Consider the following 142,042-nt stretch of genomic DNA (forward strand, 5'->3'; position numbering starts at 1 on the left):
AACTTACTTAAACACAACTCGTCCTCATTTGATCTCGCGCCCGTTCACTCCGCACTCTCACTTCAATTTGGGTACTAATTTTCCTAAATTGGATATATTATGAAAGTGTTTTATCAATATAAGTTGGGTCAAGTATGAATCACTAGATTTGTATTGCATGGAATTTAGTAAAAAATGAGTTAAATGGGCCTGTTTAAGTTGGACTGTTTTCGACCCGATTCACCAATTTGACAGCTCTACTTCCAAGCATAGTCTTACTCGATACAAGTAGATGGGCGATTTGTGCGTGTATTTACGAGATTATCGAACTTTTCTATCATGGATAATAATACAAACAGTCCCTGAACTTTTGGCCTAATATGCAATATGGTCTTTGAACTTTCAATTTATTCAATATAGTTCCTAAATTTTAGTCTAATATTCAATGTGGTCCCTAAACTTTTAATTTGTTCAATGTAGTCCCTGAACTTTATGAAAATGTTCAATGTAGTCTATGGACCACATTAAACAAATTAAAAATTCAAAGACCATATTGAATATTAAGTTAAAGTTTAGAGACTATATTGAATAAATTGAAAATTTAGAGATCAAATTACATATTGAGTCAAAGTTCAGAGACTGTTTATGCCATTTTCCCTTTCTATCACCCAGCTCGAACTGAAGACGAACAAGGATAGGCTTTTTGGGTTCGGATGTCTCGTGTTATTAAAAAAAAGGGTTAATACCACGAAAAACCCTAAACTGGTACACTTGTGACACATTTACCCCGAACTATTTTTTGACCATAAAAAATCCCAAATAGTACATTCGTGACACATTTACCGAACTATTTTTTGACCATAAAAAATCGGCTGACATCCTTTGTGACAATTTTACCCGAATATACCACAAAAAACCCCAAAGTGTACACATGTGACAATTTTACCCCGAACTAATTTTTAATATTATTTTTTTATTTTTTGAATTTTTTCCTTTTTCTTTTTTTTTTTCTGCACCTTCAACTTTGGCCGATCGCCGGTCCGGCGACCGGCCAAAGGCAAAAGCCGGCGTGGGCCGCCTTCGCCCGACTCAGGCAGCCCTCGCCGGCGTCGGGCGGCCCTCGCTCGACGCAGGCGAGGGTCGCCCTCGCCGGATCTGGCGAGGGCGACCCTCGCCTGCGTCGGGCGGCCCTCGCTCGATGCAGGCGAGGGTCACCCGATGCAGGCGAGGGCCGCCCGACGCCGGCGAGGGCGGCCCACGCCGGCTTCCGCCTTTGGCCGGTCGCTAGACCGGCGACTGGCCAAAGTTGAAGGTGCAGAAAAAAAAAAGAAAAAAAAAAGAAAAAAGAAAAAATTCAAAAAAATTTTAAAAATAATTTTAAAAATTAGTTCGGGGTAAAATTGTCACATGTATACCAGTTTGGGGTTTTTTGTGGTATGTTCGGGGTAAAATTGTCACAGGTGTACTAGTTCGGGGTTTTTTATGATCAAAAAAATAGTTTGGGGTAAATGTGTCACACGTGTACCAGTTTAGGGTTTTTCGTGGTATTAACCCTAAAAAAAATTAGGCTTGAGGTTTGCATGGTGTGAGCGAAATACCATCCCCGTCAAATTATTCTGTGTTCGAGATATAAAAATCGATGAATGAGATTATCATACGAAATAATATGGACACGTGGTAACTTTCAGTGGGCATCTAAATCAGTGGATCACATTCGATTACCTGTAAGATTGACCACCATATATTTTTGCAAATGAAAATGTTATTTTCTTATGATAATAGGTTAAAAAAAGAAAAGAATTATTGTTGGTCGATGCCGAAACTCAAACAGAACAGATTACATTGCACTTTGGGTGACCCTCCAACGACCTCAAGTTGACATTGACAGCCTTGCTTTTCTAGGTCTCTGCAACACTATTCTTACTTGCTCTCAAGTCTTATTCAAACCTAACTATCATTTGTACTATAAACAATCTTAGACATATTCTCAAACCTTGATATAGCTTTTATTTTTTCGGGAAAAAGACGATAAAAAAAAAGTTATTTGGAGCAAGCTTTTTCTCGAGAATTTTTTAAGGTAAGCCCGATATCTCCGATCTAAATACGGCCATTTTTAATTTACAATTAAGCGAAAGTAATGTTATACTTATTTCAAGACTCGATTAGAACTTGCCGCATCATTTGATAAAAGAAGTTCTTAATAAAGATTTCATTTTACTGTATCACATTTGTCGAAGGGGAATGTGTTCATTAAGCAATACAGTGCGAACGGCCGCAAACAATCATAAAGTGTTGTGACCACATACGTGTCGTCGTGAAAACTTCATGATGCGCGCAAATATTTCGTTGCTCTACGATTGGACAAACAAGCTTATCATGATCGTAAGAATCATCGTACGATAGTCATCAACATTTACCCCTTTTTCAAGCAGTGTTTTCGAAGAAACTTGCCAGATGATAGGAGAAAATTTCAGTCATTTTCACTGAGGTTGAGTATTGTTAAGCGAGCTTTGCCCGTGTGGTTGGTGTCGGGATAGACATTATTGTATTTTCAGGTTTATATGCACGATCACTTTCTGTTTGTAGCATTCGTTTAGCTTCAAATAGGGGGTCCTATGGACAATTCAGGATCAAAGCAAGTCTAGTCGGATCTTTTATTTTTTACCATAGTACCAATCACCAACATGTGTCTTTTCATTACATTAATAATTGATATGAACATTGCTCTATCATTTGTAGTTGTTCTTCGTGGTGATATTGTTGAGAGTCTACTTTAATCAATGAGTCCCTTCGATTCTCAATTCGCTCTCACACTTTTACCCCACCTCTTGGTAGAGCGTGAGAATTGAAACCCACATCTGAAACTAAACGTCCTTACTCCTAACTTCCCTTGATAAGGTGAGGAATCGAACTCCCCACTTCCCCTTTCCCAAGTAGGAAGAATGGCAAACCCCAGTGGTTCACTTTGATTTGATTAGCACCGTGTGTGAATGAAAAAAAAGCTATGAGATGTAGATCCGTTTATGCGGAAAGAAATGACACAAATGATCCTTCAATTTTAATCCAATATGTAATGTCGTCTGTTTACTTTTAATTTGTCTAATGTAGTCGCTGAATTATTGGTGAATTATTCGATTTAGTCCTTAAACTATATGAAAATGTCCGAACTCGTATTTTGTTAATTCAAGTTAACAGAGTCCGTTGATGTGGCTTATAATTCATTAAATTTGAACGGTAAACGGAAAAAAAAAGTTATATGTGGATTATCCAAATAAGATATTTATCTAAAATCAATATATTATAATACACGTTATCAAATAACAACATACATGTTAACGCCTTAAATTTTTTTTTATTTTTCTAAAGTAGATGGATATGTAAACTTATCATTTTTAATAGTCCAACTCGACATAAAATAATCCACATCATCAAATAAAGTCTAATTTATCGTTTGAGCAAACAAAATAACTACATTGAACATTTAGCAATAGTTTATAGATCACATCAAACAAATTAAAAGTTCATGGACGACACTGCACGTTCGATCAAACTATATGGACCATTTGTTTCATTAACACTTCATGTGATATTAAATGTATGAAAGCGATTGAACTAAAGCATTGGGTACCGTTTTGGGAAGGATTTCCTCAAACCTTATCATCCACTTAATCATCTTTAACAACGACATTAGGGCTTTTTATATCACAAAAATCCGCACAAAGATTGAGTAAAAAATAACTAAAGTAGCACTCACATCCTAATCAGTAACAAGTATGGCGAACTTTCTTTTTTTTTTTTTTCTTTCAATGCATAGTGTCTAATCATCCGTTCATTCTGGGTTAATTTCCCCGATCTCTTGTAAACTTGAGAAGATGATTTAATTTGGAATCAATCTTTGATGTAAGGATGACAATTAAACATTAAAATAGTTCAAAGACTTAAATAAATCAAATTAAAAATTCAAAGAAAACATTACATATTGAAAAAAAATTCAAAGATCTAATTAAGCGAACCAAAGTTTAGGGACATCACACATTAAACAAAATCAGCTCCATCCTTGTATGTTCCTCTAGGTTGGTAAATGCACCATTTGGTAACATCATGATACGAACATATAAGAAACAAGTATCAAGAAGGCCAGTTACATTAATTTGAATCCATACGGTACTCTTTAGGGAGAAAATACTCAAAATTTGCCAAGCGCCACATCTATTGATGAGGTGGGGTGCGTTTTTTATTCATGTCCAATAATTGGTTGATATGTGCTTGCCAAGTTGGATTAGAAAAAAAAAAGTCTAATTTTTCTCTTCTTCCTCCTCCATCCACTTTTTTTTTCTCCGGATCTGACCGTCGTCCATGGCCATCGACATTGCGTTTAGTTGTCTTTTTGGTTGGCTCTTGAGATCTGGCCACCCATGGTCGCCAGCACCAAGCAAGCCGTAGTTACTCACAGCCATGGCTCCAGATCCGAAGCTCGTGGCCATGAGCTCCAGATTTGGAGCCATGGCCGCGAGCACGACAGCTCCAGATGTAAAAGTTCGGCTAAGCCTAGATCTAAAGGCTGCTCATGAAGTTCCCGTGCCGCTTGCTTTCGACAATGCAACTTGAAAACAAAAAAGGAAGAAGGGAGATTGAATCGAAACTTTTCTTCGTCTTCTCTGAGCACGGGAAAGTCTCATCCATGACAGCGATAGGCGAGGTTGAGATCCCAATGGCGAACTTCCACATCTAAAGGTCGATATCCGACATTGAACTTACAGATGCCTTTAGATCCGAAACGCCTCATCGCGGCCGCCATTGCCACGCTCACGCTTCCAGATTTGAGCAAACTTCCCTTCAAAATTGGCCATACTAGCTCGTCCATGGCCGCGACGGGACATCTAGATATGTAACCATGACTCTAGCAATAGCGGCGCGTCCATGGTCATAGCGACGGTGGTCGACTTCCAGATATGCAAGTCTGTCACCATGACTCCAGATCTAATCTTCGGCAATAAAGTTAAGGGAAGGAACGCTGACCACAAAGACGATGGACAGAGTTCGACACCCGGCAGTGGTCACCTTGGACTCGACGTCGGCAACTCCACCAGTGGCGATGGAGGCGGGAGGTTGGGCTCTAGTGGCGAGAGATGGAGGCAGAAGTGTAGATGGAGGAGGAAAAGTGAGGCGGATTGAGGTTTTTTATTTTGTTTAACTAAACCCACAACAATATATGTGTGTCAATTTGTAATTGGTTCTAGGTGAAAAAATGCACGCGCTCGCAAACTACATAATATTTTCTCACTTTGAGAGCCGGTCAATATATTTAGTTGAACCCTTCTTTATTCGAAAGGTAAAGCTACCCACTGCCCAAAAATCAATACCTTTTTTTTTTGGTCGACCTAGGAGATTGTTAAGATGGAACTCAAATCTGAACCCGTCAATATATCCAGTTGAACTTATATTTACTAAAAAACTTAAGTCAATGAGTTACGAGCCAAGTATGATATATGAACAACTCAAAATCACACAAATTTTGACATGTGGGACTTTACGAATACAACTCACACGTGCATATGTGAGTATTGTTGAGCCGGCCTTGTACGTGTGGTTGTTGTTGGGATAGTGACGTCATTGCATTTTACGGCTTATATGCTCGATCACTTTGTGCTTGTAGAATTCGATTTGCTCGGATAAAGGGGGGTCATAAGGACAATTCAGGATCAAAGCAAGTCCAGTCGGATCTTTTCTTTTTACCATGTGACCAAACACCAAAACGGGTCCTTTCAATTCCCTTTATAATTGATGTAAACATTGCTCCACCATTCGCAGTTTACTTCATGGTGATATTAACGATATTCCTTTTAATTGACAAGTCCCTTCGGTTTGATTAGCCCCATTAATACATGAGAAAAGCTAGAGATGCTGATCCGTTTGGTTGGATTTAGTGTACGAAAGTGATTGAACTAAAGCATGGTGTAGGTACTCAAAAGAAATAAATTCCGTACAAATATAAAGAAACATCTATCAAAGTAGAAGAAATCCTTACTAGTAACAAGTATAGAGAACTTTTTCTATTTTCAATTAAGACACATAGTGCCTAATCATCCATTCGTTCTCTGCTAGTTTCATTGATCTCTTAAAAACCCGAGAAAAAGATAAAGTTATTCATATCGAGTGCGACGCTATACATTGATTGAAGTTGGATTTCCTCTTTAAAGTAAGGATGGCAATTGTCCATTTGGGATTAGTTCAAACATTTAAAATAAACCAAATCGAAAGTTCAAAGTCGACATTACGTGTTGCAAAAATGTTCAAAGATCTAATTGAACTAGCCGAACTTTAGGGACAATGCACGTTAAACAAAATTAGTTCTGTCCTCGAAAACCTTACATGTCGATATGCTCCTCTAAGTTGGCGAATGCACCATTATGTGAAACAAGAATCAATAAGCCCGATTATATTAATGTAGCCCCTGTTTACCAGCTGACAAGACAGTTGCCATGCACGCTTTGCATTATTGCTAACATGTCCAACTTTCGTGTTCCCCCTCATCATCACCACCAAAATCATTATAAGTGTTCATCTCTGAATAAATCGCATTAGGTATAGGGAGTTTTCCATAGTATATATATGTCCATCGATACACGATACAAGCGGGTCCATCAAACACGAAAGTGTATTCTGTACACGTCTCGTACAAACCCTAGTTTAAAAGATTTGCATAACATGATCTCTCCTAATCACTTGTCGATTTGTGGGTTGATGCCCTGGTTCAACCATTCGCCTCCATCCCAGTTTCCATCATAATAATCCATATACTGTCTCCTTCGCGGATCTTTGCATACACCACTCTATTTGTCTTTCTGTTGTGCTGTAAAAGTGGTATTATTGGGCATACTGGGTTATGAAACTAGCAAATAGCACCAAGAGGGCGTGAATAGGTGATTTGAATGCTAATTGAGCAATTTTATTGCGGAATTAATTGATCTCAGGTAAAGTCTGAATAATGTTCAGATTTTGATCAATCTTTGAATGGCAAACAAATAAATGTGCAATTAAATAAATAAAAGGAGTTTTAGGGAAGAGAAAATATGCACATAGATGTATAGTGGTTCGGCTTAAATCAAGTCTACGTCTACATTCCTACGCTGACAGCTCATTGACTGGATTTCGCTAGATGATCAATCAAGAGATTACAAGTTCTGAGTGATATTTTTCTGTGAAGAATGGATCACTCTATCTCATTCAATCACTCTTATAACAAGTCTCTCAATATCACAGATATTAGCTCAAGATGGACAAGTTATACTGGTCGAAGTGTGCTCAGACTTTGGAATGGATGATTCTGGAAATCGTCTCTCTACTTCTGCTCTTTGACAATTTGTTTCCTTTTATACTCCTCTACTTCCAAACTAATCGTTTGACAGTTTTCAAAGGATCATCTCTTCAAATCTTTATCTTGGACAGATTTGTATAAAAGGACTGAGTAGCCATTGAGTAACAAAGTCTGAATTCCGCTAAATCTGATCGTCTATACAACTAGAACTTTGGTTTTCATAAGCAGAGCTTCTTCATTTGGAAATAAACTTGTCGTGGGGTTGATTGTCAATCAATCAAGGATATTTCAAGATGTAAATATTCTTTGCAAAATAGCCTTTTAAGATCGAATCAATCAATACTTTCCGGTGGTGAAATCCAAGCCAGATTACTAGCCGTTTTTTTGGGTTTGCGATATTGTCTGAATAAAGTCTAATCCTTATCTTGTACTTCAAAACTTGAGTCAGAATGGTTTATTATCTAATTTCTGAATCTTTTGTTTTCAATATAAACTGAAATTCTTTAACTGCCGTATACAAAGTCTGAACTTTGTCTTTTGCTATGTAGAACTTAGACTTTTTCTTCTGATCCTTGTAAAGTCTGGACTTCTAGAAAATGACTTTCTAGACTTAGAAATTCTTTAAAAGTATTTGTCAGACTTATAATAACTCTTGGACAGTTTTGTCAACTTCAAAATATATTAGAAGGTTTTTTTAACACTGGGAAATCCTATTATGCTGATCCTGCTCTGCACCATGAAGATGCTATCTATGCTCCCTCCATGCTTTGATGGGGGGTTTTATAATTAAGGAACTCGGTGCAAGATTCTTCCCAAGGTTCCTGATGTATACCCTCCTTTCATAAAGAAAACTCCTCAGACACACTTGTCCACTTATTTCCTTTCATGAAGAAAATTCAAGAGATATTTTGTAGGAAAAATTGTCAAATAAGTTCTAAACCTAGTGCACTTTTGCTAATTCATTTCTAAACCTTTCAATTTTACCAATTTAGTCCTAAATCGTTTCACGTTTCGCCAATTGTGTCCATTCAATCAAATTTTAGCCGGAAATCACTGATGTAGATGTCAACAGTCCTACGTAGTACGGCCGACAATGACGTGGATAAATTTTAATATTTTTTTAAAAAATTTAAAAAATTTTACAATTTCCTTTTTTTCTTTTCTTCACTTTTTCTTCTCTTTTCCTTCTTTACTTTTTTTTTTCTTTTTTTCCTTCTTTTTTCCTCCGCTAGCCATTACCAACAACTCGCCAATGGCCGGCCATCAACGAAGGCCTAGTGATGGCCAGCAAAGGCGACCCTCGCTCGATTCGGCGATGGCTGACGGAGGGAAAAGGGAAAAAAAGAAAAAATAAAACAAAGAAAAGAAGAGAAAAGGAAAAAAGAAAAAAGAACAAAATTAAAGAAGGAAAAGAGAAGGAAAAGAAAAGAAAAAAGGAAAAATAAAAAATTCGAAAAATATTAAAATATTATAAAAAATTGTCAACGTCATTACTGGCATGTCACGTCAAACGGCCGGAGTTAATATCGGTGATTTCTTGCCAAAATTGACCAGATAGACTTAATAGGCAAAATGTGAAAAGGTTTAAAACTCAATTGACATAATTAAAAATTTTATGACTGAATTGATAATAGTACAATAGGTTTAGGACTTTTTGGACAATTTTCCCTATATTATATGGATGTGAATATAAAATCATATCATTATTGCATGAAATGGCGCAATGAACAATTTTATTTCCAACGGTACAATGCTTAAGAACAATTTTGTATTAGAAGGTATGATGGATGGAAGAGCTTTTACTTGGGAACTTTTGAGACATGTAACAGTTTAAGCTATATTATTTTTCTGTAACTGCTATTTGCCTTATTTTTTTTTAAAATGAAGCAAAAATAAAAAGGAGAAACCGATTCCCGAGTAATTCGAGAATCAGATCGGATGAACATGGTAGGTTATGGGTCGCTTCCAAGACAAATATGGTAAGTTTCAAGTTCCAAAAACTAGGAACCGATTTTAACAGGATAAATTCCAAGTTTCAGATCTAGAACCTACCCACCTTGAACCGATCACCGCTAAAAAGAACATTAGTTTTCTGTGTTTTAATATTGCAAAATAGCAATTATAGAAAATTAAATTATTTTTGTAACTCTTCCTATCAACTAGTTCTTTAATGTTATCAAGTCACTATTAACTAGTTCTTTAAAAGTTCGCATTTATTTTGTTCAAAAAAGGAAGATTCATGTGAAATGTGATACAATTTAACATATAATTTGTGTCAAAATACATATTCCAATTTTAAACAAATGAAAAAAATTCACGTGCTACTAGTAACAATTAAATTGTCTAATATTAGTATTCTTTGACTAACCGATTATCTATTTTTACCGTGAAAATCTCAAATTTTGAGCAAAGTTCTTTATGTATTATCTTTCTTATATTAAATGACATCTTAAAAATGTCACTATTATCTACCATGACAGCTTCATATTTAAAGAATATTAGTGAGCACAACTCATCTGTGTATCATGTATTTCTATTAGTTAAATCGCCTTATGGTTTGTGTTTCATCTCAAACTCATATGGCCATGTGAAGTCCTTTCAAAGGCATCTCTTGCCCTGTTAAATTGTGAAGGGGAAATATGCAAGAAAAAAAACGTTAGGTGGGTCCAAACCTATCCAATTCTACATAGACCATCTATTAAAATTATGTCAAGCGGCAGTTTACCTTGCATAAAATAAAAGAATTACTCTTTCCTCCCCCTTTCTCCCCCTCTCTCTATCTTCTGCACAATCCTCGGCCCCAGCTCAGCTTTGTGCGCCATCCCGGCAGCCTTGGCTGTCGAACTGTCATCCCCGCCGCGCCACCATTGCGGTAGTAGCTGCCGCCCATTTCACTCCACTCACCCTCAGTCCCCTACTCCTCGTCTCGCTCGGATTGACCACCACCCGTTCTCTCTCTCTCTCTCTCTCTCTGAAACCCTCGCAAGGATCACCACAGCCGCCGCCGAGCCCTCATTACCTTGGATCGAGATCGATCTGTGCTGGTCAACCTCTAATTAGCCTTGGCCCCAGCCTCGGTTCGAGGATGCGGAAGCACCGACACGGGCTCCGTGCAATTGAACAATTCTAATGAACAATTAGAACTTGGCTAATGAATAATTCTCCAGTATCAATCCTACCAATTCGTGGGAAAAACAAGCACAGAAAATGGCTCACAAGAAGTTTATCACAGGATCTTGAGAGGATTTTCAATACACAAGGAAAATTGCTGCCCAAGAGAACTACAGACTATTGATAGAACAACGTCATCGGCGATCAGTGCGTCCTGCTCATGACTACTGACTTCACAAGGCACTTCAAGACTCATCCTTTTGGTTAGACATCTCTCTTCATTGGCAATGTCCGAATACGTATAGCTAAGCAGGCACATCTCATCCTTTTGGTTTTCCAGGCAAAAGACATCTGATGCATAAAATTTGTTAACAGCATCCAAAGATGATAATTCGCCACAGTTTTTGCGTCTGAATTGAGCGACACCAGAAAATAGATGATGTGTATAGCAAGGGCAACATAAAAATGTCATCGACACCTCAAAGTTTTGCATTCGGCATTCCTCACATCACAAACCATTTAATCAATGCAACTGAGCTTCTTGGCAACTAGTTGCTTCTTAATGATTGTCAAATCATGATACTTCCAACAAACAACGAACATGCAGCCTCCCGCAACATGAAGCCACTTCTTACTCTGTACAAAATGAAGAGTACATTACAACCAAGAAGAATAACTACAATCTTCCGATAAACAAGGGTCATGTGATATTATCACCTTCGCGTGAAATAAAAGAAGCTAAGACTACCAGAAAAGGATGACTAAATGACCATCCGTATAAATACAAAGCCTTGACTAAAATAATTCTTCTAATTGCAGGTACTAATATTGGACTAACAATGATAACCAAAAAGCCATTTCCAAAAGACCATCCAAAACAATACAGCTCCAAGAATACAAGCTCAACTTTAGAGTGCTCTAACATAAACAGATGGTTGCAATGCAAATTCATAGATAAAGGACAAAGGCTGCTGAATCTACTCACCAAGAAATAAGCCCCATTGCAAACAATGATATCCATTCATTGTCCAAAAACTGCCGGAATATTCAACCTCACAATTAGCTTAGCGAGAAAATTCTCTTCTCCAAAAGAGGAGAAATTGGAACGAAACAGTCAACTACTCAAAAAGCAGGATTTTTGGTTAAAACAGATATCCAGATTGACATTGTCCATACAACCAAGGAGGATGGTTCGTGCAACCAAGATGGTTCAACGATTCACAGTTCATTCTTAGTAGGGACGGAAGTATTGGAGGCACAGAATATACAGTTGACTAGATTCAAAATATGGCCAATCTGAAAATGCCACCTCTAAACACAAAGACTTGAATGAATTTTTAACCTACATGAGGACTTCTCCACTTCCTCAAAAGTTCATCATACACATGTAACTTTCTGGCTTTGGAAAGGCTCTGTTTCAATTTCGACAATGTGGAAGAGGACAATTCAATTCCTCTTTCAACGATATCCTCGGCATATTTGACTGCTTCAGGGAGCCTGTCAATATCAAGAAGCCCCAAAATCAAAATATTTCCAGTCTCATCCAAATCGGACCTGTAGTACTCGACCATCCACTTCCAAACCTTTGTAGCCGAGTGATGGTCTCGTATATCTATAAATATCCTGGCAGCTGCATTGCAATTGGCCAGGCTTGGCACGCATTCATTTTTCACCATCTCTGTAAACACTATAGAGGCCTCCTTTAGTTTCCTGCATTTGATCAAGAACTGAAGCAAAATATTGTAAGTTCTATCATCGGGAAATGCCCCATTGTAGACCATTTCATCCAACAGCTTCTCGGCTACATTGATGCGGTCAGTGTAACAATGGAAAGCTATCATTGAATTATACATTTCTGTATCCGGTCTACACCCAACTCTTCCTACCATAGCTTCCCATAGAAAGTCGGCTCCTTTAGAATCAGTACGCTTTATACACTCCTCCAATGCATTTCGAAAGAACTTCATCCCTGGATAACACCTTTGATCGCTCATCGTCCGGAAATATTTCAATGCTTCAGACATCCCACTAGGACCCTTTAACAAAGTACACAAAAAGGAGCTGTAGGCAGGCACGTTGGCAGGGTCCCAACCGATTTCTACCACCATCTCGGCGAAAGTCCGCCTAGCACCAGTCACATTCCCTTCATTCTCCCAACCCTCCAACAATATTGCATACGTATCCGCGTCCGGCCTAATCCTCTCCTTCACGATTCGTAAGAAGTCCACTGCATCCAAAGTCTTACCGTCCCTGCAAATCGCGCTAATCAGCGAATTCAATGCTACCACATCAGGCGGCATGCCGTATTGGTCCATAACTTCAAAAGTCATAACAGCTTCTTGCAAGCTACCGGCAATCACGTAGCTACTGAAAACCGAAGCGAAAGTGGCGAGCGAAAGCAACCCTTTTTTCCGCATCGACTTCACGGCATCCCACATCGCATCAAACAGAGAGTTCTTACCCAACATGTCCACCACCAAGTTCCAAGCGTACGGGCTGTGGTCGTCCTTGAGCTGGTGCCCGGACCACCGGAAGAACTTGACGGCGGAGCCCGGGCAGCCGTAGGACAGCTTGAGCACCTCCTCCACATCTTCTTGCCCGACCCCGATGCCGGAATCTTCGAGGACCTTCTCGACGGCGAGGGAGGGGGTTCTGGCGACGATTTCGCACAGAACCCTGATCCTGGGCGGCAAATCGGGGACGTCGAGGTACGAACTGAAAGTCTGCTGCTTGCCCACTTCTTGTTTCGGGCCGATGCGGTGGGCTTGAGGATGAGGACGTGGGTACGCTGGGGATTTCGATCTTGACCCCGGCATATTCAGAGAGAAACGGCGCTCCTTGTCGAAGGGCGAACTGGGTGGCGGGGAACGGGAGCGGCGGAAATCGCGGTACGGCCGCTTCCGGCCGCCGGCCATTGATCCTCCTCTTGGGTAAAGCTATGCAAGATTTGCAGAGGGTTTATGGTAACGGCAAGGAAAAGCCCCGATCGAGAAGAAGAAGAAAGAAATCAGAAGGTATGGTGTGGGGCGAGACGACAATCTGATTTTCTCCTGGGAAAACGCTAAAGCGTGCCGACTGTCTGGGCCGAAACATGGAGCCGACCAGGGGAATTTACGAACATGCCCCCCCCGGGTGTGTTTCTCTTGGAAGTTGCCATCGATACAAAAAAACACGCAAAATCGGTTTAACAATGAAAAATCCCAAATTGGTACAGGTAAATTTACCCCGAAGTAAGTTTTTAACTATCAAAATCTTCAAACTGGTATATATGTGATAAATTTACCCTTTCATTTACTTTTTATGAAGAAACTCTCTCATTTACTTTTAAGCAAGGTTATATGCATCGAAATATATAAAAATTCTTAATTTTGATAAACGACATTCGATCCATAAGTAGATTGGGGTTCTTATTTCCACGACTGCTTACGTAACAGGCGGTAATTCTTGGAAAGTTTATAATAATGGATACAAAATCACTTTCTTCCACCCTTTTGTTTTTGTTTTGGTCACGCTTTCTTCCCTTAAATTGATGATACTCATCTCCTTCACCGTCCCCATTTTCTCCATAAATCTATTTTTTTTGGAGTAAATCTCGTGTTCTTGAAATTGGCCGGTCCAGTGTCACGAGAGCGAGTGCGCACGTGCGCGGCTAAAAAGCGATATTTGTGCCGTTCCGGCTCGTTTTTGCTGAGCTCACTCCGACGGTTCAGCTTCCAAAAAGGCCTCTCGCCCTCAATTTTGCCCTAGCCTCGCCGGACCCGGAGCTCCTCCTCCGATTGCCTCCGCCGTCCGCCGTCCGTCGTCCGCCGTCCGGTTCCAGCGAGCGAGCCAGAGGAAGGGAAGCGAAATGAGCGATCTCTGCCAGTTCCCTGGTCTAAACCTTCCGGCGCCGGCGCCGGCTCCGGCTCCTGCTCCGGCTCCGGCTACGGCGCTGGCTCCTGCTCCGGCTCGGGCGCCGGCTCCTGCTCCGGCTCTGGCTCTGGCTTCGGCTTCTACTCTGGCTGCTGCTCTGTTTCGGGCTCCCTCGGCTTCTTCAAGTAAGTCTCTCTCTCTCTCTCTCACTGAAAGTTACGTGCTTTGCTTGAAAAGACGCCCGTGGAATCTGGGGAGGAAGTGTGAAGTTTCGGTCTCGAGAAATGCATCGTTAATTGGATGACGAAATGACTCTGTGCTTGACAAATGCCGCGAAATCCGTTTGGTTGGATGAGGTGAGACGAGAAAGTTTTGACGGAAAAGAAAAACCTAGATAAGTACTAGCTTGCTAGGATGACTGGTACTATTTTGAGTCCTTTTTTGTTTTTTCTGATGAACATCGGTCCATGATGAAGATTGATTAGCTTCTGCATTACCTTTAGTGGGTGCTGATCAGGATATGTGAGGAGTCGGCGTTGATAAATTGATTGACCAATTTCTTCAGGCGAAGGCGCTTAAAATCGGTTTGCCTCTATGCTGGAATTTTAAATTGGTTGAGGTATATAACCGGGTATCTAAGTCGACTACGACGTTAGCAGAAACAGGGGAGTGCGCAATTCTCAAGTTTTTTTCTGATAATAGCTGTTGGTTGAAGATGTGGCAGTTTCTTTGCGAAATACTCTTTAATTACCATTGCAAAAACAGACAAGATAAAATGTCGTTTATTATGGAGATGAATTTGGAGACTAGATATGGTTACTACAGTTCCTCTGTTCGTCCCCCCATGGGAAACGCCGTTCCTCACATGCTATGATTCCTTTTTCTCATGATCTGTAATGGAAAGCTGTAAAGAGTGCGGCACAGGCATCGTTCTTCACTATGACAGTTGCCTATCTCGTTTTATCAGCTGTGCCTGTCAGAAAGGGCAATCTCAGTCAATTTCCTCAACCGGAACTTTCTCCTGCTGGGCCTGCTCTGGCTCTGGCTCTGGCTCTGGCTCCACCTTCATCTCAGGCTCCCACGGAAGCTCAGGCGTTTGACCCTTCTTTGCGTAAGCCTTGCTGATGAACATTGATTTATAATGAGATTTGCGACAGCATAACGTAAACAAGATTGATTAGCTTCGGCATACACTTAAGTGGGAGTAATAAACGTTGTCCTGATTGAAAGGATTTATTACTATATATGTGGACATTGAACAACTTGATTCTCCAATGGTTTATAATATGATCAGATTATATGAGAAATTGGCATTCATAAATTGATTGACCAATTTCTTTAGGCGAAGGTGCCTAAAAGCTGGTTTGCCTCTTTTCAGGATCACAAATATGGTTGCGGTATTTATTTATAACCTAATATTGAAGTTCAATGGTGTCAGCGGAAACAAGGATAGTGCACTTCTAATGTTTTGATCATAGCTGTTGGTTGATAGATGTGGATTTTCTTTGCTAAATACTTCTTACTTAACCATTCCAAAAAAAAACAAGATAGAGTGTCTTTTGTTGCGGAGATGAAACAGGAGGCTGGATACAGTTCAGGACAGTTCCCTCAGTTCATCCCCCATTAGGAAAGGCCGATCCTCACGTGCTATGATTCCTTTTTCCCGTAATTTGAAATGGAAAGCTGTAGAAAATGCTGTAGAGGCATCGTCTTTCAATATGACAGTCACCTGTCTCGTTTTTTCAGGTGTGCCCGTCAGAATGGAGAATCTTAGTCAATTACCTCAACCGGAACTTCCTCTTGCTGAACCTGCTCAGGCTTCGGCTCCGGCTCTGCCTTCATCTCAGGCTCCCAAGCAAGCTCGGGCATTTGACCCTTCTTTGCGTAAGTCTTGCTGATGAACGTTGATTTATAACGAGATTTGCGACAGCATAACGTAAACAAGAGTGATTAGCTTTGGCATACACTTAAGTGGGACTAACAATCTTTGTCCTGATTGAAAGGATATATTACTATATATGTGGACTTTGAAGAACTTGATTCTCCAATGGTTTATAATGTGATCAGATTATATGAGAAATTGGCATTCATAAATTGATTGACCAATTTCTTTAGGCGAAGGTGCCTAAAAGCTGGTTTGCCTCTTTTCAGGAATCACAAATATGGTTGCGGTATTTATTTATAACCTAATATTGAAGTTCAGTATGGTGTCAGCGGAAACAAGGATAGTGCACTTCTAATGTTTTGATCATAGCTGTTGGTTGATAGATGTGGAGTTTCTTTGCTAAATACTTCTTACTTAACCATTCCAAAAACAAACAAGATAGAGTGTCTTTTGTTGCGGAGATGAAATAGGAGGCTGGATACAGTTCAGGACAGTTCCCTCAGTTCATCCCCCAATAGGAAAGGCCGATCCTCACGTGCTATGATTCCTTTTTCCCGTAATTTGAAATGGAAAGCTGTAGAAAATGCTGTAGAGGCATCGTCTTTCAATATGACAGTCACCTGTCTCGTTTTTTCAGGTGTGCCCGTCAGAATGGAGAATCTTAGTCAATTACCTCAACCGGAACTTCCTCTTGCTGAACCTGCTCAGGCTCCGGCTCCGGCTCTGCCTTCATCTCAGGCTCCCAAGCAAGCTCAGGCATTTGACCCTTCTTTGCGTAAGTCTTGCTGATGAACGTTGATTTATAATGAGATTTGCGACAGCATAACATAAACAAGAGTGATTAGCTTTGGCATACACTTAAGTGGGACTAACAATCTTTGTCCTGATTGAAAGGATATATTACTATATATGTGGACTTTGAAGAACTTGATTCTCCAATGGTTTATAATGTGATCAGATTATATGAGAAATTGGCATTCATAAATTGATTGACCAATTTCTTTAGGCGAAGGTCCCTAAAAGCTGGTTTGCCTCTTTCAGGAATCACAAATATGGTTGCAGTATTTATTTATAACCTAATATTGAAGTTCATTATGGTGTCAGCGGAAACAAGGATAGTGCACTTCTAATGTTTTGATCATAGCTGTTGGTTGATAGATGTGGAGTTTCTTTGCTAAATACTTCTTACTGAACCATTCCAAAAACAAACAAGATAGAGTGTCTTTTGTTGCGGAGATGAAATAGGAGGCTGGATACAGTTCAGGACAGTTCCCTCAGTTCATCCCCCAATAGGAAAGGCCGATCCTCACGTGCTATGATTCCTTTTTCCCGTAATTTGAAATGGAAAGCTGTAGAAAATGCTGTAGAGGCATCGTCTTTCAATATGACAGTCACCTGTCTCGTTTTTTCAGGTGTGCCCGTCAGAATGGAGAATCTTAGTCAATTACCTCGACCGAAACTTCCTCTTGCTGAACCTGCTCAGGCTCCAGCTCCGGCTCTGCCTTCATCTCAGGCTCCCAAGCATGCTCAGGCATTTGACCCTTCTTTGCGTAAGTCTTGCTGATGAACATTGATTTATAATGAGATTTGCGACAGCATAACATAAACAAGAGTGATTAGCTTTGGCATACACTTAAGTGGGACTAACAATCTTTGTCCTGATTGAAAGGATATATTACTATACATGTGGACTTTGAAGAACTTGATTCTCCAAATAGTTTATAATGTGATCAGATTATATGAGAAATTGGCATCCATAAATTGATTGACCAATTTCTTTAGGCGAAGGTGCCTAAAAGCTGGTTTGCCTCTTTTCAGGAATCACAAATATGGTTGTGGTATTTATTTATAACCTAATATTGAAGTTCATTATGGTGTCAGCGGAAACAAGGATAATGCACTTCTAATGTTTTGATCATAGCTGTTGGTTGATAGATGTGGAGTTTCTTTGCTAAATACTTCTTACTTAACCATTCCAAAAACAAACAAGATAGAGTGTCTTTTGTTTGGAGATAAAATAGGAGGCTGGATACAGTTCAGGACAGTTCCCTCAGTTCATCCCCCAATAGGAAAGGCCGATCCTCACGTGCTATGATTCCTTTTTCCCGTAATTTGAAATGGAAAGCGGTGGAAAATGCTGTAGAGGTATCGTCTTTCAATATGACAGTCACCTGTCTCGTTTTTTCAGGTGTGCCCGTCAGAATGGAGAATCTTAGTCAATTTCTTCAACCGGAACTTCCTCTTGCTGAACCTGCTCAGGCTTTGGCTCCGGCTCCGGCTCCGGCTCCGCCTTCATCTCAGGCTCCCATGCAAGCTCAGGCATTTGACCCTTCTTTTTGTAAGTCTTGCTGGTGAACATTGATTTATAATGAGATTTGCGACAGCATAACGTAATTAAGAACAATTAGCTTCGGCATACACTTAAGAGGGACTAACGTTCGTTGTCCTGATTGAAAGGATATATTACTATATATGTGGACTTTGAACAACTAGATTATCAAATGGTTTATAATGTGATCAGATTATATGAGAAATTGGCATTCATAAATTGATTGACCAATTTCTTTAGGCGAAGGTGCCTAAAAGCTGGTTTGCCTCTTTTCAGGAATCACAAATATGGTTGCGGTATTTATTTATAACCTAATATTGAAGTTCATTATGGTGTCAGCGGAAACAAGGATACTGCACTTCTAATGTTTTGATCATAGCTGTTGGTTGATAGATGTGGAGTTTCTTTGCTAAATACTTCTTACTTAACCATTCCAAAAACAAACAAGATAGAGTGTCTTTTATTTGGAGATAAAATAGGAGGCTGGATACAGTTCAGGACAGTTCCCTCAGTTCATCCCCCAATAGGAAAGGCCGATCCTCACATGCTATGGTTCCTTTTTCCCCTAATTTGAAATGGAAAGCTGTGGAAAATGCTGTAGAGGCATCGTCTTTCAATATGACAGTCACCTGTCTCGTTTTTTCAGGTGTGCCCATCAGAATGGAGAATCTTAGTCAATTTCCTCAACCGGAACTTCCTCTTGCTGAACCTGCTCAGGCTCCGGCTCCGACTCCGGCTCTGGCTCCTCCTTCATCTCAGGCTCCCAAGCAAGCTCCGGCATTTGACCCTTCTTTTTGTAAGTCTTGCTGATGAACATTGATTTATAATGAGATTTGCGACAGCATAATGTAATTAAGAACAATTAGCTTCGGCATACACTTAAGAGGGACTAACATTCGTTGTCCTGATTGAAAGGATATATTACTATATATGTGGACTTTGAACAACTAGATTATCCAATGGTTTATAATTTGATCAGATTATATGAGAAATTGGCATTCATAAATTGATTGACCAATTTCTTTAGGCGAAGGTGCCTAAAAGCTGGTTTGCCTCTTTTCAGGAATCACAAATATGGTTGCGGTATTTATTTATAACCTAATATTGAAGTTCATTATGGTGTCAGCAGAAACAAGGATAGTGCACTTCTAATGTTTTGATCATAGCTGTTGGTTGATAGATGTGGAGTTTCTTTGCTAAATACTTCTTACTTAACCATCCCTAAATCAAACAAGATAGTGTGTCTTTTGTTGTGGAGATGATATAGGAGGCAGGATACAGTTCACGACAGTTCCTCAGTTCATCCCTCAATAGAAAAGGCCGTTCCTCACATGCTAGATTCTTTTTTCCCATGATATGAAATGGAAAGCTGTAGAAAATGTGGTAGAGGCATCGTTTTTCAATATGACAGTCACCTGTCTCGTTTTTTCAGCTGTTCCTGTCAGAACGGACAATCATAGTCAATTTCGTCAACCGGAACTACCTCTTGCTATCCCAGCTCAGGCTCTGGCTCCATCTTCATCTCAGGCTCCCGTGCAAGCTCAGGTGTTCGACCCTTCTTTGCGTAAGTCTTGCTGACAAATATTGTTTTATAATGAGATTTGCTATCATAACTTAATGAAGAATGATTAGCTTCTGCGCATGCTTAAGCAGGACCAATTATTGTCATCCTGATTGAAAGGATATATTAATATTTATGTTGACTTTAAACAACTAGATTCTCCAATGGGTTATCATCTGAATGGATTATATGAGAAATTGGCATTCATAAATTGATTGACCAAATTTTTTTTTTTTGGGCTAAAATGCTTAAGTCAGTTTTTCTCTATACTGGATTATCAAATCGTTTATGATGTAAATGGAGAATCTGGTGATAAAGCTAAAAGTTGTACATTATGTTTCTTTCTTCTAATTTTTTTTGCATCGAGATTACACTCTTTATGGCATACCTGATATTTAGCCGTGTAGGTTTGGCTATGATTGCAGCAGAAATAAAGGATTGTGAATATTTTATTTTTATTTTTCAAAATGATTTCCTAATCGTTTGGTCAAAAGATGTGGAATCTCTTTGCTAAGTATTTCTTACTTTATCATTCCAAAAGCAAACAAGACAAGTGTTTTTTTTTTTTTTATTTATTGTGGAGGCTTACTATCGATTCTATCAATGAAGAACTGGGAGGCTGGACACTCTGCAGTACCCAATTCATCCCCCCATGCTAATGGCTGTTCAACTCATGTTATGATTTTTTACTCATGATCTCATATCAAATGTTGTAAAAAGTGCTGGAGAGGTTTTGTCTTTCAATATGACAGTCATTGTCTGTTTCATTTTTTTCAGTTGTACCAGCCAGAATAAACGATCTCGGTGAATTTTCTCAACCAGAACCTCCTTTAGCTATCCCTGCTCAGGCTGTAGCTCCACCTTCAACTCGAGCTTCAGAGCAAGCTCAGGTTTCCTGCCCTCCATGTAAGTCTTGCTGTTTTGGTCTCTCATCTGATGTTACTTGTTCTTGGTGAAAAATTCAAATGTTAATAATCTTGTATAGCTTAAACATTTACCTAACTTTGGGGTTTGTCTCACTTTGCTCTCCATTGTTTCATTTTCTATAATTTACCCTATGTATCCTAATTTCTATAGACCATTTTAAAATGGCCCAAGTTTTTTCCACATTATAATGCATGGCCCACTGTGCTCACGTAGGGTCAAAACTGTCTTTTTTGACACTTGATCTATTCGAATAGTCGATGTTTGGCTTATGACTTTGTATACTTTGTTTTCAAGAACTTTCTTACTAACTATTGGCTATGAATCTTCTTGACTAGAAGGATGATTAAAGGAAAAATTCGAGTAATTTTGAGGATAAATGTGACTATATGGGAATAAATAGATATATGACGTGTTGTGACAAACTTTAGCAACTTTGCTGTTGATGGTGGATATTTGAGAAAAAAATGAAACGATTTTGTTAAATCTAAAAGGTGAATCATGAAAAATGATATAACAATGAGTAAAAGGAGACCGATCCATAGCTTCATATGTATGATTCGATAGTCAGGGAAAGGGTGCTTTGCTTTTTGTAATGTGTTTCGGATTCTTTCATCTACTCTGGAACGATAAATCTGACTTACTCCCAGAAAAAACCAAAAAATAAAAAATCTGCTTCTATTGACATTTAGAGGTGGTAACATGCTTTTCCAGGAATTTGCTGCCCTGCTTGATGTTTCATATCCTAGTATCCTCATATATGTCAGAAATGACTTCTAATTTGGCATTTACTTTAGTATGTCCTTCCTGTGAAGTGAAAAGGTTTGTGATTTTTGGTTATTGTTTGAGTATAGAACAACAAATGTATTCTCTTTTTTTCGTGTTTCTAAATGGTCAAAAGAAACCTTCTAATTCCAGAAAATGGGCGATGCTACTATAAAGTGGGCAAAAGACTAGTGACGCGTGCATCATTGATAACCAAAATGGAGACCTTATATATCATATATGTAATTTATTCAGGTGTTCCAGAGCAAGTGATGTACAAAAATCGGTTACAGGAGTATACGCAGAAAATAATGGTGCATTTTCCTATTTATAAGACAATAAATGAGGGATCTCAACATGCACCGAGATATAGGTCAACGGTATTCGTAGATGGGAAAAGCTTCACATCTCCCGACACATTTCCCCAAAAAAAGGAAGCTGAGCAAAATGTTGCTCAAATTGCATTGGACCTTTTGTCACAAAAGATGAAGGATGAAGGCTGTCCTCTTATCCATGAGGTTTGATAATTCTTTAACCATTGCGATCGATTCACTTGAATTGTTCTAGCATATGTTATATAGCTGAAAATGCTGGAAATCATTATCTTTGAATTGATGCCATGTTCTTATCATGCAAGTGGATGTCTTGAAGAAACCTTGAACTGAACTTACTAATTTATTTGAGACCTTCCAACTATGAGCGTACATCAGGTGGATATCTCTGCAATTTCTCCTAATTAATATTGTCTTATATAAGCTGATTGCGAGAACGTGCCTTTCTAAGGTTGTTGATAAAATACATCCAGTTGTATGTGCACGTCCAATGGAGGTCAACATTTAATTCTAATTATCTAAATGTGCTTGTCATGTGGTTAACTGGACCTTTTTGATTTCTCGACATGCTCCTGGTGTCATCTGGTCTTTAGATGAATTTTCCTGGTATTTTGTCTATCGTATGACTGATAGTTATTCTCGACTATATGGAACCACTAAATCGAATGATTAATATGAAGATGGGGGGTATAACTTAGGTAATAAGACAATAGGGAGTAGTCTTTAATATTTTGCATTTCGTTTCATCCAATAGCAACTGGAAAACAAGATGTTTGCTTCACACTCTCATTGCTATATTTTGATTCTTGATTTGTCCTTCTGTTTTTTAACTAATCTGCTGGTTATTTCATTACTGCATAGGATGCAATTTTTTGCAAGTCTATTCTTAATGAATATGCAGCCAAGATGAACTTGGAAATGCCCAATTACACAACCATTCAGCCACAAGGGGCAGTTCCTGTTTTTGTATCTTCTTTGGTATTCAATGGTGTAACTTATACCGGCGATGTTGGTAAAAGCAAAAAGGAGGCTGAACAATTGGCAGCGCGTGCTGCCATTCAATCCCTATATGGTATGCCATTTTTTATACTTTATCTTGAAGTTATGCACGTTTCTATTCAGTCAACTAAGAAAGGATGTAATGCAGATGATAGCCAGTCGAAAATTGTTCTTTTGAAGACGATCAAGTCTAAGTGGAAACTTTATGCTACACACCGTGAGACTAAGTATTCAGGTCCTCTTGGAGAGAATGTAACAGAGAATGTGGGAGGCAATTCTGAAATCTCAAATACCAATCATAGAGAAGCTTCTAGGCCAGCTAATTATGTTCTTGGTCGTGCTATTCCCCAGGCATGCTCAGAAGTACCTACACCACATCATTTGTTCCAAATACCAAGAGCAGTGGCTGAAGCATCCTCTACAGTAGAGAATTCGTTGATCTCCTTTGTTCCTTCGAGAACCGAACAGCAGCCTATTGCTGCTGCGAATTCTAGTAAAAAGCGACGCAAGAACAAGAAAAAGGCCAATAAAAAACCGCGTGTTGATCCTCAGCAGGTTCTACTCTTTACTTATAAATTCTTTTTTTAAACCATTTTAACTGAGTTCTTGTCATCGTATAGGGTGGCTACTTGTCTTTGAACTTTGTTTCTTAGATGTGTGCGATGTAAGTGTTAATTAGTATGCAAACTGATGATTTTCAGAAGGAAATAGTTAAAGACACCTTTACTCCTGTTGCCATTTCCTCCTTAATCGATCTCTGAAAAATCTCGGAGCATCTTTAACTGCTCTCCGATAGAACCTTTCTCAATAAAAATAGTCAACCACCTTGTTGGACTGTTGTGCAGTGATTGTGAACGATGGATTTGTTGCTGGACAAATTGTTAATGTTTGCTTTTGCAGGTTTTGAGTTGACGTCTCCATATATGTCAGTCAAAATGCATGTGATGCATGCTTGTCTCCTACGTTCTTCTTGTTTTAGAAGTTGGATCATTCACTCTGTTACCTAATATTCCTAATCTTTGCAGGTTACCCAATGCTGTGATGCCTTTTGACCAAGCCCCGCCTTGTTCTGTTTCACAGGAGACGGAACATATGTGTAAGCTTTCTAGTTAGACATTAGCTTTCGAGGCTTGGCACCGTGGCTCTCTTTTGAGCGGTATACAAACTTCTCTGTGTTATAGCCTTGACAATTAGGATTTGTATTGTCGGATTGGATGTGGGGTCCATGTATATTATGGTGAGTAGTAAACGCCGATCCTCCTATACCTGTTTAGTTAAAAGGAATTTGTGCTTCTTGAATTTGTTGGTTCCATGGCTGTTTATCTAATTTCTTTGTGTTCTTGTGGGATTATGATATTGCGAAGGTGTATCCCAAAACTGGCACACTTTATTGTGGCTAGATTTTGAATTAGGAACGAGAAATGACCCGTTCAATATCACCAAGGCTGAATGGCTTTGTGCGGATCAAAGTTAAACACAAAATTTGCATACCCAGCTGTTACAGGGAGCTCATATCCAACTTTCTAACGCCATCCCGGACGTCGAAAGCTGTTGTCCAACAAAGGTGATCAGGAAATTCATAAGAGCTACTGTCTTTTCATCCATTCCAATGCCGATCGAAACCGTCTTTCTTAACTATCATGTACGGAGGCTCTTCAACTAATTAAGAAACAAACATATTATAGGTTATATACCACGAAAACCCTAAACTGGTATATTTACTATAAATTTATCCCAATTTAATTGTTTGACCATAAAAAAATCCAAACTGGTATGCTTGTGCCAAATTGATATATTTGTGATAAATTTATCTTCCATTAAATTAGATTTATAAAAAAAAAAAAATCATAAACTAGTACACCAGTGACAAAAGGAAGGTAAAACTCCAAACTGGTAAATCCGTCAACTGTCACGTGTCATTTAACATAGCAATTTGACAGTAAAATTTAACGAAAACTAATCGAGAGTAAATTTGTCACAGGTGTACCAGTTTTGAATTTTTATTGGTCAAAAAATTAGTTTGAGGTAAATTTATCATATGTATACTAGTTTAAAGTTGTTCGTGATATTAACCCTATATTATATTAAAGGACGTTCACATGGAAACTTTTAAAAATTTTAATGTCCTAGTGAGGAGGTTCTCGGAATATCTTGTTTGACACCCTAGACGAGAATTTCTTTGCGTCGGGTTTCATTTGTATTGCGGGGTTACGTTATAGGCATCGTCGTCGTCTCCTCAAGATCAGAGGACTAGGGTCATCGAGCAATTGGGCCGAATTACATAAATGTGCGAACACGGGTGCAAATCCTAGTTTCTCCGTGGAATCGATAATAATTTGGTGTCCCGCGTAGGAAGTGATGTCCGGGTCTCTTAATACACCTCAGTGACGCTCGATTCTTGATCGCTGGCGCTTCTTCACAGTTCACATCAACATACAAGCAGCGGCAGGAGTCATCCGACACGCCTCAGGATTGGTTTCATCCAACAAAATGCCACCACAGGACATCGAGTCTATGGTCCATGAATTTTTTTCTGACTCCCAACTTTTGATGAGCTCGTTATCATCGGATGACATTAGGAGATCTCAGAAGTCAGAAGGAAGTGATTATGCATGAGATAAGAATCTCCCACCTATTTCGTCTGCTTACACTTTGCTTTCTTATAACGTAAGCTAACCACCACCTGAGTCTTGGCGATAATGAATGCGGTTGGTATGTTGATGTCATGGCCAGGTTCACCCCAAAAAGTTGACCTGGATTCTCTCATCTGTTACGTAAGTTGTTTGGCAATTGATTCTACTCCAGAGTTTGGTCTTTTGGCTGGGTAGAGTATTTTATTTGTGAAGAGAAGACAACCAGACGAAGTTCAGAGAACCGGGAAAGCAGGCAATAGCAGATTGAACTAATAAGATGAAGAAGAAGAAGAAACCAATTCTGCTGACATTTCAAGAAGGCCATGGCATTAATTTGATTTGAACCTCTTCTTCTGCTTTTGCTCGAAAGTCCCCTGTTTTTGCTTTCCCTTGCATTGCAATCTTTTCAAATTTCTTTTTTTTTTCCTTAATTGAAAGGATTAAATGCCTCTTCTTCACATAATGCAGCTAAAAAAGGCTACCGAGTTCTCTTTCCTGATTGTTTGCAGCAAGAATTAATCCCAAAGAACTAAACAAGGTCCGTAATTCGCAACAGAACACAACATTTGGTAACTTTGAAATTATATAAAAATTTAAAAATTTGAGGGCCAGAATCATATTACTTTCTGGGCATCCGGTCAGATTGCTACACAGGATGAACAGCAACAACTTTGAGGGAAAAAGCACAACCTTGCCATTAGAACTAGGTAGAGACCTTAATGTAACTGCAAAAACTACTCACCCAGAGAGAGCTAAACTCACGATCATCAGCAGAAGAGAGAGAATCATGACCCAGGATCGCCTGAGGCGAGTTTCCGACGAAGAGTTTGGCACCAGGGGTTGCTTGTAGTACCATGGAAAATAAGGCAAGATGGGATCAGGAGGGGGAGGTGCATTGCCCAAGTACCATGGCGGCGGAAAATAGTACGGAAAGTACCCGCCAGGCGGCGGATAGACCATGGAAGGCGGTGGATAGACCCCAAAAGGCGGCAATGGCGGAGACGGCGGCAGTGGCGGCGGGTAGATTGCGGGTGTCGTTGGTGGCGGGAGACAAGGATAGGGACAGTCGCTGGGCGGCGGCTGCGAAATCGTCACTACAGCTTGTCCATGCACCATGGCTTGTGGGAATGCAGCGAATAGAACCACAACCAAGACATTGGCACATACACCATGACCATTCTTGACGGTGCTTGCCATCTCTGTGCAACTACAGACTTCACTGAGAGGGAGAGAAACCAAAGGGCCAAACACAAACACCTCAAGTAGATGGAAAATGTGGGAGTTTCGGAGGAGGTGCATTAAAAGTGATTAAATAAAAGGCTCAACTCTCTCTCTCTCTCTCTCTCCTAACAACCTTTGTCTTCTACATAAACAAATAAAACAAATGAAGGGTCACACTGTATTATATTCCTCTATGTGGGTTTCGAAGGCATGAGAATGTCCACTACATCCAATAATCGAGACGTAATTGGAGCTTTTCACAAAAGCCTTTTTTGACAAAGGAACCCTCTAAGGTCTCTAGGTGCAACCCCATTTGCCTAAAAGGTCATCTATATACAGGTTGCAAACATCGGCCAACTTTCACTTTCGCAGCCACTGCCCTAAATATGGACAAACCTTACACTATGCTAATAACTAAGGAAGGTAGACCTGCCCTAACAAAGCTGTCAATTATTTCACAGAAGTTGGAGTGAACTCCCATTTTTTTTTCATTCTTCCGGTCCTTTGAAGGGATTAACATAAAAGCTACTAGGTTGGGATAAGAGTCAATAAGTCATTGAATTAGGACAACACTTCAACTACTACCCTTTGGGATCAAATGGGTCATTTTCCTTATTTTTTCCCTCAAATTTTGACCAAATGCTAGAGTATCTGAGGTTAAAGAATTGTATGAATGTAATATGGTGATAGAAACAACTTTGAAAAATCTAGTAGTGGGACAAGAGATCATTAGATATGAGTCCAAACATTGTCTCGAGGTTTGTCCTTGAAAAAATTATTACTCCTTGATGGCGACCAGTACTTAAGTAATGTTTCTCATAAATCGTTGTGAGAAATTATAGCAAATATTCGCACCTTATACAATACGACTTAACTTGAATTCGACACGAATTTACATATTTTCACTCATTTTTAATGTATAAATATTTATAATTACGTTGAAATATTGTTGTATTGACATGTTATGACACGAACAGTCAATACAAATATGACACGCTGTCGCGACCTCCCGGCGGCGCGGCCCTCGGGGGGAGGTGTCAACACACACAAACTCGAATTTCCAAGAAAGAGAATTATTTAAATGGTTCTTGATTTTTTTTTTTAAATGCTAGCGATCCGCATGCCAAATTGCATAAGTTGACAAACGGGCAAAAAGCTTGACAACCCTCGAACTATTCTCCTTCTTAGGTACACCTTATGGATATTTTTTAATGTAACATTGAGCAAATTTAGTGTTGTGATTACGAGAATTGGCAAACCAAAAAATTGTTGTAATTGATGCGGCATATCGCCACGTGAGCGATTTCCGGCGATAATTTGTTGGAAGGACCACAGTGAAATTTCATGCGAAGATTTAGAACTACATTAGTAAAATTGAAAAGTTTAGAATTGAATTGAAATCCACACAATAGATTTACGACTGATCGGACAATTTCCCTCAAATTTAAAGGGGTAAACGTTCTTAGGTTCCATCTCCAATGCAGTTTATAAGCAGGCTTCGTAGTTGACTTCCATGTGATGAGTTAATTGATCGATCATCTAGGAATATGCCACGATGCTTTTTCATATTATTTACGTACATAATGATAATGTTTCACTTACTCCAAGTCGGTGCCTTCACTAGCAAAAGTTGGGAAGGTTTGGTGTAAGAATCTGGATGACCTAAACGTGCAATTTCCTTGGACCTCAGCGTACTAGCTCTGGCGATAAGATATGCTAAAAAAAGAGATGATCATGACCTAATTTAAGCCGGAGCCTCAAGTCAGCGACAGCTAGAATTGCAAAAATAATACATGTTTGTTAAGGGAAAAGTACAAAAAAAGTCTTAAACCTTTTGCATTAGTGCCAATTTAGTCCTAAACCTTTTTTTGGTGCCAATTCAGTCCTAAACATTTTGCATTGATGCCAATTTAGTCCTAAACCTTTTTTTGGTGCCAATTCAGTCCTAAACCTTTTATTTTTGTGCCAATTTAGTCCTTCCGGCTAATTTTGACCGGAATTTGCCGACGTGGACGCCTGCCGGCCGGAGGCCGGTCACCGGCGCCGACGTGGACAACTTTAATAATATTTTAATATTTTTTTGAACTTTTATTTTTTTTCCTTTTTTTTTCTTTTTTTTCCACTTTTTTTTTTTTGGTCTTCCCTCCTTCCTTTGGCCGGTCGCCGGTCCGGCGACCGGCCACTGGCGAGGGCGGCCTCGCCCGGCGAGGGCGAGCCTCGCCCGATCAAGGCAAGGCTCGAGCCCTCGCCGGAGGCCGCGGCGAGGGCGAGACTCCGACTTTAGGAACGAAATTAATCAATACTATGAACGAAATTCTTAACCAGGTGCACTCCTAGGATCCTCGGTATTCGCTTAAGAGGTAACCTCACCAAGAAAAGGGAGTCGAGACTCCGACTTTAGGATGACTATACACCTTGTTTAACATCCCGTCAGCCGGACACCCGAAATCCCCTAAATTCCTTCCAAATTTTTTTCTTCTTTGGAGAGAGGGAATACTGGATAGGTTTTATAGAAGTAAGCTTCGTACTATCCGTTAAGCCTTTTGAGGACATGCGTCCTAACATCAAGTAGGATAAACTAGCGTCAAATTGGGGTAACACATGAACGAAATTCATCGATGCCATGGACGGATCAGGGGGCCTTGGGTTGGGCCCCTTCGGTGAACATCATCCGAACACTTCAGATAATGGTCTAAAGAATGGGCCCGATCATGGCGTTTGCTCAGCAAACAGCATTTCGAGACAAACCAGTGACATCTCCAAGACCCGAAGCCAAGATTTTGTACGAAATCTAGGTATGGTTTTATTTCGCCGAAAATTTCATGAAAGAAAATATTTTTTATATGAATTACTTTAAGGAAAATATTTAGATTTCATTTGTTCGGTGGTTTAAGAAAAGTGATTTCCATCTTACCCGAAAAAGAAGTCGTTTTCCTCCGATTTAAACTTGTTTTCAATTCATGAAAAACGTTTTCATGGAAGTTGATTGGTTTTCTGTTATTCAAATACTAAAAAATCGAAAAGCGATTTCCCAAAAACAATTTTCCTTCCAAACAAACCGACCCCAAATAAAACATATGAGGCAATACACAATAAAACTTTAGTGGGTAGAATAAACTGAAGATTTAAAGTAGGTAATCTATAATGTAAATGCATAATGGGCCCGCTTGGTTCGGCTTTTTAAATGTAACTTGGGGGAATGCAAATACCTTTAGGTGAAAGCCACTTTGGGAAATGTAAGTGGTGTTTGGTAAAAAAAAATTTGTGAAGCTACTTTGGCCTAAGTAGTGTTTGGTAAAAAAAATTTTGCAAAGGGCTTTGGCAATTTTTATTCTTAATATTCCGGTTTTGCCCCTATTACTGTTCATCTTCTTTACTGTGAGGGTGGCCGGCGAAGGGCTGGCGAGGGCGGATCTGGCCGGCGAAGGGCCGGCGAGGGGCCGGCGAGGTCGCCTAGGGTCGGGCGACCGCCCAGGCACCGTCGCCTGGGTTGGTGGTCGGCCGGAGTCGCGCAACCCAGCGGCGATCGCCCGGGTCGCGCGACCTCGGCGCGGCCGGGCCGGGTTGCACGACCCAGCGACCGCCGCCCCGGGTCGCGCGACCTCAGGCGACCGCCGACCCAGGCGACAGCGCCTGGGCGATAGCCCGACCCCAGGCGGCCGTTGCCTGGGTCAGGCGACCTCGCCGGCCCGTCGCCGGCCAGTTCCGCCCTCGCCGGCCACCCTCGCCGGCCACCTTCACGGTGAAGAAGATGAACAGTAACAGGGCAAAACCGGAAAACTGAAATTTGAGTGAGGGCAATTTGGGAAGGAAAAATAGGCTTCAGCATTCCAACGACATTCCAAATGCTAGCTTTTGGCTTTCCGAGTCCGGAAAGCCGAACCAAACGGTTTAGCATTTTGGGAAGGGGCTTTAGAGGCCGAAAGCCCCTTCCCAAAGCTGAACCAAACGGGGCCAATCTCCTCTACCATCAGCTGCGGTACTGGGGACGTGTGTTTGGACATCCATCCGACACGTGGCGCCACGTGTCTACCGCAGTCTCTAACGCCGGCACGTGGCGTCGGTCCCACCCACCTCCCCAAGTCAAAAGATGAGATATAGGTTGAAACGAGGACGGAGAAGGATTCAATTCAGGAGGTCGGCGCAGGGCAGCAAACGAGCAGAGACGCAGCGAGCCAGTCGATCACGATGCTGAACTTGGTCAGTGTCCTGGACTTCGTAGCGCAAGCCGTGGTCATCGTCTTCTGCTCCCCGTGGACCCTCAACCTCGCCATCACCCCGACATTCCTTCGGGTTCTCCACTAATCTTGCCGCTATCGGCGCGAGGTTCGGTCGGTCCAACACGTCGTTAGCACTTCGCACTTACTTTGACTGGGCCAAAACCGTGCTCTGAATTGTAAGCCTCAGTGGTATGGCCGCTGATGTCGCTGTTGATATTGCCCGTTTTGGTGCACGCATTGCTCATTGACGTTTTGGTCTTACGTTAAATCGGTGTTACCCATGTATTGTATACATGCTCGTTTACATTCGATCTACGATTATACCTAGTTTTCTCTTGTCTGTTCTCCGACTATCCCGTCGATGTGATCGTCTTTCATATTCCTTACATGAATTGAACGTGCAACTCAGAGAATAGTGTTACAAGCAATGTTTTGGTACGTGCACTGCTAATTGATGTTCTGGTCCCACGTTAAATTGACACTATCCGAATTTTGTGTGCATGCTCGGTAACATTCGGTCTATGATTATACCTATTTTTCTCTTATCTGTTCTTCGATTATCCCGTCGATGATGCGATCGTCTTTCATATTACTTCTATAAATTGAACGTGCGACTTAGAGAATAGTGTTACAACCATTTTTTGTTTATTCTTTTTTCCTTGGGTATAATAGAACTGGAAAAAAAAAGGGCTTCATGTGAACTAAGTCGTAAATATCGGCGTACGGAGCCTAATTACAAGATTGTTGCCGCCATATCCGCCAGGATCTGCGATGCGACTCCTTGCATCACGGAGTCCACCTTTTTGACTAACAACATCAAAGCTACCTAAAGAAGAATATTCAAAGCCTACTAGTGAAAGGGGAGAATAGGACTTAGACACGGGGTTTAGAATTTGCGGAACGGGCCCTTAAGGAGCTTTGCTCAACCGCCGCCGTGTACATGTGCTCTCGGAACACGACGTCTCCATCCACGAGATCCTCGCACTAGATTGCGCCTCAAATCGATCTTACGATGACTCGGATTGAATTTCCGGGCGGATCTCTCCTCCTTCCGTCGCATTAAACCTCACCCTCTTCTGCAAAAGTTTCACAAGAAATGTTAAGACCACTTGCAAGCATGAAGATTCTTGATGGAATGAGTGTCCATACACGCTTGTCCGTAGTTGGTGTGAACATGCATGAAAAGAACCGTGGGAAAGGAAGTTGTGTCTGTCCTTATCGCTTTGTCTTACTTTACTCAAATAGAGCATTTGATTGCATCGAATTCAAACTGATTGCACTTTTTGCATTCGTTTAGGACTTTGATTACAAATTGGCAAAACTTAGGTGCCAATTCTCTAAAAAAATTAGCTAAGTTGTTGATTTGAATCATCCATATGATTTGAGGTAAGATTCACCATTCTAGTACTGTTTACACTTAACGATGATTCTACTAAATACAAGAAAGCTACATGCATCAAAACTGAAGATGTCACAAATTGGAACTAATTTGAGAGGGGATTTACCTCGGGCAACTTGATGCTGCTGCTCTTTTCTCTAGTGCCACCACGACCAGGCGTCCAATTCGGACCTCCTTGTTGCGACGCATTCTCATCACCGTAACACAGGCTCATGATCCTCTCCGCCACCTCCTTCTCATCCCTGCTCTCCGCCACCAACTTAGCCATCTCCGCCCTCGTCAGCCTCATCTTCACCGTCAGCGGCCCCTCGCCCCGCCGCGGCCGCCCGTCCCCGCCCTCTGACCCCAGGCTCGGCGGCGGCGGCCTGGCAAGCGAGAGGTCGGACGCCGCCCTCCGCGACAGCATCAGGCACTCGAGCCGGTCCTTGGCGCTCATCCGGATGCCCGTGGACCGGACCCGCCTCGGGAACTTGTTGTCCTCCTCTGGGAACTTGGGCAGCTCGACGAGGAAGTACACCTTCTTGGGCTTGAGCTCTTGCTGGGGCTCGAGCGGCTTCGCCCGGATGCCGAAATGCTTGACGGCCTCGGAGTCCATCAGGACGTGCCCCGGGTAGTCCTTCACGACGTCCCCGACTCTAACCGGGGTCTTCAATTTGAAGGTGTCGCCGTTTATCTTCATCACTTTGGCTCGCCTCTTCCCTCCCATACTGTTTCCCATCTCTCCTGTCCCTCACGCTCTCTGTCTCCGAGACAATTCCAAGTGTAATCTAACCCGAGATCACGTGATGAGATATTGGGGTTAATACAGAGTGTGAATCCGAAAGATTATCACGGGGATTCCAATGGATCATCATCAGTAACAATTTGCGACTTTAAAGCTGGATTCGTTCACATGGTAAGTACTGTTATGAAGAAAAGTCTAAACGAGGATAGGGACCATGGCAATCCGGACCAATCTCCTTTTTTTTAATGCATTTCCCACTAGGAGGAAAAGGGGCTGTGGGGTGATTATGTGTCCTTTCCTTTTCACACACTATTTTTAGCGTGTACAGCTCGTGTCAGGAAATTAGGAAAACAAGCTTGTGACGCAATGATGACGAAATTGAAAGGTAATTAAGAATTACATGTTGTGTGGCGTTCTCACTCCTTATTGGTGGTCCCGTAGTATCATGTCATGAGCTGACGTGGTATGTATTTTTATTAAAAATTAATAATAAATTGCCACATGTTGATGACGTGGGCAAGCATTAAAAAATTAAAGATCTCATTCTCTTTTTTTCTCTCTCTCTTCTACTCCGTTCCCTGCATTCCGCCGGTGGCCATGGATCTCAGATGTCTACACTTTCGCGAGCGTCGACAACTCCGCAGGTGGCCATTGCCGAGCCACTCCCTCTGTCATCATGCCGGCTCGCAGTGGTGCCACCCACAAGCACACGTCGCATGCAGCGGCTCGTCCGTTGCTAGATCTAGAGCGACGAGCACATGAAGCAAGAACACGGGCAAGACATGGACTAGAGGATTCCCCTTTGGAGCCCATGCATCTCATGGGAGGGGATTCTCGCTCGACACAGCAAAAAGAACAAATCTCCCTCGTTTTTTATTCTCCAAGCATACATCATGCCTGGGAGGCAAGCAGAGGAAATTTGGGTTCATCTTTTTTCTTTTAGGAAAAGTATCATAAAAGTCCTAAACTTTTTGCATTGATGTCAATTTAGTCATAAACATTTTTGTATGTCAATTCAATCCAAAACATTTTGTCTTTATACCAATTCAATCATTCTGGCTAATTTTGGCAGAATATTTCTAACGTGGATGCCAGCCGGCCTACGTAGTACGGCTGGCGATGACGTTGACAACTTTTAATAATATTTTAATATTTTTTGAATTTTTGAATTTTTTTTCTTTTCCTTTTTTCTTCCTCCAGCTAGTCGCTGGTCTAGCGAGTAGCTAGAGGCCAAGGCCGGCGAGCCCCGTCGGCCAATGGCGAGGCTTGCTCCGCCAGCCACTGGCGAAGTTTGACCTCACCAAAGACGTCGAAGGCAGGTCTCGCCGGATATGGCGAGGTTGTGCCTTGCCCAGTCCAGCTTGAGGCCACCCTCGTGGCCATCTAGCGAGGGCTTGAGTCTCGCGCTGGGTTGGGTGAGGCTCGCCCTCGCCAAATCTAGCGAGGGTCGAGCCTCACCGACCATGGGGAGGCCTGTCCTCGCCAGATCTAGCGAGGGTGAGCCTTGCCGGCCATGGGGGAGGCTTGATCTCGCCAAATCTGGCAAGATTGTGCCTCACCCAGCCCAGCTCGAGGCCGCCCTCACGGCCATCCAGCGAGGGCTCGAGCCTTGCGCTGGACTGGGCGAGGCTCGTCTTCGCCGTCACTGGCAAGGGCGATCCTTGCTAGTGGCCGGTGGGGATCGTCGGCCCTGGCCTCCAGCCTCTCGCCAGACCGGCGATTGGCTGGAGGAAGAAGAAAGGGAAATAAAAAAAAGAAAGAAAAGAAAAAAATAAAAAAAATATATTTAAAAAATCGAAAATTATTAAAATATTATTAAAAGTTATTTACATCATCGCCGACAGTGCTACGTAGGCCGGCCAGCGTCTATGTCAGCAATATCCGGCCAAAATTAGCCGGAAGAAATGAATTGACAAATACAAAATGTTAGAACTGAATTCGTACAAAAAAAAGGTTTAGAACTAAATTGGTATCAATGCAAAAGGTTTTGGACTTTTCTGATACTTTTCCCTTTTTTTTTTTGCTGTTCCAGCCAATTGTTGCAACAATGCGAGGTGGGGATAGCCGGACAGCGAGAAGGGTTCGAGCACAATGTTGTTTGGGGCTCCAATCGAGATCTGGAAATATGGGTACTTGCGGCCAAGGCTCCGTCGTCGGTGTCATCTAAACCCCTCTATCATCGCTCGCGTCCAAGGCTCCAGAGATTTGGAAAACTGGGCGCTCGCGGCCAATGCTTCGTCGTCGGCGTCATCTAAACCCCTCCATCGAGCCTTTGTCGTGAGCGACGTACATGAAGAGGTTGCTTTACTCCATAGATTTGGAAATGTGGATGAATCTGACGAGAATAACAAGAGAGAAAATGGAGGACAGCTCGCTGGTGGTCGTCGTTGGCTGTAAATGGAGGAGATGGGGGAGCTTGCTGCCGGTGGTCGTCGGTGCTTGTGAATGAAGGAGATGGGGAAGAGAGAAAAAGTCCAGCTAGATTTTTAATTTTTTATATTTGTCCGGGTCATTCACAAGTGTCAAGTTGTGATTGGGTTTCAGTAAAAAAATAGGTACCACGTCTGCCTATGACATAATACTAAATGAGCACTGAATACTTTCTCCCTCACTGATAATATAGATGGCTAAATAGCATATTTTATTACGTGTTAATATTGGTGTATTCTAAAAGTATGTTTACGTATGTGAGAGTTATAAATTTTACAAAACTGAATAAAAATCACTTCGCCTGAGCTGAATCATGAATAGTCTCCAAGTGGAGAAGAGCCCGTGTTCGGCGTACAACCATCAAAAAATGGTCAAATGTTCGAACGTCGCAGTCACTTTAGCGGCCGTCCAATCTCCGACCCGAATTCAACAGTGCAGTCGCTGTCTAAAAATTCAAACCCATTTCATTGACAACCACTGTCTTCTGTCTTCTTTTCCTTTCGAAAATAAATCAACCCACTTTAGATTTCTCTTCGAGTTGTTGATAGGTGGGGGCTTACAGCTCCTGCGTAATGAACGAATGTCAACTATTCTCGGATAACTTTTGATTAAGTCGATCGAAAGTATCACCACTTTCTTCTGCTGATCGGTTTATTAGCACACGAGCACAGCGGTCGAAACATATTCTACTGTTGAAGCTCTTGAACGAGGAACCGTTTGTCGGGTTAGAGATTAGATCCATGCATATCGCGTGTTTCAGGCATCCGCTGAAACCTAAAATGAGCTCAATTTGTGGCATCGCCTGACGATAATTTACCCCTTTTTCTGGTTGCAGACATCATTTGAATTATTTACATTTGAGGTGGTACAGCAATGGACTCTGAAGAAGATGGAGCTTCGTCGTGTCCTCCTTTGAAGAGCAGACGTGCATCGATTTCCTTAGATACAGGTGAAGTGTTGACTCTCTTGCGGGCGTCAATCCATCCGTCAATCAAGGATTCTGTCGGGACGCTGCAGTTCGCAAGCAAAATCTTTCCAAATTCTGCCACTAACTTGTGGTGCCCAAGAGGTCAACAAGCGGTTGGCAAGTGTGGATTTTGTGCTGCTTTGACTTTTGCCTTGCTCTTTTGGTCTTGGTGATGATTTTAGGGATGATGGGATGATCATTGCGTTCAACAAATCTGTTCCTTGTGCAAGGCGTTTGAGAAGGTCTGTCACTTTGATTTACTTAATCATGTGGTGGGGTTCATATTGGCATTCGGACAATTATGTTTGGCGTCTTCAAATTTGTGGCAACCCATAATGCACTCAAATCTTAAAAACTTTTACTTTATTCATTTGAAAGAGGAGTCAAAGTACACGATTTGAACAAGTTTTATGACATCTGGTGCGATTGTCCTATATATTTAAACAAGTTCACCACCTCATATTATCTCGAATTCATTTCTCTAGATATACGTTTAAGTTGTGTCACATTGTTTCATAAGTTAAATTATGACAATAGGCTTAAATAGTTTTAAAAAGAAGAAAAAACTTGTCAAAAAGTCCTAAATTTATTATATTTTTGCCAATTCAGTTCTAAACCTTTTCACTTTTTGCGAATTGAGTCCATGCAGCCAATTTTGATCGGAAATCGCTGACGTGGATGCCGAGTGGCCACGTGGAGCTGACGTGGACATTTTTAAATAATTTTCTGAATTTTTTAAGGAAAAAGACCACTAAAAACCCCAAACTATGCTACTTGAGACAAATTTATCCTGAAATTTTTTTTGTGACACTAAAAACTTCAAACTATGCCATTTGTGACACATTTACTCTATAATACTTTCTCCTAAGGCATTTTCGTCTTTTTCCTTTTTCTTTTTCTTTTTTTTTCCTTTCTTCTCTCTCTTCCCTCCGCTGGCCATGGTGGAGGGAAGCCGGCAAGGGCCGCCCTCGCCGGCGTTGGGGTTGGGCGAGGCTGCCCTCGCCGGATCTGGCGAGGGCGACCCTCGCCTGAGTTGGGCGAGGGCAGCCCTCACTCGCCCGACGCCGGCGAGGGTTGGCCTCGCCTGAGTCGGGCGAGGGCGGCCCTCGCCTGAGTCGGGCGAGGGCGGCCCTCGCTCGCCCAGGCGAGGGTCACCTGAGTTAGGCAAGGGCAGCCCTCGCCGGATTTGGCGAGGGCGATCCTCGCCGAGGCTGCCGTCGCCGGCTTCCCTCTGCCATGGCCGGCGGAGGGAAGAGAGAGAAGAAAAAAAAAAAGAAAAAGGAAAAAGACGAAAATGCCCTAGGAGAAAGTATTTATGGGGTAAATGTGTCACAAATAACATAATTTGGGGTTTTTCGTGACACAAAAAAAAATTCAGGGTAAATTTGTCACAGGTGGCATAGTTTGACGTTTTTGGTGGTCTTTTCCCTTTTTTTAATGGTTTTTTTCTTCTTCTTTTTTCCTTTTCTTTGTTTATTTTTTTTGGTTTTGGAGCTAGGGCCGGCAAGGGTGCTCGGCCGACCCTTGCCAGCCATAGGCAAGGGCCGGACAACCCTCGCCAGCCTTTAGTCCACCTAAAATTGATTTTTCTGAAAATTAAATAAAATATTAGAATGGTAATGGGAGCTAAAATCACCTTTCATTTCACCTCCATTTCTTTCTGCGAAACATGGCACTTAAACATGTTAACCTCATCGACTGAAAATTATCACTCCTTAGCTTCTTGTTCTCAAATATGTTATTTCCCTTTTACGAATGATCGCTTTTCATTTGCTTTATCTTGTAATTGCGATTGACACCACTCCTTTGAAAAGCTGATTTCCTTGTTATATCGAGGAAGCCCATTTAATTAGGTAAATTATAAGCCCAAAAAAAAAATATTTACTGACTTTATGAATCAGATAAGACGCGAGTCAAAACCTAAACAAGTATCCCAGAATATGAAATTACTTGCACCTAGGGATGCAAGCAAATCAAGCCAGTCCCGTTCTCCTAAACCACACGCATCTCATTTCTCGAAAGAAACCAGAAAAGAGAGAGAAGAAGAACATGGTTTTTTTTTTGCTACACCAAGTTGTACGCTCGAACCAGTCCTCCTCCACTGCACTTGTCTTGGCCACAATGCACAATGCATTTTTGGGAGGGCATTCTCCTTCACTTGCTTGTGGCATCATTAGTAATGATTCATTACGCACTGATTTGCGCAAACGCGCTTAGAACAACTAATATGGTCGACAGCGGCATGATTAATCTCGAAGAACGCCATTATTTCTGAGCACACCATCTCAGTTGAGTTGTAACCAATAACCAAAGATGGTAAAAGACTTACAAGATAAGTCTTTGGGCAATCTACTGTTTATCACTGCTTGAGATTCGATCTAAATGCTTGGCCTTCGATCTGCATTGAAAGAAAAGATTGAGATAAATAGTGAATGAGAGCAAGTTTGACTATATATTTGTTGGTACCCATCTAATCAAATATATTATACTAAAAGTAATATTTGCACATCAAATGCATTACATAGGGAGTCTTTTTTTTTTCCAAGTGAAAAATCAAGAGTTTTTGCAAAAAAAAGTAAAAGTTTTGAGAAAAATCTCTTGACAATAAGTAGTAAAAATGACCTATGAGAATGAGAAAATATCTTTAGAAAGAATTAAGAGAAATTTTTAAAAAAATATTACATAGATATAGATATTACGTCTATTTAGTAATATCTAAAGTAACAAAGAGTAAAAGTAACTCTACAAGAATGATAAAGTATTACATATAACTTCACGTAAAATTGACTCTATTATGCATGATATGTGATATGATATATTTACAGAAAAAATTACTCACAAATCTATAGAATAATAAGGTGGAGCAAAAGATTGACTTTGTGCTTATAATAGAATGCACCAAACAAACAAAGTAAAGGTCCATTATTCTTAATTCTTTCCCTAAGCTCCATTCTATTTTGCCTAGTCTCCTTGTATTTCCTAGTTATCTAATAAGTATTCCTCACAAAATAAGCTACTATCATATTTGTTATCACTTTCATCCACAGGTTTGTAATAAGAGTCGTCTTCTCAATTGTAATCTTCTACCTCCACGGTAGTCTCCAACTAGACTTGTCAAATGGGTGAATTGGGTCGAATTTGGACGGGTCGAAAATGGCTCCGATCCAAATTAACCCATATTGACCCCATTTCTATATAATATAATTTTAGCGACCCATACTCGATCCAAATCCAACGGAGGTCCAATTCTTAACATTTTTACCTCTTATATTTGGAAAATAAAATACTAAAAAAAGTAATTGAAAACAAATTAGACATGAAAAAAATTAGAAATATAAATTACTAAAAAATTTGACGAATCAACCTAACGGAACACATTATTGTTATTTCTCCTAGTGCTAGAAATTTGATCTAATTTAACAGAAGAGACCATATTTGAAAAGATATATATGACGTAATTTCTACTCTCATAAAAACTAAAAGATCTGAATATACTCAAGGATTTGAAAATACTCAGACCAATCATAACATTAAGAGGGAAAGTAAGGAAATGTACCAAATAACAACAAAGGATTAGGTTTACATATTCAGCCCAATTATTTTTTAAAGCACGTAAATGCTGATAATTTAGACTATCATGTTCACGTGAAATTTTGTCATCGAGATGAAATGTGCTTATAATTTAAGGAGACGGTTAAACTTGACAAAAAAGAGTCTTTTGTTAGACATTATTAAGTTTTTACTACTTGCTAAGTGTACGGATGACTGTAGCCTGCTACATCATTCAATAGGATTGCAGATATATTAACTACATATGTTTGAACTTGCGTACATCGTGTGGTTCTATTTTCTAATTTTCTCCAAAAGAGAAAAAAACCAAGTAGTAAAAGTGTCCAATACCCGATTGTAACTCTATGGATGGATGGGTTTTTGCCTCTTCAAGTGGGTCTAACGAATAGTTTTGAATCTTCACCCGTGCTACTCAATATTGAGCGAGTTCATTGACTGGCATTTTAGGCTAGAAGTGATACTGTCTGGGACCTGCTCCCAGAACCCTTTTGCTTAAATGGGCTGATGAAACTACAAAAGCGAGACAGGTAATTTCCTTACGAGGAAGACAGAGCAGTCTTAGTAGTGCAAAGTGAACGGACAGAGACTGGTGAGTTTGGTTTGAAAGCTGTGAACGCGATGGACCAAGTCCAAAAGGGCAAAACACTTTTTCGTATCTGATGGTGTGGTTGCATCTGCACATGGTGATTGTGTTATCAGCACCTACTATTTCTCCATTTTCTTTTCTACTTTCAAAAAGAAAAGCAATGCCAACATCGTACAGGTTTTGTGACAATAGCCGACAGAAAGATTGCCTCGGAGGGGATGAGATCTTCTGTTTTCGTCCCTATTTCACTTCGGTATCTCACTCATCCAAACTATTAATCCAAGTTGAGAAGTACTTTTATGAAGCTTTCAACCAATGTACCGCCTGAGCGACTCACTGGCCCAACTTAAGCCCCAAGGGCCTATAGACTTTCTGGGCAGACTTCAATAAAGGCATTTAGTGAGAAAGATCGGCTAGGCCCGAGCCAAGTTCAGCTCTAACCAACCCAAAGGTTTGTAAAATAAAAATTTTATGATGAGCAAACTTGGCCAATAGGCTCAACTTTAAGGTGTGGCTCGACCGCCATTGATCACTTCTAAGGTCTAGCTCCAATTTACAAGATTTGTGAGCCAAAAGGATTTTTAGAAAGTGTATGCAAGTTCAAGAACTTGATGTAAGTTCAGAGACTTGATTAAACGGATTAAAAATTCAAAGATTTGATTAAATATATACAAATTAAAATACCAAATTTACATGCACCCATGAGAAAAGGGCTTCAGCAGTAGGATAAGTTTGGGTATTTGTATATATTTAATCAAAATATAGACAAATTCAAATATGTAATATAATTGTTGAGATGAATGAGTAAGTTATGTTAGAAAAGTCCCAAATCAGAGAATTTGTGTGATGTGGAGCAGCCGATATCCTAATTGATCCATAACCCATTAGTTTAAGTTTTTGAGTGAAAGTGGGTCTAACAGGATATGTGGAAGGCCTTAGATTTGAACTCTCTTTATGCGATTTCCACAGGCGAAGGTATCTGGTTTCTGCTGCACACTCCTAATATAAGGTCTCAAAGCCGATGGTAGATTGTTAGCCCCCAACCTGTTTTGGTGTTTGGTGAATATTTCAAGGAAGGAATTTGGTGACCAACGCGGTTTTCGGGCAATTGGGTGTTGTGGCATAGTAATGTGGTCCTGACGACAGCTTATAAGGATAGTTGAATTAAGATAGAGCAAATCTAATACTGAGCTCACACGTGAAAGGGAAATTGTTGAGATGCACTAGTGAGTTGTATTAGAGAAAAAATCTCATATCAGTAAATTGGTATAGTATGGAGCAGTTAATATATCCTAATTGGCTCATGACTCATTGATTTGAGCTTTGAAGTGAAGGTGTGTTCAATTAGATATGTTGACAAGCTCAGACTTGGACTCTCCCTTGGTGATTTCCCCAGGCAAATGTATTGAGCTTCTGCTGTGTGCTTTCAACATTTACTATGACAATATTCTTCTTCAATTTTCTCATACTTATTTTGATATTCCAAGAATATGAAAATTAGGGATGTCAATGGGTCGGGTAGGGTCAGGTTTTGATGATACCCTACTCGACCCAAAATCTACAGGGTCATGCTTGACCCGCCCAGACCCACCCTAGGACCCTGTTCAGCATACACCCCAAGGGTCAAGTCGAGCCGAACCAGGTCGGAGGGTTTTTTTTTTTTTTGGCAGATAGATTGCAACCTCGAGCAACAGGACCTTGGCATCATAATTCTTGTAAAGTTTATGTTTTATCCCCCTACAGGTTTAATACCTTCCTCAACAAACTATAAGAATACTTGAGAAAATCATCTAATTGGAAGGGGAACAAGAAAGCACAAAAAATTCAAAAACAAAGAGACTAAGTTACACGAATGAAGAATATGACAGGATCATGCCATGCTGCGAATATCTATACTTGTACAGTCATATCGGTATCAACACACACCATGCAAGATCTCGTTTCTCCAACCCCCAAAAGAGTTAAGACGAACGTTTCTCTTCAAGACTTCCTCTGTGCTTGAATCGACTGGCTCTGTTCAACAATCGACCGATTTGGATCCCTCAAAACCAGCGTCGTCACTCTTGTTCTGTCTGTACAAGCCTTTCTTCGGTTCAATTCTCGAGCTCCAAACAACCAAAAGAAACCACCAGCTTCAATAATGGAGACGCTCAATTCACGCCTCAGTTCTTGACCAAAAAAAAAAAAAAATTCACGCCTTAGTTCAGGAACAATTCACACCCAAAAACAGCAACTTCAGTTTTTACCCACCAAACAACAAAAAAAAAAAGAGAAAAAGAACAAAGAAAAGCAAAGGGATTGCAACGTAAGGCAAATTAATCGGCTTCAGAAGCAGAAAGAGCAATTACAACTTGTGGAGCAGCTTACATGAGCAGAAAGAAGCACCGATTGGATGGGGGGAAGCACCAGGTCTGGACATCGTTCAAAACCCAGGAGAAGAGAAGCAAAGGAGGATAGTCGAAAAAGCTTCCAATTAGGAGCTGAACGAACCCAGAAAGAGAGACCGGAAGTGAAGAGGAGAAGGAGCTCGAATTGAATATGTGCTCTTTGGGAGATCGAACTGGATTTTTTCGAGAGATAGAAGAGAGAGTGATTCAACTGAAAAGACAACAAAGTTCAAGTATACACAAGCGAGAGCGAGCTTAGAGAGAGAGAGAGAGAGAGAGAGAGAGAGAGAGAGAGAGAGAGATTACCGGCAGCACCGTGGGCGACGACCGGCGGTGATGGATTGACGGCTGAGCTGTAGGTGAGTCCGGGGAGGGAGCGAGCGAGCGAGCGTTGCAGGGAAGGTAGGGGTGCGCGCATGATAACCATTTTGTTCCAAAATGAGTTCCTGAAACAGAAATAGATTTTTCTATTTCTGGTTCCAGGATGAGTTTCTGAGAAAAGAAACCCGTTTGATAACGATAAAAAATTTCTATTTCTGGAACAGAAACCCGTTTGATAACAGCACAAAATTTCTATTTCCTGAAACAAAAACCCATTTGATAAACAACACAAAATTCTATTTCCAGGAACAGAAATCTATTTTTTTAGAAATGAAATAAAAATAATTAGAAAATCCGAAAAATTCCTAAAAATCTCAAAAAAATTCAGAAAATCCAAAAAAATTGAAAAATTCCAGAAAAATTCATCAAAATGTCGAGAAAATAAAAAAAAATTCAGATTTCAGGAAAATAGGAAATTTGTTGAATTTTTTAAAAAAAAATCAAGAAATCAAAATTTTCAAAACTTCACAGAATTGCTTAGAATACGTGTGGCCACCCACTTTTTGAGTAAATTTTAATTTTTTTGAGTTGCCCAAAAAAAATAAAAAAATAAAAAATTTCAAAGCTTCACAGGATAGCTTAAAATACCCGTGGCCAACCATTTTGAGTGAAATTTAATTTTTATGAGATTCCCATAAAAAAATAAAAAAATAAAAAATTTCAAAACTTCACATAATGGCTTAGAATACATGTGGCCACCCACTTTGAGCGAAATTTAAAATTTTTTAGGTGCCGAAAAAAAATAAAACAATAAAAAATTTCAAAACTTCACAGAATGGTTTAGAATACCTGTGGCCACCCACTTTGAACGAAATTTAAATTTTTTTAGATGCAAAAAAAATAAAAAATAAAAAATTTCAAAACTTCACATAATGGGTTAGAATACTTTTGGCCACTCACTTTGAGTGAAATTTAAATTTTTTGAGGTGCCCAAATGGTATTTTTGATTTTTTGCTTTTTTAATTTTTATTTCGTCACCTAAAAAAAATTAAATTTCACTCAAAGTGGGTGGCCACAGGTATTCTAAGCCATTCTGTGAAGTTTTGAATTTTTTTTTTTTTTTTTTTTCGGCAACTAAGAAAATTTAAATTTCACTCAAAGTGGGTGGCCACAGGTATTCTAAGCCATTCTGTGAAGTTTTGAAGTTTTTTATTTTTTTATTTTTTTTCGGCACCCAAAAAAATTTAAATTTCCCTCAAAGTGGGTTGCCACAAATATTCTAAGCCATTATGTGAAGTTTTGAAATTTCTGATTTTTTTAATTTTTTTTGGGAATCTCAAAAAAATTAAATTTCACTCGAAATGGTTGGTCACGGGTATTCTAAGCTATTCTGTGAAGTTTCGAAATTTTTTATTTTTTTTATTTTTTTGGGCATCTCAAAAAATTTAAAATTTACTCAAAAAGTGGGTGGCCACATGTATTCTAAGCAATTCTGTGAAGTTTTGAAATTTTTAATTTCTTGATTTTTTTTTGAAAAAATTCAACAAATTTCCTATTTTCCCGAAATCTGAAATTTTTTTTATTTTCTCGACATTTTAATGAATTTTTCTGGAATTTTTCAATTTTTTTGGATTTTCTGAATTTTTTTTGAGATTTTTAGGAATTTTTCGGATTTCTAATTTTTTTTGTGTTTTTTGAAGAGAAAGAGTTCTTTCAGAAATGATTCTGATTTTTGTTCAAGAAATAGAAAACCTACTTTTTTTTTGTTCTGATTTCTAGTCCAGAATCGGTTCTGGAACAAAAAGTTGTTCCAGAAATAGAAAAATGAAATTGCGTTACCAAACGGGTTTTTGGTCCAAAATTATATCTGGGAACAGAAAACTAGTTCTGGACAGAATCAGAATGGTTACCATGCGCTACCCTAGGATTTCGTCAAGCTCTGCAATTGTGCAGAAAGAGAGAGAGAGAGAGGAGAGAGAAGGGGAGAGATGAGAGAGAGAGAGAGAGAGAGAGAGAGAGGGAGATGTGTGGACTGTGGCCCATGGATAGTCTCGCAGTGTCAATGGGTCGGACCGGTCCCTACCCTAACCCAGTAATACCCACGTCTAAAAGCCCTACCCAAAAATGATAAAGCCCAACTCCAAAATAACCTAAATTTTAGGGTTCGGTTGGGCCGGCGTGAGTCGGGCCGAGCCAGTTATAAGTAAATCAAGAAAGAGTTTCTTCTACTTGTATCATCTCTTTCTCGCCTCTCTTCAAAATGCTATCAAAATTTTACGTTTAAAATGTGGGTTATGTTAACGATTGTCCTTCAGGCATCTGCCTGAGATATTTACTAATAAATGTTTCGATCTCTAAAGTTGTGGTTCTATTGAACACGAAAAAAATAGTGGATGGGAAACTATGAGGTTACTTTTAAATGGTTTCTTAAATCAATGGAGGTATCTTAACAAAATCCTTAAAATATGTGGATGAGAGGACACGCATGTAGATTAATCAATTCTATATGGGTAAGAATAAGTATAATTTATACATCAAACTTCATTCATCTACATAGTATATCTATTGATGGAATAATTATCAAATTAGTCATAAACATATTGAACGAATTAAGGGTGATCATAGTTCCAGGGTATAACCTAGAATCGGATCGGTGGGAACCTGTCTGGTTCCATGTACCAGGGTATGCAGGGTAGGTTCCATATTCTAAAAATTGAGGAACCAGTATCAACGGGTAAGTTCCAAGTTCTAGGTAGGTAGAATTCGGAACCCGAAACCTAGAATAAGTTTTTGTGTTTTTCTTAGTTTATGTCTTCGCACAATCCTGTGGTATTCTATGGCATTCGATGGTGAGTGTATACTATGGAACCACTAATCTGAGCTTCCATTTTACGACTAAGACTTGTACTTTGTTAATGTTTCATATTCATCGTGTGTTTAAATATAAATTATGATTAATGGATTGTAACAATAAGTTGTGGTCATTAAAGGTGATGATTCACTGCAATCGTTCAATAAATAATACAAATAAAACCTGGGTAAACCATGGAACCAAACCTAGAACCTGTGAAATGGTAGGTTTTATGTTCCAAGATATGCAAAGTAGGTTCCAGGTTCCAGAAAAAGAGGAACCTATTTCAACAGGTAGGTTTCCAAGTGGAACTTGTATGGAATTTGAAACTACTCATCCCTAGAACGAATGACAATTTAGTCCAAAACCTTTCAATGTTTCCAATGTATTTCTAAAACTCTGTGTGATTTTCCTATGTAGTCTTTTCGGTTGAATTTTGCCTAAAGATACTGATGTGACGGTACAATTGTCACCAGTAGTTTTACGTAACACGATTGGCATCTCAAGTGGAAGAACTTAAATGAAATGATGTGTGATGGTTGGTCTGGGTTCCAAGTTCCAAGTTCCTAGAACCTGTGACAGGGTAGGTTCTACGTTCCAAGATATGTAGAGTAGGTTTCAGGTTTCAAAAAAGGGGAATCTATTCCAACGGGTAGGTTCCAAGTTTCCAAGTGAAATCTATACGGAATTTGAAATTGCTTACCCCTAGAACGAATGACAATTAAATCTAAAACCTTTCAATGTTTCCAATGTATTTCTAAAACTTTGCGTGATTTTCCTATGTAGTCTTTCCAGCTAATTTTTGCCTAAAAAAACTGATATGACGGTTTAGTTGTCGCCAGTAGTTTTATATAGCACGATTGGCATATGAAGTGGAAGAACTTAAACGAAATGATGTGGGATGGTTGGTCATTCCATCTGAAAAATCTGTTCATTGTGTAGGGCGTTAAAGAACGTCTATTAACTTTGCTTTACTTAATCATGTAGTGGGTTCATATTGGCATTAGGACAATTCTGATTGGAGTCTTAAAATTTTTGGTAACCAATATTGCACTTGAATCTCAAAATTTCAATTCATTCATCTGAGTTAGAACTCAGATTACGTTTACTCTATTGGTTTTTCTTTGGATAGAAGGTCTTACATGTGGATAATTTACAATCATAGGTTTCACCAATATTTACGTTCAGGTAATTTTACATGTATGTACTATTCACAACTTATAACCCACAAACAAAAGGGGTGGGGGTCAATTGACAGAATTAACAAAATTCCTTATTTGCATTTTCGATGGAAGTTTTGAAATTTAAATGAACGAAACGAAAATTTTAGAAGTCAAGTGTACTATTGCACAAGTTTTAGGGCTCCCGATAGGATTGTCCCCATGCATTTAAACAAGTTCACCACTTCGTATGTGTTTCCAATTCAATTTCCTACAGAGTCATTTAGATTATGTCACCTCGATTAATTATTTTAATTATTAAAAGAGATTGGACCTCTAAATCCTTAAAATGTTTAAAAAATACTGTAGTTTAGAATTTAGTTGACAATATTCTCGCCTTGTGCAATCGTCTTCTCTAAGATTGTGAGCTATCAAAAAACCAGTGCAGTTTGAATTTTACATCTCATTACTTGCTTGGTACACCTAAAAGTTGCCTTTTCTGAGAATTAAATCAAATATCATAATGGTAATGGGAGCTAAAATCACGATTCGTTTAACCTCCATTTCTTTCTGCGAGACATGGTACTTCAACATGTTTAGCCTCTTTGACCAAAATAAGAAAAAAAAAACATGTTACCTCAAAAAAACGTCTGAAAAGTTTCGCTCCTTGGCTTCTTCTCTCAAATATGTAATTTCCCTTTTCTAGTGATCCCTTTTTGTTTGCTTTATGTTGCAATTGCAATTGACACCACTCTTTTCGGCAAGTTGCTCTTCTTATTACGACAGGGAAGCCCATTTAAATAGGTTAATCACAAGCCCCCGAAAAAAGACCCTACTAATCTCATGGTTCAGATAACACGCGCGCCACAACTTAAATATATAATTTAAAACAGGAAATTATTTGCACCTAATGATGTGAGGAAATCAAATCGCTCCCGTTCTCCAAATCCACACGCATATCTCACTTGCACACATCTCGTTTCTTGAAAACAAAACGAGAAAAGAAATGAGAATATGGTTTTTCACTCTACCTAGTTGTTCACTTGAACCAGTCCTCCTCCACTGGACCTTTTTTAGGCCTCAGTTGGATGGCATTACCTTTCGCTTCCTTGCGGCATTATTAGTAATGATTCACTTGCGCACTAATCTGCGAAAACGCACTTGGAACAACTGAAAGAAATATGGTCGTCAGAGGCATGATTAATCTCGAAGAATGCCATTATTTCTGAAGATACCATCTCAGTTCAGTAGTAACCAGTAATCAAAGACGGTGCAAGACTTACAAGACGAGTCTTTGGGCAATCTACTGTTTGTCACTGCTTGAGATCGATCTAAATGCTTGGCCTTCGATCCGAACCGAGAGAAATGATTGAGAAAAATAGTGGGTCAGAGCAAGTTTGATTCTATATATATATATGTTGGTACCCATCTATCGATTTTGGACACAAAATGCAATCAATCTTAATGCATTCAAGTTTGACTAATTGTCGATCTTCTAGTTCGGTTATTTAAATGAAAATGGTTCGTTTTGACCAAAGAAAAATGAGGGGTGTCTTTTTTTTTTTCCGAATGAAAATTCAAGAGTTTAAGGGTGAAAGTTTATAGGAATATCTCTTGACAATTAGGCTCCATTTGTTTTATGAAAAATAAATGATTTGAAAAATATTTTCCTAAAAATGATTGCTTATATTGTTTACAAAAATTAATAAACGAAAGAAAATTTCATCATTCACGAAAATACTTAAACATAAATTGTTATTGATAATAAAAATATTTTTAATTGACTGATTATTTCAAGCGATACGAGTAATCACTTTTAGAAAAATAATTTTCAAATTATTCATTTTTTCGCGAAACAAACGGAACTTAAGTAGTAAAAATGACCTATGAGAATGTAAAAATGTTTTTAGAAATGATTAAGAGAGAAAAAATTTAAAATACTAACATAGATATAGACATTACATTTATTTAATAATATCTAAAGATATAAGTTGTAATAATTCCACAAGAACGAGAAACTGTTATATTTATAATTTCCCGTAAAATTGACTCTATTATGCATGATATATGCTATGATATAGTTACTGAAAAAGATTACTTATACATGTATAGTTCAATGTGGAGATATAAATTGACTTTGTCACTTATAAATTTATAATAGAATGCACCAAACTCCCTTCTATATTGCCTAGTCTCGTTGTATATTTGACAAGTATTCCTCACTAAATAAGCTTCTATGTGACTTGCTGTCACTTTCATCCCCAAGTCTGTTTCCAGAATCATCGTCCGAATTGTAATCTTCTACCTCAACGATAGTCTCTACCTAGATGAGTCAAACGACTGAATTGGGTCAAATTTGGATTCCAAAATGGGTTGGACTCAAATTAACCCATTTTTATATAAATACAATTTTAGCAACTCATGCCGGACTCGATTTGGATTCAAATCAAGCACCGATTCTTAGCAAATTTTCCCCTTATATGTGGAAATAGCATATTGAAAACAAACTAACTAATTAAAAAAAATTGAACATGAAAGCAATTAGCAAATAAGAAATTACTAAAAAATCTGACGAATCAAGCTACTAGAACACATATCCTATTATTTCTCCTAGTTCTAGAAATCTGATCTAATTTAACAAAAGAGACCATACCTAGGAAGATATATATGACGAAAACTTCTACTCTCATAAGCCCTCAAAGATTTGAAAATACTCAAAGATATGAAATACTCAGATCAATCAAGATTTAATAAGGAAATGTACCAAATACCAACAAAGAATCAATTTTGTGCATCCACCCCAAATTTTTTGAAACATGTAAATGCTGGTAATTTAGACTATTATATGCAAACGAAATCTCGTCATTGGAATGAAATGTGCTGATGATTTGAGGAGACGGTTAGACTTGACAAAATAGAGTTTTTTGTTAGACATTATTAAGTCTTTACTACTTGCTTCGTGTATGGATGATTAAAGTTCCTGCTATATCATGCAACAGGATTGCAGATAGATCTATATTTGTCTGGACTTTCGTTCTTGACTAATTTTTTAATTTCCTCCACACAAAAAAATAATAAAAGTGTCTAATACCTTATTGTAAATTTATGGATGGATGGGATTTTTCCAGTTATGGATAACTCTCTTCCGGGAGTTTAACGAATAGTTTTCAAATTTCACACATGCTACTGCCTATCAGCGGAGTGATTCGCAAAATTCTAAATAAAATATATTTTATTCAACTATGATGTAACTGCGAGTTGCTTGATATATTCATTCCAATTTTAAAATGGCGACTGGCTTATTGTAAAATTTTAACTAAAATTTTAAAAGTGGGTAATGAGAGTTGGCGATGAGTACTCATACTTAAACTAATCCCGATTGGTTAATTATCTGGAAAGCACACAAAGAACAAATCATGGTTCTTAGCAATCTTCTTCACTGCATGAGGGGAGGGAAAGCAAGTAAAAGTCTTCCACCATCTTGCTTGCTTATTCACAAATCATGGATTGCACAGATTTTCGTGTTTTTTATTTTTGTCTGTCCTACTCTAATTCTCAACTCATTCTTGAACTTTTACCTTGTCAGACTTTTATCATGTCTCTTTGTAGAGCGTGAGAGTCGGAATCCAAATTTTGTTCAATCAAAAAACTTTTGAGGTCTAAATTGAGCATTTAATGGGTTAAAGATGGGTCTATCACATATCCATTAAAGCCCAAATTTTAGTTGGGCTTTGTTGTGATAAACCCATTACATCCTTTAATTAAAGTTTCAAGTAACCCGCATTCTACTTGGTTCATTTAATATAGGGATAATGACACAAATTGTCTCTAAATTTTGGCCAAATGTGCAATGTCGTCCATGAACTTTTAATTTGTTCAATGTGATCCTTGAACTTTACCCTAATATTTGATGTGGTATCTGAACTTTTAATTTATTTAATATGGTCCACGAACCTTTACTATATCTTTAATTTAGTTCTTGAACTATACGAAAATATTCAATGATGTCCTTTCATTAGTTCAAGTTCAGAGACAATATTGAACATTTTCATATAGTTTAGAGACTAATTTGAACATATACCAAAAGTCTAGGGATCATCACATTGAACAATTTAAAAGTTCATGGAATACATTGTATATTGTCTAAAGTTTAGGAATCACATTAAACAAATTACAAGTTCAAGTACCAGATTGCATATTAGATCAAAGTTGATGAACCATTTGTGTAATTTTCCCTTAAATGTAAGTCAAAACATAATCATTAACCAATTTTGCCATCTCTCTCTCCACCTTTGCATGAACCTCATCTTGCCTCACTTTCGGTATTATTGAACCTCAAATTTATTTCACCCTATACATAGAATTGAACCAGTGGAAGCGTTTCCCTTTACTATCTCATCGCTAGTGATCGAGTCTTGCCGGCCACTTTACACCATAAATTTACTTATGTTGTAGCCTAACTTTTTAGTGGCCACTAGGGGTGAGCGGTTTCAGGTTCCACACGGGTTCCACCTCAAACCTGAAACGTACCCGTTGGAACAAATTCTTCATTTTTTGGAACCCAGAACCTATTCTGTCATAGGTTCTAGGGTTGATTTCAAGGTCTACTCAGGTTTCATTTTTATTATTAATTGAACGATTACAGTTAAACATCACCTTTTATGACCACCACTTGCTGTTATAATTCACTGATCGCAACTTATATTTAGACACACAAAAAAATGAAACATTAACAAAGTAAAAGTCTTAGTCATAAAATGGAAGTTCAGACTAGTAATTCCAGATTATATACTCATCATCGGGCTTATGGAATACCGCAGGATCGTACGAAAACATAGATCAAGAAAAACACAAATTTTTTTTCCAGTTTTTAGGTTCAAGATTCGAGGTTCTAGATTCCACATATCTAGAACCTAAAACCTATCCGTTGAAATAGTTCCCCAATTTTTGAAACCTGGAACCTACCCTGCATATCTGGAAACTTAGAACCAGATAGGTTGCAGATTCTACCTTGAAATCATGCTCACCCCTAGTAGCCATTACCAATTTCGCATACGTTAAGTCACTAGGGTCTACATTTGTGCTAAAGTCTCCTCCTTTTCTGCTTCGAAAACTACCTTGTTGAACTCCATCACTCCACTAAGATGAAATATGACTCTGAAAACGTGCGCCATCTATAAAGGTAAGATACATAAGAAAATGCAATTTGCGCGACTGAGACTTCAGAATCTTCTCCTACACAATCGCAAAAATTGGCCCATGATGGATTTAGTAGAGAAGAACTGCTAGGTGCTAAACATAGATAAATGACCACTGAAATGGGTTTTAATTTGCTGAACCTGCTGTTCTAGTCCTTATAAATGAGTGAACTTTCAGACACCACTTATACGGGCTTTAATTAGTCATCTCAGTTCCCTATTCGCCTTTGGAAAATTGTTGCTTACAACACAACTTAAGCAGATTGCTAGAAATAAATATGGTGCAAAAATTCAAGGCCAATACTGGTACGATAATCATTGATCTTCTGTTATTTAGAATCTAGAAACTAGAGAGCCATTGCGCTATTCATGCGGTCATCGCAATCATGGAGTAAAGTGAAATGAGGGTTGCATCCCATAAAGCCAAGAGAGATACGAACTATAGTCACTCGGGCCCTCCTTCATCATTAGGTTGTTGGGGTCATAGACGTGCATTATCTCAGGAGCTGAAAATTGGTATGGGCGAGCCCAAATCGACATCGGTGGAAGATGGGGAACGGTGGGAAGATTCTGATGGTCAATTTGAGGGCCTCCGAAGCCAGCATAACCGAGGCCATTTCTTTGGGGATAGATGCCGGGATTCATGTCTCCCTTCCAGTGGACAGCATCAACCCTCCTGCCCATCAAGGTCCTCTCTCCGATGTTTGTGTTAAGATAGTTTCCGAGGGTCCTATCTCCTTCGAAGAAAGTGGAGGGCATTGAATCCGCAGGACGTAGGATCTGTATATCATTGTCTGAGTATGTCTTTGAGCCATTTTCTTCTTGTTTCGGATTTGCTTTGAAGTCTGGAAGAAAAATCTCAGCGTATTTACCAGAACCTGCCAACTTCTTAATCAAAACATCGGAGTCCACCGTGCCGGAAACAGTTACCAACTCTTGTTCTGGATCAATGTGTACTGAGTAAACACCTGGACTCATATAAAATTAACAATTTAAGCAGATAAGACACCAACAAACGCTCGAGATATTGAAGAAATATGTCAAGAGGAACTAACTACGGAACGGGAACTTGATCGGGCACCATTAAACCATCTTTAGTTCTATGATGCATCGATTTTGCAATGCTGACTCGATATTCATGATTTTACAATGCTGACTCGATATTCATTAAGCACTCGCTTGCATACTGTAATTGATACTTGACTTGAAATGCAGAAAACATGTCAGCTAATTTAGTAATCTTTAGAACATGGAAGCAAGAGACTCTCCTAATAAGTTCACTTATGGATAGTCTGAAAAAAAAAGAAGAAACAGACTCTCATCAACTGAAGTCTAAAACATGCAAACCCTATTGGGCAAAATCTAGACGAGATGAGTACCGTCAATCTTCCGGAGGAGTTTCTTCACTTTCTGCCGGCATCCTAGACAGTTAATGTGCACTTTGAGCAAATGTGTCTGCAAAGCAGAGAAAATTCGTTTTCAATGAGTCAGGCAACATGGATTAGATAACAAACTACAGGTCACCAAAGGGGAAGAGCAAAAAAGGGGAGGCTAAGATTAGAAAGAAGAACCTTTATCATTTGATGTTGACCAAGTTCATTGATTGATGCCATTCTTAGCATAGAAGTGATACTGTCTTGGATCTGCTACAAGAACCCTTTTGCTTCAATTGACGGATGAAACTCCAAAAAGTGAGACAGAGTAATTCCTTTATGAGGAAGACAGAGACAGAGAGTGTTGGTGCACAACATATGAACCGAGGCTGGTGAGTTTGGTTTGGAAGGTGTGAATGCGATTGACCAAGTCCAAAGGCATGACACATTTTCGGATTTGCGTGAATCGCAGATTCGCACCTCCACTGCCTCGTGAAGGTGTGGTTGCATCTGCACATGTTTATTTTGTTATCAGGACTGACCGTTTCTCCATTGTCCTTTCTACTTTCAAAAAGAAAAGCAATATCGACTTATGGAGCGTGGTCATTTCGCTTTTCAACGGTCAAGAATAAGATATATAATCAAATAAATGGATGGATACCATCATATCAGGAAGCATGGACAGAGAAACTGCAATTGCACCCATAAAAATGGTGGTCTCATTTGAGACTATCTTGGGCAATTCTCTACACGAACTGCACTAACATTCCATGTGAAACCACCCACCAAATACATTACCTCCGATTAGACCGTATCACGGGCTGCCAACCTGAGCCACAACGACCTGTAGACTTTTCGAGTGGTCTCGGACGAAGGCATTTAGTGAGAAAACCCGGTTGCCCTAACTTGACCCGACCCCAAGGGTTTGTAAGTACCAATTTGATGATTAGCAAGCTTGGGCAATAGGCCTGACCTTAATGTCCAGCTCGACCGCCCATTGACTAGATTTGTGAGGCGACTAAGATTTAATTAGAAAATTTCAGCAAGTTCATGGGCTTAGTTAGATAAATTAAAAATTTAAAGACTTGTCTAGACAAATTAAAAGGTCACGTTTACTGTATATTCCTTTTAAATTTTATCATGTTTATTTTTAGTTTCATACTCCAAGAATATGAATATTTAATTTACAAATCAATTAATAAAAAGATCCTTCTACTTTTAAGCAGTTCTTTACTTTCTCTTTTAAAGATGCTATCTGCAATTTTTGATTAAAATTTGAGTTATGTTAATGACTGTCCTCGGGCATTTGTAGGACATATAAATTAAGCAATATTTCGATTTCTAAAGCAATGGTTCCACATAATACGAGAAAAATAGTATGGAAAACTATAAAGTTACTTTTAAATGGCTTCTTAACAAGTACAATCGAGGCATCTTTAGCAAAATCCTTAAAATATAGGGATGAGGGGACAAGTATATAGATTAATAAATTTTAGAAATAAGAATAAATATCCATTATACATGAAACTTCACTCATCTACATAGTACTTTTTGTTATTAAAACGCATCTACTTAATTTATGAATCTCAATCTCTTACCATTCACTTCTCATCGTATATTCTTGCGCTAAGTCTAAACATCTATTATCTATAAACTTTGCCTCTTCTCATTAATGAGGTCACTTAATTGTAATTACAAAAAACGATTAAATTACAGCTTCTTCGTTTTACAAATATTTAAATTTAACTTAATTACAAATGGGTTACTAATTAGGCGTATTAATTAACCAATATAAAAACTAAATAATTGATGTCAATTGCTTATATAGGCTAATTCTATTCATGCCAGAAGTAGCTTTTTGTCAATTATTCATTCTTACGTCTTTCGAATAACATTAACACATCGAACATTACGACGATAAGGCCAATGAAGAACACAACTTGCAAAATCACAAGCGCATTGAAAAGCAGGGCCAATTCCATTCAATTTGGCCATCACATGTAAACTTGAGTCCTCCTCTTCAATGAGGCCAATTAATTGCAATGTTTTCATTTGTTAAATCATTACCTAGTTGTTTTTTACCAATATATAAATTTGATATAATTACACATGGCTATTTTTTTTTTTTTTTTTGATGATCCAGGGAACCCCCGCACGGCCGACAGCCGGGAGGTAAACCCTGGGGGCGACACATGCTAGCCACCACACACGTGCACCGGTTAAGTCACCCTGCGGCACCCGGGATTCGAACACTCAATCTTTTGCGAGAGGAAGAGTGCGCGCTCCAGCAGCGCCACCCAGGCGGGTGGTAATTACACATGGCTATTAATTAGGGAAAATGCCAAAAATCCTGGGAAGTCAGCTAATTTCTCGAAGTTTTCGGCAAAAGGATGTTGTTTCAAAAATACCCTAGGAAGCCGGCAACTTTGACTCAGTTGACACCCCCTCCGCATCACTGGGGAAACAATTGGCCCCGAAAACAAATTAAGTAGTTATTCGGAAAGTGTGTGGACTTTTTCAATAACAAAAATTGTTTCCCGTTTTCTTTTGTTATTGCCGTGCAAAAAAGAAAAAAAAAATTGATTTGGCAATTTGAAGCAAATTCAAGTGTCCAAAAGGCTCTTTCTATAAGCTAGATTAGCATGAATTAAGTTCTGCCCACTTAAATTATATTCGATTAATTATGGAAAATTATGTTCGAGTATTTTCATCCTTCTTGATTTTCTTGCTCTTCCTCCTATTAATCTTTAAATCCCATCACCTAACCTAAATCCATGAAGTTATTACTACAATAGTTTTAGTTCTATTACATCTTCAGCATTATGTACTCTTCAGCCATGTCCTAAAATCCATTGTTTCTATACGGTATCATCACACTCACATTGTTTCATGCTCATATTACTAAGTTACTATTCTACTTACGTTTCGTTGACTCTTTTAAGTCATTTTTCATTATATTTATTTAGAAGCCCAAACTTTAAGCTCCGTTTATTTCGCGAACAATGAATGCTTTGAAAAATATTTTTCTAAAAACAATCATTTGTATTGCTTATAGAAATGAATGAGTGAAAAATATTTTTATTATCCACGGAATGATTAGACATAAATTGTTCTCGATAATCAAAATATTTTCTATTGACTAATTATTTCAAGCGATATAAGTTATCGTTTTTAGGAAAATATTTTCCAAATTATTCATTTTTCGTGAAACAATTAGAGCCTTAGTAATATGAAAAATTCTAAATTACTATAGCAAATGAAGTGGTGGCCAATCGTACTAGGTTCTACATCTAAAGTTCAAAAAAGCAAGTTATTCACTAATCAACTAAATTTTAAAGTATGGTTGATGTTTCTTCCTGACAACTTTACACCTATTTTAACACATATGTACTTTAACTTTTTGTTTGACATGCTTTTGAGCATTCCTTAAAAATTGTATATGCTTATAGTACCAGTAGAAGAGCAAACGCATAAGTTTTGGTCAATCTTGTTGACATAGCTGAAAGAGCACCCAAAATATATCAATGTTTTCGAATAACTGAAAAATGTAATTTATTTTGGGATAAATCATGTATGTTTAGTGCAAAAATACAATTCATAGGCAAACAGAGAATTTGAAAAATTCAAATACGACGGTACATAATTTGGATGGCTCTATGAATAACTAACTGAAAAAACATTATGTTATCGCTAACATAAATGATAAATGAAAAAAATCATATAAATTTTCATTAGCGAATCTACCTTATTTGTTGTCTCTGGTGCCGAGTCAATATCCAAATAAACAAATTAATAAGACAACTTTAGGTAATCGTTTAAGTTACACTAATTTAGAAAAAGTGTCCTAATAAAGGTTTTTCTTTTTTAACGTCCTAACGAGCTGTTGACATGCATAGGGATCAATCCTGTCCTTTCCTATTAAGGATGATAATAGATAAGATTTCAACAAGTGGTGCAATCAAGGAAGGTTATATAACTCAAATTTCTTATTATATATAGATAGATATTGATAGATCAAAGTATAAATATAGAATAGATGATAATGGTTAGGATAAGATAGTCATCTTTCAATTTTTTTGATTAAATTGTATCTTCTTTAGAAGTCAATATTAGATACATCACCGATGGAATGAATTTATTGTTACAAATTAATCTAAGAATCACATTTAATTTCTTACTATAGAATATTTCCATACGAGTTTGCCATTTGAAATGAAATGACTTTGATTAGATCACTAAATTTTACGAGTTTCAGAACATTAATTTCGCAATCGATATTCTTCATATTGTTTGATTCTAATCCCGAATCCAATTGCAAATTTTCAATTTTTCTTTTCAACACCCTCTTCTGACTTTTAATCGAACGTGATAATAAATATACTTCTCTCCTTTTTACAGAAAGGATTAGTTACTCTAAAAAAAATGAAAATATCTAGATCAGTTACAAGAGAGATTCACTCAATCTTATAGATTTTTTCAATTTTTCCGGACAGGGTTAAATCTTTTATTTTTTTGGATAAGAATAAATGTTTTCCAAAACAGCTAGTCTCCCTTCTCTATATATGGAGTTATCCTTTTCCTTGCTACGTATGTGAAAGCATCCAATATCTCCAATAGTCATGAGAGGCTCGTTTATGTTGCTGGTGGAAGTTCTCTTCCTCCTTGTTGTTTTGTGCATGCGCAGTGGCAATGTAGAAGCACTTTATTCTTCGGAAGTGCAGTTTGACATGGGAGGTCTCAGCAGAGCGAGCTTTCCCAAAGGGTTCGTATTTGGTACGGCCACATCTGCTTATCAGGTTGAAGGAATGGCCAGTGGAGATGGCAGAGGTCCTAGCATTTGGGATGCCTTCGTTCAAGTTCCAGGTGTGTTGTCTTATTATAGGGTCTATTTGTTTTGTGAATTTTTCTAAAAATGATTACTTGTATGTTTGCAAAAATGAACTTTTCATCGTTTACGAAAATGTTTGACTATAAATTGTTGTCCATAATGAAAATAATTGTTTTAAGTGATGCAAACGATCAATTTTAAGAAAATTTTTTCCAATTCATTCATTTTCTATGAAACTGAGCCTAATTATTATTTTTTATTTGTTTATCCATTTATTCATTCGTTGGACAGGGCATATTGCTGGAATGGATTCTGGAGAGATGGCGGTTGATCAGTATCATAAATACGAGGTATTCTTTCTTGGGATCACAGAAGATTGGCCGTTTTCTCTTATGATTCTAGTTATAATGCAATCGCTTTAAAATCATTCAATTGCAATTTGATGAAATTTTGTCTATAAGAATTTATGGAATGTTGTCTCTTCTTATCAATGCAGGATGATATTGATTTGATGCAGAAGTTGAACTTCGATGCATATCGATTTTCAATCTCATGGTCAAGGATATTTCCGAGTAATTAATCATTTTACCTTGTAGTGAATATTATCTATTGCGACCATATGCTCACTTATTTGATTTTGTCATGTAGATGGCACAGGGTATGTAAATTGGAGAGGAGTGAGATATTATAACAGGTTAATCGATGCCTTGATAGCAAAAGGTGGATTATCTAGTCTTATAATTTAAACAAATAAATATCTTTTTAGTTTTTACTTATTGAATTAAAAATTTTACATTTTATTATTGTAGGAATAACTCCTTATGCAAATCTATATCACTATGATCTGCCTCTAGCACTTCAGCAAAGATATAAGGGGTTGCTTAGCATCAATGTTGTGTAAGTTTTGTATCACAATTGTTTGGATTTATCAGCTTTTGTGTATGACTTTGTTTTAGTCAGATTGTGCGTGACATTTAGAAGTATTACTCAGAATTACTTAATTTGCACTATAGATTCCTTTGATGTGCTTTTCCATTGAGGCAAGTATCAAATTTCACCAATTATATATTTTAATAAAAATAATTCGATTAACAATGGTTAAACAAGAGATTTTAAATTTAAAAAAGTAACTATAATTACTGTAATCCGTAATTTTGTCATGAATGAGCATATAACTAAGTCCAAATTAAGCTGACATCAACATTTGAATCACTACCAAACTGGTGACTGAATCTTATTTAGCACTTTTTGAATGGAAATTAAATAAAATGTCCAACAAGAAATAAGTATGAGGGCCTTGTCTTGTGCTTCTTCTTATAGTTTAAAGAGGATGAATTTTAACTTATTAATTATGTTGGTTATTCACAACCCAAAAAATTTAATTATAAGATTGCGTGATGAGTTTAACATTTGATAATTCATATTTTCTAGGGCAAGTTCCAAATTCGTCAAGTGATGAAAGATAAAGTATGTATTGGTTTAAAATTGATTTATAAGATACTATTGGCTTAATTGCCTTGTTTTCCACGCTTGCAGGAAGGATTTTGCTGATTATGCTGAGTTTTGTTTCAAGATATTTGGTGACAGAGTGAAAAATTGGATGACCTTTAATGAACCAAGGGTCATTGCAGCGCTCGGGTTCGATAGCGGCTTGAATCCACCTTGTAGGTGCTCCCAGCCGTATGGGAACTGTACAGCAGGCAATTCGGCCACTGAGCCGTATATTGCAGCACATCATATGATACTGTCTCATGCTGCAGCAGTCAAAAGATATCGCAAAAGATACCAAGTAAGAATCAATATCAATTCTTTTTTAATTTTCTTTTGAATAAAGTTGATATCCTGTACTCTTCCATCTACTCTTAGGCGGAGCAACAGGGAAGAATCGGAATTTTGTTGGATTTCGTCTGGTACGAACCTTTGACAAGTTCACTGGAGGACAATTATGCTGCTCAAAGAGCAAGAGATTTCCATATTGGCTGGTAAGAAAATACACTTAACATGGAGGAAATGATAATTGTGTCCCTCCTCTAATGTGGATTTCATTTGACAGGTTTCTACACCCTTTAGTCTACGGAGAATATCCGAAAACGATGCAGGAGATAGTTCATGATAGGCTTCCGAAGTTTACTAAAAGAGAGGTCAAGATTGTGAAAGGCGGTTTTGATTTCATAGGCGTTAACCACTATACATCTTACTACATGTTTAACCCAAACTGGACTGAAACCTCTCCACCAGGCTATCAGGCAGATTGGAATGTTGGATTTGCTTGTAAGACCTAGCTTTTAAACTAAAAAAGCCCGTCATTAATTCACATAAATGATTTTTCTTTTGATTGATTTGCAGTTGAAAAGGACGGAGTTCCGATCGGGCCGAGGGTAAATCTTCTGAATTCCTATAAGAATAGCTGAGAACTGCATTTTGAGCCAAACCTCTTAGTATTTCTGTCATTCAAGCTGTAGACATTCTTTGACATACTCATAAAAAGAAAAACTATGCTTCCAAGTCCGTTCTCATTTCCATCTCTCCATTCTGTAAATTGCTTGATTTGTGTATATGTTGGTTGGTTTAATTTTACTTGGAATGTCAAACATATGCAGGCAAATTCAGGTTGGCTTTATATAGTGCCATGGGGTATCAACAAGGCCGTTACATACGTAAAAGAGAACTATGGAAACCCATATATGTATCTCTCCGAAAATGGTATTGAAATCCTATTACTACTAATCATATCTAGGGTATTTTTTTGTTTAGGCATCTCATGACTTTGCTTGTACTTAGGTATGGACGACCCAGGTAATGTCACTTATACGGAGGGATTGCATGACAGTACGAGGATAAACTACTACAGGAGCTATCTGCAGGAATTGAAGGCGGCCATCGATAATGGAGCGAATGTAAATGGCTACTTCGCTTGGTCGCTACTCGACAACTTTGAGTGGCTGTTGGGCTATACCGCTCGGTTCGGCATCGTCTACATGGACTTCAATGACCTCTCTAGACACCCGAAGATGTCGGCCTACTGGTTCAAGCAATTGCTAGAAAAAAGCTAAGCATTTGCTAGTTATCTAGAGTCTAGTTTTCGTTTCATTTCTTGGCTAGATATTTCCATTTTCCATTAGTAGCTTTGTCAATATCTTTTCTGAATTATTTTTGCTTCGAAGCAGGTTGAACCGGGCAAGATCCTTTTTTTAGCCTAAACTCTTCAATAAATGAAGTTCTTTCTCCCTAATCTAATCAATAAAATGGAGTTCATTCTTCTTAATTTAAGAGGTAATTATAGGTTTATAAATTGTCTTTGTTTTGCATCATTCTATTCATTTCCAGGACAGCTTATGACACCTTGTGAAAGTGATTACATTTCTTCCAATCCACCATTCTTGAGTGAGATCCACCATAGAGAGAAACAAAAATCATCTGAGAATTTCATAATTTTTCAACTTAAAAGCTTAAACTTTTAAGATAATCAGCTGTCCATTTTAATCAGTGTTAAATTCGTATTTGATGCTTTTTTCCTTCTCGTGAATCTCTTCGCTGATCACTCTAATATGGACATTGCATCGCCAAGTCTGGTTGCAATATATCACTCTAATATGGATTAATTTAAACCTTCCTTGTTAATAGAGATATTCAAATATCCCTCTTCGGATTGGATTTGATCGTGTGAGATCTCAGAGATTTGACAAATCTATAGTTTGTTGAGTTTAGAAATGGTGATGCCAATTGAAAAAGACAAATTTAAAATGCGAATAATTAATAAATAAACATAAAAAATGTTAAAAATATCAAGATTGCCCTCTTTCCTTTTTCTTTGTTTCTTCTTCTGATTCCGTGACCGAGTCCAATTTTGCACACTGGGTATTCTCGGAAACCGAAAATGAAAAGAATGTCCGAACTTTTCCCTTAAATATTGGCCAAATCTCAGAAAAAATGCATCAACTTATGTCACTGAACAAAAATATTGTCACTTTTCAAATGACCCCGCAAAATACAAGAACTTTTACTTGCGAAATAAGGGAAAAAACCACCAAAAACCCCAAACTTTCCCACTTGTGACACATTTACCCCGAACTTTTTTTTGTGACACCAAAAATCCCAAACTTTGTTATTTGTGACACATTTACCCCGATATACATTGTCCATGTCATTTTCGTCTTTTTGGCTTTTTCTTTTTCTTTTTACTTTTTTTTTTCTTTCCGGCGAGGGCCACCCTCGCCGGCGTCGGGCGAGGCTCGCCCTCGCTCGCCCCGGCGAGCCCCGAGGCTCGCCTCGCCGGGCGAGCGAGGCGAGCCTCGCCGGCGTGCCGGGCGAGCCTCGCCCTGGCTCGGGCGAGGAGGCGAGGCTCGCCCGACGCCGGCGAGCCTCGCCTCGCCTGGGCGAGCGAGGGCGAGGCTCGCCGGCGCCGGGCGAGCCTCGCCCGGCTGGGCGAGGAGGAGGGAGGCTCGCCCGACGCCGGCGAGGCTCTCCCTCGCCGGGCGAGCGAGGGCGAGCCTCGCCGGCGTCGGGCGAGCCTCGCCGGTGTCGAGCGAGCCTCGCCCTCCTCGCCCGAGCCGGGCGAGGCTCGCCCAGTGCAAGGGCAAGCCTCGCCGGCATCGGGCGAGCCTCGCCCTCCTCGCCCGAGCCGGGCGAGGCTCGCCTGGCGAGGGCGAGCCTCGTTGGCGTCGGGCGAGCCTCACCGGCGTCGGGCGGGGCTCGCCCTTGCCTGGGCGAGCGAGGGTGAGCCTCGCCCGACGCCGGCGAGGGCCCCCCTCGCCGGATCCGGCTAGGGGCCCTCGCCGGAAAGAAAAAAAAAGTAAAAAGAAAAAGAAAAAGCTAAAAAGACGAAAATGACCATGGACAATGTATATCGGGGTAAATGTGTCACAAATAACAAAGTTTGGGATTTTTGGTGTCACAAAAAAAAGTTCGGGGTAAATGTGTCACAAGTGGGAAAGTTTGGGGTTTTTGGTGGTTTTTTCCCGCGAAATAATAATACCCATCGCTAAATTTTCATCTAAACAAGTTAACGTGGCATTTGACGTAACTAAATAGTTACTATTATTGTTGTTGTTGTTATTTGTTTATTTATTTATTTATTTTTGGGGTTAATTCTTTCTCATGTTCGAAAGAGGTGGAAAGCCAGAGTCAATTTTGGTACTCTTAATAAAAAAGTAAAAGTAGTACACCTTTTGTCTAATTAAGTAGATAAAATTGGTGCATGGTGAATATGATTATTTATGTAAAATTAATTGAGGCATTGTGTCTAATTAAGGGGGGGATAAATGGAAAAGAAACAAAACAAAGTGACAAAAGTGAAACAAACTCCAAACCTGTGCCATCATATTATGAACCGTTCATTAGAAATGTCGAGCATTGCCTTAACAAGTTCAATCGCAGAACACCCCAGTAACATGAGATCCGCCAGGTCAAATGAAGGCGCTGTAGCTTGCATTGTGCACAATACCGCCAGGTCTCTGGTTGATGAATTTGCTAGATCAGTGAGGGCTGCATTAGCGAATCAGGCGGAAACCCTAGCACTTGTCCACGCATTGCGCTTTCTCTCTCCTCGTAGAAGTCTTAAGCTGGAACTCAAATCTGATTGCTTGAGTTTAATGTCCTCTTTGAAGTCAGCTGATCAGCAAGGGTGGGAAGAACGAACACTAATCACCAAAGCTTCTGATTTGTTGTCTTGCTTTTCAGATATTAAAATCGAGTTTTGTAATAGGGAGCAAAATAGAGTTATGGATTGGGTTATCAAAGCCCAACACACGAATAGAGTTTTGTTTAGATGCCCCTGCTATGGGCTTTGTTTCTTGAGTTCTAAATAATATAACTTAGAGTTTCTAGACCCACAAAAAAAAAAAAAAACACGAGATCCGACTTTGACACTTTTGTTCCTGCCAAGAATATGGCTGCAATGTCATTTCTCTCATTTGCCAATTCATATCAATCACCAAATGTCAGAGGGTGGTGCACTTGAGAATACTTGGTCGCAGGAGTTGTTTAGACACCCATAAATCTCTCTTGCGGATTACACCAAACAGCCGACCTAATTCAGCTGATCATTCATCTCAATACTGTTCATCTGTTCATCAAACAATGTCTTGTGGGTGAAGGATTTAAAGCAAAATAACAATAATTCAGTTGATTGTTTACGATGAAAGTTCCTTCCGACAAATCAACGGTAGTTTTGGCAGAAAAAAAATGAAAAGAACAAGAAAGAAAATGTCTGGCATTAATCTCTTGCTCGGCGACGCCAAATACACACTTCAAGCTTGAGGCCCAAGATGTCGTCAAAGAACCTTCTTGGCACCAAAAGGCAAGGCTCCTGATTCGGATCAGATTCAAATTCTGGAACGCTCTTGGTGCAAGTGTGAAGCTTGAGAGAGCTTTCCCGGTAATTCGCTTCTATGTCATACGAATAATCCGCCTTTGGCAAGGGGCCAATGCAACTGACCTTAATCTTGCTGCCCAGGTCTATAGTTTCGTTTTTCAAGACAAAGAGAACATCTTCTCTCTCTTCTTTAAGCAGACGGACCTCCGTCTTGACGTTTATCAAGAGAGAGGTGTTGGAGTTGAAACGAAAGTACGTCGGAGAAGCCCCATGCTTGGACCTCAAGTGCTTCACTAACTTCCTAAACGAGCCAACATAGCTGCAACTCGAAAAGGGACACGAACACGGAGCGAACTGACATGTCTTCTCGTGGTCGTTTCTCACGTGGTAAGCAAACTTCTGATTGCAGCCGAACTTTGCATTTTGACATGCCATCCTGACAGACTCCAGGACCTTCTCGATGGGGCGGCATCTGTCGTAGCCAATAGGCATAGAGCAGGACGGGCATCTGTTGTTTATCATTTCACAGCAGGAGGAGCAAGCCATGTGCCCATTTTCACACTATTTCCCGAAGACAAAGGACTATCAGTTCAGACATATAACAGCAACTATCACAAAGAATGTCACTTTGTTCGGTATATTCAAAATATTATCCTGAAAATGCCGTACAGGTAAATGAATTTAGTCATTACAATAAGAACATGAGGTTAAGTAGCACTCACTAAAATAAGAGCTAAGGTGAAAAAAAAAATTAAAATCTACCACTGCAGTGATTGACACAACATCAGATTCACGCAACCCTAACATCCGACAAACCCAGATCATAAATACTCCAAACAAAGAGACTATTTTCAATCAGGTTAATATCATGAAAAACTTCAAACTGATACACATGTAACAAATTTACCCCAAACTAATTTTTTGACCGCTAAAAATCCCAAACTGGTATATTTGTGACAAATTTACCCTCCGTTAATTTCCGTTAAATTGAATTAATATCACAAAAAATCACAAACAGATACACTTGTGATAAATGGAGGGTAAAACATAAAACCGGTACATCAGTTAACTGTCGTATGTCATTTAACAAAATAATTTGACAGTAAAATTTAACTGAAATAAAATGAGGGTAAATTTGTCACAAGCGTACCAATTTGGAGTTTTTTGTGACCAAAATATTAGTTTGCGATAAAATTGTCACAGATGTATCAGTTTGGAATTTTTCGTGGTATTAACCATTTTCAGTTCAATCCTGAAATAATCACAGCTAATAAGATTTAGCTTGAAAAGGAGATAGCTATCCATACAATAAGGCTAGTGTACCTTCCAGACACCCAATAATGAAACCCTGTTATCTTTCTGAAACACTGAGGTCAGTGAGAGTAGCACACCCTTCTTTAATTCTCTTTGATAAAAAAATCAATCTTCCTGTGAAGCTTAACGATTTAGAGACAAAAAAAATTTCAGAAAAATAAATTATGTAGGCAGAAATATAATCCTGGAGCTAAACTAGACCCTGTGTTGAGACTTGAGAGTCTTTGGCCGATGGGGATCAATATGTCTATTTCCTTTATTATTTTTAGTATGGCGGCAATAAGGATGATATTGTAATTTTGATCTTTTGACTTTATATAAATAAATAGCTTTGGGTCACATTGACCTAACTAAATATTCAATTTAGTTTTTTTGTCTTTCAACATGATAACAAAGCAAGGGCTAAACTGAAAGTGATGCCGGAGCATTCCTTGAAGACGTCGAGTTGTCAATTTCATCGATCAACTAACAAGTTGTCGATTTGCAAGTTGATTGTTGATTCCAAGTTAACTCATTGATCACGACGTGTTGAAGGCTATTCGGTTCCTTCAAAAAACATGAAGGCCATTAATTCAGTCTTTGGAACTAGTAATGCATGGAGACCCACAACCGATTAAACTTAATTCTCATATTTTCAAAGTCTAGTAAGTGTTGTTCAAGTTTCTAGAGTCCTTATTTATTTATGGTTGTTTTCTAGTAAATGTTATTTGTCTTTCCTATGAGTCTTTTGTCTTTCCAAAGAGTCTTGATAATTACTCATGCTTGGAGGGTTGTTCCATGCTCATCTATATAAGCATGCTATGATGAATAACAGAAAAAAAGACTTATTTGATTCAAAACTAATTGAGCTTTTGGCTTAAGAACAAGGAGTTCTTGTTTACTCTTTTTCCTTAGGTGGATTTCTACGGATGACGAGTATTGCTCTTATCTCTTAGGTTAATTACCTATGAGTGGCGAGCGACCTATATATTAAAGTTATCACTTGTGTTATCTCATACTTCTCTACACTTTCTCCAGCGTTAGAAAGTCTAACCCCAATTTCTTCTCTATGTAACTTTTCTTTTCTCCCTCTCTTCTTGTCTTTGCCCTCTCCCGCCGTAATTCCTTCTCACTTTCTCCTTTGCTTTCTTTCACGGTGTAGGGCATCACTAATAAAGTGATTCTTTGAATCTAGTCTGCCCTAAATCTCACCTCAATGAGATATACTAAAACTTCTTTGTAGTCTGTGATAGGCGGTTCAATCTCCTTTGCAATTTTTTGGATCTTCTTGTTAGAGATTGTTTCTGTCTTGCCACTAGTTTACAATTCTCTCGTATATGAAGACCAAAGTACCACAATTTGTGGACGACCATAATTTTTTTTCAGAATCTTTGGGAAAAATCAGAATTATCAATTTTTTTTTTAGGTTTTTAAAACCTAGCAAAAATTGATTTTTGCCTTCCCTTGATCTAATTTGGCCGATCTTTTGGAGGACAGCTTCATGTACTACTGAGGACAAGTGGATCTCGAATGACTCTTTCGTAATGTCTTTTTCGCTTAACTCGATGCAACCACATATTGCAAAAGGATATTTGCTTCTTGATACTGCGACACATATTTGGTCAGCTACTAGGGATACTGATGGTCAACTCGGTAATAATGCACATATATATGAACTTCAAAACATGGTTCATGACATCACTCAGAAGGAAATGAGTATATCTCAATATTATGCTGAGTTTTGGAGTTTGTGACAAGAGCTAGATCATTATGTTGATTATCACCCAATCAATGTTGCAGACATTGCTGCCTACAGGAACCATGTGGGCAAGATCAAAGTTTTCGATTTGTTGGCAAGATTAAATGCTGAATATGATCAACTATGTGTTCAAGCCCTTAGTCAGTCTCCATTCCCTATTTTAAAACAATCTAGTTCACTCTAAAGAAAGCTGTAGGATAGCAATGCTCCATCCCTCCACCATTGATCAATCTGCTCAACTAACTAGTGTTGACACTATTGCCAAATATGGTTTGTCCTCTCAATTTGATGATACCTTTAAGGAGGTTGTGAAGTGTGAATATTGTCTTAGGTTGTACCATACTAAGGTTACTTGCTGGAAGTTACATGGAAGACCTACAGATTTTGAGGCAAAAAAGGCGGGGGAAGAACAGCATTGGTGCCAAAACTTGTGTACGGAGGCCACTTTGGTGCCAAAAGTTTCAATCGAATCACTTAAGTGCTAAAAGTTGTGAAAAACGATCATTTAAGTGCCACTTCGCCGGAAATCCGACGTGGCATTTTTTTATTAATTTCTCAAGCTGATGTGGCTCGCCGGAGGCTGATGTGGCATTTTTTTTCCTTTTCTTTCTTTTTTCCTTTCTTTTCTTTTTTTTATCTTTTCTTTCTTCTTATTTCCGATGGCCGGCGTCCGGCCATGGCTGGCCTCGCCGAGCGTCGCCTTCCTCCGGGAGAGGCCCGGCGAGGCCGCCGTGGCCTCGGCGAGGGCCGGCCTCGCTGGATCTGGCAAGGCGAGCCCTCGCCGGGGCTCGCCACTGCCCGGGCGAGGTCGAGGTCGCTGGGTAGGGCCGGCCCGGCGAGGGCTCGCCTCGCCCGGTTCGGCGAGGCCGGCCCTCGCCGAGGCCACGGCTGCCTCGCCGGGCGTCGCCTTCCTCCGGGCGAGGCCCGGCGGGGCGATCGTGGCCTCGACGAGGGCCGGCCTCGTCGGATCTCGGCGAGACGAGCCCTAGCCGGGGCTCGCCCTCCCGGGCGACCTCGACCTCGCACGGGCGGGCGAGCCCCGCCGGGGCTCGCCTCGCCAGATCTAGCGAGGCCGGCCCTCGCCGAGGCCACGGCTGCCTCGCCGGGCCTCGCCCGGAGGAAGCGACGCCCGGCGAGGCCGGCCATGGCCGGTGGCTGGCCTCCGGCCACCGGCCATGGTAGAAGAAGAAGAAGACAGAAATGAAAAAAGAAAAGAAAGAAAAGAAAAAAGAAAAAAGAAAAGAAAGAAAAAAATCAGAAAAAGAATATTTAAAAAATTGAATTATACACATGGAAATGCCATGTGTCATTAAAATTTAAATATAAAAGTCACGTATTAAATTTGGTCGGAATTTCTCGCCGTTGGCACTTAAGTGATCATTTTTTCTCCGATTTGGCACTTAAGTGATCACCGGCGTAAACTTTTGGCACTTAAGTGATCCAAATGAAAATTTTGGCACCAAAGTGGCCTCCGTACATAAGTTTTGGCACCAATACTGTTCTTCCCCCCAAAAAAGGCACAAAGAAAGGCAAAAAATAGGCAAAACATACTAAAACTGTTCCTGCTGTACCTAATAATGATATCGATTTATTCAAGGAAGAACTTTGGGCATTTCAACGTCTATTGAATGCTTTTGCTCCTGTTGCCTCCTTGTCTTCCCCTTTGCTTCAAACCTAGCTACTCTAGGTATCTTCTTTGGGGGGTTTAATACATATGTTGTTTCTAGCCCATAGATCATTGATACATAAGTTCCAGATCACATGACAGGTTTTTCTAGTCTTTCATCAATACACCCCTACTTCTAGTAGAGACAAAGTTTGTGTAGCTAATGGAACCGTCTCTTCCATTATTGGAATAGTATCTATCAATTGTTCCTTCATTCTTTCTTGTCTTTTGTTTTACATATTATGTCATTCTCTACTAATCTTGTTTCTATTAGTAGTTTGACTCAAAACTTAATTGTAAAGTAATTTTTTGTTTCCTTCAAATTGTGTTTTCCAGGATTTGGTAACGAAGAAGGAGATTAGACATGGTAGATTGGCTGTTGGTCTTTATATGCTCAAGGGTAGTGTGAGTTTTACTTCTACTTTGTCTTCTATGCATCATCAAGTTAATTCGGCATTGACATATCTCTATTAGTGACACTGCAGATTAGATCATCCCCCTTTAAGAACTTTAGAAAAATCTTTTCCTAGTCTCATTTCAGCTTGTAAGGTCCTTTCCGGTGTACTTCTATTTCCGGTCTTAGATGGTTTGTCATTTTTATTAATTGTTTTTCTCGTACAACTTGGTTTCTTTTTATTGAAACATAAGAGTAACGTTTTTCACTGTTTTCAAATCTTTCACAAAATGATTCCAGCTCTGTTCAACGCCACTGTGAAAATTCTTCATGGTGACAATGGCACTAAGTACACTGATGGTCAATTTCAACAATATCTCTCTAATCATGGCATTAATTATCAAACTAATTGTGTTGATATCCCAACACAAAATGGTGTTGCCAAAAGAAAGAACTGACATTTGTTAGAAGTCGCTAGGTCTCTTATGTCTGCCCGTCATGTCCCAGTTCAGTATTTAAGTGATGCTATCTTAATCACTGTCTATTTAACTAATTGAATGCCTACTAGAATTCTTGATTCCCGTACACCTATTGATGTTTTACAAGGATCGTTGACTTTTATTCTTCCTGCAAAACTTTTTGGTTATGTTTCTTATGCTTGTAACATCATCTCTAAGAGCAAGTTGGAACCCCATGGTCTCCGCTACATTTTTCTTGGGTATTCAGCTACTCAAAAGGGTATAAGTGTTATCATCCTTTTTCTAGGAACATTATTGTATCTATGGATGTGATTTTTCACGAGTCTAATTCCCATTATTATGCTCCACCACTTCGGGGGGAGTGTTGTAGTGTGGAGGTGTTTCCCATTCTAGATGATCCTAAGGATATTATTCACTCTCCTCCTCCGATAGACTCTCATGGTTCTCCTCTTTCCCAAGAAGAGAATAATGCAACGCAAGAAGAGGATAGTACAATACCTCAAGGGGAGATAACAGAGTAACCACTTCAGGAGAAGACCACACTTGTTAGGCAAAATATTGATATCTTTCAAAGGTAGATTGATAGTAGTGAAACATTGAAAACATATCATTGTAGGGGTTCCACTATCAATATGTAGGTTGAGACCACTAAGACATTGCATGTTCAATCATTATATATCCGGATCTGGATTCTACTGCTACTTCTGGTGAGATTTCTCCTTTCGAAAGGGTACTAAAACTTGTACTCAACACCCTATATCCCATGTTGTCTCGTATGACTCTTTGTCTTGCTCTTATCATACTTTTATATCTTCTCCATCATCTATCTCTATTCTATAGAATTGGCATGAAGTTTTTAATGAAACGTAGAATGCAGTAATGGTAGGGGAGATGCATGCTTTGAAAAGAAATGGCATGTGGCATCTTGTTGTTCTTCCTCCTGGCAAACAACTAGTAAGATGCAAGTGGATATTTGTAGTCAAACAGAAAATGGATGATACTGTGGACAAATATAAGGCATGATTGGTGGCCAAGGGATTTATTCAAATTTATGGAATTTACTATCAAGAAACCTTTGCTCCAGTTGTCTAATTGGATATTGTTCGAGAGCTACTTTCGTGTGTTGTTAACCGGGATGGAATCTTTAGCAATTAGATGCAAATAATGCCTCTCATCATGGAGAGTTAGAAGAGGAGGTGTATATGGACATTCCTCCAAGTTTTTCTTGTGATGAATTCAAGGTAAAGTGTGTAAGTTGAAACGTGCACTTCATGGTTTGAAGCAGTCACCTCGAGCCTGATTTGGTAGGTTTCAGAAAATTATAATCTCCATGGGTATAAATAGAGTAATGTTGATAATACTTTGTTTGTGAAGAGATCAGGTGCTAAAGTCATTATTCTCATTGATTATGTACATGACATTGTTGTCATAAGAAATGATAGTGATGATATTAGCCGGTTGAAGAAGTTTCTTAGACAAAAGTTCGAGATAAAGGATTTTGGAAAGCTCCAGTACTTTCTTGGAATTGAAGTTGTCATATCTTTAAAAGGTATCTTTCTATTCCCAAAGAAGTATGTCATTGATGTTTTGATAGAAGTTGAGTTATTGGGATGCCATCCCTCTGATATACTTATTTAGGCCAATACTATTATGATGGTGATGTAGTGAATAAGGATCGTTATCACTGTTTAGTGGGTAAGTTGATTTATTTGTCCTATACCCGACCTAATATTGATTTTATTGTGAGTCTGGTAAGTTAGTTTATGCATAATTCATACTCTACTCATATGGATGCTGTTCTTTGAATCCTTTGGTATTTGAATTCTGCTCCTGGGAAAGGAATTATGTTGTCTCTTCATGATGACTTGAAAGTTGAAGCCTATACAAATGCTGAATGGGCTGGATCTCCTGACCAGAAGTCTATTTCTAGGTATTGTACTTTCTTGGGAGGGAATCTTGTGACTTGGCACAGCAAAAAGTAGAATATGGTTACTCGGTCTAGTGTTGAAGCATAATTTCGTGCAATGACATAGGGAGGTTGTGAGCTATTACAGCTTAAAATGATTAATTGAAGATTTTGGTGTATATGATCTTGTTACTACGATGCTATATTGTGATAACAAGATCGTCATTAGTATTGCTCACAATTCTGCACAGCTTGACCATACAAAATATGTGTAAATTGATAGGCACTTTATCAATGAGAAGTTGGAGAGTGATTTAACTTGTATACCCTTTGTTCAGTCCATTGATCAACTGGCTAATTTGTTCACAAAAGGATTAGGGAGTAATCCTTTCACATTATAGTCAAGTTGGGCATGTGCGATAACTATGCTCCAACTTGAGGGAGAGTGTTGAGAGTATTTGCCCAATGAGGGCATATTTGTCTATTTTCTTTATTAATTTATGTATGGTGACAATAAGTGTGATATTGTAATTTTGGCCTCTTGGCTTTATAAATAAATTAGTTTGGGATGACATTAACCTAACCAAGCATTCGATTTAGTATTTTGTCTTTCAACACCCTGAAAGTCCCCACCTAGCGAGATGTTCATGCTTTGAACCTTAACTTCATGAACATAAATTACAGGAGCTCAACTGCTCCAAACAAAGCCATACAAAACTAAAAGACTCTTCCGATACATCAAAACTTCCTTGTCGTGAGTAATTTCATATCAAGAGAAGGGTCAAAAGAGTTAACAAGAAGAGGAAGCTATAGCATGGCTAGTAGGTGGATCTCTGACACAGATATTTCCTAGTCGGTGATTGTAAAGATGCAGTTCATGATCGGTGATGCTAAATGTGTTTTACCTTTTACATGAACCAAGTTTTCTCCACTTCCCAGGTGGAAGGGTTCAAAAGATGGCACCAAAAAATAAATATGTTTCATCTGGCATAAATCTAAGTAAGCCAGCTCTCAGCTACATATGGGTCAAAGAACAACCACTCTGTTCATTTAGACCCTAAAGATAGATTGCCAACTTTCATCCAAAAAACTAGCTTTCATCCAACTCTAGGATCCCTTGAGTGCACCAAAAAGCACTTGCCATCCCCACAATTCAAACATGAACCATGACCAATAATATTTAACATTGATTTAACGTTGCTCAATAAAATTAACCACTTTCAACACGCCCCAGAGGTGCTAGTACAATTTTGTAAAGTCTCAAGCCAAGAACACGGCTTTCGCCAACATCATGTTACTAAAGTCGAATTGATTGAGGCTGAGAAGGAAACATAATTCAATAAAGAATGCCGTCAAAATGGGCATTCCGACAGAGACTTTACTTTGCTTTCACTTCACATTGTAGAGACTAATATTAATCGAGGAGCTCAATGTTCCTCACAAACCCAACAAGGTACAAAAGAATTGAAGGGAAAATTGTTCAAAAATTCTTAAACATATTGCACTTTTGTCAATTCATTCATAAACCTTTTAATTTTGCCAATTGAGTCTTTAACATTTTCACCTTTTGCTAATTGAGTCAATCCAGCCAATTTTGACCGAAAATCACTGATGTGGATATTGACCATCCTACGTGGCATAGGCGACGCTAACATAGATAATTTTTAATAATACTTTTTCTATGTTTTTTTTCCTCTCTTCTTTCTTTTGCTAGTAATCGACCACTAGCCATGGCCGGGTGGGTTAGCCTTACCAGGGCAAGGGTGGCCATTGCCCGCCATAGGTAAGGCCCAACCAAGTGAGGGCCTCACCGAGTGTCACCTTCGCTCGAGCGACACTCGGTGAGGTCGCCCTGGCCAAGGCTCACCCTCCCCTAGGCGAGGTTCGGTGAGGGTTGGCCTTGCCCAAGCCAGATATGGCGAGGGGAGCCCTCGCTCGGCCGAGCATCGCCTGTGGCAAGCAACGGTGATTGTCTAGGCGAGGCCAGCCAGCCTGGCCACTAGCTAAAGGAAGAAAAAAGGAAAAAAAAGAAAAAAATCATTAAAATATTATTAAAAACTGTCCACTTCAGCGTTAACCATGCCATATAGGACGGTGGCATCCACGTTAACGAATTCTAATCAAAATTAATCAGATAGACTTTATCAACAAAATTGAAAGGTTTATGACTCAAGTGGCAAAATTGCAATAAGTTTAAATTTTTTAAACAATTTTACCAAGACTTGAAAGTCATTAGAAACATTCGAGCTTCTCATCCAAATTTTGCAATTCTGCTCTCACTCATTCAATTCATTCCCGGCAACAACCACAATCGAATCACCAACAAGCAATCAACAGAAAATGAAAACCTGGTTAAAAGAAAATTGAACCTGAAAAATGGGGATTGTCAAGGGCTCGAGACAGACGGTGCAGTCAAACACATCTGGGTCCATGAGAGTGAACTCAAATGACCCAATCTTCCGGCCAAATGGAGGGGACCAACCGCGACCGTACGAGTACTCATCTCCGAACCAATCCATGGACACTGATCGGTCTTCATCCTGTTCTTCTGATTCTTCTTCGCTTAGGATCAATTCATCTCCCCAATCGTTGTCTGAACGTCGGTCTCCCTCTTCTTCTCTACCTCCCTCTTCTTCTTCAACGGGTTGGCTTCGGCTACGGCTACGTCTACGTTCTTCTTGTTCCGAATGATAGCCAGAAGGAGGAAAGCGGTGCCTCTTGCCAAGATTGCGGCTGCTGGGTACAACGTCGCCGTCGTCTTCTCGGTCCACCGAAAATTTCGCCATTATCGTCTTGATTTACTATATGAATGTGTTTCTCTTACTCTCCAATTTGTGAGCATATTTATATATCCGAGGGTACGTCGCCATGGTCTTATCCGTCCACTAAATCTTTCGCAATTATTTTCCCAATTGAAAATGACAATGCGTAGTACATCTCCATCGCCAATTTGTTGACATGTTTATATTTACGAGAGTACATCGCCATCATCTTCTTCGTCCTTTGAAAATTTCGCCATTGTTGTCCCGATTCAAACTATGCACGCATATATCTTGCTCTCCAATTCGTGAACATATAATGCCAAGTGATATCCCATCACGGTCCAACAATGTCATATCAAGTTCCGGGGACCTCCCGCCAAGTTACCCTCATTCCTCAACTAAGAGACAACGTCCATCATAATCTTGGAATGTTCCAAAATATTCCAACGACGCCACCAAGAGAGGAAAACATTGAAGAAAGTATTGAATAAATGGAAATGGATCGCCTCTTTTGCTGAATAGTAAGGGACAAAATAGTACACTTGCGACAAATTTATCCAAAATTAATTTTTAACTACTAAAAATCTCAAATTAGTACCCATATGACAAATTTACCTCAAACTAATTTTTTTACCATTAAAAATCTCAAATCGATACATTTGTAATAAATTTTCTCTTTGTTAGGTTCCGTTAAATTGGATTAATATCACGGAAAACCCCAAATTGATATATTTATCAACTGTCACGTGTCGTCCAATTCAACAATTTGATGGTAAAATTTAACGAAAACTAATGAATGACAAATTTATCTCAGGTGTACTAATTTGGGGTTTTTCGCAGTATTAACCCTTGTAATTATTATGTTCACAAGTGTGGTACTATATATTATGTTCACGGTGTGGCGTTGTTTGCTTTAATTATTGTATGGCATTAACTCCCGCGAGGGGGTGTAAATTTTCTCCCATTTTGCCTATATAAGGCATCACTTGTAAACGTCTGAGGCAGAACGAGTAGTAGAAATACTCCTCTTAACAAAAGCAGTGTGTTAGTGAGCAAAATCATGAATGGCTAAACACTTCCTTCACCTTTCAAAGCCTGTAGATATTGGGAATCTTAGAATGTATCGTAACATAGTCTTGATTACTCCCTTGTAGTTTGTGTTGCGCTCGCCTCTACGAGGATCTTGTGCATCCGAAAATCCGAGGCTAGAGAGCCTTTTGTCCTGAATAGGCGTGAAAAGCTAAAAAAATCAGATAAGGCGTAAGAGAGGCACCATAAGGAATAGAATACTTGCATTAGTTCATTCTTATTCTTGTCATCGTCTTATACGTCCGCTAAAAATTTCGCCATCATTGTCCTGGGTTATTTTGTGAATGTGTCTTTCTCACTCTCCAATTTGTGAGCGTAATTATATTTATGTGGAAAAATTTCAAATAAGGGTATGAAATGAAGCCGTTTTCTCAACAACAAAAAAAAATGGTTCCTAGTGGATCCTATCTTAATCTCTAATAAGGCCCCAAGCTGATTGGCTCACCAATTTTTGTGAGGTTTGTATTAGATACGATTACTTCCAATTTTCCAGGCTGATTTGTGAGGCTTGTATCAGATATAGTCACTTATTAAATTTTTGTATAGTTGGATCCACGATGAATTGAGCGATCCAAACCCAAGACATTGACTTATACGATGCGAGAGAAAATTATTTCCAAGATTTTGATTTCATTTTATATATCTTTAATTTTAGGATATTATCTTAGAATTGATTAGCTTAAGACGTAGATATTACTCTATCTCAGTTACTTGTTTTGATTTTACACTAGAAAGTTTTAAATATTTTAAGTGATTTTTATTAGCATTTAGTAGTAATATTGATACTTATATTCAGGTTTAATTTCGGATTACGGATCATGTACTTGTTATGTCGTTTATTTTCTGTTGCATCAGTTTGTCATAAAAAAAAATGAAGGACCAAAAAATATCAAACTAACGCAGCAAGAACGATAAATGACGTGAATAAAACTATTTGCAAACACGTCCATCCGCGCATAATAGGTCAAAGATGAAATTCTAGCTAAAAAAATACCTCAGAATAGCTCAAAAGTGAAATTTTAGAGAAAAGCCTTGTAATGTATTCGCAATAGCAAAAAGGTGAAAATCCAGTTGAAAACCCTTGTTTGTTTTGCGAAAAGCTATTTAATGGAGGGAAATATTTTCCGTGTGATTTTTACAGAAAATTATTAGTTTCCAGTTGTTTGATGGTGTACTTGAAAGTGAGACAGAAATTTTTTTCGAAGTTTAGATTTTACTTTCAAAAGTTATCCTCTCAATTATAAAGATATTTTTTTCCTAATGGAAGATGATAGGATGATATCCAAATCATCTTATAATTTTCTTCATTTTGATTCTATTAATACTTGGGAAAGTTTAGAGCACAAATTAAAGATATGGTTTATGAAAAGTGAAGAACTTCACATTCTAAGAAAATCTGAATCCTTTTGGGTCAAATGCTTGATCTTGTAATTTTTGGAGCATCCAAATCATCTAGTTTACTTAAAATTGTGTTTATTTTGATTCTATCAGTACCAGGAAAAGTTCAGAGCACTAGTCGAGGGCATAATTCTTTGAAAATCGAAGAACTCCCCAATTCAAGAAGGTTTGGTTCCTTTTGGATCAAACGCTTGATATCTTGATTTTTGGAGATAACAAAACAACATAAGAATGTGAGAATGTTTCTTCATTATGCGTAAGCATGTATGTTTGACACTTTTGTTCCTGCCAAGAACACCGACTGCAATGTTACATCTCTCATTTGCCAATTTAAATCAATCATCGAATGCCAAGTGTGGTGTACTTGATAACACTCTGCAAGCGGCAATTATTTTGAGTCCCAGGAATTGTTTGAACACCCGTAAATCTCTCTTACGAAATACACCAAACAGCCTACCTAATTAAGCTGATCATTCATCTGATTTCAGTTCATCCGTTCATCAAAAAATGTCTTGCGGGTGAATTATTTGAAGCAAAATAACAATAATCAAGTCGATACGATGAAAGTTCCTACCGACGATAATAAAGTTCCTACTGACGAATCAACGATGTTTTTTGCAAAAAAAAAAATTGAAAGAACTAAAAAGAAAATATCTACGACATTAATCTCTTGCTTCATTACGCCAAATACGCACTTCAAGCTTGAGGCCCAAGGAATCATCGAAGAACCTTCTTGGCACCAAAAGGCAAGGCTCCTGATTCGGATCATATTCAAAGTCTGGAACGCTCTTGGTGCAGGTGTGAAGCTTGAGAGAGCTTTCCCGGTAAATCGCTTCTATGTCGTAGGCATAATCTGCCTTTGCCAAGGGGCCAATGCAACTGATCTTAATCTTGCTGCCCAGGTCTATAGTTTCGTTTTTGAAGACAAAGAGAACATCTTCTCCCTCTTCTTTAAGCAGACAGACCTCCGTCTCGACCTTTATCGAGAGAGAGGCGTTGGAGTTGAAACGAAAGGATGTCGGAGAAGCCTCGTGCTTGGAACTCAAGTGCTTCACTAACTGCCCAAACAAGCCAACATAGCTGCAACTCGAAAAGGGACACGAACACGGAGCGAACGGGCATGTCTTCTCGTGGTCATTTTTCATGTGGTAACCAAACTTCTGATTGCAGCCAAACTTTGCATTTTGACATGCCATCCTGACAGACTCCAGGATCTTCTCGACTGCGCAGCATCTGTGGCCAACAGGCATAGAGCAGGACGGGCATCCGTTGCTTATCATTTTGCAGCAGGAGGAGCAAGCTATGTGACCATTTTCGCACTGTTTCACCACACGAAGACAATGGATTATCAGTTCAGACATATAACAGCAACTATCACAAAGTGCGCCACCTTTGTTCAGGATATACAAAATCTTAACCTGAACAAGTCGGACATGGACATGGAATTTACTCATCACAATAAGAACATGAGGTTAAAATAAGAGCTGAGGTGAAAACAATCAAAACCTACCACTGCGGTAATTGACACAACATTAGGTTCAGTCAACCTTAACAACTGACAAAGCCAGAACATCACATATACTCCCAACAAAGAGACACAATTTTCAGTCTAATCCTGAAATGATCGCAGCTAACAAGAGTTAGCTCGAAAAGGAGCTAGTTATCCACACAATAAAAGACTTCATGATTTAAAGACAAAAGACTTCTCAGAAAACAAAATTTATATATCGGCAGAAAAATGAACCCGGGGCTAAACTAAACCGTGAAAGTCCCCATGTAGCGAGATGTTCATGCCTTGAAGATGAATCTCAGGAGCTCGACTGCTCTAAACAAAAACATACAAAACTAAAAGTCCCTTCCAATACGTCAACACTTCCTTGTCAGGAGTAATTTCATATCAAGAGAAAGGTCAAAAGAGTCGACGAGAAAAGGAGTGAAAATTATCCAAAAAGTCCTAAACCTATTGAATTATTGCCAATTCATTCTTAAACCTTTCAATTTTGCCAATTGATTTCTAAATCTTTTGACAATTTGTCAATTGAGTCCATCCGGCCAGTTATGGCTGGAAATCAATGACATGGACGCCGGCCGTGCCACATAGGACAATCGGCACTAACATGGATAATTTTTAATAATATTTTAATTATTTCCTTTTTCCTTTTTCTTTTTTTTTCTTCCCTTCTTCCTCCTCTAGCCGGTTGCCGCAATTGACAATGGTCGACAACCGGCCAGAGGTGAAGGTTGGTGAGGCTCGACCTCGCCCAGCCATGATGAGGACGAGGTCGAGCCTCGCCTGGGGCAAGCGAGGCTTGCCGTCACTAGTGGCCGGCGGGGGCGAGCTTCGTCAAAGGCCATTGAGGTCGTCTCTAGCCAATTGCCGGGCCTCAAGGACTGGCTAGAGAAGGAAGAAGGAAAGAAAAAAAAAGAAAGAAAATAAAAAAATAAAAATTGAAAAAAAAATCAAATTATTATTAAAAATTATCTACGTTAGCACTGGCCGAACTACGTAGGATGGCCAGCATCCACATCAAGAATTTCTATCTAAAATTGGCCGAATGAATTCAATGGGCAATTTATGAAAATATTTAGAACTCAATTGGTAAAATTGAAATGTTTAGGATTAAATTGGCAAAAGTACAATAAGTGTTGGACTTTTTAGATAATTTTCCCAGAAGAGGAAGCAATAGCATGGCTAGTGGTGGATTCTGGTCAGGATACCATCCTCAAAATATCGCTGACGCAGACATTTCATGGCTGGTGATCGTAAAATATGCAATTCATGATCAGTAATCCTAAATGTGTTTTACCTATTATGTGAATTAAGTTTCCTCCACTTCCCAGGTGGAAGGGTTCAAAAGATGGCACCGTAAGAGAAGTGCGTTTCATACGGCATAAACCTAAGTCAACCAGCTCTCAGCTACATATTGGTCAAAGAACATCCACTCTGTTTCAATGAAACCCTAAAGATGGATTGCCTACTTTCATTCAAATCACTAGCTTCTTGTCATTTGCGCCCTGAATTCTATATTAATCCCAACACCAACTTCCAACTTTGGGATCCCTTAAGTGCACCATAAAGCGCTCCCCATCCCGATAGTTCGAACAGGAATCAAGACCAATAAAATTTAGCTACAATTCAACTTTGCTCGATAAGGTTAACCACTTCCGGCACACCCCAGAAGGTGCCGGTACAATTTTGTATTGTATCAGGCCAAGCACACGGGTTTTGCCACCATCAAGTTACTGAAATCGAATTGATTGAGGCCGATAAGAAAACGGTGTTTTGACAAAAAAAAAAAAACAGGCATCCTTACAGAGACTTTAATCTGCCTTCACTTCATATTGCATAGACTAATATTGGGAAAAGTGTCAAAAAAGTCATAAACCTTTGTCACTGGTGCCAATTCAATCCTAAACATTTTGCATTGGTGCCAATTCAGTCATTCCGGCCAATTTTGGCCGGATTTTGCTGATGTGGACGCAGATCGGCCACCGGCGCTGACGTGGATAACTTTTAATCATACTTTAATATTTTTTTAAATTTTGGCACAAAGACAAAAGGTTTAGGACTGAATTGGCACCAATACAAAATGTTTATGACTGAATTGGCACCAAAAAAAGGTTTAGGATTAAATTGGCACAAATGCAAAAGGTTTAGGACTGAATTGGCATCAAAAAGAGATTTAGGATTAAATTGGCACTAATACAAAAGGTTTAGGACTTTTTTGACATTTTTCCCGACTAATATTTAATCGAGGAGCTCAATTTCACTCACAACCCCAACAAGGCACAAAATACTCGAAATTCATCAGCAAGATGCGAGCTTCTCATTCAAATGGTGCAATTCTACTCCATCTCATTCGATATATGGCCAGCAAAAACCACAATCGAATCACCACCAGCAAGCAATCAACAAAAAAAAATGAAAACACGGTCAAAAGAAAGTTGAACCTGAAAAACGGGGCTCGTCAAGGGCTCGAGACAGATGGCGCAGTCCAACACATCTGGGTCCTCGAGAGTGAACTCCAATGACCCAACCTTCGAGTGCTCGCCTTCATCCTGTTCTTCTAGTTCTTCTTCGCTCGGGTTCAATTTGTCTCTCCGATCGCCGTCTGAACGTTGGTCTTCCTCTCCTTCTTTGCTACCCTCTTCTTCTTCAGCGGGTCGGCTTCGGCTTCGGCCAGAAGAAATAAAGCGGCGTTTAAGGCGGCGCCTCTTGCCAAGCCAGGAGCTGCTGGGTACAAGTTCAACGCCGTCTTCTTCTCCTTCCGGTCGTTTAAGGCGGCGTTTAAGGCGGCACCTCTTGCCAAGCCAGGAGCTGCTGGGTACACGTACAGCGCCGTCTTCTTCTCCTTCCGGTCGTTTAAGGTGGCGCCTCTTGCCAAGCCACGAGCTGCTGGGTACACATACAGCGCCGTCTTCTTCTCTATGGGGTCGTTTAAAGTGGCGTTTAAGGCGGCGCCTCTTGCCAAGCCAAGGACTATTGGGTACACGTACAACGCCGTCTTCTTCTCCTTCCGATCGCTTAAGGCGGCGTTTAAGGCGGCGCCTTTTGCCTAGCCAGGAGCTGCTGGGTACACGTACAACGCCATCTTCTTCTCCTTCTGGTCGTTTAAGGCGGCGTTTAAGGCGGCGCCTTTTGCAAAGCCAGGAGTTGCTGGGTACACGTACATCGCCATCTTCTTCTCCGTCCACAGGAAATTTCGCCATCATTGTCCTGGTTTACTTCATGAACGTGTATTTATTTCTTACTCTCCAATTTGTGTGCATATTCAGATTTATAAGGGGTAAATGGTCGCCGGCTGTGCTTGAGAACATGTTTGCAAAGCCCTTTGGATGCGTTTGGTCGGTTGTGCGAATTTTTTTGTTGAATAGGATAAGGTCGAATAGGATATGAATAATATAGGATAACAACTGGATGTATAGTATCGTTTACCGTATTTGGTAGATACCAAATATAACACGGATATAAATGCGTCCGAATTAAATCTCAATTTTTTCTTACCTCCTTCCTCTGTTTCTTAGTTTGAAATACAACTTCTCCCTTCTCGTGATTCTTCTTAAAAAAAATTTGCTCGGTTTCTTTATCATTTTCTCAGACCTTGTCGCCATCCGTAACTTTAGCTCTATACTAGCCGGAGCAACATTCTTAGTGTTTCTCAGTCAAGTGTGTTGGTATTTACGGAACATGCATAATTAAAATAAAACATAAATGCAACGGAAGCAAAAATAAAATTAATCCATACATATATCTCCAAAGCGTTGTTCGTGCATTTTAATAAAAAATTAGAAAAACAAGCTAAACAGATTACCTCTTGTAGCATGCCCAAAAACGACTTAGATGTTCTTTAATTTGAGCCCCACAAATGTCAAACTTTTAGTTCAAACACAGGGGGAAGAACAACAGAAGTGCAAAAGTTGTGTACGAAGCTCACTTTGGTGCCAAAAGTTTCAATCGGATCACTTACGTGCCAAAAGTTGAGAAAAACGATCACTTAAGTGCCATTTCGCCGGAAATCCGACGTGGCATTTTTTTCTTAATTTCTCAAGCTGATGTGGCTCGCCGGGGGCTGATGTGGCATTTCTTTTCTTTTCTTTTTCATTTTCTTTCTTTTTTCCTTTCTTTTCTTTTTTTTTTCTTTCTTCTTATTTCCAATGGCCGGCCTCTCCGGGCCTCGCCTTCCTCGCCGAGGCCACGGCGGCCTCGCCGGCCCTCGCCCGGAGGAAGGCGACGCCTCGGCGAGGCCGCCGTGGCCTTGGCGAGGGCTTGCCTCGCCAGATCCGGCGAGGCCGGCCCTCGCCGAGGCCACGACTGCCTCGCCGAGGCGTCGCCTTCCTTCGGGCGAGGCCCGGTGAGGCCGCCGTGGCCCTCGCCGAGGCCACGACTGCCTCGCCCGGAGGAAGGCGACGCCCGGCGAGGCCGGCCATGGCTGGTGGCTGGCCTCCGGCCACCGGCCATGGTAGAAGAAGAAGAAGAAGAAAGAAAAGAAAAGAAAAGAAAAAAGAAAAAGAAAAGAAAAGAAAGAAAAAAAATCAGAAAAAATATTTAAAAAATTGAATTATACACATGGAAATGTCACGTGTCATTAAAATTTAAATATAAAAGCCACGTATTAAATTTGATCGGAATTTCTCGCCGTTGGCACTTAAGTGATCGTTTTTTCTCCGATTTGGCACTTAAGTGATCGCCGGCTTAAACTTTTGGCACTTAAATGATCCAAATAAAACTTTTGGCACCAAAATGAGCTCCGTACACAACTTTTGGCACTTCTGCCGTTCTTCCCCCTCAAACACACCACCAGCAAAATGAGAGAAAAACTTTTTGCGTCTCAGGTACAGAAATTGCACACTCTCTCTTTGCAACTGTTGCTGATCACTCTTTTATAGACGATCAGCAACAGTAGCTGATCGCATGACACACGATCAGCGTGCACCGGATCAGCAAACAGTTGCTGATCGTGGTGCATATAGCACAATGCACCACGATGAGCAACTGTTGCTGACAATGGCATGCACCCTTTTATCTTTTTTTTTAAATAATGAAATAAAATAGTGTATGACTAGCATGTGTGAATTTTGGGCACCTTAATATGTGTCCTCTTTGGGCGTGCGTGTGCATCATATGCCCACACGGTCATGACCTAAAAAATTAAATTAAATTAAATTAAATTAAATGAGATTTAATGTAACTTCAGCCCAACTCAATTCGATTTCTATGATTGCGAACATATTTTCAATATTATTTCTCCAATTCAACGTCATCCTGAATTGGTTATGATATGTAACATCCATAGGTTCATCACTGAGCTAGTAGTAAGACTCGCACTAAAGCATTAATACTCTCAAGAGAGTTGATTGTCCCAATCATCCTCCAGGTCTTACAAACTATGATTGACATCTAGCAATATGTCATGGCTATTCAAACAGTGTAAATTCTTTAAGAACATAATGAATTTGTCAGCTTTGGCTATAATGTAGTTCAATCCCTTTGCCTGATTATGTCCCGATCGAACAAAGACCATGAAATATTTGTTAAGCCACCAATTCGATTATATGCACAAACCTAATTGATAGGCATTTTATACAAGAAATATATAATTCATTCTCGATTACGACATCGGGCGAGGATTTCAATGCAGTGTCATGACTAGATTGCATAGGATATCATTATTGAACCTTGCATGTAATAAGGAGGCATATTCCATTTTTCGCACACATGTAACTTTGTATGTGAACGAATTATGACCATCAAGTATAGAGATGGATCAACGAATCGGCAATATGCACACCTGTGAACCATATCCATCCAACACACAAATCAACATTGTGCCTCTGTTCTAAGGATTATTTACACAAGACCAAAGCATGAACAGTTATACATTGACTACGCTAAAAGCTTCCATGTTGCTAATTATTCTATGCGTGTTATGTTCAGTGAACTTGTTTGGAACAAGCACCTGTGTTCGAACTCGGGCATCACAATACCCAATGACTCATGACTCGTCATTCCCTTAAGTATCCAATACTTAATGGTGAAGCTAAGAACACATTGGTCTCAACAGGAAATATCCACTCAATGATCCGTCAACCGATAACAATTTAAAGATTTAGTCTAATTGCAGTCTAATTGTGAACCATCACACATATTCTTAACGTCTCAAGAATAGGTTCAGTTACAACTGATGTTATGGAATCATTCATATAAATAATTGAATAAAAAAATGAATACGTCTTTGTCATTAATTAAATAATAATATCGATAGTACAATTGAAATCCCTAACATGTATTTATTACATGATTACTTTGGGGCATACATCCAACAGTGTGGTCACCGTTAAGGACACCAACTACGACATAGAGGCCATGACCGATGCAAGGAGGAGGCTCAACCTTAGGCAACCTCCAAGCATTAGCCACGAACTCTAGCTACCCTCGGGCTACCCTAGCTGTAGCCTTCCTAAGGTCGGCAACCTTGGATCCAAGGTCTGAAGTCTCATATCAGAGGTCTGAAGCGTCAGACCACGCCAATTCGACAAATCTAGAAAAGAGAGAGCAAGACAGATAGGGAAGATGGCTAGGCGGCACTCCGATGTTGAGCTTGTGGGCTGGTCTTTAACTATGGAGCTTGACAATATGATGGCATCGCTTGATGCACTCTCACATTTTTCTCTTCCACGGATGGATCTCTTGCGATTTTAGCAAAAAGCGCCTCCTCCTCCTCCTCGTCCTTCTCCATCATCTCTCTTTTTTCTTTTCTTTTCATTTTTTCTGATCCTTGTCATATTCGGATATATCCCACCTCCTAGGTGGGAGTTTTTTATTTGGATTAAATCTGAGTCATAAATCCGGAATTCAACTCACCCAAATGCCGAATGTGATAATTTTATATCCGATCCAGAGTTATATCCGGTCTACCCAACGTAGCCAAAAGGCCTTGGCCAAATGCAAATGTTTTTCCCAAGTATTTTGGGAGCTCATTTGAGAAATGCTAGCATTTTCAAGTATCCTCCGAGACTGCCTTACCAAGGGCGTTTCGGCTTTGTGGATTTGCCTGAATACTAAGGTCTGAATTAATGAAAGTTTTCAATTGGCCATCTTACCCTCACTTACAAATTGCAAACCCAAATTTGCCGTTTTTTAAACAAAGTCCTCGAAACAAAACACAATAGATCGTCGTTCTCTCCCTTCACTCACGGGACTGCCTCTCTTTTTCCTCGCGCTTCAAGCTCTTCTGATTGCTTCTCTCAACTTCGGCGCTCCTTGCTGAAGTTTGTTTCCGCTCGCCTCTCTCCTCGCTCACCTCTCTTCCTTCCTGACAAACGCAGCTCACTCACCGCTCTCCTCGGCTGGTGACGGGTGCTGCGATTTTTTCGAGTTGGTGCGGACCCCTTATGCCCTTTCTTCTGAGGTACGTGTAATTTCAATAACTTATCCAAGTTTCCTTTTCGCCTTTTGATGATGAATATGAGTGTCTGTTGCTTGCTCTTCGAATCTGGAGTCAGTCCCATCGTTGGAGTCCAAACCTGCCGAGGTACTTCACATTCATCTGATAGTTTATTTGTAGTTTCGTAAATTCGAATTAATGCGACAGTGTTGGGTGTGAAACTGCAATTTGGTTTGGCGTGGTCATCGCTCAATTGGTTTTTGTCTGTGATTTATTGCCTTTTCTGCTCGTTAGGGGGAAACACATTCTTCTGAAATAATCTACAAGTTGCCCAAACTGCAGTTGCTAGATTTCTTTCTTCAGTTCTGGCATTTAGTATGACATTGTAAACCTTTGACTGCACTGTGTAATTTACTCGTGAGACTTAATTGGGGGATGAGTAATGAATTACTTCAGTTCTGGAAGTGCGCTCTAATTACGAGTAATGAATTTCCGGCTTATATCGCTCTGGTTGTGCTAGTGAACATGTTTGACCTGTCCGAGATGAAAGCCAATATTTTGGAGCATGGTTTGAACTTCAAATTTGTGTGGTCACACTGGCAGCATATTGTGAATTAGTCTTCCTTGCTACTGGATGTCCTCCCCCGAACATCTGAATTTGTAATTTTATCAAGTTGGGCTATATGAATGCCGTCCATCTCATTGGATCTCGATTATGGGTATACAGTTGATCCTACTGATGTAAATACTGGGGTTAGTGCTTCAAATGATAATGCATCTTTTGACATGGTACGTTTACGTGATCAATAATCCGTTGTTGTTTTGATCCATTTGATTTTTTTTTAGCCAGAAAAGAAATGTGGTTGTTTTATTTATAAGTTTGTTAAAGCGTTTTTGACATTGTTCTTGACATTCAAATTGTAAAAGTTGCGGTGATTATTTTTTACAATTTTAAACAGATTAAAAATTAAAAAAAAATTAAATTGATCATAGTAAAGGACTTTTCAAATGACCCCATAAAATGCACGAACTTTTAGTTGTGGAACAAAAATTCCCACCGCCTAGTTTTCATCGAAACAGGCCGATGAGGCGTCTAACGTGACTAATGGTGCTGACGTGTGCGGCATATTAACAACGCAAAATGACACCATTTCTTGCGACTTAAAAATTGCGTTGTTCTTTAGTCTTTTAAATCAAGAATTCGTTTGTTTCAGATATAAAAAAAAAGGGAGAAAAATAAATAATGAGCGATAATCAAGAATTTCGTGCGTCTTGGGGTACTTGAAAAGTGCAAATATTTTTGTCCTGCAAATGCAAATTCGTGGATTTTTTGGGATTTAGCCCCTAAATTTATAGATTCACACGATTTTTGGGTCCATGAATCTTCTAAACCCCCCATAAAATAAATCCGTTAGCAAAAATTTTGGGCTTGACGCTTTGAATTTTGGCCCTTAAGCCATTGAAATTTGTCTATTTATCGACAAAATTTACATTTTCTCTTATTTTTGGACATATATATATTTTAAATAAATTATTTGAAAAACATTTTCTTGAAAATGATCACTTGTATCGCTTACAGAAATGAACAAACGAAAAATCTTTTCATTGTCCATAAAAATGTTTAGACATGAATTGTTGTCAATGATAAAAACATTTTGATCATTTTTAGGAAAATATTTTTCAAATCATATATTTTATGCAAAATAAACGGAGCCTGAATAAATATTCACTTTAAGATCATAGAGTGCCCTTGAGAAGAAGCTGGATGAATGTCCAGGAACAGAATTTGCATTTGCAACAGTGCCTAAAATGCATCTAGTTTATTGAAAACGATGATCTCACGTGAGTCCCATTATATCCGGCGATTTAGATGTATTTTGGCACACGTGTCACGCAAGTATGATAATTTGTATTTGCCAGCTCGACATAATTAAGGACGATTTTTAAACTTTTCACCAAATGAGAAGTTAACGTAAAGAATTTTATTAAAAACGCGGTCACTGGACATAATAATTATCAATTTTACAGTATATAATGTCATGTTCGGAGATCAGATGTGTTGTGACTAGGGGTGAGCAAGATGAACCGTCCAAATTGTGACCGGATTGGACCGGACTGGACTGACCGAACCGACCGGTTTGGTCCGGTTCTCGGGAATATCGGTCCGGTTCCCGGTTTCTAAAAGTGGAACCGGTTTCCAGACGGTCCAGTTCCCGGTTCTAGGGTGGGAACCGAACCGGACTGGACCGATAAATATATATATTTTCTAATTTTTTCATATATATTTATTTACTTTTAAAATTTTTTGAAAAAAATAGAAAGCCTAATCTAATTTTCCCAATTCTCACTTGCCTTTACTAATAAGTGATTGGTCCCATTGGAACCGGACCGGACTGGACCAATGGTCCCGTCCGGTCCACGGTCCCAAGACTAGTCGGTCCGGTCCCCGATCCTAGAAACTGGGAACCGGTCTTCCCGGTCCGGTTCCCGGTTCTTGAGTTGAACCGGACTTGACTGAGAACCGCACACCCCTAGTTGTGACTTTACAAAGAAAATTAGTTACTTGACTTGAAGCACACCAAATATCACAAAAATACCCAGCTAGTATTCTCATTTGATTTGATAAAAATTATCCGGCATTGATCCATCAAACTTATGTTTCGGCCTAGCAAGGGGGAAGACTTGGAATTCTGTTGAACTTAATTTAGTATGAAGAACAAAATTAAGGTTGGTGACCATTATAATTCAGCTTTTTAATTTGACCAAGAGAATTATTAACATAATAAATCTGCAAAAATAAGCGGGTTTAATAGATTTATTTGGCTAACCCTCATTTTCCTTAGGTTCCTAACCCGGTTTTTATATGCACGTACATAGATAGATATAGTTAGATTGACAAAATAGATGTACGTACTTATCGATCCGAGTAATATTAGGGGTGGAAAAGATGATTTAAGTTTTATTCTTCTTTTTTACAAATTGATGTGACAAATTATAAATGAAAGTAAAAACAATTGGATCACAAGTAAGCGCTCAGCCAAAGTTATAATATAGTTTATTAATTCTAATGGACCCATAAAAAAGACTCATAAATATAGCATGAGGCATTGGGAGTGGGAAGACTTAAATTATTTCTCAAATTGATGAAGAAAAATTAATTGATAGTTTTTAAGGCAACAAGAACAACGATAAGAAAATGCTATAAGACTATAATGCCTTTCGGGCCAAGAAGAAAAATAAAAAATGCTTGATGATGGAATTTCCGCGGAGATGAATATTATGAATTAATTTACCATTTATAATTGAAGTGAGCAAGTGACGCAGCGTTCCGCGAATAATTCTAGCAAAATCTTGCTTAGAGAGAAAAAATCTCGAAATTCAATATTGATGATAAGAATGTTCTGTCTTCAAAACAACCCTAAACACCCTTTTATAGGGATTAAACCTAATTACAATAGGAAACCTAATCATAATAGGAAAGTTACCTAATCTAAATTAGAAACTTAATCATAATAGGAAAGTTACCTAATCTGAATTAGAAACCTAATTACAATAGGAAATCTAATCATAATAGGAAAGTTACCTAATCTGAATTGGTAAGCATAAAACATCAAAATTAGGAAACTGCCTTTTTAAATTAACTCATAAAAAATATCCGATGTCGTCGACCGGGTCCACCGGTTCTAGTCACATCACCGTTTCGCCTTCCGTTTGGACTTCTGCCTGTCCAATCGGTCCAGAAACGCACCACTAATAGATTCCGCATCATTCTCCTCCACTTGAAAAGAACTCGTCCTCGAGTTAAAAACAGAATCTGGATATAACGGCTCTGTGGACTCATGAAACGGTGACAAATCAGCAACATTGAAAGTGTTGGATATGCCCATGCTATGTGGAAGGTCTATAACATAAGCATTATCGTTGATCTTCTTGCTGACAGCGTAAGGTCCATACTTCTTTTGCTGTAATTTACTGTAAGATCCAGCTGGTAATCGCTCTTTACGAAGAAAAACCATGACTTGATCACCTACCGCAAACACCTGCTTCCGCCGGTGCTTATCTGCTGCAGCTTTATACTTCTGATTAGCTTCCTCCAGCTTCTGTTTAACTTCACGATGCACCTCCACAATCTGTTTAGCCATATGATCCGCTGTTACACTTTTATCCGCTTGCTTAGGCAACTGTACCAAATCCAGAGTATGCTAAGGCGCCTTTGTATAAACAACAGAAAAAGGCGACCTGCCAATAGAACTATGAACTGCATTATTATAAGCAAACTCTGCTTGTGATAAAGCAACATCCCATTGTTTCGACTTATCTCCACAAATGCTTCGAATCAAGTTTCCCAGAGTTCTATTAACCACCTCTGTTTGCCTATCAGTTTGCGGTTGAGTTGTGCTACTGAAATTCAAAGATGAATCAAACAGCTTCCATAAAGTCCGCCAAAAATGCCCTAGAAATTTACTATCCCTATCTGAGGTAATAGACTTGGGCACACCATGCAAACGAACCACTTCCTTAAAGAATAATCTGGCCACACTTACTGCATCAGAAGTTTTCCTACAAGGAATGAAGTGCGCCATCTTGGAAAATCTGTCAACCATAACGAAAACAGAATCCACGCCTCTTTGTGTCCGTGGTAAACTAAGCACAAAATCCATGGACAAATCTTCCCATATATTGTTAGGAACAGGTAAAGGCATATGCAGACCTGTATTCTTAGATTGACCCTTAGCAGTCTGGCAAACATAACACTTTTGTACGTACCTACTGACATCTCTACGCAACTGGGGCCAGTAAAATCGCTCCCGGACTGCAGCAATAGTTTTATCACGACCTAGATGTGCAGCTAATCCACCATCATGTAAATCGCGAATTACCTTCTCTCGTAATGATGTTCGAGGAAGGCAAAGCTGGTTGCTACGCATCAAATAGCCATCATGCACATAAAATTCTTGTACAGGTTGACCAGCAGCACATGACTCCCAAATTTTTCCAAAGTCATCATCATCTGCATAACAGTCTTTCAACTGCTCAAACCCCAAGATGTCTTGGCTTAATGTAATCAACAAGCCAGCTCTCCTACTCAATGCATCTGCTACGACATTATGCACACCTAACTTGTGCTATAATCTGAAAGGAAATTTTTGCAAGAATTGACACCATCGCGTATGCATATCTTTGCTAATCATCTTCTGACTATTCAGATACTTCAAAGCTTCATGATCAGAATAAAGGACGAATTTTTTCCCAATCAGATAATGCTCCCAGGTCTTCAAAGCCCTTACGACAGAATAGAATTCTTTATCATAAGTGCTCCACTTCTGCTTTGCGTCACTGAGCTTCTCACTAAAATAGCAAACTGGTCTTCACTCTTGAGATAAAACAGCTCATATACCCACTCCACTAGCATCACAGTCCACTTCAAACGGTTTATCAAAATCAGGTAAAGCAAGAACAGGTGCAGTACATAACTTCTCCTTCAAAATAGCAAAACTATTCTCAGCTTCCTCTCCCCATAGAAATTTACCTTTCTTCATACATTCAGTAATTGAGGCTGCGATAGTACTGAAATTCTTAATAAATCGCCGATAGAAAGTAGCTAACCCATGAAAACTCCTAACGTCAGAAACTGTTTTAGGAGTCGGCCACTCTCTGATTGCTCTTACCTTCGCCTCATCTACCTCTATTCCTTCAGCAGTAATAATAAACCCCAACAATAACAGCTTATTAGTTAAAAAACTGCACTTCTTAAGATTAATATATAGCTTATTAATCTGTAAGGCTGTCAACACCTCCCTTAAATGCATCAGATGATCCTCCTCGGTCTTACCATAAATCAGGATATCATCAAAATAAACTACAACAAATTTGCCAATAAAAGATTTCAGAACCTGATTCATAAGCCTCATGAAAGTGCTTGGAGCATTGGAAAGTCCGAATGGCATCACCAACCATTCGTACAACCCCTCCTTTGTTTTGAAAGCTGTCTTCCACTCATCTCCGTGTCAAATCCGAATCTGATGGTATCCATTCTTCAAATCCAGCTTCGAGAACCACTTAGCACCGTGCAACCTATTCAGCATGTCATCCAATCTCGGAATTGGAAACTTGTAACCCACGGTTATCTTATTAATGGCCCTGCTATCTACACACATCCGCCAACTCCCATCTTTCTTAGGAGTCAACAAGGTCGGAACAGCAAATGGGCTCATGCTATTCTGAATGTGTCCCTTTCGCGACAACTCCTCCACCTTCTATTTTAGAATCTCGCTCTCTTTTGGACTCATCCTATAGTGCGGCAAATTAGGCAGACTAGCATCAGGAATTAAGTCTATATGGTGCTGAATATCGCGCATAGGCGGCAACCCATCTGGAATCTCTTCGGACATCAATTCGCTAAATTCCTTCAATAAAGGTTTAACTGATTCGGGCTGCTCTTCCACTTGTAATTCAGCCTCAGTCTCAATTGCTTGTTTCACGACCAGCACGTGAATCTGTCGGGTCTCCTTAACCTCAGCTTCAAATTTCCTCGTAAGGGTAAGGAAATTGTTTTCAGCAGCTTGTTTTCCTTTGTTCTTTAGCGGCAGCAACATATACTTCACTCCATCCTTCACGAGGTTATACTGATTGCTTCTTCCCAAATGCTGAGCATCTATATCAAATTGCCACGGTCTCCCAAATAACACATGACATACATCCATGTCTACTACATCACAATACAGCTCATCATGATATTTACCGATGGAGAATGGAATTTTACATCGCTCAGTTACCTGAATGCTTTCCGCTCCAGATTTAATCCATCCTAACGTATAGGGATTAGGATGCTTCTCCACGGGTATCCCCAGCTTCTTCACTGCCTCCTTCCCAATGATATTCTCCATACTTCCACTATCAATAACCACAGCAAAGATCTTTCCCAGAATGGTGCACCTGGTTCGGAATAACTGATGGCGCTACGAATCATCTTCTTGTTTTGGGGCCAACATCATTCTACGCACCACACAGTTTACTTGCTCCTCTTCTTCATCTTCAAAATCATCGTCCTCACCATCCGGCGCACAGCAATATCCATCTTCCTCCTCTTCTCTCGCTGCTATGTTTACGGTCTTTCTCTGAGGGCATTCATTAGAACGGTGCCCAGGTTCATTACACCTGTAACACTTTATCGCGGCTGGTTTAGTATAAGGGTTAGGGGTTCGCAGTTTTCTGTGCTTGCGTTCCCTTATCCCTCGGCTCGTTCATAGGGCGCTTTTCTACCGCCTTATCTTCCCGATTTCGCCTGCGTTAAAGCGATTATTGAAACCGCTCTTTTCTACCGAACCGCTCGAGCCGCTACCTCGATAATTTTCGTAGCCTCTTCTTCCCTATCTTGCTTGCATCAATTCTCGCCTTCATCGCCATATTCTTGACTTGAGTTAAATTTCGAAACCGCACTCCAATTTTATCTCGAATGAAGGGTTTCAAACCATCAAGATATCTGGCCACCTGCTGTCCCTCCGTCTCTGATAAATTATTCCACTCCGCCAATCTCATAAATTCGGCCGTATACTCATGCATAGTCCAATTGCCCTGCTGGCAACGTTGGTATTGCTGGAACATAATCTGCTCATAGTCGGGTGGAAGGAATTCTTGCTTCAGCAGCCTCCTCATCCTAGTCCAAGTTCGAACTCTCTCTTTCCCTTCTCGTTCTCTCCTATTCTGTAATCTCTCCCACCATGCAGACGCACCGCCCTTTAATCTACAGGCTACTAATCGCACCCTTTTCTCACCAGGGGTCTCCATATAGTCGAAAAATCTATCTATATCAGCAAGCCAATCCAGAAATTCTTCTATGCCCAGACTACCATTAAAATAAGGGATATCGACTTTCAATTTAAAGTCGTTACCTTCACGATCGTCATAGCGTCGTCTTCCATCTCTTCGATCATATCCTCTTTGAAATCCCCCATGACGACGTCTGCCGCCATAATCAGCACGTTCCTCATCAAAATTTTCAATTTCTTCTTCTTCCGAACTCTCTGAAAATAGAGGGTTATTTTGCCTGCGGACAAGAACAGGCCTATCAACAGGATCACCGCGAGCAAGATCTGCACCCAGCCTTCTGTCGTTCCGCCGATTCCGGTTCACATCAACGCCGAGACCTTCGAATCGTTCTGTTAACTCGTCAAATCGTTCTTCGAAACGACGAAGACTTTGATCGAATCGTTGATCCAAGCGTTCCATTAAATGCTGCTCCTAACGTTGCAGCGCGTCGTCCCCAAGGGTTGGGGCTCCAGTCTCCTGAGCATCGTCACGAAGACCACCGCCAGTCGCCATAGGCTCTGATACCACCTGACGCACCGTTCCGCGAATAATTCTAGCAAAACCTTGCTTAGAAAGAAAAATCTCGAAATTCAATATTGATGATAAGAATGTTCTGTCTTCAAAACAACCCTAAACACCCTTTTATAGGGGTTAAACCTAATTACAATAGGAAACCTAATCATAATAGGAAAGTTACCTAATCTAAATTGGAAACCTAATCATAATAAGAAAGTTACCTAATCTGAATTAGAAACCTAATTACAATAGGAAATCTAATCATAATAGGAAAGTTACCTAATCTGAATTGGTAAGCGTAAAACATCAAAATTAGGAAACTGCCTTTTTAAATTACTCATAAAAAATATCCGATGTCGTCAACCGGGTCCACCGGTTCTAGTCACATTACCGTTTCGCCTTCCGTTTGGACTTTTGCCTATCCAATCAGTCCAGAAACGCACCACTAATAGATTCCGCATCAGCAAGTATTCATGAGTCTGGTACATATACTAAACTCAATCTGAATTGTCAAATTTGATGGGACTCACATGAACTCTCCATTTAGGGTTTATTTAGGGTTGAAGTGATGACGTCGTCCATGAATAGTGATCGTCTCTCATAGTCAGTCTCGCTGTGAAGCAGCAGCGGGGAGGAGGAAGAAGACGAAGCTAAAGCGCAGGGCCATAGTTCATCATTGATCAACAATTTAAATCATCGAAGAACCCTCTTGGCATCAGAAAAGGTAGGGCTCCAGAATGGGATTATATTCAAAGTCTGAAACGCTCTTGGTGCAAAAGTGTGAAGCTTGAGAGAGCTTTTCCAAGAATTCGCGACTACGTCGGACGAAATAATCCGACTTTGGAAAGGGGGGCCAATGCAACTGATCTCAATCTTGATGCCCAGGTCTGTGCTTTCAATTTCAAGACAAAGAGAACGTCTTCTATCTCTCTTCTTTAAGCAGACAGACCTCCGTCGAGCGGGGTGTTGAAGTCGAAACGGAAGGATGTCGGAGAAGCCTTATGTTTGGTTGGTGCTGAAGTGCTTCACTAACTTCCTAAATTAGCCGATGTAGTCACGACTCGAAAAGGGGCACAAACATGGAGCGAACAGACATGTCTTCTCATGGCCATTTTTTGCGCCGCAACCAAACTTTTTGCATTTCGACATGCATCCCGACAGACTCCAGGACCTTCTCGACGGCACGGCATCTGCTGTGGCCGATGGCCATAGAGCAGGACGGGCATCCGTTGCTGAGTTTTCTGCAGCAGGAGTAGCAAGCTATGTCCCCATTTTCACATATTTCACCGAACGAAGACAAAGGACTACCATCCGTTCAGACATATGACAGCAACTACCACAAAGATTGCCACTTTGTCCAGATATACAAAGTCTCATCCCGAAGATGCTGTACATGTACATGGAAATATACTCATCACAATAGGAATCCGACTCTGTGCCCTCCAAAAGTCAAAAGAATCACATGTTGAGTGACAATCGAGCCATTTTTAACATTTTAGCGATTGTGGTTAAATACATTTTGAGTTGAGAGCGATCCCACGTGTATTAGCACATCAGCCCATAGGCTGTAAAAGGGATAAAATTTGAGGACGACCTTCAGTATATGTATTCTGTACATGTATTTGCTTTGAGATTAACTTTTCCCAAATATTTCATTCGAATATTTCCCAAGTACATGTTGAGTTACTAAAATACTGCTTTCAGATTAACTATGTTAATTAAACACTAGGGAGTGTTGAACAAATATAAAATTAAAATTAAACACTAGGCAAAGCTTGTTACAGAAATAGGGATTTTTTTATTAAAAATGGCGTATTATTTTTCAAAATATCTCATTAATGAGTGAGACGTAAATTTAATTACAGAAAGTAAGATATTAGCAAGATTAGTTGATGGTTATCTTTACTATTAGAATCACGAATGTGTCCATTTTATCATCTCACATTATACTACTAAATCTTAATTTGAGAAGAAGGGTCTTCTTATTGAATTTTGTGAATAAAACTTTGAAAGTGAAACTTTTAATTGAATTTGCTTTCAAAGTGATTCTTCTAGGATAATGACACAAATAGTCCTTAAATTTTGATCCAATATATAATATGATCTTTGAATTTTTAATTTATTTAATATGGTCCTTGAAATTTGACACAATGGGCAATACGGTTACTAAACTTTTACTTTGTTCAATGTGGTCACTGAACTTTTGGCAAATACTCAAACTAATCTCTGAATGTTCGATGTTATACTCAAACACTTTAGGGATCAATTTGAACATATATCAAAAGTTCAAGAATTATATTGAACAAATTAAAAATTCAGTGACTACATTGCACATCGATCTAAAGTTTAAAGATCATATTAAACAAATTAAAAGTTCATTGATCACATTGCATATTGGGTCAAATTTCAGGACCACAATGGACATTAGACCAAAATTCAAGGATCATTTGTGACAGTGCCATGCTTTTGCCACTCACTCTATCACTAATCCACTCCCTTTAAAGTGTTTGATCATTTTATCCTTTGTGTTCTCACGTTTTTGGCATCCAAATGTTACTTCTCCTTGGTCATATGTGGTGTACTTTATTTTATTTGGTTTCTTCGTTTTCTTACCCTAGAGATCCCACTCCTTTTATTGCCTCTGTGCATAGCAGAGGCCCTTATTTTGGCAATTCTCAAGGCAACAATAATGGCGATGATAAACAACCACGACGATGAAGAGGAAGATAATATCGCCGCATCAAACCAACTGGAGGATCACCACCTTCAATCAATCAACGCCGCCATCGCCATCCGCAAACTTCTTTTCTATGAACACTCCTTCCAGCACTAGCCTGCCGCTATCACTCTCCTCCACCTCCTTGACTCCCGCTTTTTTGACCTCGCAACGAGCCTCCTCTCCCAGTTCCCCATCGACCACCCCCGCCCCTGCCATCGGCAGCTCAGCATCCTCGAGTTCGGCTTCAGCATCGGCCTCATTGGGATTGTGGCCGCATTCGTGCTCGGCTCCTACGTCACCATCACCGACCTTCCACACTTGGTCCCAACCTCCAGTTCAGTGCGTCGCGGCCTTGGCTGTGAGCGTCAAAAATCATTCGTTCCCTCCATCTTTCACCGTCATTTTGAATCTACAGCTTTAGAGTTGAAAATCGCTAATTCCCCTTCAAAGAGAGGCCAATTGCAGTGTCTTGAAGAAGGTAAAACGACCAAAGAGGGGAGAAAACTAAACAGAGACTCTTCTGGAGGCCTTTTCTCAAAACCCAGATGGCAAAATCGATACGAGAGAGAGAACTAAGAAAGTGATATGAGTGAGGACCAGAGGATAAAAGAAGAGAGAAAGTGGGATTTTTTTTTTAAAGCAGTGCGTAATTATTGAGGAGCGGGGCCATCAAGGAAAGAAAAACCAAATAGAAGGAGGGGCACCACATTGGACCGAGGAGAAGTAACCTTCAGATGAGAAAACGTACGAATCGCAAAAGAAAAAAATATGGTCAAAAATACTGTGAAAGAGAGTGGATGAGCAATAGAGGAAGCGGAAAAAGCGCCACCTTTTTACTTTGAAAGAGAGAGAGAGTAGCAGACGCTCTCGGAGACAGAGAGAATTGAAGAAAAAGAGGGAAAAGCAAAAGAGAGAGAACCCCCCCACCGGTCCAACCGGTCACCCCTTTCCCCTCTTCATACATTCCCTCGCCTCACCGTCTTCTCCAATTTATCTCTCCCCCCCACCCAAAATTCACCTTCTTCTTCTTCTTCTTCACCGAAAGAAGTTCCTAATTCCCAAGCCATATGAATAAAGGTTGTTCCTTTTTGGCCATTGTGGGTCAAATCCGATCGATGGCTTCCAGGAAAGAAATGGATCCGATCGATGGTCCGTGGAGCCCCAAGGAAGACGAGGCCCTCCGGAGGCTGGTCCTGAAGCATGGAACCATGAACTGGCTGCGAGTCAGCAAGCCCATCCCCGGCCGGTCCGGGTTATCGTGCCACCTCCGTTGGTGCTACCAGCTCTCCCCGCAGGTCGGGATCGTCGCTTCAAGGAAAGAAGTGGGTCCGTGGAGCCCCGGGGAAGACGAGGCCCTCCGGAGGCTGGTCCAGAAGCACGGAACCATGAAGTGGTCGCGCATCAGCAAGTCCATCCCTGGCCGGTCCGGGTTGTCGTGCCGCGTCCGGTGGTGCTACCAACTCGCCCCGCACGTCGAGCACCAGGCCTCCACGCCTGAGTAGGTCGCGAGATCATCGTCCGGGCCACACCCGTTTCACACTAACGTATATACTAGAATGAGTACCGTTAGAGCATGTATGACTATCTCCTGGTAGACCATTGATGACATAGGCCACGGACAAGTCTAGATCGCCTCCGAATTCAAGATCCTCGGTGAAAATGGCCTCCATGTCTCTCGCGTACCATTCAGCAGCATGCCAAATTATAATTTTCTTAAGAAAAACAATGCAAACTGTTATTTGTGTGCATGTGTTTGATCGAGCGAAAAACTTATTTCTATCGTTTAAGTTAGTTGCAAGTGATATACAGATCATGATTGTGTGTTGTTCATCAAACTTGTAAGGGTAGTTGGAATCGTTGCTAGACAAAATGATTATAGGGTCGTGTATAGTGGCACGTGTCCAGTTGCCGTGAGCGTGCCACTTGTTAGAATAGTATAAAATTGATTGTTGCATGAGCACGTTGGTTGCTGAGTTCTAGATTTGGTTTGATGTCTTAATTCATGTTTGAGTGTCAAAAGGAGTGAAGACTGCACAGTTATCGGCTCATTTAATGAGTGAATTTTTACTTTGTTGACATTTTGTCCTAAGGATAATAAGTGTGTGGGATGTTTGTCTTCATCATTAAATGTATTGTACATGTTTTGCTACTACATTAGAACGTGAGGGTGAGTGTTGTATTTTGATCGAAGCCATCAGAAAACATTTTAAGAACAATTTCTCTCTTCAATTTTCTGACCTTATTTCAATTTCCAAAGTTGTTATTCTTTGGTTCCATAATCACCACAGCGCATGCCTTTTTCTTCGACGAGTATGATTTTCTGAAGGAAGCTTGAGTTCTTAGTGATCAGGCGTTGCGTGATGTACTCCGACTCCGAAGAACTCATACGACGCTTCTCATTCACCACACCGCGCACAGAAATTAAGTTTGATGACACTCCTCATATACATTTATCTATAGGCAAGAAAATGATCCTGGGGGGAAACTAAACCCTAAAAGTCCCATCTAACGAGATATTCATGCAGTGAACTTGAGTTTCAGGAGCTCTACACTACTCCAAACAAGGACGTACAAAACTGAAAGACCCTTCCAAGTTCCAATACGTCCAGGCTTCCTTGTCAGGACTAATTTTCATATCAAGAGAAGGGCCGAAGGTGTTTCTCTCTTCTAAGAAGAGCAAGCTTTAGCATGGCTAATAAGTGGATGCTGATCAGGCTACCATATCTTCGGTGTATCACTGACGCAGGAATTTCATGATCCTTAAGGTGTTATACCTTTTACGGGAACCAACTTTCCTCCATTTCCCAGGTGGAAGGAGGTTTCAAAAGATGGCACCAGTAGAGAAATGCGTTTCATGTAACATTGATCTAAGTCAACCAGCTCTTAGCTGCATATGGCTCGCTCGAAGAACATCCACTCTGTTTCATTGAGACCGGAAAGATGGATTGCAACCTTTCATCCAAATCACTAGCTTGTTACCGTTTGTGCCCAGAAACGTACATTGATCACGACATCAATTTCCAACTTTGGGATACCCTGAGTGCACCGAAAGCACTTCCGATCCTGACAATTTAAATGTGACTCGTGTCCGATCAATTTAACACCGATGCAAGATTGCTTGATAAGGTTAACCACTTCCAGCACAGACCAGAAGTGCCGCTACAATTCAGTCCTGTCTCAGGCCAAGCGCACATCTTCGGCCAACGGTCAGGTTGCTAACATCAAATCGATGAGGCCGAGAAGAAAATGTACTTTGACCAAAAATGACGGGAAAAAGGGCATCCCCGCAGAAACCTTGCTCCGCTTTCGCTTTACATTGCGGAGACTAATATCAATTGAACCTGAAGAATGGGGCTCGTATAGATGATTGACTTAAGTAGACAATATTGGCGGGTGGTGAATATGATTATTTGTATGACCACCTTTCTGATGTTTCAATATCATCTTTGGGAACTCATTACAAGGAATGGAGATCACTGCCTTAAATAATTCGATCACAGAACATCCGATATGACAGAATACCGACCGCGATGTTACTTCCGTCACTCAGCCAAATCACCAAATGCCAACTATGACGTATTTGATGACACTTCGCAAGTGACAATTAATATGCACCACGTGGATGGTCTAGATACTCATAAATCTTTCCTAAGAAAGTGACCAAACAATCTACCCAATTCAACTGATCATTCTTCTTAAAACAATTCATCTGTTCATCAAGAAATGTCTTCTGGGTGAAGGATTTGAAGCAAGATGACACTTACTCAGTCGATTATTCAAAGTGAAGTTCCTACTGATGAATCAACAGCATATTTGGCAAAAAAAAGATAAAAGAGAATGAAAGAACGAAAGAGAAAATATCAACGGCTTTAGTCTATTGCCCCGCTACGCCATATGCACGCTTCAAACTTGAGGCCCGAGAAATCATCGTAGAACCCTCTCGGCACCAAAAGGTAGGGCCCCAGATTCGGATTATATTCGAAGTCTGGAAGGCTCTTGGTGCAAGTGCAGAGCTTGAGAGAGCTTTCCCGAGAATTTGCGACTATGTCGTACTTATAAGCCGCCTTTGGCAAGGGGCCAATGCAACTGATCTTGATCTTGCTGCCCAGGTCTACGGTTTCATTTTTCAAGACAAAGAGAACACCTTCTCTCTCTTCTTTAAGCAAACAGACCTCCGTCTCAGCATTCATCAAGAGAGAGGTATTGAAGTTGAAACGGAAGGATGTCGGAGAAGCCCTGTGCTTGGTGCTGAAGTGCTTCACTAACATCCTAAACGAGCCAACGTAGTTGCAACTTGAAAAGGGACACAAACAAGGAGCGAACGGACACGTCTTCTCATGGTCACTTTTCATGTGGTAAGGAAACTTCTGATTGCAGCCAAACTCTGCATTTCGACATGCCATCTTTAAAGACTCCAGGATCTTCTCCATGGCGCGGCATCTGATGTAGCCGATAGGCATAGAGCAGGACGGGCATTTGTTCCTGATCTTTCTGCAGCAGGTAGAGCAAGCTACGTGCCCATTATCACACTGTTTCACCATGCGAAGACAGTATTATCAATTCATACATATAACAGCAACTATCACAAAGAACGCCACTTTGTTCAGTATATACATCTTATCCTGAAAAACGTTGTACATGTACATGGAATTTAGTCACGAAAATAAAAACATGAGATTAAGTGGCACAAGCTAAAATAAGAGCCAAGGTGAAAAAAAAAAATTAACACCTACCACTGCGACAATTAACACAACAGTAGGTTCAGTCAACCTTAACATCTGACAAAGCCAGAACATCGTATGTACTCCCAACAAAGAGACGCAATTTTTAGTTTAATCCTGAAAAGAGATATCATCCACACAACAAGGCTAGTGTACTAACCAGACAATCCAATAATGAAACCCTGTTATTTTTCTGAAAACACTGAGGTCAGTGAGAGTAGGACACTCTTCTTCAATTCTCTTTGATCAAGAACCAAGCTTCCTGTGAGGCTCAGTGATTAGAGACAAAAGACCAAGACCTTTCAGAAAAAATTATCTGTTGGCAGATAGATGATCGAGGCTAAACTAAACCCTGAAAGTCCCCATCTAGCGAGATATTCAAAATTTGAACATGAATTTCAGGAATACTCCCACTCCAAACAAAAACATACAAAACTAAAAGACATTTCCAATACGTCCAGACTTCCTTGTCAGGGCTAATTACATAATAAAAGAAGCGCCAAAATGGTCAACCAGAAGAGCAAGCATTAGCATGGCTAATTGGTGGATTCTGATTAGGCTACCATCCTCAGTTTATCACTGACGCAGACATTTCATGGTCAGTGATTTTAAAAGATGCAAACATTTCAAAATCGGTGATCCTAAATGTGTTTTACCTTTTATGTGAACCAATTTTCCTCAACTTCCCAGGTGGAAAGGTTCAAAAGATGGCACCAAAAGAGGAAGACGTTTCGTATGACATAAATCTAAGCCAACCGACTCTCAGATACATATCGGTCAACGAATATCCACTCTGTTTCATTAAGACCCTAAAGATTGATTATCTACTTCCATCCGAATCACTAGCTTGTTACCATTTGCACCCAGAATTCTACATTAATCACGACACCGACTTCCAACTTTGGGATCCCCTGAGGGCGCCAAAAAGCACTTCCGATCGCGACAATTCTAACACGACTCAACCAATAAAGTCAACACTGATTCAACATTGCTCAATAAGGTTAACTACTACCAGCACAACCCAGAGATGCCGGCACAATCTGGTCATGTCTCGTGCCAACCACACGGCTTTTGTCAACGATCAAGTTACTGAAATCGAATTGATTGAGGCCGCCAAGAAAAACGTATATCGACCAGAAAGGAAGCAAAAAAAAGGGCATCCCAACAGAGGCCTTACTCTGCCTTCAATTAACATGCAGAGACTAATACTGATTGAGCAGCTCAGTTTCACAAACAATTTGACCCATAACAAAAAACTTCACTCACAACCCCCGAATAGCCACGAAAGACTCGAAATTCATCAGCAAGACGCGAGCTTTTCGTCCAAAACCCGCAATTCTACTCTCCCTCATTCAATTCATGCATGCCCAGCAACAACCCACAATCGAATCACCAACAAGCAGTCGACAGAGAAATGAAAAAACCCGGTCAAAAGAAAATTGGAACCTGAAAAACCGGGATCGACAGGGGCTCGAGACAGACGGCGCAGTCAAGCACATCTGGGTCCTCGAGAGTGACCTCCAGCGGCCCAACCGTCCGGCCATACGAAGGGGACCGACCACGACCGTACGAGGCCCCGTCCCCGTGCCGTTCCGTGGACACCGATCGGTCTCCATCCCGCTCTTCCGATCCTCCCTCGCTCCGGTTCGACTCGTCCCCCCCTTCACTGTCCGAATCCCGGTCGTCCTCCCCCTCTTCTTCTCCGCCACCCTCTTCTTCCTTGACGGGCCGGCGCCGGCTCCGGCTCCGGCTCCGGCTCCGGCTGCCTTCACCTTCCTCCGACGGGTGGCTGAAGGAAGGTGGGCGGCGCCGCCTGCCGAGCACGGAGCCGCCGCCGCCGGGTACCCCCTCCTCCTCCTCCTCATCGTCCTCTCCCTCCACCGAGAATCTCGCCATCACTGCCTTCTGGTGTTGTAGTATCTCCCCCTTCCGATTTGTTAGGCCAACGTGCGAGGCTAGTATTTATACGCGTACGGCTGCGCAGGATACATCAGTATGGTCTACGTACATTGGCTTATACGATGCGAGGGAAAGTAATTTCCCGAAGATTTTTTTTATTTCATTTCATTTCATCTTTAATTTCAGGACATTATGTTAAAAATTGATTTGCTCAAGAGATAAAAATTAATCTATTTTTCGAAAGGTTTCATAATTTTTATCGACGTTCGATAATAACCTCAATGCATGTAATTAATGCTAGTTTTGGATTGTAAACTTTTCACCATTAAGTTTCTAAATACGGGAGTATTTCGTTTTGACTTTGAGCGGTGATGCTCTTGTGCAGATGTTTAGATACTGATTTATTCTTGCCATTTATTTTCCCACTGTATCAAATCATCGTAAAAAACATAAGGGACAAGAAATATCAAACTATCGCGGTAGAAACCCTCTTAATGTATTTGAAAGTTTATGCTACTAGTTATTATTACATATTAACTTTGTAATTTATTAAATGGTGAATCGGGAATAGGCAATTTTCAAAAAGGAGGATCGGTCGGATGCCTCGGTTCAAATACACCATGGAAAATGTTTGCAATCATGGAAAAAAATTCTTCTAAAATAGAGGAAAATGATTTCCGCTAAAACGTCATCGTCTATGCACTCCTTTTAATTATTATTTTTTATTTTTTTCTTTAAAAAAACAATATTTTAAATATTTTTCTTTTCCTTTTTCTTTTTTTTTTCTTTTTCTTGCTTTCTTTCTTTTCCATCCTTTTCTTTTTCCTTCTTCCTTGGCCGGTTGCATACCATAGTGACGGCGACAACCGGTTGGCAATGGACCACAGAGTCACAACAAGCTCGCCCGAGGCCGATGAACTCAAGGCCTCGCGATTCACAATCTGGGGAGCTCAACCTCGCCGAATTTGGCAAGGTGGACTAGCGAGGCTCGACTTGGCTTGGCTCGCCAAAATCTAGCAAGCTCAGGCCTCATTGGCCTATGGCGAGACTCGAGCTCGCCTATGGCCAATCATTGGCGATGAAGAAGGAAAAAGAGAAAGAAAAAAATAATAATTAAAAATGATTAAAAAAACCAATACATGGAGGAAAATAAAATCAAAATTTTCATACCAAATAGCAAAAAATAATTTTCAGGTCTTCTTCATATTTCAGCCAAACACCAAAAAATTGTCATTTTCCTAGCAAATAGCTTATTGGAAAACATTTTCTAGAAATATCACATCTTCTGCGAAACGAATAAAGACTTCAAAAACACTCGCAAAAAAAAAAAAAAACTAGGCGAGAGGCTGAGGCCAGGCCTCCCACCTGTAGCCGCCACCTCATCACTGGGGAGGTGTCGGCCATGGCCGGAGGGGTCGCCAGCGCGTTAACAAGGGCCAGCGACCGTAGCCCAATCCTATCCCAAATCAGCCCTTACCCATGTTTAGCCACAGCCCTCCCCTAGATGGTAACAAGAGCCGATGTCCCTCACCCAAATTGAGGAGAGGGTCGCAGCCCTTTCCTAGTTCTAACAATGGCCTGCTGGCCCTTGCCTCTGGTTGGCGAAGTTCACTAGCCCTCGATGACCATGACCAATGCCCCACTGGCAATGGGGCGGCGGTCATAGGCGGGAGGGTTCACTTGCATTTTTTTTCTTTTTTAAAAAATTGATTTCTTAAGTTTTAATCAAATTTAACTAAAATTTAGGTTAAAATTATCTTTGCGCGAAAATGCCCTTCACTAGCCAAAATATTTAGTCGGACTGCAAGTTCAGGCACTTATTTGAAATTGCCATGACTACTTCAAGCCCTTATTTGCTCAATAAGGGTAACTAATTTCAGCACATACCAGAGTTATTGTCACAGGCCAAGCACACTGCTTTCGAATGGTCAAGTTGCTAACATCGAATTGATGAGGCCAAGAAGAAAACATACTTTGACTAGAAATGACGGGAAAAAGGGCATCCCCTTTCACTTTACATTACAGAGACTAATATCAATTGAGCAGCTCGATTTCATTCGCAACCCCCAATTAGGTACGAAAGACTTCATCATAAACATGAGATCTTCTCATACAAAATGTGCAGTTCTACTCTCACTCATTCAATTCATGCCTAGCAACAACCGCAATCGAATTACCAACAAGCAATCGACAAAGACTGAAAAACCTGTTGAAAGAAGATTGAACCTGAAGAACAGGGCTTGTATTGAGGGAAATAAACTATGTTTTTCTTTACTTCAATGTGAAGCATAGGTATGCAACAATTATCTCTTTTTCTACTTTTACGTGGAATTGCATAAGTTTTCTATTTCCTTATATTACTTACAGTAGACTCTGCTAATTTCAGTTCTACTTGTTCTATTATTATTATTATTATTATTATTATTATTATTATTATACCCCTAACTCATCAAGAATAAGGAATGTCACGGTTGTCCTTTCACCAAAGGGCGCATCCTAAACATAACCAAAACTCATCCTGATATCAAAATATATACATATATTTGTGCATGATAAAAAAGTTATTTGATTATAATAGTAGAGTTCACTGTAAACCATCAAAAGACTATATACACATCTCCAACAAAAAAAAAACTAACTCAAAAGCTCTACAGCTATGCACAACTCATACGAAAAGTTCCCACCATCAAAAGTCTTCTCAAGATACCGAAACGCCAATGCCTTGCTTACAGCTCACTGATGAACCCGAAAAGCAAGTAAAATGAGAGGAATGAGCATAGCTCAGTGAGTAATACATTTCTTCTAAGTAGATCGAGCATCCACTATACACAATTACAAAACCAAACCATAACTCATTTAACCCAATTCAAGCATATAACAAACTTCAATATCAAAATACTTTATGCACTACTTTAACATAACATTTTCACAATAGAAATATTCATTTCAATCAATAATATCGAAGGAAAAACCAATAGTTCAGTCCATTGATCAATATCATCGAAAACACATGCCAATGATCCATTTCATTGGCCAATTTCGTGTCCAGAAATTTAACCATGATCGTGGATAACGCCCCGTGACAAGGATCAAGATTCCCTCATTGACAAGGTCTCCACCTATTATAAACCGGTGGCTCTGCCCACAATGATATTCTAGACTAGTATGTGCATACCCACAACCCCTAATGAGTTGAGAGAGACACTAAGAATGAGTACTTACCACAATAATATTTTTCACAATCCATAAAGCCAAATCCAGAAACCATTTCATATATTGCAAAACATTTCTCAAACCAGTTTAGAATCCATTTCATAAACCATTTCACAAATTTGTATATAACCATTAAAAAATTATATTCAAAGTTACGAACTTCTCATGAGTCTTTTTCAAAAGGTTTCTTAAACTCATTTACATTTAATAAGCTCAAACCGTAATCAAAAGATAATTTTCCATATCAAATAGACAAAACGGTAGTAAATGCTCGATTCATTTTTATACAACCAAAATACTCTTATCTCACAACATATTTATAGCATATTATTTTCGAAACATGAGTTTACAAAATCAAAGAAAAAATAATACCATTTACCTGAAAAGGCTGAAAAATATAGAGGTGGTTACTCAAGCCAATGCGCTCGAATACCTAACAATTAATCGAAAAACGGTATCAAAAATTGAGTAAACCTATATTCTAGCGAACGACTTAACAAAACTACGTTTATTTGTCGGTAAAACGACACTTACACACCAATGGCAAGCTCGCCCACAGTGGATAACCATTGTTGTCCGCTATGCGTAGCTCACGTGACGATCTTGTTCAAGCCATAATTTCATCTACTGAACATTATTTCAAATAAATTTATAGTCCATAGGAAGCTCTTTTTACGTAGTACAAAACCCTTAACTAGATAAACCCAAAAACTAGCCGAACACCAAAGAAATTCGCAATTTGTCCAGCATATATAGCAAACTTCAAAATTTTGTTCTGGGCAAACCACAAGCTTAAATCGAGATCCGTAAAAAGCTATAGATTCACAATACCCAATACTTTCATTTATATATAAATAAACTAAAAAGTGTTCAATTAATTTATAGATTATTGGTTTATAAGTGATTTTAATCTAGACATCTACGTTTGTGATTATTAAAATAAGTATGAAAAAGTTTAGTTACGTAAATATCTAAAATGTAATCAAAGTAACCTATGAATCTTGTTGTAATTCCCATGGTTAAAATAATACATTGTATACTTACAAATAATATAAAGCTAATTAAAATCGCAAGCATGAAAAATCATATGTAATGCAAAGGTAATATATAGAATGAAAAGTAATATAACGCAGAAGGTTAAAACCATCCATAAGAACGGTAATCTAAAGATAATGTGACATTCCACAAGGGCGGTATTTGGCTCGCGACGGAAGTCCCAATGCAAGTAAATAAACACAATTAATTAAAATGTGATCATTCACAAAGGTGGTGGTCTGCTCATGAGTGAGATCTTACTTAATAAAGAAAATTAATTACAATTTGATCATCCACAAGGGTGGTAGTCCGCTTCGCGTGGGAGATCCTACTGATATTCAAGACAAGTAACAGAAATTATAAAGTAATTACAATGTGATCATCCACAAGGGCAGTAGTCAACTTCACGAGGGAAATATATTCAAGAAAAATAACTAAAATTATAAAATGATCAAGCCAACCATGGATTGGTAGGTAATCTCTTCATTAGATGAAGAACTCACAAGTGATCGGATGATATAAATCGAAGTGATATTGTGATGCAAATCGAAGTGATATTGCGATACAAGTAGGTGATTTCGAAGTGATCTTGTGATACAAAGCAGGTGATTGAAGTGATACAAGTGATGTAGCTATGATGGGGAGTTACAAGTGAAGAGGTAAGAACAAGAAGAAGAAAATGGGGAAGATACGAGATGGAGGTTTTCGGAAGAGGTGAGCAAAGGGGGAGGAAGAGAGGAAACTAAGCTAGAGAGCTAGAGAACAAGAGAGGGAAGAGCTAGAGTGTCGGGGAATCTGAAGGGTAGAAATAAGCCTGCTGATTTCCTTCCTTGTGCCTCTTTTTATAGACTCCTTGTGTGTAGCCCAACAACCCTCAATCGGACGGAACAATACAGAATTGACAAAACTTCGAATTTCAAATCCTAACTTTGATGATTCTCCGATTAGACGAATAACATGTTCGAACACTTACCCACATTGCAAAACGGTTTCTTGTTTTGTCCGCTACTCAAGGTGCCGATGAAGAAGAAGACAAATGAGATGGGATGGACTTGACTTAAAGAGAAATAGACTAGTTGAGACCTATTTATTACAATTATTTCCTGGAGTTCTCGCGACTTATTTTTTTTTTTATCGGAGAGTTCTCACAATGTTTGCTAAGTCAGTTTTGGCACTCTTAATAAATGAGTAGAAGTAGAACGCCCTTTGTCTACTTTGTCTTATTAAGTAGACAAAATTGGTGGGTGACGAATATGGTTATTTTTGTGACAAACTTTCGGATGTTTCAAGATCCTTAATAAAGATGCGAACTCATTATAAGGAATGGAGATCACTATGGTTCGATCACAGAACATCCGATATGACGGAACACCGACCGCAATGTTATTTCCATCACTGCCAATTTAAAACAACAAATGCCAAACGTGACGTATTTGATAACACTTCGCAAGCAACAATTTATTTGCATCGTGTGGATGGTCTAGATACCCATAAATCTCTCTTAAGAAAGTGACCAAACAATCTGTCCAATTCAACTGATCATTCTTCTTAATACAATTCATAAGTTCATCAAGAAATGTCTTGGGGGTGAAGGATTTGAAGCAAAATGACACTTGTTCAGTTGATTATTGACAGTAAAAGGTCCAACTAATGAATCAACGACATATCAGTAAAAGGAAAAAAACATGAAAGAACGAAAGAGTTTGACCAAAAAAGAAGAAAAAAAAAAGAACGAAAGTGAAAGTATCATCGGCATTAATGTATTGCTCCGCTACGCCAAATGCACAATTCAAACTTGAGGCCCAAGAAATCATCGACGTACCCTCTTGGCACCAAAAGGTAGGGCTCCAGATTAGGATTAAATTCGAAGTCTGGAACGCTCTTGGTGCAAGTGCGAAGCCTGAGAGAGGTTTCCCGAGAATTTGCGACTACGTCGTACAAATAAGCCGCCTTTGGCAAGGGGCCAATGCAACTGATCTTGATCTTGCTGCCCAGGTTCACAGTTTCCTTTTTCAAGACAAAGAGAACACCTTCTCTCTCTTCTTTAAGCAAACAGACCTCCGTCTCGGCGTTCATCAGGAGAGAGGTGTTGAAGTTGAAACGGAAGGATGTTGGAGAAGCCCCATGCTTGGTGCTGAAGTGCTTCACTAACATCCTAAACGAGCCAACATAGTTGCAGCTTGAAAAGGGACACAAACAAGGAGCGAACGGACACGTCTTCTCATGGTCATTTTTCATGTGGTAAGCAAACTTCTGATTGCAGCCAAACTCTGCATTTGGACATGCCATCTGGATAGACTCCAGGATCTTCTCCATGGCGCGGCATCTGATGTAGCCGATAGGCACAGTGCAGGACGGGCATTTGTTCCTGATCTTTCTGCAGCAGGTAGAGCAAACTACGTGCCCATTATTACACTGTTTCACCATATGAAGACAGTATTATCAGTTCATACATATAACAGCAGCTATCACAAAGAACGCCACTTTGTTCAGTATATACAAAATCTTATCCAGAAAAAACGTTGTACGTGTACATAGAATTTACTCGTGACAATAAAAACATGAGATTAAGTGGCACAAGCTAAAATAAGAGCCAAGGTGAGATAAAAATTAACACCTACCACTGCGATAATTAACACGACAGTAGGTTCAGTCAACCTTAACATCTGACAAAGCCAGAACATCATATTACTCCCAACAAAGAGATGCAATTTTTAGTTTAATCCTGAAAAGAGATATTATCCATACAACAAAGCTAGTGTACTAACCAGACAACCCAATAATGAAACCCTGTTATTTTTCTGAAAACACTGAGGTTAGTGAGGGTAGCACACCCTTCTTCAATTCTCTTTGATCAAGAACCAAGCTTCCTGTGAGGCTTAGTGATTAGAGACAAAAGAGTTTTCAGCAAAAATTATCTGTTGGCAGATAGATGATCCAGGCTAAACTAAACCCTAAAACTCCCCATCTAGCGAGATATTCATGCTTTGAACATGAATTTCAGGAATACTCCCACTCCAAACAAAAACATACAAAACTAAAAGACACTTCCAATTCGTCCAGACTTCCTTGTCAGGACTAATTACTTATTAAAAGAAGGGCCAAAAGAGTCGATGAGAAGAGCAAGCTGTAGCATTGCTAATTGGTGGATTCTGATTAACCTACCATCCTTGGTTTATCACTGACGCAGACATTTCATGGTCGGTGATTTTAAAAGATGCAGACATTTCAAAATCCGCGATCCTAAATGTGTTTTACCTTTTATGTGAATCGACTTTACTCAACGTCCGAGGTGGAAAGGTTCAAAAGACGGCACCAAAAGAGGAATACGTTTCGTATGACATAAATCTACGCCAACCGACTCTCAGATACATATCGGTCAAAGAATATACACTCTGTTTCATTAAGACCCTAAAGAGTGATTGCCTACTTCCATCTGAATCACTAGCTTGTTACCGTTTGCGCCCAGAATTCTACATTAATCACGACACTGACTTCCAACTTTGGGATCCCCTGAGGGCACCAAAAAGCACTTCCGCTCGTGATAATTCTAACATGACTCAACGAATAAAGTCAACACTGATTCAACATTGCTCAATGAGGTTAACTACTACCAGCACAACCCAGAGATGCCGGCACAATCTGGTCATGTCTCGTGCCAACCACACGGCTTTTGTCAACGATCAAGTTACTGAAATCGAATTGATTGAGGCCGCCAAGAAAAGCGTATGTCGATCAGAAATGAAGCAAAAAAGGGCATCCCAACAGAGGCCTTACTCTGCCTTCAATTAACATGCAGAGACTAATACTAATCGAGCAGCTCAATAAAAAAAAGTTGACTCACGACCCCCCACCAACTAGGCACGTAAGACTCGAAATTCATCAGCAAGTTGCGAGCTTTTCGTCCAAACCCTGCAACTCTACTCTCCCTCATTCAATCCATGCATGCCCAGCAACAACCCACAATCGAATCACCAACAAGCAATCCACAAAGAAATGGAAAAACCCGGGTCGAAAGGAAAATGGAACCTGAAAAACCGGGAGCGACAAGGGCTCGAGACAGACGGGGCAGTCGAGCACATCCGGGTCCTCGAGAGTGAACTCCAGCGGCCCGCCCGTCCGGCCGTACGGAGGGGAGGACCCGCCACGACCGTACGAGGCGTCGTCCCCGCACCCTTCCGTGGACACCGATCGGTCCCCACCCTGCTCTTCCGATTCTTCCTCGCTCAGGTTCAGCTCGTCTCCCCCATCGCTGTCCGACTCCCCGTCGTCGTCGTCGTCGTCGTCGTCCTCCTCCTCCTCCTCCTCCTCCTCCTCTTCTCCTTCTCCGCCACCCTCTTCATCCTTGACGGGCAGGCGCCGGCGTCGGCTCCGGCTGCCTTCTCCCTGCTCCGACGGGTGGTCGGAGGAAGGTGGGCGGCGCCGCCTGCCGAGCACGGAGCCGCCGGGCACCTCCTCCACCTCCTGCTCGTCCTCTCCCTCCACTGAGAACCCCGCCATCACTGCCCCCTGGTGTAGTAGTAGTAGTATCTCCCGTTCCGACTTGTTAGGCCTACGTGCGAGGCTCGTATTTATATACGTACGACTACTCAGGATACATCAGTATAGAGTCTAGGTACACCGGCTTATACGATGCGAGGGAAAATAATTCCCCCAAAAGTTTTTCATTTCATTTCATTTTCATCTTCGATTTTAGGGCATTATCCTAAAATTTGGATTTGCTCGAGAGTTGGACATCGATCTATTTTTCGAAAGGTTTTCATGATTATTTGTCGGGCGTCCGGTAATAACCTTGGTACTTATAATTAATGCGGATTCTGAATCTGAATCGCACGAATGATCCATTTGTCCTGCTGAAGACGGCTTTTTTCGTCATTAATTTTCCAAGCACGGGCGAATATCACCGTAAAAAAACAAGTGATGGATAAGAAATATCGAAATACCGAGGCAAACACCCTCTTGATGTATTGGAAAGCTTATCCTTATCCTGCCGATTATTACCACCAATTACCTGGTAACTAATTAAATGGCAAATTGGGAATTCGAAAAGTGGCATCGATCGGTCAACCCGGTCCAAATGCATCGTGGAGCAACAAAATGTCGAACCCGCCCGAGCCAAAAATACCCTTTTGATGTATTGGAAAGCTTATCCTTAGCTAGTTATTACCACCAATTAACTAGTAACTAATTAAATGGCGAATCGGGAATAGGAAAATGATTTTTGGAAGGTGGGATTGGTCGGTCGACCCAATTCAAATGTACCATGGAGCAATAAAATGCCAAACTCGCCCAAGCCAAAAACCCTTTTAATGTATTGGAAAGCTTATCTTTATCCTACTAATTATTACCATCAATTAACTGGTAACTAATTAAATGACGAATCAAGAATAGGTAAATGATTTTCGGAAAGTGGGATCGGTCAGTCGACCCGGTCCAGATGCACCGTGGAGCAATAAAATGTCGAACCCGCCCGAGCCAAAAACCCTTTTGCTATATTGGAAAACTTATCCTTGTCCTGCTAGTTATTACCATCAAATTTTTTTTTTGGGTCAAATTATCACCAATTAACTGGTAACTAATTAAATGGCGAATCGGGAATAGGCAAATGATTTTCGGGAAAGTGTGATCGATCGGTCAGCCCAGTCCAGATGCACCGTGGAGCAGCAAAATGCCGAACCCGCCCGAGCAGAATCGAACCGCACTATCCGGCTCGGTTCGAACGGACCGGTTCCTGGGTTGAACCGGCTCGCATCGTCTTCTTTGTCGAACGGGAAGTCCATCTGAAGCTTTTCACGATTGACGAAGAGCCTCGGTAGGGAGAGAGGAGGGCAACTCGTGCGGCGAAGCGAATCGATGGAGGGGGCTTTGGCGTGCTCCGTCGCGCAGACGAGGCTTCAGGTTCCGATCCCTGGCTCCGGCGGCCACCGCGGTTGCGCCGGCGGCGGCGGCTGCCGGAGGAGGAGCGGGAGGTGTGCGGTCAGAGCGGTGAAGAGCGGCGGCCACTCCTTGTCGGCGGCGAGGCCGACGCTGTCGAGCAATTGGGACGTCAACGGCGGCGGCGGCGGCGGCTTGTCCATCTCTTCCGTCGCTCCGACGGCCCCTTGGTTGCCCAAGTTCGAGGAGCTCGACACCACCAACATGCTTCTCCGCCAGAGGATCATCTTCTTGGGTTCCCAGGTCTCTCTCTCTCTCTCTCTCTCTTGTCGTCGAATTGATTGGTGCCTGTAATTTCAGCATGCTGGAACCTTAGCTTCTCTGGTTTCGATGTGAGTACGAGCTTCGAGCTTTCGGGTTATGGAGGACTTGATTGATAGGTTGGGAATGGCGACACCGTGTGGTGAAAGTGTGAAATGTTTGAAACTAGCGATTGGGGAAGAAGCTTAAGATCTACTTGAATTAAAACATCTTGAGAGCTCCAAAACAAGGCGGTCGGAAAGATTACTTTTTGAGTGCATTTGGAGATGGAAATCTGAATTCGTTGTGAATGCCTTTTTTGACAGGTTGATGATGTGACGGCGGATTTCATAATAAGCCAGCTCTTGTTTCTAGATGCCGAGGATCCCACCAAGGACATCAAATTATTTATCAATTCTCCTGGTGGCTCTGTTACCGCCGGTGAGTTTGAGATTTATAGTCTGGAGCTTAATACTGTTAAAAGAAGTATCTTTCTTGTTCGAATTTGCCGGTGCTTACTGCTTATAGAGTAGTAGTTTCTTCAATGGGGATATTAAAAGGTTTTCCATGTGATGGTAGGAGTACAGTTTGGAGGTTGCTCATCTGCATTGTAGGCTTGTAATGTGATGGTTTACAGGTGGTTTTGCAGGATGGAGTGGCTATTCTGAAGGATTACAATAGACTGTAGAGTAGGAGTAAGAATGGAAAAGTTGCGACCTACTTTGGTTCAGGAAATGGATAGCTGACATGTAATTGTACTCCTCTCAGTGGTTTAATAATAATAGATTGTGGAATGATCTAGGAAGAATTAAGGAAAATTGCCATTGTAGTTCTAGCATGCTAGAGTGGGTACAATATTTGTGTCGAAACTTATTTTAAAAAGGCGTTGTGCAATGGATTTTGCTGCCATTTGCAATCACTTGTCCATGCAATAGTCATTATCACCATAGTAGCGCGAAATCACAAAAATTACATGTTAACAAAGGACCTTTGAAATGCTATGAACAGGAGTCTCCAGTTTGAAAGCCCAAAAAGTGCAACAAAACCTGAATTATTGCTCTAGTGAACTGTGTCAATGGCATCTTCCTCTGGTTGTTCTTTGAAGTTGTTTGGGTGCTCTACAAGGGTAAAATTGAGTTAACCAGGAAGAAAGTAGGATAAGGCGTTGATGTCAATGTCGGTTGGAGCTGGAAGTGTGGAGTGAGTTGAGCGCTTGGACGGGCAGAAAGAAGCATCAGTGCTGTGGAGCTTCAGTAGCAGAGTGGATTGAGCTCAGTTGACAGCTGGATTAAGGCGTAATTAGTAGTGGAGGTGCAGCATTGATGCAATTCAAGTGCTGGATGGTTACTAAAAACAGAAGAAAACAAAAGACAAAAAAATTTCAAATGCCGGATGGATATATAGATATTTCATGAATAATGGAGTTGCAGGGGGTAGCTGTTGTGCTAGATGGGTGGGCAAAGACACAAACTTATATATGATGCCTTGAGGAACTATATTCATGCTGTGAATAATTGAGGACATTCAAGGACAGAAGTGGTTTAGCTATTTTCGTCTGGGCTGGAATAGCTGTGCCCTTCAGAGTTGTATGAATAAAATACCTTCTGAAATTACTAGCAGAGTTGTAGGAATAAAATACCTTCTGAAATTACTAGCCTGCCTCCTTTTTGAGACAAACATTGGAATAGCTATTCCATCACTGGACTTTAATAGCCATGACCCTTAATTTTTATTTATTTTTTGTAAACCATGACTCTTCATTAAGCAAGCTGTTAGTGCACATTGACAGAGAAAGTGCCTTTTCAGAGTTGCAGTACAATCACTTTTATCTGGTGTCATTGAGTAGAAAACATGTTTTCCTAGTAAAATGTAATGCTGGAGTTGTCATTAGAAAGGTGAGAACTCATTTTCTTCTAAAATTTAAACTGCAACATAGAAGTTGTTATTAGAATTTTACATATGAAGGGGTCAGGTTAATCATCATAGGGGAGTTTGAGGCTTGCCAAAGAAATAAAGGAGTTAGATGACAGTCCGATTTAAGCAGGATTGTCCCTTGTAGAAGACAAGAACAACATTGAAATATGATTTGGACAAATCAAAAGAAAAAGGGGCAGTAGATGTTGTAGAATAGATGTGCTTGTGTCATTTTTCGATAACAAATGGAGATATTGCCATGTTATGTGTTTCAATTGGTTGTGCGTAATATGCTCTATAATCTAGTTGAAAACATTCTCAATGCTTAACCTTGTACTTCAACTTCACTGTCAATGTAGGAATGGGAATATATGATGCAATGAAGTTGTGCAAAGCTGATGTTTCAACTATTTGCCTGGGGCTTGCCGCATCTATGGGTGCCTTTCTCCTGGCTTCTGGTTCAAAAGGCAAGAGATTCTGCATGCCAAATGCCCGAGTGATGATCCATCAACCACTTGGAACTGCTGGAGGCAAAGTATGTTTGATTTTGGACTTGTTTTTTATCATCCCATATAAGCTAAAGCCATTGTTCATGTCTTTCAAGGCTTGCTTGCGTTGTTGTAGTTCATTTCACTTGACCTCATTTGTAAGAAGTTCTTGTATATCTAAATATATTGGAGGGACTTGCTGTGTAGGACCTTGATTCAATATCCTAGATCGTCCCATCTCTCCTCTGCATGGTTAGAATTTGGATTTTACTTTTCAAGTTCAGAGATGCGGATTATTTGCACAGTTCGACGCCTAAAGTGGAATCTTTTTCCCCTAATTAGGAGTTTAAGCTTTCTTTGTGATGACAGGCCACAGACATGGGCATTCGGATAAGAGAGATGGTGTACCACAAGATTAAGCTTAACAAAATACTATCAAGAGTCACAGGGAAGCCTGAAGAGCAGGTTGGACATGAAAAAGATCTATGGACTCGCATTTTCTTTGTATCTGCCACCTGTGATATCGGTCAAGAGTCCATTATCATGTTCTTTTTCCTCTTTCTATGTGCAGGTTGAATTGGATACAGACCGGGACAATTTTATGAATGCTTGGGAAGCTAAGGAATATGGGTTGGTTGATGGAGTCATTGATGATGGGAAGCCAGGTCTGGTTGCTCCAATTGGAGATTCGGTGCCTCCGCCAAAAACACGGGTATGGGATCTGTGGAAAATTGAAGGCAGCAGGAAAGCCAGGAAAAATTTACCCTCAGAGCACAAGATTTTAGAGAATGGATTTACCGGCGGACGAGGAAATGATGATGATAGGGGTACAGCACAAGAGAATGAATCACCCACACCTGTGTAGGGGTTAAGCTGCTATGTTAGACACAAGCTGTGATATTTTCTTTTGGAAGAAACTCTAAAATCAGATTTCTCTCAAATTGTGAGGTTCGTGATGAGAAGAAGAATAGTTGATTTAGAAAATAATTTCCTTTTTTTGAGTTCTCTAACAGGATAGGTGCCATCATCAATCTAATCTGTATGTGCAGCTAAGAAGGATGCTTTTCAGGTTTGCATTCGGCCTGCGAAAAAATTCATTTACACAGACTGGTGTGGATGAGTGATGTGTTTTCTGAAGGCTATTTCGGAAGCATGATCAACTTCTTTTTGACTCTGATATATACAGCATTTATCTAGACTTGTGGCTGCTCAGCCTCGGCCCTCAGGTGTCATTCATCTAGACTTGTTGATATGGTTTGGATGCGGCTGAGGAAATGGCAAGGGCTCCGGAAGATTACAACTTTTTTACATGGCAAGTTGCTCGTGGAGTCCTTCACAAGCTTGGCAAGAGCTAGGCATAATTTAACCGATGATAGTTCCGGTTCCTCCGTGTCTTACATAAGTTGTCGGATTGTGAATTGAAATTCTGGTCACTTTTGTCTGGCAAACCCAGTGGAGGACGAGCTTCTCTCTCTTGAGTTATGCTGGTGGCTAGTTCGACATGTATCTCGGCATTGTCCAACTTGGCCAGAGGGACGGCGCATTGCGGGGCTTTCCTTGTTCGCATTGCGTGTTGGACATGGAGATAGAGTTCTTCTGTGTTCGAGTGTCATTTGCTTGCTTACCGGACTTCGGCTACTTATGTTATGCTGCAAAATTGTGTGAATCAATTGCTGTTGCAAATTGCGGTCCCTAACTTCCAGGATATTCAAAAAGAAAACCCTGGAATTCTAATTTCCTCCAGAATGTCTTAGCAAGTCACATACCTCTGGCTCCTCAGGATACGAGGATAGCAGTAACATCGTTTTTTTAACTTTAATCATAACTCCTAAGAATGAGACCAACAGTTATTTCATGATATGCCAACCATGCACCGGAAGGACTTGTTAGAAATTCAACACAATTCACTATGTCTGGTTGATTGGAATTGGAAAACTTTTATCCATATGTAAGCCGTGACGGGCTTGTCTAAAATGAGCCGGAGTTATGACTGTAGTCAAATATTTTGGCGTGGTGTAGAACTCCTTTGGTAATACTTAAGAGGGTCACTATGCTAGTCATCCATTTCCATCCTTTTTATTTATAAAAAAAATTATACACAGAATCCAATATTTATTGTGTTTGATCCTCAGTGTTTAGCTTGTGCAAGAGTTTTTTTTTTATTGCAGTAAGAGTTGACTATCCTAGAATATATTTTTTTTCTAAAGGTGAATTTGTTTCTCGAAAAGTGAATTATTTGAAAAATAAAAAAATTTTGAAAAATAAAAAAAATAATCATTTGTAGCGATTACAAAAATGGAAGAACGAAAAATTTTTTTTACCTTCCACGAAAATGCTCAGACATAAATTGCTTTCTAATTATTTCAAACGATATAAACGATTATTTTTTGAAAATATTTTCCAAATCATTTATTTTATGTGAAATTAACGGTGCCTTAAAGTGTATTTGTTTTAAACAAAATATCAACGATTTCGAAAATATTTTCTCAAAAATAATTGTTTGTATTGTTTAAAAAAAATTAGTCAATGAAAAACATTTTCATGATTACCGATTTATGGCTAAACTATTTCTTTATGACGAAAATATTCTTTGCTAGTTCATTTTTTAAGTGACACTAGTGATAATTCTTTTTTAAAAATGTCAATATTTTTCGTTGACTCATATGTGTAAACGATACAAGAAATGCCTGGATATTAGCCTATTACTGTTGGGGAAAAATCAAGCAAGTGAGAAGAAGAATAGATTCAAACTATGAGGCGTGATAATACTCTCTTGAAAGAATTATTTGCTCCGCAATGTTGCTAATGGTTATTGACAAAAGATATAACAAAATCTCGATGAGAATACCAGATAGCAATTCTGGTATTTCTCCAAGAACTCTCAAAGGGAAACAATCGGAAACAATTGTTGTATTTCTCTTTTGGAAAGAAACGAAAATGGAAGAAGAAGATCAGTATTAAATAGACACATTAGGGAATCAATAGCAAAATACAAGAAGATATATCCGAACAGACACAACCTTCCAAAAGTTAAGAAGTTATGTCTGAACAGATACGATCTCTGAAATAACTACAGTCGAAGAAAGAAAACTCAGAATTAAATAAATAATAAAAAAATAACCATAACTCCTTTATGAACAATTGCACCGTTTCAATAGGACATTATGGTTAATTTTTATAATTATAAATCCGAAATTAATTAAATAATAATAATAATTGTTGATTAGTTCCAAATCTAGTCCACATGCATACTCACATCGTTTTGATGTCGCCAAGGCACCTCTTAGCTTGTTAACTAAAATTTTCTGCAAAAAAGAATCACATTATAAGATGCGACTCTTATAAATAGAATGTGCTTTGATGGAAAGAACCGATTGATAGCCTATATAAATAGAATCTGGTTCTCTCTCCACCCAAGACAACGAACGGCTGTATTCTATCAGCCATCTAATAAAATACGTTAAGAAAAAGTGAGTTAAAGGAGAAAAATCGATTTTTCTTCATTTCTTATGTTTTTGCAATAATCATTTTCAAAGTAATTGCTATGGATATAGCTTCATCCATAGCAATAACCTTGAAAATGATTGTTGTAGAAAGAGAAGAAATCAAGAAAATCCGATTTCATAAACGGTAAGGGATAATGTAATTCAATAATGCAGAAATTTATTATCGAAGAATCTTAGATTTTCATGATTTTTTACCATAAGAAGGATGAAGACAACCATCTATCTATAGCAATAACCTTGAAAATGATTGTCGCATAGACAGAAGAAATGAAGGAAATCCGATTTCCCTCCAGGATACTTTGTTGTATCCAGAAGGACTTTTGTCAGTAACTATTAGCAATGATGTGCAGCAAATAATTTCTTAAAGAGAGTGTTATCACACCTCAAAATTTGATTTCATTTTTTTTTCTCGATTGCTTGATTTTTCCCCAACAATTACTACTAGAATTTGATCATGATTGAGAGACACAGTATGTAATCGATTCCATTCCAATGCGAATACATGTGAACTATCAAAAATGTGAACTATCAAAAAAGATGCGAATACATTGTAACTTCTCATAAAGCTCTTCTGAAAGTAAATGCTTGTAATCAATTGCATAGTTGTGTTTTTGGGCTCAACACAGGGGAACGAACAAGTGTGGTCGAACGAATTCATCGATAGCAAACAAGTGTCGCGAGGAAAGAGCCGAACAAAAGTTAGACATTGCATGAAAATTGAAATTTAATGGAGTGGTTTTTTTTTTTTGGTCGAAAAGCGAAATGTTTCATTCATTAACCGAAAAAGGATAACATAAGTTATGGATTTCTGAACATAAAAGATCCCATAAAGGTAAAGGTGGTTCTACAAGCCAGTCATGCGGTAGGACTTTTCTGCGGTGAGACTTAGCTAATCAATCCGCCACTTGGTTGGATTCGTGTGGGCTATAGACCAGTTGAACATACTTGGACCGAGCTAGCATCTCTTTGCATTCCTCCAAGATAGCCTACAATTCCCATGGGCCTGTGGTCTGGCCTGCAACAATATTCACAAGTGATGAGCTGTCAGAACTTAAGACCACGTGCAGATCAGATTTCCTCCACAGTTCGTGTTCTCTTCTCCACAGATCAGTTCCATCTTCCAAGTACAATAAAGCAGCTCGCAGTGCTAGGGTTTCAATTTCCAGCGACGAAGAGGCAACCACACGTTCGGCAAAGCCTCCAACTATTCTCCCCATTGAGTCTCGGCAAATCCCAGCAACCGCCCCTTCCCTTTCTCCTTCGACGATCGACCCATCAATATTCAGTTTTACGCTGCCTCTCTCTGGAGAGTGGTTAGCAGGTGGACAAATACTATCGAATAAAACGTGATACATCGAGCTCATTAGCACATAAGACAGTACCATAGTAGCTCAATCATGCAACTTTTATAAACTTAATCATTAAATAAAAAACCAATGATACTGAGGCACATTATGATGTGTCCCTTTCTCATAATTGTTGTAATCAAGCACATTTTTCCTTTAAATAATATAATTATAGATCAGGGTTACATATTTTATTTATTTTCGATTTTTCCCTCCAATCATTACTTACTAAAAAATAGATTTATTTTTCTCCTATCCAATCATTAGGCATATAAAAACTCCTGTAGGAGATCATTGTAGCATTAAGTGCATCATTTGGATCTAGAAGTTCCGGTGAGTTAAATTATTCTTTGCGGACAATCGCACGGATCTATAGGATTCCAAGACAAATTATGTTGCAATCAAAGCGCGAGATACGCCCGAAATAGACGGACGTGTCGCGTGAGTAAATGATTAGTGCAGTTACCATCCTGAAATATATAGTGAAATTGCAATAAGATTTTATTTTTTTTAAAAAGAAAATTGTATTCATTATTGCAAATGATACATGAGAAGTACGTAAACATTCGTGATAAAGCAGATCAAAGTAAAGCAAAGCCCATAATATAACAAAACAAAAGGAGGATCACTGAGTACTTATAAGGTTAAACACACACTCATTCCATAAAAACGGATCTGTCAAGCAAAATAATTGGCGGCTGATCATTAGATCTCGTATCAACGTCAGTGATGAGCATATGTCGGAAATTCCTTCTCCAATAACTACGATATTGTTAGTTGGCGGTTCACGCCTAGGTTCAGCTTCCTCTACATCATCACCGTACGGATACTACCAAAACGGGTTGAAAAAACACATATCTAACTTTCGGAAGAGCAAATCTTCGTAGTTCTGCGAGACGCCAAAACTCCTGCGATCATCATTAAAATTGGAAGCGTATGACTTGTACACAAACAGAGCATGTAGGTATTGAATTCCCGAAAATATTATTAAACTCTTAGATTTAAATTGGGAGAGAAAAGCTCCAAGATCTAGAACTAAATCAAGAGAGTTCCAACTATTAGATCTAAAATTAGACCGGAAGAAGAGAACTCCCAAATTTAGATTAGGAGAGAAGAAAATACAATAAAAGAACAAAATCACTCAAACAAAATCAACGGGAGGGGAGGATGAGACTAGCTCAATCCCTCTCCCATTAGTAGATTATATGAAAATATTCAATGATATCTTTATGTTAATTTAAATTAAATGAAAATCAGCTAAGATTGAATGGTTGAAAAAAATAATTAAATATGTATTATTCACGTAAAATATTCATATTAATTTAAAATATAATAATAAATGTCATCAAATACTTGTGGTGTTAACGCTCTAATTCGTTTTTCTTTTTTCAAAGTACATGGATATACTGAATTATCATTTACAAATCAAACTCAGCATATAATAATAACCCATGTCATTAAATAACGTCTGATTTGATGTTTAAGTAAACGCATTGACTACATTGATTATTTACTAACAGTTCGATGACTATATTGAACAAATTAAAAATCAAAAAGTTACACTGCACTTTAAATCAAAGTTTAGGGATTATTTGTATCATTTTTCCTTGCCCAAAAGGAATTTAGTGCCAATTTTCATATTGTCATTAGACAATATTATTATTATTATTATTATTATTATTATTATTATTATTATTAAAAATGAATTGCCTCATAAAAATGTAAGTGTGGCCTCGTGGGTTGATTTTATAGAGTCCAACTAACTCAATTCTTAACCAGTCGATGAGGGATAAGGTGAAAATGAAACACATAAAAAAAAATTGTCCCAAGTTACTTACCTAGAGAATTTTGCAAGCACGAATCTCTTACAAAAGTGAGGATGTACATGCAAATTATCTCTCTAAAAACAAAAGGTTATCTGTTAGATTTCTGTCCTTCATATTTTATTGCAAATATGTAGACTTATTATTTTTTGACTAAAAATGTAGATTAATTGAAAGTACTATTTTCTTAAGAAAATATACCTGAGGTAGATTCGTAGGGTCGGGGCTAACACTCGCCCCGCCTATGCCCTGCGGGGCATGAAGAATCCGTGCCCTGTGCCCTGTGATTGTCGCTAGTAGAGTCGTGCCGCCCCCGCCGCAATCACAAGGGTCGTTCCCTCCAATCGTCGACAGCACACTTCCACCTACCGCCACCGACGCAGCGGTAACTCGCCCTATGTGAGTGTATTTGTGTGTGTTTAACCCTAAACCGAGCAATATCGTTGGAGGATTTTGAAGTTCACGAGTCACCAACATCCTTTAATTTTTGTAGTCGCCTGATCTCAACATATATCTTCCAAATTGACTTCATATTTAAAAGAGTGTTTGATTGCACCTGCTAGAGTTCCTAATTGCGTTTTCTGAAAAATGTCGAGATCGAACTGATCAGGGAAATTTAAGGAATTTGGTGACCTGTGAGGTTCAACATCCTCGAGGGAAATTGCTCAGGATAGGGTTAATACACACAAATACACCCACATAGAGAGAGTCGGCAAGAGGGGAGGCGCCGGCGGATGGGGACGCAACATCGACAATTGACGGGAGTGACGATGCATGATGCCGGGAGCGGCGGCATGGCTCTGCTTAAGCTGATCCAATAATTTCATGAATAACCCATAATAATAAGTTTTAAGACAAAGTGATTTTATCTGATGGTTACAAACGCAATTTTGAAACTCTCCAAATAATTGTCTTGTAACCTCATAAATTGCTCTTATATCGAATTTAATTAAATTTCTCGAAATATTTTAATTTCGTAAATGATTAGCTTTGTTTTACCACCAATTCTGAACTTCAATTTTTCCTTTTTGTCATATGCGTAAATGTTGCGTGCTTTTGCTAATTTGCTAACGAATTATCGCCGTCGACACCCTTCCACTAAATAAAGGAAGTTCGTATCTGTGGTATCGTAGAGACAAACTAGCAAATTCATACTCTCAAGAATGAGTTTTCCATAGATCAAGCAAGGTATGGAGAATTCTTCTATTGTCACTGATGGAAGGAGCTTTCCTTTTAATTAAAAGAAAAGCTCACATGATTTAGGAATAGTGAAGTTTTTATTTAAGTTCGTTATAAGTAGCTTGTCACTTATAATGCAAATATTAGGGCAGTCTAACAAGGATGACAAGTGACAGTTCCTCGTACGTGTCGTTAGCTTGCGTAGTTTATAATAATTACAAAGTTCGGAAATTATAGTGTTCAATCGTCCTGCAAGTAAGTTCTTCTTTTCAACCCAGGAGCACGCATCGATTAGCCGGCTATCCGGAGAGGAACTAGCACAACAATTCACAATCATATCCCCCCACGTAAATATGAGTTTGTGAAGACCGGATTCGAATCTAAAACTTTCGATTCATGAGCCGTCAGTCCCTATTTAGTTTGTAAGAGATGACACACCTATCTTATATATTACTTTGCAGATCGTCTCTAAAATCAAAGGACGAGAATATCTATGTAAATTTGGTGAAACTCGAGGGTGTTTATGTTTATAAAGACATCCAACGTCATCCATAATCAACTAAAACCATGAACATGAGCCGGTGTACTTTTTCTTCAGTAAAACCACATGAACATGCACATGCTGAGAATGCGAATCAAGCATGAACCGGTGTACTTTTTCTTCACTAAAACCACATGAACATGCACATGCTGAGAATGCGAATCAAGCATGTTTCACGTACTTTGGTTTAATTTAATCTCATGGATCTAATCCGAGGATCGGGCTAGGCTCGTAGGAGAAACTGGAAAAGAAAAAAATGATAGAAAAATCGAATGGATCTTGGCACGTTCGGTTGTGTTATTCTATTCAACGCAGGTTTGCTCAATTGTGGAGTCAACGCGGTCCAACCTAACTTCGGTACTCAGATCTGCCCAATCTAAAAAGCAGTGCACTATTTTTGCAAAAAAATAAAATGAAATAAAATAAAAAGTACTGCACTAGTGATTTACGGGTTCGGTCGGGCCGTCGTCGGATCAATTTTGGCCGGATCGGACTACTAATGTCAAACCCTTTTTGCGCTCTTTCAAAGCATGATCTATCGGACTAATAAGCTGGTCTACTTTGATGTCGAGCCTTTTTTCATTTTCCAAGTTTCTTGATCATGGGACAAAAGTGGGAAAATTATTCAAAAAGTTCTAAATCTATTGCATTCAGTTTCAAACCTTTCAATTTTGTCAATTGAATCCTAAACATTTTAACTTTTTGCTAACCAAGTCCATTCGGTCAATTTTGAATGGAAATTGCTGACGCGGACGTCAATAATGCTATGTAGGACAGCCGACGTTGACGTTGACATTTTTAATAATTTTTTATAAATTTTCTGATTTTTCTTTATTTTTTCCCTTTCCTTTTGCTGGTGGCTGACGAATGGCCACTAGCCACGGGAGGTGGGCGTCGAGGACTAGCCTCGCCAGATCTGGAGAGGACGACCCTCGCCGCCCACTGCCTGTGGCCGATGGATCAGCCACAGGCAAAAGGAAAGGGAGAAAAATAAAAAAAATAAAATTTTTATTAAAAAATCATTTGAAAATGTCAATGTTGGTGTCAGCCGTCATATGTAGTACTATTGGCGTCCATGAATTCACAGAATTGGTCGGATGAACTCAATTGGTAAAAGATTAAAATGTTTAGAATCCAATTGGCAAAATTAAAAAAATTAGAACTGAATTGAGAAAAGTGCAATAAGTTTAAAACTTTTTGGACAATTTTTTCGAGAAAAGCTGCAATTGACGAGCGGAACATCATAGACGCGCACGAATCTTCCATGGCGTTGCATGGAAGGTTAGATGAGAGATAAAAAGTGAAGAGATATTTGTTGGGCTATTGTAGAAATTTATGTGAGGGATAATGCATCTCATCTTAGGATTCTATCCCCACATTTAATATTATATCAGTGCATGTCTGAGAACCGTATAATATACATATTGGGGGTGTCAAAACCAAACAATATACCCGAACCGGAACACGAACCGACCCGATCCGACCCAAAGTTTTGGGTATTTTCGGGCCGGGTCAATTTCATGTTCGGGTATTAGCTAAGCAAATGGGTATCTCAATGGTTTAGGTTCGGTTCGTGTTCTAAACACGAACCGAACCGAAACACATATATTTTTATTTTTAGAACCGAAACACATTTCACTTTGTAGCACTGTCGTTCAACTTCGTCCTGGCTTTTTCGCCGTGGCGTGAACAAAAAGTTTTTGTTCTTTTGCTTGGGTTTACTTGTGTGTAGATCGGTTCAATGTATGCTGTGATTGGGATTTTGGTTGCTTCTGATCGTGTGCTCTTTTCCATCGTCCTCATGTGCTGAGCATTAGGAGCAGCAGCACATAGAGAGAGAGAGAGAGAGAGAGAGAGAGAGAGAGAGAGAGAGAGAGAGAGAGAGAGAGAGAGAGAGAGAGAGAGAGAGAGAGAGAGAGAGAGAGAGGGGTAAGGCTGGGGCCGGCGAACAGGATGATGCATCAACGTTGTCCCAGTTAGCAATGAGAGGTACTAGCAAATAATAAGGGAGTGGGGGAGGAGGTGATGGGTGACCACTCTGTTTTTAGCAAAAATATTTCAAACGGCTTCTGTTCTTTTTAATAAATTTCCAGTCTCATTAGAAATGGCAGTCGGCCTTTTTCATGGGAACAGACATTTAGAGAGAAAGAGAGATACTGCATCCAAGGATCAAGTAATTGATAGAACCAGGTCGCACTATTGGGACACAAGAAAAGATTCATTTCATGGTACCCTCCCAGTCCCGGACCTTAGTTTTCGTCGTCGAGAGCAATCGATGTTCGCGAGGGGCCTTTTTGAGCTCGTCGTTTGATCGGGACGAATTGACCGGAGATCTTTCCTATAGAATGGCATCGTATGTGGATACACGGAAAAAATATCTTAACTGCTCCAGTCTTGGAATGAACGGATTAGCACTCAATTTATTGCCGATGGGGATTGGTGGAGGCGGTTGGGTAATTCCGATAACTTTCAATTAAGCAATTGTAACATCGTCAAATATTAGCTTGAACCCAAAAAGACCCGAAACCCGACCCGGTTTTTGCTTTTCGGGTCATGTTTGGTTCGGGTCAAGAGTCCACATATCTTTTATGATTCGGGTCGAGTAGGGTAGCGTGGAGACTAGACCCAACCCGACCCATTGACACTCCTAGGTGTAACTTAACCTTAATTTATAATAAAAATATAAAATATGAACCCGAACTGAACCGAACCGATCCGATTGTGCGGCTATATCATGTTCGGGTCTTGTTCCGGGTCGGGCCAATCACACATATTCATTGTTTCGGGTCGGGTCGGGTATCATGAAAACCCGACCCGACCCATTGACACTCCTAATACATATATATGTATGAATATATATTATAGGGGGGACCCACCATGCTTCCCACCCTTGGACCGATCCACGTGGTCCAATTCAGATTCCAATTAAAATTCGAAAACTATGATGAACGATTTGATAAGGTCAAGTTCATATCTCATCAGTCGGGCTTGTCTCATGTGTAATGGGGTCCTCTTAGGTCATCGATGTCTGGTTTGTTCACATTTCTTTTCTTCACACGTCTGTCCAACCAACTCCAAAAATCATAAAAATTTACAAAAGGTTCTTATATCTCTACACCCGATGGGTGTTCTCAATTTTCTATTTCTTCAACCCCCCTTTTTTGTTCTAAAAAATGACTTTAGGTCTTCTTAAATCTTGTATCTTATCCTAGGCAAGATCTCGAGACTAACCTGGATTTAAAAGGCGAAATAACTCTAAATGGGAATTATATATCGATATTTGATGTAGGTAGTGTCAGAATTTCTCTTTGTGAGCTTGAGACAGTTTATCTTAATTTCGGTGGATCGCGATTTCCAGTTAAGCTCCATGTAAATGTCGCAGACTCGCACTTTTTAATTAAAAATCAGGGGCATGAGCATAATTAGCTAGCTTCCTAGAGGAGAACTCGCATAGCAATCCACCGCCATGACTCCCATTTGAATTTAAGCTCTTCAGGGTAGGAATTGAAGGCAATTTCATCGATTTCTAAATCGAAAACATGTGAATGCCCTTAGTACTAAGTCAATTCCGGGTAGCAGTGGCCAAGGGTTTGTGCTAGCCCGGAGAATGTCATGCCCATCCCTATTATTTATTTATTTATTTAGAAATTCTCAACAAATCAATAATAACTGATAAAATTCGCAAGATGTATTATAATAAATCGACAAAAAATTAATAAAAATTCAAGGGAATTCTAATTTTATTTATGCTTAATTCTTTATAGTTATTTTTAAATAAATATTTGTATATTGCAAGCTTTATTAAAATTACACATAGAGAAATGCAGACGGGTTCAAGATTCGAAATTACACCAAAAATTTACCTGGATGAAATATGAATATATTACCGACCCCCCCCCCCCCCCCCAAATAAATGAGTACATACACTAGAGAGAATAGTAAACTGTAAAAGGAGACAAGTTAAACAACATTTATACTTGACGATACTGATTATGTTTCACACTTTTATCTTCATTGACATAACAATTCAAAGCATTCTCAAATAACAAAACATAATTGAGAATTTACGTCCTATCAAGCACGGGAAACTACATGAGCTATTTAACGAATTATCTAAGGAGTTAGTCACGAAAAAGTTTAATCTTTTTTCAGAAATTTCCTGATCTAGATTGAAATGGCTAGCCTATGAGAGAACCGAAGAGACAAACTTACTCTTATGCCTGACCAAAAAAGATGTTTTTCTATTTTATCTATTTTGGCCATGAGTTACAAAAACTAGCCCTTTTTTTCTTTTCGAGAGATGACACAAATGGTCCCAATGTGCAATGTGATCCCTAAACTTTCAATTTGTTCAATGTGGTCCTTGAACTGTAACCTAATGTGTAATGTTATTCATGAACTTTCAATTTGATCCGTGAACTTTTGGTACATATTTAATAGAGTCAATGAAATATATGACAATGTTCAATATTATCCCTAAACTTAAATTAATAGAAGGATAACATTCAATCTTTTCATAGAGTTGAAGAACTAACTTGAACGTGTACTCAAAGTCAGATTGAACAAATTAAAAGTTCAGGCATGATATTGTACATTTGATTAAAATTCAAGGATCAATTTTAGGGATCACATTACATTTTGAATTAAAATGTAGGGATTATTTGTGTCATTGTCTATTCTTTTACTTCTTTTGGGCAGAAGATCGGAAGATGGAAAAGATACCACGTTAGTTGCAACATGGAACATCTGACAGAACACAGCAACATAGAATAGAGACAAGAACAACATAATTTCATTGCTGTCTTGCAAAGTCAGGGTTAGAAAATCCCTGAGAAAGGAGAGTAGTTTCACGAGCTGCCAAGGAAGCCAAGCCGGTGCAAAGCCAGAAAAGACCTAACGGCAATTCATGAGCTGAACGCTTCCAAATCAAATTAATGTAGAGACAGAACGGATTTTTACACAAGGCACCTAAGATCTTCCAACTATATTGTAAAATGTTCAATATGATCTTTCAACTATTTTATTTTGTATAACGAGTCTTTAAATTATATGTTTTCTTTGTTCGAATTGGTCCTTCTGATTAAAAAGAAATAAACATGCTGGCACGACAATGAATTACCATTAAAACTTCGATTCGATTCCGAGATGGAGATGGAGATTGACATATAGGATTTTTGGTTTCCGTCTGCAAATTTGACGGAAGGACCAGCTCCGACGAAAAGGCTATAGCTTTAAGGACCCAATTGCATAAAAAAAATAATTGAGGGACCTGATTAGATATTACATTAATAATTCAGGACCTTCTGTGCCTTGGACTTTGGATGATCTTGAAGCACACCACAGATATCGTCAGCTCATCTGCATCAGATTGGTAACTGAAGAGACTTTGTCTTTAAATCAATTATTGCGAGTCCCTCGTCTCATCATCTTCTTCATTGAAGCCTTCAAATAGCGTTCTTCAGTTCGTCGCCATCACCAAGTACCTCTGTCTCTGTCTGTCTCTGTTCTTGCCAACAGTGTCACGACTGGACCTCCATTTCTTGCTTTCTGAAATCCCAGGTCGAGTTCTTCTGAACTTTTCGATCCCGCTCTGTTCTTCCTCCTCCTCCTTGATCTGCCACAAGTGAAGAGCCAGTGGCGTTTTCTGAATGTCAAGACTCGTGAGACTCCACATTTTGAGGAAGTTTCCTTACTGAAATGGCCAATCTGTTGGCCTCACTGCGCGGGACCATGAATTCTGGATCGCACGACGTGCTCAATGCAGTGTTGCCGTTGTTGAAGCTCCTCACCATAACGCTAATCGGTCTCCTGCTCGCCCACCCGAGATTCAAAATCGCCCCTAAGTCCACTTTCAGGCTGCTCAGCAAGCTCGTGTTCGCTCTGTTCTTGCCCTGCTTGATCTTCACCCATCTTGGCCCCTGCATTTCGTACAAGAGCATTGTCCGGTGGTGGTTCATTCCTGTGAACATCGTAATCAGCACCGGCATCGGGTGCGTCCTGGGGTTCGCGGTCGCGCTGATATGCCGACCCCCGCCTGAATTCTTCCGGTTCACTGTGATCATGACCGCGTTTGGGAACACGGGCAATCTTCCTCTAGCAGTCGTTTCGTCGGTGTGTCACAATGTGGAGAACCCGTTCGGTCCCGATTGCTATGGCCCTGCTGTGGCCTATGTCTCCTTCTCGCAGTGGGTCTCGGTCCTGTTGGTCTACACTCTCGTGTACCACATGATGGAGCCACCACTGGAGTTCTACGAGGTCATTGATGATAGAGTCGAGATACAGGAGATAACCGAAGAAGATTTGGATAGACAGTCAATCCATGGGGACGCACAGGCCAACGATCTAAGCAGGCCGCTCCTAGTCGAAGCCGAATGGCCTGGAATTGAAGATAAAGAGACCGAGCATTGCAAGACACCCTTAATTGCAAGGCTGTTCAATAGCATGCCCGGCTTTTCGCACACCGCACTTCCAGAACTCGATCCGCCGGAGTTCGGCAGTGAAAACAGCCCAAAGTCCATGAGGTGCTTAGCTGAGGCGAAGGTGATTAGGAAGATCAGAATCGTCGCCGAGAAGACCCCGATTCACCACATCCTTCAACCCGCAATCATAGCATCTCTCTTAGCAATATTTGTAGGGATGATTCCTAAACTCAAGGACTTATGCTTCGGAGACGATGCGGTGCTTGGCTTCCTTACGGACAGTTTGGACATCATGGCGGGTGCGATGGTGCCCTCGGCGATGCTCGTCCTCGGGGGAATGCTCACCGAGGGCCCCAACGAGTCAAGGCTCGGTCTCCGCACCTCGATCGGGATCATGGTCGCCCGGCTGCTGGTGCTTCCCCTGCTGGGCATTGGTGTAGTACTCTTGGCCGATAGATGGGGCTTGCTGATGGCCGGGGATGAGCTCTACAAGTTCGTGCTCCTGCTGCAGTACACGACGCCGAGCGCCATCTTGCTCGGGGCGATCGCGAGCCTGAGGGGCTACGGCGTGAGCGAGGCCTCATCGCTTCTCTTCTGGCAGCATGTGTTGGCTTTGGTCTCTCTGTCCGTGTACCTGACCGTCTACTTCAAGTGGCTTCTGTCTTCCGGTTGAGATTTGTGCGAAAGGGTCCTTTTGAGGTGTTGGCCTTGAGCTTATTTTTGTTTGTTCATCTCGCGATCCAGTTGATGTAATTTCACAGGCATGTGGTGCCAATATTCTTTGTTTGGGTTTGGAAGATTAGGCCTCTTTAGTTTCTATAAATTTTTCCAATTCTCAATTCGAAAAAATGTAGATAATAATTAGAGGTGTAATCGAGTCGGGTCGAGTCGAACATATAAGATGCCAAGCTCGAGTTCATCGACTAGTATACTCGGTGCTTAATTCGACTTGACTCGACTCAACTCAATTACATAGTATGAAGATACTTTAGCTTGAGCTCAAGCTCCATCTTCGGGCAGAGCTTGTGAAGAGAAAAATGATTATTTATGTGTTATTGACAAAATTATTGTGTGGGATTGAGTATGCAAGTGCACGATGGGAAACACCAATAGACGAGCTGACACTATTGGTGCCCCTTTTCAATTTACAAGGATCAAAATCAAATGAATCATTCAAGAACGGACCCACACGGCGTAGGTTCAGGGCAATTGCCGCCGCCGATTGTAAATTCATACATTAATATTATTGTTTCAGAAGAATTTCCAATAATGTCCCCCACGAATTTTATCTAAAATCACTTGAACTAGTTATACACGACAGAATGGTACCGTGCCTATCACATCCTTGGTCTTTTAACCCATATGTGGGTGGTAATATGAAGTGCCTGGGCCACATCTATTTGTGGCAAAGTTGTTTTTCTTTCTTTCTTTCTTTTTTGTACAGCAATGTAAATGAGTATTTAAAATTGTTTTATCCTTCTTTCATCACTTTTTCAGGGTTCCATCAGAGATAGACCTGTTAAACGGGTGGGTCGGATCGGGTCGGGTCGGGTCGGGTCGGGTTTGGGTCGGGTCATAAATGGTCCGACCCAAATTGACCCATTAACCTGTTTATGACCCATTTATTCATAGTGTAAATATTCCAACTCATATCCGACCCGACCCATACACAACCCATACCCGACCCGACCCATATTGCTAAAACACTTTTATATTTAACCTAATGTAGGAATACTTGTTTCTTATGATTTTTTTTTAAAATTATACTGCTAAAACATTTTATGCAATACAAAGCTAGTGAAATTTTTTTATAATTTTTTTAAAATTGAGGTTCTGTTTGTTTTACGAAAAATGTGACATTTCTAGAAAATATTTTCCATAAAGTTATTATCCAAGAAAATAAAAAAAAATTCTGACGTTTGGCTAAAACCTGAAAATAAACTAGAAAATATTTTTCGATATTTGGTATATAAAATCTGATTTGATTTTACTTTGTGCATTCATTTTAATAATATTAATTTTTTTATTTTTTAAATTGAATTTTTAATTATTATTTTTTTCTTTTTTTTCTTTTTCCTTTATTTTTGGCTGATTGCCGGCCGCCGTGGCCGGCGATCGACCACAGGCGAGGACGAGCTCGCCGATCTGGCGAGGCTCCATGCTCGCCGATCTGGCGAGACTCGAGCTCGCCGGCCTCGGGCGAGGCTCCACCTCGCCAGATCCGGCGAGGTTGAGCTCGCCCGAGGCCGGCGACCTCGAGCTTCGCCGGCCTCCGGCGAGGTCGTCCCGCCCCGGTGGTCGGTCGCAGTGGCCGACCACCGGCCGAAATAAAAAAAAAAGAAAAAGAAAGAAGAGAAAGGAAAAAAGAAAAAATAAAAGAAAAAGAGAAAAAATAAAAATAATTAAATTTTGATTTTTTTAAACATCTTTGTAAAGAGGGAGAGAGTGTGTGGATGGGTCTAGTGGGTGGGTTGGACATGGGTTCCAAACTTAACCCATTTAGACCCATTTATCTTTAAACTTTAAAATTTAAAATCCATTTAAGATTGACTCTTTAAAATTAAAGTGACCCATATATGATCTATTTATTTTAAAATGGGTCATATATGGGTTTAAGACCCATTTTGACACCTCTAATCAGAGCTATGGCCTGTTATTTATGTAGTCAATCTTTAATTGACATTTGTGTTGTTCTCCAATATCTACCTATAGGAGAGAATTCAACTTGAAACTGCTCGACTGTATGAACTAGCTGGAATAAATCCACTAGCACTAGTTGGTGAATTACCGTAGCAAATGTTGGTAATCTGTTCGTGACTGATAATGTTGTGAAGAGAAGGTAGATCTTTCGTGCTGGTCGTTCGTTATGATTTGTTATTTGAAGAAATAAAGAATATTGCTCTTTCTAGCTTCAGATAGATTACTCGTGCTATATGATTTTGACCTTAGTTATTAGTGAGGGAGGTGAATTTATTTAATTTAGGGTTGATACCACGATAAACCCCAAACTGGTACATTTATAACAAATTTACCTTTCGTTAGTTTTCGTTAAATTGGATAAATACCACGAAAACCCCCAAACTAGTACATTTGTCAACTGTTACGTGTCATCCAACTCAGCAATTGAACATGCCATAGAGAAATCAAATTCAATGCCTAACTTGAGAGGAGCAATCACCGACCGCACAAAGGTTTCCACAGTTCCTCCACTGGTAAGTCCTCACAAAATGTGCTTATCGGGATTTGCTTGTTGATGCCATGAAATAACAAACAAGACCATGCAAAGAAGTGGAAAAGTCATTCCGTTATGGAGATTCCAGACAATTTTAGAAATGAAACCGCTGATGTTTGTCATGAGAGAGGATCATGCCTTAGTCGAGTCCTTTGATTAAATTGATCTCATGCAATCTGTTGGTTGCGGTATGGCCAAACATCCAGCTTGCGGACTGATCATGTTACGGTGGAGAATTGCCTGACGCCAACGATTGAACCACTCCATAGCCAAACATCTAGTTCACAAGACAAAAATGCAATGTTGGAGACTCGGCGAACACGAACAATTGAACTACCCCAAGGACGTGGGCATGTTCCTCGGGAGAAAAAGAAAAGCTTTGTCGACCGAGTTCAACAGCTCAAATGTCTTGCCCCCCAAACGTACGGAGCCTCTGGAAAAGCCGGCAACTGTAAGAATTAGCAAAGATGAAGAGCCAAGGTTCGAAAAGGTCAAAAAGCAATTGAGAATATAGAACCCCAATTAAGTGAATATCAAGATTATAGTTTGATGATATTCATTTACACAGAAGGAAGAATATGCAACACCGGTTATTCCATACTCTTAATCTGGTATGTGAAAACCAAGATCTTCTGCAGAACCATCACAGAGTATAACCAATGATTGCAGTTCATGAGAAAGGTGCTTCTAAAGAAGACAAAAAGGACGAAATAATGCGAATGCGGACGAAATAATTGCGTCAGACCTTATACAATGAGCTCAACATATGAAGCACAGATATGTACGAAGTGGAGAAAAGACTTGGTGGCTCTTAAAGTACTGAAGAATATCAGCAAACGCCGGATTTAAATCATCCAATTCCTAACTGTGGAGAGCCGCTTCTTAGTTAAGATAATTTGCCCAAGAATATGTAGATTGTCACAAATGTTGACGCAGATGATGACCTGCCTTGCCAGTCCAAGTCCTGCCTACCGATTTCCAATTCTTATTTTAATGTCCTTGATTGTCATATATTTGATTAACCACCTAGAAAATGGATCTGCTTCATACAGAAAAGCAGTGCCATTAGAAAAGATGAGTGATGCAAGTTAACAAAATTGCGTAATACCCCGGAATTATGGCAAAGTCCTGTTTCAGGCAAGCCCAGAACCGCATCATCTCCTGTCAATGAGGGATATCTGATTTATGAGGAACCCAAAGTTTATATTAAAATGAGGTTGACGTCGAAGGTAGATGAAGAGCTGATACTACATATTCGAAGGTCACAGGATAGGGCCAATTTAAGTCCACCTAATGCTACTCTCTCTATAACAGCAATAATAGGATACGGAGAATCCTAAATTCCGCAATGAAAGATAACTAGCATTATAGCTTTACGCACTAAAACAGAGGGATCTTTAAGGAACATCTAAAGGAATCAGAAAGGCCAACAAGATACTAGAAGCAATCCAAAAGTGTCAAGTGGCTATAACATAGCGTTGTAGGTTAGAAGGTAAAAAGGAGTTCATTCAAAAGTGTACAAGAGTAGGTTAATGAAATGTTCTTCTGCGTAACGATATCCATAGTTGATAGCATAAAAACTTGTCTAAGCTCTCAGCTCTTTAGTCTGTTTAAGAAAAGGCACAACTCAAACTAGAATGCAGATCTACAATGCAATCCATGGATTTACGGAGGCAAGATTCATCAGAGTCATTTAAAAGGTCTTACAGACAAACTATTGCAAGTATATATCACTAACACAAAAAATGCCTTGGGGTCGTCATTGATGGTTCTTTAAAAATGGCAAGTACCTCTGTCCCTGACTCTGTTCTTGCTAACAGGGTCGAAGGCCTGACGAGTGGACCTCCATTTCTTGATCAGTCCCGGAAATTTCCTGGAATATTCTGAATTCCCATTCTTCTGAATTTTTCGATCCCACTCTGTTCTTTCTCCTCCTCGATCTACCACAGGTGAAAAGCCAGTGGCGTTTTCTGAATGTCAGACTCGTGAGACTCCACATTTCGAGGAAGTTTCCTTCTGAAACTACAAGTCTTCCCATACAGAAGAAGATTTGAGAAATGGCGAATCTCTTGGCCTCACTGCGTGAGACCATGAATTCTGGATCGCACGGCTTCCTTAACGCAGTGTTGCCATTGTTGAAGCTCCTCACTATAACGCTAATCGGTCTCCTCCTCGCTCACCCAAGATTCAAAATTGTCCCTAAGTCCACTTTCAGGCTGCTCAGCAAGCTCGTGTTCGCTCTGTTCTTGCCCTGCTTAATATTCACCCACCTTGGCCCCTGCATTTCGTACAAGAGCATCCTACGGTGGTGGTTCATTCCCGTCAACATCGTACTCAGCACTGGCATCGGGTGCGTCCTGGGGTTCACGGTAGCACTGATATGCCGACCGCCGCCCGAATTCTTCCGGTTCACTGTGATCATGACCGCGTTTGGGAACACGGGCAATCTTCCTCTTGCGATTGTTTCGTCCGTGTGTCACAATGTGGAGAACCCGTTCGGTCCGGAATGCTATGGCCCCGCTGTGGCCTATGTCTCGTTCTCGCAGTGGGTGTCGGTCCTGTTGGTCTACACTCTGGTGTACCACATGATGGAGCCACCTCTGGAGTTCTACGAGGTTGTCGATGATGGAGTCGAGATCCAGGACATAACCGAAGTAGATGTGGATAGACCATCATTCAATGGGGATGCACACGCAAACGATCTAAGCAGGCCGCTCCTAGTCGAAGCGGAATGGCCTGGAATTGAAGATAAAGAGACCGAGCATTGCAAGACACCCCTCATTGCAAGGCTGTTCAATAGCTTTTCGGGCTTTTCGCACACCGCACTTCCAGAATCCTATCCGTCAGAGGACAGTGGTGAAAGCAGTCCGAAGTCTGTGAGGTGCTTAGCTGAGGCGAAGGTGATTAGGAAGATCAGAATCGTCGCCAAGAAGACCCCGATTCACCACATCCTTCAACCCGCAATCATAGCATCTATCTTAGCTATACTTGTAGGGATGATTCCTAAACTCAAGGACTTATGCTTTGGAGATGACGTGGCGCTTGGCTTCCTCACGTACAGTTTGGACATCATGGCGGGCGCGATGGTTCCCTCGGCGATGCTCGTCCTCGGGGGAATGCTAGCTGAGGGTCCCAACAAGTCGGGACTCGGCCTCCGCACCACTGTTGGGATCCTGGTCGCCCGGCTGCTGGTGCTTCCCCTGCTGGGCATTGGTGTAGTACTCTTGGCCGACAGATGGGGCTTGTTGATGCCAGGGGATGAGCTCTACAAGTTCGTGCTCCTGCTGCAGTACATGACGCCGACCGCCATGTTGCTCGGGGCGATCGCGAGCCTGAGGGGCTACGCCGTGAGTGAGGCCTCGGCGCTTCTGTTCTGGCAGCATGTGTTTTCTTTGGTCTCTCTGTTCGTGTACCTGACTGTCTACTTCAAGTGGCTTCTGTCTTCCAGTTGAAATTTGAGCAGAAGGGGTCCATTGAGATGTTGGCCATGAGCTCATCTTTTTCGTTCATCTCGGCTTTCTGATATTGCCCGATTGAGCATGTGGTGCCACTATTCTTTGTTTGGGTTTGGAAGATTAAAGCCTTGTTAGTTTCTATAAATTTAAAATGCATTTGGTAGCTAGAGGTGTAATCGAGTTGAGTCGAGTGGAACATATAAGATGCCAAGCTCGAGTTCCTCGACTAGTATATTCGGTACTTGAAACTCGACTCGAAGTAAATTCGGTGACCAAATCTTTGCTTGAGCTCGACTCGAATAGGAAAACGAAATACTCGAGCTCAACTTGACTTGACTCTATTACAAAGTATGAAGAAAATGCAGCTTGAGCTCAAGCTCCATCTTCAGGCAGAGTCTACGAAGAGAGAAATGATTATATGGGTATTATTTATAATAATATTTGTGTGGGATTGAGCGCGCAAGTGCACTATGGAAGCACCAACAGACGAACGCTAGGGACCAGCAGCTAAAATCCGCATAACCGTTCTCTCTTTTGCTTGAAAGATAATAGACAATAGCATTTACCATGAAAATTCAATCGGTTCCTCTCCAAATTCAAACCCAACCTATCTTTTACTAAGAACAAGCCATCAATGAATTTTATAAGGGGATATGTGGGATTGGGGCAAATCCTGTGGTGTCCTTTTTCAACTTACTAGGATCAAGATCAAATGTATCAACCTAGGCTGGGGTAATTGCCGCCATTGATTGTAAAAAGCATATACTAATGTATGTTTTCAGAAAAATTCGCACCCCCCCCTCACAACAACAAATTTGATGAAGAAGCAATTTTTAATTTGGTCATAGACGAAGAAGCATTTTGTTTTGGTCTATGATGAAGAAGCACTTGAATTTTTTTTTTGGTCGTAAGAAGCACTTGAATTGAATTGGTTGTTTTCTCACAAATTTATTGGAGTTGTACTCTTCATTCTATTTTATCAATTACAAAAATGTTGCATTGGCTGTTTTTAATCGACAAAATTTTTGGATTTGCCCCAACTAACAAACAATGTCTTGGCCCGGTACCGAATTGGACCGAGCCAAAACGGGCCGGTATGGGCTAATCACGAGAGATAGGATTCCCGACTCAAGGAAGAAAGAGCGAGTGGGGCCATCCTCTTCTTGGCTCGCAAATGGTACGCTCAAAGTGAACATTGATGGGTCTTTTGTTGAAGAAACATTTGAAGGAGCAATTGTGTATGTTTGTAGAGACTACACTGGCCGCCTCGTTGATGCATTCGCCAAATCTGTGCATGTCGCCTCGGCTGCGCAGGTGGAGTCATTGGCGTTGGTTGAAACCATGAAATTTCTTCTCGCATGAAGTGGAGAAAGCCTAATTTTGAAATCTGATTGTCGTGAACTAATCTGTGCTTTCTTAGGCATGGCTCAACCGAAGCGGGAGGTTAGAGCTCTTATCAATGAATCAAGTGATATGCGGATGTGCTTTTCAAATCTCCAACTGGCCCATTGCTTTAGGGAGTCCAATGAAGTTGTGGACTGAGTTGTAAAAGCCCAAAGGAGAAAGAACCTATCCAGACCAGAAATTGGATTACTTATCCACCTCAAGCTTTAGCTATGTATCCTTCCATTTTATCTAAACGAATGAGAAAGGTTATTTCTCACAAACAAAAAAATGATACGTGGGAACGTGATGCACCCTATGGGAATAGAATCTGTATCGCCTTTCCCTCCCTTAGCTTTCCGTCGTTTGCTCGCGAATTAACCCGAAACACGCGCACAAAAGAGAGATTCAGACGCATTCAACAAAGACGTAGCGCAAAGTACCTGAGCACGAGCATAGTGACGTTGTTTCAGGAGATGGGTATGTGATAATGGGGGAGGGGACACTCCATCTCTTTCTTTGGGGGAGACAAAGACAGTGCATCGAAGGAAAGGAAGGAAGGGAAAGAGAGAATGGAACGTTGCTTGCGTCCTTCATCTTGCGGGCACCCCATTTCCTTTCCCTGCAAGAAGCCTCTCTTTCTTGCGCGTTCGACCTTCCTCGCATGTTGATCAAAACCATTCCTATATCGGTTTAGCTTTTCGCAAGCTGCTTCTCTCTCGCTCTCTCTCGCTGACTCTCTCTCCCGTACATTCATTGGAGTACAGAGCATGGGAATATGAGGATGAAATAGTGGGTTCTTTTGCAGCTTTCTTGTTATCTTTTCCGTCACTTTCGATTTTCTTTTCTAGATTCAGCCTCATTTCTTGCTTTTAATATCTGCCCTTTGTTGCTTTTTTTCCTTTCATTTCTTTCCCTCCTACCTTCGTCTTATTTGGATCCCTTTTTTTTTGCTCCTTCTTCCATAAAGGTTTAAGCAAAATGAAGATGGGTCGCCATTCCAGAATTCAGATGTGTGAGGTAAATCCACTTTTGATCTTCTCTAAACATCATGTTATGCGTAAGGTTTCTGCAGTGCTCGTTCATTTTTGCTTTGATGGTGATTTTTCCAACTTTAATGCGGCATCGATACTAAGATAGATTGCTGTACGTTTAATGCGACTGTACCTGTTGATGTCCCGGTAGCACATTCTCTGCGGTCCTTGTAGTCTTTTGGTGCTTGACCATTGCTCAATGCTTTTATGTGATGCTGTCTTGTATTGGCTTAACAATGGGAAACGTGTTGGTGGTTGTTTTGTTCTGGCTTAATTATCAGAAACGTGTTGGTGGTTGTGTTCATTCGTATAATATGCCTTACTGTGTAGCGCTTGTTCCACACCATTTAACTTCTGAATAACCATCAAAACAGATTGTCACACTTACATTGTTTTGCTCTTTATTGGTTTGTATATAATTCAGCTTCCTTAAATGCTTTTCAAATTTCACGTCAAATTGTAATGATCCAGCTCACCTCACAGAATTGATTGTGGAAACAGAAACAGTAGTAGTCGATGAAAAGATACCCAACAGAAACTTCTCTTCATTTTTCTGAGATCTTTTTCTATTCAAGTTAATTGTCCTTCCATGCCATGGCAAAAATGAGAATGTCACAGCAATGTGGTCATTTCCATGATGGATCGGTGTCCTCCAGACATGGTGCCGACTTACTAATAATAATTAATAAGCTGTTCCTCTTTTGCACTTCATAATGATACTGAAGTTTTGATATTCTGATGCAGGGAACTCATTAAGGTTTTATCTATT

The 142,042-nt window shown here is 39.9% G+C and overlaps 15 protein-coding genes and 1 long non-coding RNA gene across 17 annotated transcripts in view; 7 read left to right on the plus strand and 9 right to left on the minus strand.

The window, feature by feature from the left end:
* Window positions 1-11,508: 11,508 nt before the first annotated feature.
* Window positions 11,509-13,480, minus strand: LOC115674088 (pentatricopeptide repeat-containing protein At1g77360, mitochondrial-like). The gene has a single exon (XM_030596418.2). The coding sequence runs from the start codon at window positions 13,321-13,323 to the stop codon at window positions 11,746-11,748; it is 1,578 nt and encodes a 525-aa protein (XP_030452278.1). The 5' UTR covers window positions 13,324-13,480; the 3' UTR covers window positions 11,509-11,745.
* Window positions 13,481-14,029: 549 nt separating this feature from the next.
* On the plus strand, window positions 14,030-24,354 carry LOC115674079 (uncharacterized). Its single transcript, XM_056320031.1, has 13 exons — window positions 14,030-14,445; window positions 15,165-15,371; window positions 16,007-16,144; window positions 16,783-16,920; window positions 17,558-17,695; window positions 18,334-18,483; window positions 19,121-19,270; window positions 19,907-20,038; window positions 20,813-20,941; window positions 21,980-22,242; window positions 22,918-23,128; window positions 23,204-23,610; window positions 24,081-24,354. The coding sequence occupies exons 1-13, from the start codon at window positions 14,256-14,258 to the stop codon at window positions 24,105-24,107; spliced, it is 2,280 nt and encodes a 759-aa protein (XP_056176006.1). The 5' UTR covers window positions 14,030-14,255; the 3' UTR covers window positions 24,108-24,354.
* A 2,072-nt stretch (window positions 24,355-26,426) lies between these two features.
* Window positions 26,427-26,885, minus strand: LOC115673941 (leucine-rich repeat extensin-like protein 3). The gene has a single exon (XM_030596206.1). The coding sequence runs from the start codon at window positions 26,883-26,885 to the stop codon at window positions 26,427-26,429; it is 459 nt and encodes a 152-aa protein (XP_030452066.1).
* Window positions 26,886-31,820: 4,935 nt separating this feature from the next.
* LOC115666457 (uncharacterized protein At1g66480-like) lies at window positions 31,821-33,455 on the minus strand. Its single transcript, XM_030588177.2, has 2 exons — window positions 32,635-33,455; window positions 31,821-32,205 (listed from the first exon to the last, which is right to left on the minus strand). The coding sequence occupies exons 1-2, from the start codon at window positions 33,244-33,246 to the stop codon at window positions 32,137-32,139; spliced, it is 681 nt and encodes a 226-aa protein (XP_030444037.1). The 5' UTR covers window positions 33,247-33,455; the 3' UTR covers window positions 31,821-32,136.
* A 9,124-nt stretch (window positions 33,456-42,579) lies between these two features.
* On the minus strand, window positions 42,580-43,486 carry LOC130140506 (uncharacterized). The gene is made up of 2 exons (XR_008818491.1): window positions 43,173-43,486; window positions 42,580-42,966 (listed from the first exon to the last, which is right to left on the minus strand). It is a non-coding gene; the product is annotated as an uncharacterized LOC130140506 (long non-coding RNA).
* A 9,337-nt stretch (window positions 43,487-52,823) lies between these two features.
* On the minus strand, window positions 52,824-54,535 carry LOC130140509 (uncharacterized). The gene is made up of 3 exons (XM_056320062.1): window positions 54,294-54,535; window positions 54,102-54,177; window positions 52,824-53,690 (listed from the first exon to the last, which is right to left on the minus strand). The coding sequence occupies exons 1-3, from the start codon at window positions 54,342-54,344 to the stop codon at window positions 53,107-53,109; spliced, it is 711 nt and encodes a 236-aa protein (XP_056176037.1). The 5' UTR covers window positions 54,345-54,535; the 3' UTR covers window positions 52,824-53,106.
* A 4,136-nt stretch (window positions 54,536-58,671) lies between these two features.
* LOC115673942 (beta-glucosidase 44-like) lies at window positions 58,672-62,188 on the plus strand. Its single transcript, XM_030596207.2, has 11 exons — window positions 58,672-58,958; window positions 59,215-59,273; window positions 59,420-59,495; window positions 59,572-59,643; window positions 59,733-59,820; window positions 60,460-60,712; window positions 60,790-60,905; window positions 60,977-61,194; window positions 61,270-61,301; window positions 61,524-61,626; window positions 61,705-62,188. The coding sequence occupies exons 1-11, from the start codon at window positions 58,715-58,717 to the stop codon at window positions 61,974-61,976; spliced, it is 1,533 nt and encodes a 510-aa protein (XP_030452067.1). The 5' UTR covers window positions 58,672-58,714; the 3' UTR covers window positions 61,977-62,188.
* A 2,949-nt stretch (window positions 62,189-65,137) lies between these two features.
* On the minus strand, window positions 65,138-65,782 carry LOC115667307 (E3 ubiquitin-protein ligase SINA-like 10). The gene has a single exon (XM_030588902.2). It carries the CDS (start codon window positions 65,780-65,782, stop codon window positions 65,138-65,140), a length of 645 nt encoding a protein of 214 aa, XP_030444762.2.
* A 9,281-nt stretch (window positions 65,783-75,063) lies between these two features.
* Window positions 75,064-75,519, minus strand: LOC115673943 (E3 ubiquitin-protein ligase SINA-like 10). Its single transcript, XM_030596208.1, has one exon. It carries the CDS (start codon window positions 75,517-75,519, stop codon window positions 75,064-75,066), a length of 456 nt encoding a protein of 151 aa, XP_030452068.1.
* A 3,053-nt stretch (window positions 75,520-78,572) lies between these two features.
* LOC115673944 (putative E3 ubiquitin-protein ligase SINA-like 9) lies at window positions 78,573-82,692 on the minus strand. Its single transcript, XM_030596209.2, has 2 exons — window positions 81,934-82,692; window positions 78,573-79,301 (listed from the first exon to the last, which is right to left on the minus strand). Exons 1-2 carry the CDS (start codon window positions 82,690-82,692, stop codon window positions 78,645-78,647), a joined length of 1,416 nt encoding a protein of 471 aa, XP_030452069.1. The 3' UTR covers window positions 78,573-78,644.
* A 16,334-nt stretch (window positions 82,693-99,026) lies between these two features.
* LOC115673946 (transcription factor MYB44-like) lies at window positions 99,027-99,413 on the plus strand. Its single transcript, XM_030596210.1, has one exon. The coding sequence runs from the start codon at window positions 99,027-99,029 to the stop codon at window positions 99,411-99,413; it is 387 nt and encodes a 128-aa protein (XP_030452070.1).
* A 2,168-nt stretch (window positions 99,414-101,581) lies between these two features.
* On the minus strand, window positions 101,582-113,318 carry LOC115673947 (uncharacterized). The gene is made up of 5 exons (XM_056320185.1): window positions 112,809-113,318; window positions 110,538-111,194; window positions 108,124-108,177; window positions 104,079-104,591; window positions 101,582-102,440 (listed from the first exon to the last, which is right to left on the minus strand). The coding sequence occupies exons 1-5, from the start codon at window positions 113,277-113,279 to the stop codon at window positions 101,781-101,783; spliced, it is 2,355 nt and encodes a 784-aa protein (XP_056176160.1). The 5' UTR covers window positions 113,280-113,318; the 3' UTR covers window positions 101,582-101,780.
* A 1,235-nt stretch (window positions 113,319-114,553) lies between these two features.
* On the plus strand, window positions 114,554-118,460 carry LOC115674018 (ATP-dependent Clp protease proteolytic subunit 3, chloroplastic). The gene is made up of 5 exons (XM_030596322.2): window positions 114,554-114,956; window positions 115,280-115,394; window positions 117,227-117,402; window positions 117,725-117,820; window positions 117,927-118,460. Exons 1-5 carry the CDS (start codon window positions 114,633-114,635, stop codon window positions 118,218-118,220), a joined length of 1,005 nt encoding a protein of 334 aa, XP_030452182.1. The 5' UTR covers window positions 114,554-114,632; the 3' UTR covers window positions 118,221-118,460.
* Window positions 118,461-130,923: 12,463 nt separating this feature from the next.
* LOC115674100 (protein PIN-LIKES 2-like) lies at window positions 130,924-139,138 on the plus strand. The gene is made up of 2 exons (XM_056319868.1): window positions 130,924-131,373; window positions 137,351-139,138. Exon 2 carries the CDS (start codon window positions 137,459-137,461, stop codon window positions 138,851-138,853), a length of 1,395 nt encoding a protein of 464 aa, XP_056175843.1. The 5' UTR covers window positions 130,924-131,373; window positions 137,351-137,458; the 3' UTR covers window positions 138,854-139,138.
* LOC115674101 (protein PIN-LIKES 2-like) lies at window positions 131,367-133,084 on the plus strand. Its single transcript, XM_030596433.2, has one exon. It carries the CDS (start codon window positions 131,448-131,450, stop codon window positions 132,840-132,842), a length of 1,395 nt encoding a protein of 464 aa, XP_030452293.1. The 5' UTR covers window positions 131,367-131,447; the 3' UTR covers window positions 132,843-133,084.
* A 1,610-nt stretch (window positions 139,139-140,748) lies between the features above and the next one.
* The window catches only part of LOC115674102 (uncharacterized), a 5,044-nt gene continuing 3,750 nt past the window's right edge, over window positions 140,749-142,042 (plus strand). The window contains exons 1-3 of one of the 2 annotated variants that reach the window (XM_030596434.2): window positions 140,750-141,031; window positions 141,210-141,259; window positions 142,018-142,042. The exon at window positions 142,018-142,042 is cut by the window's right edge and continues 306 nt beyond it. The gene's annotated coding sequence lies outside the window, so the exon portion shown is untranslated. Of the gene's footprint in view, window positions 141,032-141,209; window positions 141,260-142,017 lie in introns of both variants that reach the window. The other variant, XM_056320046.1, reaches the window with a different exon arrangement.

This window comes from Syzygium oleosum, unplaced genomic scaffold (assembly GCF_021117445.2).
Source record: "Syzygium oleosum isolate NSW1041296 unplaced genomic scaffold, Sole_v2.1 Sole_v2.19, whole genome shotgun sequence".
Lineage (NCBI taxonomy): Eukaryota > Viridiplantae > Streptophyta > Magnoliopsida > Myrtales > Myrtaceae > Syzygium > Syzygium oleosum.

Excerpts from the sequence above, each read along its gene's own strand:
- LOC115674088 (XM_030596418.2), bottom strand. The coding sequence starts at position 13,323 with ATGGCCGGCGGCCGGAAGCGGCCGTACCGCGATTTCCGCCGCTCCCGT.
- LOC115674079 (XM_056320031.1), top strand. The coding sequence starts at position 14,256 with ATGAGCGATCTCTGCCAGTTCCCTGGTCTAAACCTTCCGGCGCCGGCG. Across the intron at positions 20,039-20,812 it reads GGTGTTCGACCCTTCTTTGC|TTGTACCAGCCAGAATAAAC; the intron begins GTAAGTCTTGCT and ends CATTTTTTTCAG. Across the intron at positions 22,243-22,917 it reads GCTGTCCTCTTATCCATGAG|GATGCAATTTTTTGCAAGTC; the intron begins GTTTGATAATTC and ends ATTACTGCATAG.
- LOC115673941 (XM_030596206.1), bottom strand. The coding sequence starts at position 26,885 with ATGGCAAGCACCGTCAAGAATGGTCATGGTGTATGTGCCAATGTCTTG.
- LOC115666457 (XM_030588177.2), bottom strand. The coding sequence starts at position 33,246 with ATGGGAAACAGTATGGGAGGGAAGAGGCGAGCCAAAGTGATGAAGATA. Across the intron at positions 32,206-32,634 it reads GCAGCATCAAGTTGCCCGAG|AAGAGGGTGAGGTTTAATGC; the intron begins GTAAATCCCCTC and ends AAACTTTTGCAG.
- LOC130140509 (XM_056320062.1), bottom strand. The coding sequence starts at position 54,344 with ATGCTAAGAATGGCATCAATCAATGAACTTGGTCAACATCAAATGATA. Across the intron at positions 54,178-54,293 it reads GTCAACATCAAATGATAAAG|ACACATTTGCTCAAAGTGCA; the intron begins GTTCTTCTTTCT and ends TCTGCTTTGCAG. Across the intron at positions 53,691-54,101 it reads ACTCCTCCGGAAGATTGACG|GTGTTTACTCAGTACACATT; the intron begins GTACTCATCTCG and ends ATATGAGTCCAG.
- LOC115673942 (XM_030596207.2), top strand. The coding sequence starts at position 58,715 with ATGAGAGGCTCGTTTATGTTGCTGGTGGAAGTTCTCTTCCTCCTTGTT. Across the intron at positions 59,274-59,419 it reads ATCAGTATCATAAATACGAG|GATGATATTGATTTGATGCA; the intron begins GTATTCTTTCTT and ends TTATCAATGCAG. Across the intron at positions 60,713-60,789 it reads GATATCGCAAAAGATACCAA|GCGGAGCAACAGGGAAGAAT; the intron begins GTAAGAATCAAT and ends ATCTACTCTTAG.
- LOC115667307 (XM_030588902.2), bottom strand. The coding sequence starts at position 65,782 with ATGGCTTGCTCCTCCTGCTGTGAAATGATAAACAACAGATGCCCGTCC.
- LOC115673943 (XM_030596208.1), bottom strand. The coding sequence starts at position 75,519 with ATGGCGAAATTTTCGGTGGACCGAGAAGACGACGGCGACGTTGTACCC.
- LOC115673944 (XM_030596209.2), bottom strand. The coding sequence starts at position 82,692 with ATGGCGAAATTTCCTGTGGACGGAGAAGAAGATGGCGATGTACGTGTA. Across the intron at positions 79,302-81,933 it reads TGACGAGCCCCGTTTTTCAG|TGCGAAAATGGTCACATAGC; the intron begins GTTCAACTTTCT and ends GTGGTGAAACAG.
- LOC115673946 (XM_030596210.1), top strand. The coding sequence starts at position 99,027 with ATGGCTTCCAGGAAAGAAATGGATCCGATCGATGGTCCGTGGAGCCCC.
- LOC115673947 (XM_056320185.1), bottom strand. The coding sequence starts at position 113,279 with ATGGCGGGGTTCTCAGTGGAGGGAGAGGACGAGCAGGAGGTGGAGGAG. Across the intron at positions 108,178-110,537 it reads GGCGTAGCGGAGCAATACAT|GTATTCGAGCGCATTGGCTT; the intron begins TAATGCCGATGA and ends ATTAATTGTTAG. Across the intron at positions 102,441-104,078 it reads TGTCGATCCCGGTTTTTCAG|TGTGATAATGGGCACGTAGC; the intron begins GTTCCAATTTTC and ends ATGGTGAAACAG.
- LOC115674018 (XM_030596322.2), top strand. The coding sequence starts at position 114,633 with ATGGAGGGGGCTTTGGCGTGCTCCGTCGCGCAGACGAGGCTTCAGGTT. Across the intron at positions 115,395-117,226 it reads TGGTGGCTCTGTTACCGCCG|GAATGGGAATATATGATGCA; the intron begins GTGAGTTTGAGA and ends CTGTCAATGTAG. Across the intron at positions 117,821-117,926 it reads CAGGGAAGCCTGAAGAGCAG|GTTGAATTGGATACAGACCG; the intron begins GTTGGACATGAA and ends TTCTATGTGCAG.
- LOC115674101 (XM_030596433.2), top strand. The coding sequence starts at position 131,448 with ATGGCCAATCTGTTGGCCTCACTGCGCGGGACCATGAATTCTGGATCG.
- LOC115674100 (XM_056319868.1), top strand. The coding sequence starts at position 137,459 with ATGGCGAATCTCTTGGCCTCACTGCGTGAGACCATGAATTCTGGATCG.